This window comes from Manis javanica, chromosome 4, assembly GCF_040802235.1.
Source record: "Manis javanica isolate MJ-LG chromosome 4, MJ_LKY, whole genome shotgun sequence".
Taxonomy (NCBI): domain Eukaryota; kingdom Metazoa; phylum Chordata; class Mammalia; order Pholidota; family Manidae; genus Manis; species Manis javanica.
In genome coordinates, this window is record NC_133159.1 from 106,588,437 (window position 1) to 106,732,615 (window position 144,179).

A 144,179-nucleotide genomic window follows, 5' to 3' on the forward strand; every position below is an offset into this window, starting at 1 on the left:
TTACAGTAAGCTCTCATCAGATCTTTAACCATTGTCATTTGTAAGTCTTTTGTTATTTATAGTCACTATTTTATTACTCTTAAGCTAGTAAAGAACTATATTTCAGCAGAACAAGTATTAGTTACATAAGATTAAGTAAACTAAAGAAGGTGATTTTGTAGCTTTTTGTTTCAAATGTTGATGATAAAGTGCTTTTTCTCTTAAGCTGACAACAGTTTAGTAAATGACTGCCTTTATGAGCAGAATTGAAACTTTATCTTTCTCTCTACCTTATCCCTCCAGAATTTAAAAACTCTCAGTGACTATTTTTATATTTCATGGCAGTATGTTTATTTGCACAAGTTCAATAAGAATCTACTTTCCTTGTAAGAGGACCAATTAAAAACACTGGTTATATTACCAAGGCTTTGACTGGAACATCATACCTGAGAGACATGTGTGTACACTCAGATATGAACAGACAGCTTTAAGGAACTAAGATTGACTTTATAAAGCCAACAAAGCCCCTTAGAAGAACTGGCCTGGTACCTTGCTTACAGAGTTCCCAGCAGCCTTACCACTTTAAGTAGTAAGGAAAACATTTCTGCATGCTAAACAATATGTCTTTTGATAAAAGAAAGTTGTAAAAAGTTTGTAGAAGAATTTAATATGGTCATGCTATATAAAATTAAAGCAAATGAGTCTCAGTATCAAGTACACAGCAAAATTAGAATTTTGTTTTCAGTTAAAAAGACAGTTTTCTTAACTGTTGGTCTGCTCTTAATATTGAAAGATTGCAGAGAGTTCTTTTAATTGTTTTATCAAAGCAGTTTCTTATGTTTAAAGTCTCAGTGAGTTGTCGGAGTCTTTAAGAAAATGAGATCTTAATATTAAAAGGACTAAAAGCTAAACTTTGCTAACAACTCTGTAACCTTCTTTATTTGCCTTTGAAGTACTTTATTGTCATTCTAGTTAATTGGATAAGGATTACTTCATGGCAAACTATAATCCTATTTAAGCAAGTGCCAAAGAAACTTTCTTCTGACAACTTCCCAAAATCAAATTCAAAAAGGTACTTTTACCTCTAGTTAACTCTGATATTTTCCAGAGGGTCCCTGGAACATGTCAGAAGAACTTTTTCTTATTGGAGAAAATATTTGGCTAATTTAACTTATTTATCTGATATATAATTACCTGCTTAATTACCTAAAAAGCACTGTCAAAAAGAATAATGCTAAACTTTGTTACTGAATGTTTTGTGTTACAGAAATATCAGAATTTCCTTATGTCAACTGTCTTACAGTAAGCTCTCATCAGATCTTTAACCATTGTCATTTGTAAGTCTTTTATTATTTATAGTCACTGTTTTATTACTCTTAAGCTAGTAAAAAACTAGATTTCAACAGAACAGGTATTAGTTACATAGGATTAAGTAAACTAAGGAAGATAATTTTGTGGCTTTTTGTTTCAAATGTTGTTGATAAAGTGTTTTAAGCTTTTTCTCTTAAGCTGACAACAGTTTAGTAAATGACCATACCTTTATAAGCAGAATTGAAATATTTATCTTTATCTCTACCTGGTCGCTCCAGAATTTAAAAACTCTCAATGAGTATTTTTATATTTCATGGCAGTATTTGCATCAGTTCAATAAGAACCTGCTTTCCTTGTAAGAGGACCAATTAAAGACACAGATAATACTACCAAGGCTTTTACTGGAATGTCATACCTGAGAGACACATGCATAAAGCTCAGATATGAACAGTTTTAAGGAAGTAAGGTTGACTTTATATAGCCAACAAAGCCCCTTGGAAGAACTGGCCTGGTACCTTGCTTACAGGGTTCCCAGCAGCCTTACAGGTGAGTAAGGAAAGTCACTTTCTGGCAGGCGCAGGAACCTCAGGATGTCTTGGGGACCTCGAGAAGAAGGAATTCAACCAAATCTACAGGTACTGCAGGCACAACATGATGGCAAGTCTTACTTGGCTTTCTGGCCTTGAGAGGCCTTTAAAAGTTCAATCTGAAATTCCTTACAATGTTCCAGCAAAGCACATTTAAAAAAGCCTATGTAATCAATTACTCTTCTTGCTGCACTTAGGCAAATCAGAGCCAAGTAGTAATTATTTTCTTAATCTGGCTACTTCTTGTAAAAATAAAGGTGATTTTAGAGAAAAGTATTGTTTCAATAATGCATCTTATCTATACTATATCCTAATACTAATCATTGAGATATAAACTTAATCCAGAATTCCAGTTCCCCATAATGGCCTGGCTAATGCCCCTACTGGGCCCCTTAATAACAGTTTGTAGTTTACTCTTAGTTGTCCCTTGTGTCCCCAGGTTCCTCCAACAGCAGCTAACCCAGATGACCCGTGCTGCCACCAACAACATGTTACTTCACCGTTATGCACCTCTTCCCACTGAACCCCCTCCTTCAGCCTAATTCCAGCCTCAAACCACCACGACGCCCCTTGTCAGCCAGAAATAGCCAGATTGAGTCATCACCCATTATGACCAAAGGGCTGGAATGTTAGGCTGGAGGAAGGAAAAACAAGGACATGCAAACAGAACAGAGATGCCATAGGGAGAGAACAGACCAGACCCCAAAGTCCATGCCTTATATGGAAAGGGGACAGCTCTTCCTGAATTCCATCCTTCTGATGTGCCAACTAAGACCCGGATGTCAGTCTCCTCCCTCTTGGAAGGATAAAAGTTTCTAGTTGTCTATTATGTCACCTTTAGCCAATCATACCTCTCCACACCCTCTAGGATAGCTTGCCCACTCCTCCCCCTCCTAATCCCTTATAAGTCCCCACCTCCCTGACTGGGTATGACTTCCTTGGCCTGTGTTCCAGGCTGTGGAACATCACCTGGGAGTGGCATTCAAATAAACTACCTGGCCCTTTGTTGCCTCTCTTCACCTGCTTATTTTGGCTAAAATTTATCTTACGCTGGACACTCAACGGTCACTTCCCAGGTTCCAAAGGGACATTTAAGTTGACCATGAAGGGGAAACTCACCAAATCGAAGGCCGGTGTTGGGCGAGAAGACAAGCGACTGGGGAAGTGGACAGTGAGCCTATGGAGGAGGATCAGGCAGTGAGGGTTCCCAAAGCAGCTCAGGTTCCCGGAGGAAGAGCAAAGTCAATGGGAGAACCTCATCCAAAGTCACAGCATCAATGAAAGGGTATCTCGCCATGACCCTCCTTACCCAGAATGACTCAGGAGACATGGGCCCATGTAAGAGATTTTATTATCCGAAGGAGAAGGTGGCTGCCCCAGAGGGAGGGGGGAGAAAGAGAGAGAGAGAGAGAGCAGGGGGACAGAGAGAGAGAGAGACAAAGAGAGAGAGGGCAGCAGGACAGAGAGACAGAGAGCGACAGAGAGAGAGAGAGAGAGAGAGAGAGAGAGACAGAGACAGAGACAGAGACAGAGACAGAGACAGAGACAGAGACAGAGACAGAGAGCGAGCAGCAGCATGGTGCCTTTTATTGTGGTAGATCCCTGGCCTGTTGCCTTGGGGGAAGGTTGGGATGTTTAGAGATAAGGCAGGGTAAACCCAGTCAAGCCCCAGGCAAGCCCAGGCATAATTCTCACCTGCTCAGGTGCTTGGGACCATGGGGCAAATGGAGGATAAATTACTATATTCTTACACTAATAAAAACTGATTTAAAGACAAGCGCTTGTGAAAATCGGGCATACTAAAACTTCCAGAATATCTAATAAAAAATATTAAGCCTTAATGCTAATTTAAGTTAAAGTGAAACGGAAATGTCCTTATAGTTATCAGCTGCCAAAATTTACTTAGTCATTTAAATTGATGTTACCTGTTAAACACTTCAAGAAGATGCTTAAAGAAAAGCTTGACTTTGTCTAATGTTTAGTAAAAATTTTGTAAGTAATCTAGCATGGTTGCTAAAAACAAACAAGTATAGCAAATAAACATCTTAATTAAAAAAATAATAATACTATATTAATGTATAACAGTTATATATATGCAAACAGCCTGAGAATTTTTGTGGTAACCAAAATTCTTAAAGTTTGCCAAGTTGTATAGACGTATTTTGTGCCTAATGAGAAATTGTGCTGTAAAACACATTCCCAAAAAATGATAATATACTTTCATAGATGTATCAATCTGAAGAATGCTAGTGTAAGTTTACAGTGGCCTATTTTTCAGTGTTCACTGAAAGTTAAAGTATCAAATGGTTTTAAGTTCTAATGAAAACAACTTAATATAATAAGGAAAATATTTCTGTATGCTAAAGATGTGTGTTTTAATAAGGGAAAGTAGAAAGAATGGAAATTCGTTTTGTTGAGGGTCAAAGAAGGTAATTGTTCTAAAGTACAGCTATTTATTTAAAGGGGGAGAACACTGTAAAAGGAAAGTTGGAGAAAGCTTGTGGAAAAATTGATATAGTTATGCTATGTGAAATGAAAGCAAGTAAGTCTTGATATTAAGTACACAGCAAAATTAGAATTTTGTTTTCAGCTAAAAAGACAAAGTTTTCTTAAACTGTTAGTCTGCTCTTAATGTTGAAAGATTGCAAAAGGTTTTCTAATTGTTTTATCAAAATAGTTTCTCATGCTTTAAGTCTCAATGAATTGTCTGAGGATTTAAGAAAATGAGATTTTAATATCAAAAGTCTAAAAGTTATACTTTGCTAACAACCGTGTAAACTTCTGTATCTGCCTTTGAAGAATTTTGTTGTCTTTCTAGTTAGATACCTATAATCTTATTTAAGCAAATGCCAAAGAAACTTTCTTTTGACAACTTTCCAAAATCAAATTCAAAAAGGTGCTTTTACCTCTAGTTAACTCTGATATTTTCCAGAGGGCCCCTGGAATATGTCAGAAGAATTTTTTCTCCTCATCGGGAAAAATATTTGGCTAATTTGGCTTATTTATCTGATATATATTTACGTAGAAAGCACTGTCAAAAGGAATGATGCTAAACTTTGTTACTGAATGTTTTATGTTACAGAGATATCCAAATTTTCTTTTGTCAATTATCTTATGTAAGATCTCATCAAGTCTTTAACCATTGTCATTTGTAAGTTTTTTGTCATTTAAAGTCACTGTTTTATTACTCCTAAGCTAGTAAAGAACTAGATTTCAGCAGAACAAGTATTAGTTACATAGGATTCAGTAAACCAAAGATGATTTTGTAGCTTTTTGTTTCAAATGTTGCTGACAAAATGTTTTAAGCTTTTTCTCTTAAGCTGACTGACAGTGCTCCAGTTTAACTCTCCTGTATGCTAAAGAATTTTTTTCAGCTGTATAGTATCACTCATAAAGCAGGCTTTTCATATAATTCTACAGGCCGAGCTCTAATTGAACATCACCATCTTACTCTTAAGCATTATTTATTAAAACAAAAAGGGAGAGTACTGCCTGATATGATAAAATTAACTGTAAATCAATGATTAATACATGCTTTACATGTCCTTAATTTTGTTATTTTAAAGGGCCACAATCAGCTATGGAAGTGCATTTTTCTGACAATATTTCTTTTTCTAAAACAACAGCAATTCCTGTATGGTGGTCTCCAATAGGCTCTTCACAATGGTATAAAGGTCATATTAGGGTGTGGGACAAAGGGTTTGTTTGTGTCATTACAGAGGATCAATGCTTGATCTGGCTGCCTAGAAAGCAGATCAAGATATGCTATAAGGAGGAACTCCCAGCAACATCGCCATCTGAGACCGCTGTCCCAGGTGATGTCCCTCAGCCAGTCTGTCACTGGAGTGAGGATCCCTACATGATAATGAGGTTTTTTATTCTAATCTCTATGCACATATACATAACCCAGGCCTGTACTATTACTGCTAGTGTTGGATTCTCCCAGAGGAGGACGCCGCCCCAAATCACTCATGAAAGGCATCTCTTGATGCAATAAGCAAGAGGAATTTATTCAGGAACCAGCTAGCTGGGGTCCAAGTTAGCCCGATGCAGCGGGTCTCAACAAGGACCCTGAGCACACAAAGCCAGAAGGTTTTATAGCATTTTCAAAGGGGGCAACATTTTCCACAATCACAATACAGTGTTTTTTCATAGACACATAAATCTTTGCCTGGGGCCACATCATGGGGTCTGGTTAGATAAGATTACCTTCGGAATGTTTAGGGTGGTTCTAGCAAGATAAGCTTGGTGTGTATGATTAACTGATTTGAGGTCAGCTAATTAAAGGTCACTACATTTAACACTGGCTGACTAACTTGTTTTTCAAGATTCTAATAATTTTCCTCCTTCTAGGTTAGGGGGTGGTATTTAAGCCTTTAAGATGGCTGTACTTATGCTAACTTTTGATTCTTCAGATCCTACACTAGTATTAGCAATCCTCCGTACGTCAGCCGGGGAGTAGTACTTCATTGTATCTCCACTTGTTCAACTCCTGTAGGCCTGGTGATTTGGAAAAAGGATGGTAATGAAATATATAGACAGAAAGATAGAGGAAAACTTGGTTGGGATAATGCTACTGATCAGTCTAAAAGAGACAATGCCCGCTATGATATTTATAAAACAGTTTTAACCCAGAATGATATTGGCAATTATTCTTGTGAAAAATTCCAGAAGGGAAGCACTGATCAAATATATAAAAGTAGTTATGTTTATTTGGATATTTCACTAACCCCAGAGAATGAGTATTCTTCACCCAATATGTGGTTGCAATTGGCTAATCAAGGGCTTAACAAGACATCTTTTTGTATAGCAGGCGATTCCTCTATTAGTGGAATCTTAAAGAAGAATTTGATAGGTGTAGGACTCCCTTTTTCAGTGTTTACTAATATTTCTGGAATAAATATTACTTTAGCCCCCAAGATTCTTACTCAAAAAATTCAATTGAATTTAACAGTTAGCACCACTATAATTCCTAGTTGTATATGTATTAATTGTACTAATATACCTTCTTACTGAAATTCTACTATCCATGTAAAATGGCCATATGGATATAGACTCCAAAATGGCTGGGTGTTTTTGTGTGATAACAAAACCTACCAATCCTTTTCCTCACATTATCAAGGCATTTGTAGTATAGGACGTATTCTCCCATTCTTATAGATCATCCTAGATTTAAACACCGAAGAGTGACCCAAGCCCTGCCTCCAGATTGTAATGACAACTTGAAATTGTTGGACTCCATTGCCATTACAGTCACAGCTGCGTTTGTATTGCCTGTACCAGGACTCGTAAGAATGCAGAAGGAAATATCTAAGCTGGCTTGTGCCTACAGCAAAACTACAAATCTCATTGCTTCCATACTGTCAGAACTTAATCAGGAACTTGGAAAAGTTCAAGTGGCAATGCTCCAGAATCATGCTACCATAGACTATTTGTTGCTGAAAGAACATTTAGGCAGTGAACAATTTCCTGGAATGTGTTGTTTTAATATATCTGGTTTTTCACATACAATTCAAAACCAGTTGGATGATATTCACCATATTATTGGTAAGTTTTCACAAATGCCTGGATTATCACACTGGTTTTCTTGGTTTCATTGGATATGGCCAATACTTATAGGTTTACTTCTATTATGCATTTGTCTTCCAGTTCTTATAATGTGGGCATGTCATTTCATTACCAGTCTTTTGAAGCCTATTCACATTTATGCTATTTTTCAAGAAATAATGCCTAAACAATGATTGTTCATGAGAGTCCGTTCAATGAACTTTTGTACTTTATGATTTTTATGATTGTAGCTAGGTGCAGGAATATGAGAAGAGCATCAATCTACTTCAAACACCTCTTTTTCCCATATACTATCTCCCAGTATGGCCCCAGAGGATGGCTGGTTAGCCAGAGATGGGTAAGATTCCTCATGGGAGGAACAACCTAAGACAGGCACAGTCACAGGGGGCCAACAGGTGAAGGCAAGGAGGCCAACTGAGGCGAGGCTTGGAACCTCATCCCCCTATTTATCCTATTTATGTGAGGCATTCTCTACTGCTTTCGCCTAGTTAAGTTGATGCCAAGATCTAAAAACGGACTTCTCGCTTATATTGCACCTACTGTTTTGGTGTTCTTTAATTTAAAAATGAGGGGGAAATATGGGATTAATGGGCTTAATCAAGTAATATAGAAATCAAATGTATGAAGATATGTGACTTGATCGTCTCTCCTACAACTTCTGATGTTTGGTCAAGGACAGAGTGATTAAAGCCATAAGAAGCTCCTACAGCTAGTGACCACCCTCACATGGTTTTGGTGTCCTTAAGGAGTGTCCCGCCCTTGGGCTGGACTCAAGGATAGATAATGATCATGTGCTGAACTCCCTACTCAGATTTCTTCAAATGTTCATTTACTCAATAAATATGAGGAGTGCCTTCTTGGCATCACTCTTGAGCTATTAGGCCTTGAGTCCTCTGCCTGGTCCATTAGGTCTTTGATATCTCATTGCGTTGCCTTCTTAATCTGTGGGTCGGAGCCAGGGAGGAGGCCAACATGGGACCCTTAAGGATAAAACATGATGACTGTCAAACCACATGTGCAAGGAGATCTAGGAGCTTCAAGCCAGGTGAGGACAAGCTCAAAGCTGCCCAACACCAAAGGCAAGTGAAAAAACCCAGAGCAGCACCCAGGTGGGGAAAATTCCTATTAGGTCGTCCAAGGACTGGAGCTGAATTCTCAGCAAAAACAATGAAAAAGAGGACACTATTAGGGGCTAGAGCAATATAATTTCCCACCCACCACGCACCACTAATCTCTGATCCAATAACTTGCAAGGGAAAGTGAGTAAAGACCTTCGGAGAAAAGCAGCAGAGCCGAACTAAAGGAGACGCACCAGGTAACTTTTCAGACGGAGCTTAAACGATCCCAAAGGAATGCGGAAAATGACAGAAGTTATGAGGAGCTGTGGATAGATGAAATGTGTGGTTAAATCAAGTAAACGTTACTGTCCAAGCAATGATAATGCCTCTGATTTAAAATACAGGCTGAAATAAAATTAAGGCCAATAACTCAAAAATCAGGATGAGAGTGAATGGACTTAAGATGTTCCAAAGTTCTAGCATTGTCTAGGAAATATAAAAAGGTCTAATTTATCAGAATCTTTTGCACAGATTTTATAGAATACAGAATATTTTATTGGGGTATAGAGATGTGCATATACCCCCCACAATAAAATCAAGAGTTAAAACAATTTTTCTTTTTGAAGATTCTCTATTTTGAAAGAGAATTAACTTTATTTTTGTAGTTACAAATGTAAATGTAAACAGTAGACAGTGAAATGTGATAAATGTATAAGCCCTTGTAACTATCAGCCAGATGAATGTATAGAATATTTCCATCCATGTAGGAAGTTGCCCTTCTCTTCTGATACTTCGTGCAAATGGAACCACACTGAAGTATCAGATGAGTTCATTAACATAGATATGCTTTCAATGTTCAAAATTAGTTTTTGAAAGACGTCTTTGCAGAACATACTGTTTGGGGGGTTTATCCATGTGATTGCCTCATCCTTAGTTTAGTTGATTTTACTGCGGACTGTTGATATGCAAATACACAAAGATTTGCACATCACTTCTGTTGAGGGGCATTTGGATTTTATCCAGTTTTTGCCAAGTATACATGGTTTGCTATGAACGTTTTTGTAGAAGCCTCTTTGGATGTATGCATTCATTTTTCTTGGGAAGTAAGTAGAATATTACTAGGTAACAGTGTAGGTATATTTTAACTTTATATGGAACTGCCAAATATTAGGGAAGTGGGTGTGCTAAATTACATTCCAGTTCCTATCACACAGCAATGCCCTACACACTCTCACAGGGAAGGGTGAGAGAAAACGACTGAAAAAATCTATTTTTCTAGGTATTCCGTCCTCACTTCATTCCAAATACCTAATTGCATATATTAGGTATTGGAGGTGGCTGTGGTCATGATATGGAAAATACTGAAAAAAACCTGGGCTGGATCACTGATGGAAAAACCAAGCAGCACTCGGAGGTCTTGGAGTGTTGGGGTTTTATTTCATACCGGCTGGCTCAGAGCGGAGTAATCTCCCAAAAAGTCTGAGCTCTGAACAAAGGCAAAGGGAGTAATATGTATCTTTCTGCTTCCATATCTGTAACATTCCTACGTGCACAGCAAGCGAGCAAGCAATGGAGGAGGGAGTTAGGGAGTGAACCATGGGAACCAGTGCTTGGCAGAGCAGGAAACCGAGGGAGTGTTTTTTTATTTGTGTTGAGGAGGGGTCGAAACAGAGGGGAGCCACCTGCTAGCCCTGGTAAATTGCTGTTCTTGTAAATCTTTCCCTCTGATGCCCCGTTAAACACTTTGTTTTGGGGGCATCATCTCCGTGGTTTATGACAGGGTCACAGTGGTTCTGCATATACATGAGCTGTATGGAGGAAACATGTTCCCTGATAAAGTTAATGAGCCAGTTAAATATGCAGGGTCCCACTAATAGTCTACGGAACAGCAGAATTGCTGGCCCAGCAAGGCCAGTTAGAAGAGTTGTTATCCATGGATTCTATTCAAACCATGCCTGGAACTACGACTTTTTATTTTCTAACATGTTATTCCTACACTGAATGTTTTCTTTTACTTTGGCTAGAGAGCTCCGAACTATGCCAGACTTATTTGCACAAAAAACAACAATTTTCTCCAAGGGCTACACATAAGCCTCCCTGTGACATGAACAGGAGGTCCAGTCTTCTACGATTTTGTAACACTACTTCAGCCAGGAAATCAATTTGATTTTGCAGCTGAATCATGGTGGTTTCAAGCTGCTCTAATTGATTAAGTTCCTCTGTTTATTAGAGCCGCTGTGCCTACTGCAGCTGATCCAGCTACACTGAGCCCAACTAGAGCAGGGATCAGCAAAGGGGCAGCCTGTTCTGCCTAGGAAATCTCACAGGGGAAAGGAGTAAGCTCCTTTCAGGCCCACCATGCACTTTGTAACTTTTGTGCAATTAAACATTACAGAAAGGTACTTTGGAAATGCACGCTGAGACTTGAGTCCAGCTAGCAGAGAAGGGTAAGCACAGTAAAACAACTTAATGATTTCCCAATAGACAATAGAAAGGGCAACTTTTTGAGGAATAGTCCAGTCCAGGGGTGCAACAGCAGAGAGTCCAATGCCTAGAATAAAAGACACCACTCCGACGAGAGCCAGGATCCACGGCGCTCAGGTGTCCATTAGTCAGAGGGCAAACGTCGGAGACAGAGAGGATCTGGAGCTCTGGCTGGGCCTCTCACTGATATGCTCCCTCTTCTGGGCCCTTTTCACTCTGGAATGACAGACCCCCGGAGTGATGCCTGCAACCCTGAGGGCAGTAGAAGTAGTTAGAACAACTGTGGGCCAGTCCACTGAGGTTGAGGGGGTCCTTTTTCCAATCTTTAACCCATACTGAGTCTCCAGCCTGGAAGGAATGTACTGGGATTCCTAGAGTGATCAGAGCTCTACGGTGTATTGTTGTACTTTATTTAGGGTGGCTCCCAAGGCTTGGAGCTGTTCTCTTGCTCCCTTATCTCCTAGTTGATGTACGTTCCCTGGGATGCCTCCTAGACATGGGGGAGGGCGTCTATACACTAATTCAAAAGGGGAAAAAACCTTGAGTTCCAGGTGTGTGGTGAGCACGCAGGAGAGCCAGGGGCAGTAAATCTGGCCACAGGAAGCCAGTTTCTTGGCAAAATTTAGCTAGATTCCTTTGAGGGTGGGATTCATTCACTCTAATTTCCCTGAACTCTGTGGCCTGTACACAGTGTGAAGTTTCCAGGTAAGATTGAGGGATTTAGTTAACATTTGCACTACATCTGCTTCAAAGGCAGGCCCATTGTCACTGTGGATTGTGGACGGTAGGCCAAACCAGGGCACAATTTCTCTCAGGAGGACTTTGGCTACCTCCTGGCTCTGTTCTGTTCTGGTTGGGAAGGCTTTGACCCAGCCAGAGTTATGTACACACTATTACTAGGAGGTATCTGAGTCCCCTGCTTGGCTGGACATCCGTGAAGTCTATCTCAAGGTCTTCAAAGGGGGCAACTCCTACTCTTTGGACACCAGGTGGGAGTGGTGGTGCAGATCAAGCATTATTTCTGGCACAAGTCACACACTGTCTACTCACTGCTCAGCATAGTGCTGGCAACTGGCTGATGTAGTATTGCTTTTTGAGGGGGGCCTCTGGTGCAGTTTTTCCTATGTGGGTGAGCTGGTGGTATTTGCTGACTAGTTGCCTCCCAGTTGCAGTTGTGTGGCAAAGATACGTCTGTCTGGAAACATCCACCATCTGTTTTCAGTTAAAATGTGTCCTTCCATTGTGGCCTAATTCTTTCTCTTTCTCGTCTACCTGGGTGGAGGGGCCTCCACCAGGGGTGTCAGGGCCATAGTGAGGGAAGGAGCTCTCCTGCCTCCTTACTGGCTGCTGCTTTGGTAGCTTCATCTGCCATTCGATTCCCCTGTCCTATAGGGTTATTTTCCTTTTGATGTTCTTTGCAATGTAGAATTGCTACCTTTATTATGTAGGAAGAGATTGAAGGGCCTTTTTATATCTGGTAGGCCTAGGGCTGGTGCCTGTTCTGAAGCAGTTTTTATTTCCAGGAAGGTGGCTCTTGCCTCTTTTGTCCAGACAGGGGCTTTCAGTCTGGCCTCCACAGGAGGTTGCAGAGGGGCCTTGTTCTGGTTGGGAAGGCTTTGGGAAGGATTGCTGAGAATCTGGCAATCCAGATTTTTGCAGAACCCAGCAGCTCCTAGGAAGTCTCACATGCCCCCCTCGTCCTGGGCTGGGGCAAGGAGTTAATTACCTTTTCCTTCTCTGGCCTCAGTGCCCTTTCTCCTTGGTTGAGGAGGAAGCCTAAGTACTAGACTTGCTATTGGCAGATTTGTGCCTTTTTTTATGAGGCTTGGTATCCCGAGTCTGACAGGAGTTGCAGGAGGGCCTTTGTGCCTTTTGCACAATTTTCCTGGGTGTCACTGGCAAAGATGAGGTCCTCTATGTACCGCAGGAGGGCGCAGCATATGGCATCTCTCAAAAAGCTGGCAATGTCTGTAATCAATGCCTCTCCAAAGAGAGTGCGTGAGTTCTTGAACTCTTGTGGAAGCCACGTCCATGTTAACTGCATCTGCCGCCCCATATCCAGTTCAGTCCATTCAAAGGCAAATAAGAGCTGGCTTTGAGGGGCCAGCCAGAGGAGGAGAAAGGCATCTTTAAGTCTGGGCAAGTGAACTATTTGGCAGACTCGGGGATCTGACTGAGGAGGGTGTACGGGTTTGGAACCACTGGGTGTAAAGGAACAGTCACTCTATTAATGGCTCACAGGTCTTGAAACAGACAGGTACTCTCCTCCTGGCTTTTTGACTCGTAGAAGTGGGGTGTTCCAGGGTGACTGACACTCATTTAGATTGCCTGCCTCTCTGAGTCTGATTAGGTGTTCCTGGATGCCTGCCCTCGCCTCTTGTGAGAGGGGATACTGCCGCTGTCTTTGCGGCTCTGAGAATAGTTGTAGTCTTTTTCTCCAAAGGGGGCTACAGAGAAAGTGACCACAGAGTGTTCTGCCCTTGTGTCAACTATAAAAGTCATATTTTGGCCCCTCCCTTTCAATTTGAGTGTGGGCTCATTGGGGCTGAGTACAAGAGAGCCCAGTCCTTGTCAATCTGAGTCTGCTCCTGCCAGGCCAGTGAGCCTTTCCCTGTGGGGCTCCTCCCGGCAGTGACTGGGCCTCGGGGCTTTGCCTTATTTGGGGCATTCATTCTTCCAATGCTCCCTTTTTTTACAGTAAACACAGTGATCCCTGACTAGGGGGGTCCTGGACTTCCCCCCTCTAGGTGGCTGGCTTCTCTCTGCCTTCTGCCCATCTCTCTCTTTCAGAGCAGCTGCCAGGAGACTTGCCTTTTTCTTTATTTTTCTTTCAGCCTGTCTGTCGGCCTAACCTTCTCCATTTAGATATATTTTGTTGGCAATTTCAGTCATCACAGCGAAGCCCTCAAGCTTTTGGAGCTTTCATCTGATGTCTGGGGCAGCTTGGGCTACAAATGAGGTGTTTACCATCTGCTGCCTCCCTGGTGACTCAGGGTCGAAAGGCATGTAGATGTGATAAGTTTCACAGTCTTTCATAATAGTCCCCAGGAAACTCTCCTGGTTGTTGAGTGACTGAAGAAACTTTAGTCATGTTCATAGGCTTTTTGGACCCAGCTTTGATCCCCTGGAGGAGGGCTTCCTGATATTGGTGGATCTGGTGCTGTGCCTCAGGAGTGGTGAAGTCTCTCTTGGGGTGCTCCTCGGGGACAGCAATTTCAGCCTATGCACCCTGACCAAGGACCCCAGCTGCCTCTTCTCTTCCATTGTGAATAGGGTGTGGAGAAGCTGTTGACAGTTTTTTAGGTTGACTGATGGATTTGGAAGAGGGATTACATAAGATCAACCAGAGCTTCTGGCTTTTCTGATGGGGTGTCAGTTGTGGAGAAGGGTTGAATAGTAAAACATGGACTGGCTGGGCTGGATGGTCTCATACTTATTATATCTTTTAGGCCCTGCATGTCTTGCACTGGCATCTGAAGGACACCTGCTCCCGGCTGAGGGTGCAGTCTGGCTGTTGGTTTGGGGGATAGTGGCTTCACTGGTTCTGGAGTTGTCAGGGAGGCTGAGGGTGGCAGGGCACCAGGGACCGGGGCTGGGTGCTGATGGCCTTGGAGGCACATAAGGTGGGAGCAATATTAGCTCTTCCTCCAGGTCACCAGTAAAAATTTGCAGAGGCTCAGACTTCTGTTGATTCTTTGCAGGTTTCTTTGTTGAGGCAACTAAGACCCTACCCTGTCCTTGCCTGTTGCAAGTGAATTGCACCCAAGGGGGAAGAGTCTTTGCAATTTCTAACCAAGAATTAAAGTATGGGGACTGATTAGAATGTTCTGGATCTCTAGGGATGACCCACCAGGCTCAGTGGATTGTTGGGACATCTAGGGTTCCTTCTGGAGGCCACCCTACACTAAAGGTGGGCAATACAGATTCACACAGGGTTTTCAACCTGCCAGGAGTTAATTTTACTCTGTTTTCTGAAAATCCCTTTCTGAAATTCTTGATCACAGTGTCAAGGACAGTGGGTTTACTGTGCCCTGACCCCATGATGTATTCGTGGACGGTGCTGTGACAACAGACAAGGGAGGGGTGCCTCCTCCAGAGAGGAGACCAGTCAGATGTCCGTCTGTTCACACTACTTGCAGAGACTTTGGCCAGCTTGGACAAAGGTGCCCCCCGTATAAGTCCTGGCCAGGTCAGCTGAGGCTGAATCACCGATATACCATGCTGGCTGACTGCAAAAGCAGATGAGGGCCCACTCATATTCCGTAGTGCAGGCTGTGGAATCACAGATTCAGTGCAGATTGAATGACTTAAGCCGCCCTGCACAATCACTCACACACTCAGACCAGAGTTTAAACATTCCTCCTGCCAGGAAATGTGACCTGTGAGACTTCTAAGAAGTCTCCGAGAGGTGATCAGGCTCCCCTTCCACCCCAACGGGTGTGACTGACTGGGTCAGGTGCTCCAGGACCTTACCGGATTCAACGTGGGAACCAGGTCCTCATATGCCAAGCCTCCTTGAGTCCGGCGGGAACAGCGGAGCGGGGCTGGCCCAGGGCGACCGGGTGGGAGACTGTGGAAAGGTCAGGCAGGGCGCGCCTTCTCCGTTGTGATCTCCGGTTCCATCACCGCCATTGCCCCAAAACGGTGGCAACAAAGGGCCAGCACGGTTCGGTTTCCCAGTCAGGAAACCAAATGTTATGGAAAATACTAGAAAAACCCTGGACTGGATCACTGATGGAAAAACCAGGCAGCACTTGGAGGGCTTGGAGTGTTGAGGCTTTATTTCACACCAGAGGGCTCAGAGGGGATTAATCTCCCAAAAAGTCTGCGCTCCGAACAAAGGCAAAGGGAGTAATCGATATCTTTCTTCTTCTGTATCTGTAATATTCCTACATGCACAGAAAGCCAGCAGGCAAGGGGGAGGGATATTAGGGAGTGAACCATGGGAACCGGTGCTCAGCGGAGCAGAAAACCAAGGGAGTGTTTTTGTGTGTGTGTGTGTGTTGAGGAGGGGTCGAGACAGAGGGGAGCCACCCTCTAGCCCTCGTAAATTGCTGTCCTCATAAATCTTTCCCAATCAGTCACACCCAAGGCGTCACCACCATCCTGTTCAGATCTGGCAGCAAAGACCTAGACAGGTACTCCAAGGCAGCCCACCCAAGTCTCAGATTCATAAAGGCCGGTAGGAATAGATGCCCGTGAAATGAGGGTCAGGTGACCCGTTCCCACCCCAGTCATGGTTGTGCCACACTTCAACTCTGGGCCACTTAAAGTGGGTTTCTTGCGCTTGCTCTCCACCCCTCCGTTATATGGCCAGGATTTTAATGGACTCTCAGATGGTGCTGCGAGGGGAGAGGGCGCAGGGCAGGCTCATCGAAGCAGAGCGGAGGGAGGGTAGTGCGGGTTCGACTGCTCCTAGGTGGATTTCGTTTGCCGAGGGCGCAGCGCTCCGGCAGCCGCCGCCGCCGCCGGGAAAGGGGCCCTGGTGGCACCCCCAAAGGGGGTCACCGCGGCTCAGACGCACCCAACCCGTCGGCTCCTGCAGGCTCCGCGAGCGGGGACTTCTCGGGAGTTGCAGTCTCTTCTCCCGAGAGATCGCTGGTGCCTCCAGTGCCTATTAATATTATTATTATTATTATTGGTATCATTAACCTACAATTACATGAGGAACATTATGTTTACTAGACTCCCCCCTTCACCAAGTCCCCCCACAAACCCCATTACAGTCACTGTCCATCAGCGTAGTAAGATGCTGTAGAATCACTACTTGTCTTCTCTGTGTTGTACAGCCCTCCCCTTGCCTTCCCCCACCTTATACATGCTAATCTTAATGCCCCTTTCTTTCCCCCGGCCCCTTATCCCTCCCTTCCCACCCAACCTCCCCAGTCCCTTTCCCTTTGGTAACTGTTAGTCCATTCTTCGGTTCTGTTACTCTGCTGCTGTTTTGTTCCTTCAGTTTTTGCTTTGTTCTTACACTCCACAGATGAGTGAAATCATTTGATACTTGTCTTTCTCCACCTGGCTTATTTCACTGAGTGTAATATCCTCTAGCTCCAGCCATGTTGTTGCAAATAGTAGGATTTGTTTTCTTATGGCTGAATAATATTCCACTGTGTATATGTACCACATCTTCTTTATCCATTAATCTACTGATGGGCACTTAGGTTGCTTCCATTTCTTGGCTATTGTAAATAGCACTGTGATAAACATAGGGGTGCACCTGTCTTTTTCAAACTGGGCCGCTGTATTCTTAGCCTCCAGTGCCTTTTACAGTTAAACACGGAAGTAGCCAGAACCCCTGAGGTGTCACCTGAGACTTTCAGGATCGACAGTTAGAGAACAAACCCTCTTATGTTTCTGTAGTGTAGTGGTTATCACATTCGCCTCACACGCGACAGGTCCCCGGTTCAAAACCGGGCGGAAACAGTCTCCTTTTCCCGACGTTGACGTTCATCTTTAAAGCGACAAGAGCCCTACGGAGCGGAGCTGTGTTTTCTATCCACAAGGAGCAGCGGGTGGACTTCCATTGCTACCTGACAGCTCACTGAGCCCTCCAGGCCTGGCACCCTTTGTTCACTCTCGCTCACACTGCTGGCCGGGCCACCGCCACCGAGTCGGCTGCAGGTGCCCTTCAGATCCAGAAATCTCCCCGCCTTTCATGCAGCGCGCAAATCTCCACAGGCCCCAGGTATTATAGCGCTGAAAAACAACAGGTTCTTCCCTCTGAAGCACATTTGTCTTTCCTCCATCCCAGCGCCCTTGCTGAACAGCTGGGTTTGCGAGAACAGAACCAAAGAAGACAGACCCAATTCAGCACCTGGGGCTCCAGCCAAAGACACACGCAGGAAGACTTTTGTGCTCCACTCTGAGCTGGCGGGGCCCGTAAAGGCACCCAAACGCGTGCCCTTCTCTGGGGAGCCCCTTGAGCCAGCTCGGAGGTCAGGAAGGACACGAGCTCCGTCCTCACCTTCCTCCTGAGGAAACCCAGGTTCGGAGAGAGCGCGCGTCCGTGCCTCTGTGGCACACAGCGATAGAGCCCGACTAGAATGGCACACAGGCCAGTCACCTGGTGGTCTGGCCTCCAGCCCAGAGCCTCCCAAGGCTGGAAGAGGTGACAGGTGAAGTGCGGCTGGTGAAGCCACTGGTCTCTAAGCCTTCTCCGTTCTGCCAAGGAGCCTAACGTCTCCCTTTCAGAGTTTTCAACTACTAAGAATCAGGAACTTGAGTTCCAGCCACTCCTTACAAACAAACAAGCAAACTTTGAAACGCATGCAAAAGTTGGAAGATGACACACTACCCATTATTAACCGAAGCGCACCAGTTACTATGTTCCCATATTTGTTTCTCACTGTCTCTTCAAATATATGAATTGGTCGCCATTTGAAGGGAACATGAAGACATCACAAGATCATCGTTTAGGCCACTGTTGCTCCTTTGCTTTGGCAATGTCCCTCAAAACCAGCCTCCGAGGGGCCTTTCCTCGAAGGCCATGGGAGCGCCTCCTATTCTGTGGAGGAGGCCCTTCTTCAGCTCCTTCAGGAACCCACCTGTCCCCTCAGGCTGTAGAGAAGCTTGGGGGCAGTTTTTCTTGTCTCTGCCCCCTAGCGCAGTCCAGTCGCGTCCCGTGCTCGCAGGAGTGCGATCAGGCTGTCCTGCCCCAGCACCAGCTGCCCTCCCGACTCCTGGTTGTTTTTAGGGGCAGTTGTCATCTTGGGTCAAGTCAGCCTGAGCTCCGGAAACACCTACCTCGGGAGAGACCGTTTCGAGAAGTGCAGCCACCCCCTTGTCTCCTGACTGGCTCTCCGTGCCCTGCAGGGGTGGAAAGCGTCCTGACCCAACAAAAGTGTGAAGAATCCTTTCCTGTGGTGATAGGATGAGTTGAGCCGGTGGGAAATGCACTGAAGGGAAGGGAAGAGTTCTCAAGAGTTTTACAGGATTGTCCGCCTCAGCGCTGGCAGGTAGGTGGCTGACTCTTGTCTTGTCCTGACATTGACCTTGTCCCAGCTCCAGTCTGACTTCCAGCAGTCACAGGCATCCTGATGTGCGGTGTGCATTCGGTTGTGCCTCTCCCCAACGTCTGGATGTCACAGAGCTTCTATCTCCAGGATGCTACTGATGGGGGTTTTTCCTTGCACTTCCTTTCTTGCTGAATCTGTAACTCAAGGTTGGAGGGGAGGAGAAGTAAAGGTTTAGCGGTAGGCAAATTACTAGTCTCAGTGCTAGGTCCCAGAAATACAATTCAAGTTGGTAATAAGGGTGAATCTTGGATACTTTTAAACACTAAAAAATTTTAATCATCGACATACGGTGGCATGAAAAGTGTTTATGTCATATACTTCTAAAGATGACTCCTTGTATGCATCAGACCGGTTTAATAATTTTCATCTAAAAGCTACTTTATGTTGTCTTCCTAAGCACCTAATGAATGCTCAGTGATTGAAATGCATTCTCATTAGAGGTCCTGGACAGCTGAAGAAGAGAAGAAAGTGGGTAAGATTGGGAATGGCCTAGAGCATGAGGGTCAGAGACAGGCAGACAGACAGACACAGAGCCACACTTGGGGTGGAACATGAGAGGCAGAGAGAGAGAGAGAGAGAGAGAGAGAGAGAGAGAGAGAGAGAGAAAGCTTAAGGACCTTACTGAGTGTGTCAAAGCCACAGAGCTCATTTTTGCTCTTGAGATTAAACAGAAGGGAAGGTAAGCCAGTAGCTCTAAGATCCAGGACTTCACAAGATGCATTCTGTTGGATCCATTGGTTTGTCCCAAATGAGATAATGTTTGCAGAAATAGCCAAACACTGTCAAGGAGTCATTTAGAGATAGCTGTCAGCATGCTAATACAGCCTCGTATAGGAGGGAGACCTGTCATTATATTGTGTGTGTCCAATGAAGGCAAAAATGCAATTCATAAAGGAAAGGGAATGGGGCTACATCAAACTAAAAAGCTTCTGTACAACAAAGGACACCATCAGCAGGAAAAAAAGGCAAACTGCAGTATGGGAGAATATATTCATAAAAGATTCATAATAAGGGGTTAACATCCAAAGTATATAAAGAACTCATACACCTCAACACCAAAGAAACAAAATAACCTGATTTAAAATGGGTGGCAGAGCTGAACAGACATTTCTCCAAAGAAGAAATACAGATGGCCAACAGGCACATGAGAAGATACTCCACATCGCTAACCATCAGGGAAATACAAGTTGAAACTACAATGTGATGTCACCTCACATCAATTAGAATGGCCACTATCCAAAAGACAAGAAATAACAGGTGTTGGCGAGGATGTGGAGTGATAGGAACCCTCCTACACTGTTGATGGTGGGAGGGTAAATTGGTACAACCACTGTGAAAATCAGTATAGGGGTCCCTCAAAAAACTAAAAAGAGAACTACCACTGGACCCAGTAATTCCACTTATACAAATTTTCCCAAAGAAAACAAAATCTCTGATTCAAAAAGACATATGCACCTGTATGTTTATCACAGCATTATTTACAATAGCCAAGATATGGAAGCAATATGAGTGTCCATCAATAAATAGATGGATAAATAAAAGTGGTATGTGTACACAATGGAATACTATTCAGCCATAAAAAAGGAAATCCTGCTTTTGCAACAACATGGGTGGACCTAGAGGGTATTATGCTCAGTGAAATAAGCCAGGTGGAGAAAGACAAATACCATATGATTTCACTTATTTGTGGAATCTAAAACAAAACAAAATGAAATGAACAAAACAGCAGTAGACTCATAGACACAGAGAAGGGACTGGTGGTTACCATGTGGGAGGGGTTAGGGTGGGGGAGTAGGGAGCATGCAGTGGATAAAGGGGCACAAAAATTCTTAATCATAGTATAAGCTGGTCACAGGGATAGTCATACATCATGGAGAATATAGCCAATGATTCTGTAACACCTTCTCATGTTGACAGATAGTAACCATACTAGTGGGGGATCAGGATTTAATAATATAGGTAACTGCTGAACCATGGTACTGTCTATTTGAAATCAATATAAGATTGTAGGAGAGAAGATTAAAGATGGCAGTGTGAGAGGTGAGACAGAGGCCTCCTCCCAAAACCACATATTATACAAAAATATAATTAATACAACTGATCCTGAAAGAGCAACAGGAGAGAAGGCTGCACCAGATGGCATACACTTGAAGGAAAGAACAGACCTCATGGAACAGGGTAACATACCAAAGCTGTGATCTGCCAGGACCCAAGCCTTTCCCCCCCTCAGCTCAATGGTGGGAGGAAGAGAAACGAAGCGTGGAGGGAGTAGAGGCCTAGGGCTGCTGAACACCCAGCCCTGGAGATCTGCTCTGGGAAAACCAACCTACATTGCATGGTGCTCTGGAGATTAGTGGGGTTGGAAAACTAAAACAGGTGGAATACCTGGAGAGACTGAGATTCCAGCCACTTGTGGAAAACAGGGATCCACATCTGGCTGTTGGGGACCACCTTTGTCTTCTCACATGTTTGTAGGCAGAATGGGAAAGCACCTTCCCCCATGTCTGAATGCAGCATGGGAAAGCATCAGCTTGAGAACAACCGGTGCAGTCCTTGGAAGTTATCTGTCCACATAAACATATCTTGTCCTTGAAGACGAGCCAAGACTCCTCACTCTGAAAATAGGGAGACCTTGAAGATGTGTGGAAACACTGCTCCTGCTTCTGGCTATGCCCTTCCCCCACTTGCCGATGTGGCTGGAATGGAGAACAAATAACATTCTGTTTATGCATTCCATGAGCAACTGACAGGAACCCTGCTGTAGCTCAGTTGGTGGAGCATGGACTCAACCTCAGAGTCGTGAGTTCGAGCTGAACTGGAGCAGCTGAGGCAAGCAAGAGGGCTAGTGGCTGGTGACATGAAGGAGTGGCAGCCCTCCCCAGCTAGCTCAGTCGGTAGAGCATGAGACTCTTACTCTCAGAGTTGTGAGTTCAAGCCCAACTAGGAGCAGCAGAGAGCGTCAGCCCTCCCAATTCTTTCTGTCTTTCTTTATTTTCTTCGCCCCCCTTCCGCACTTCAGGACCTGCTCACTATGCGCGGCCGGACCGCGTCATCTGGCTGCTCTGGGACAAAAGAAAGGTGGGCAGCATCAGAGACTTCCTAACAGTGAGAGGGCTGCTAAAGGGAAAGGATTGCACAGAGCTTACTGCTCAGGGGAAAGGATAGGTGGACAAAATTGTCCAGGTGCACTCTGCCTAGCAGGTTGGGAACTTTCAGGAGCTTCATGCACTCCATACCACTGGCTGACTACACAGCTCCAAGGATCCCTACCATGATACACAGACTGCTGCACCTTCCTCCCTGCCAGGCCACCCCGGCTCACAAACTGGCAGCCTCTGCCCTGATATCAGGTCAGCCAGAGGGAGGTCCCTAATATGGCAGCTACGAATGCAAAGTATAGAGGCTTAAACCTGTGTGCTCGACCCACTGGTTCTGGCAGTGGAGAAAGGCACTGCAGCTGGGAAGCAGGAAACAGCTCTTTCCTCCACCCAGGCACCAGCACTGCTCCCTGTGACCCTGACATTGCTCTAGGGGCTGAGCAGCTCCAGAGAGAAGAGCTTCTGGGCACTAGAGGTCACCACATAAAAATATGAAACATCAAGTGAAACTGAACTCAGCAATCTTCCTGAAAGAGATTTCAAAATAAAAATCATAAACATCAAACTCTACTACAAAGCCACAGTAATCAAGACAATTTGGTACTGGCACAAGAACAGACCCATAGACTGGTGGAACAGAATAGAGAGCCTAGATATAAACCCAAGTACATATGGTCAATTAATACACAATAAAGGAGCCATGGATATACAATGGGGGAAATGACAGCCTTTTCAACAGCTGGTGTTGGCAAAACTGGACAGCTACATGTAAGAGAATGAAACTGGATTATTGTCTAACCCCATACATGAAAGTAAACTGAAAATGGATCAAAGACCTGAATGTAAGTCATGAAACCATAAAACTCTTAGAAAAAATCATAGGCAAAAATCTCTTGGACATAAACATGAGCAACTTCTTCATGAACATATCTCTCTGGGCAAGGAAAACAAAAGGAAAAATGAACAGGTAGGAGTATATCAAACTAAAAAGCTTCTGTACAGCAAAGGAACCATCAGTAAAACAAAAAGACATCCTACAGCATGGGAGTATATATTCATAAATGACACATCCAAAAATGGGTTGACATCCAAAATATATAAAGAGCTCATGCACCTCAACAAGCAAAAATCAAATAAGGCAATTAAAAAATGGGCTGAACAGATACTTCTCCAAAGAAGAAATTCAGATGACCAACAGGCACATTAAAATATGCTCTATATCGCTAATCATCAGAGAAATGCAAATTAAAACCAAAATGAGATATCACCTCACATGAGTTAGGATGGCCAACATCCAAAAGACAAACAACAACAAATGCTGGCGAGGATGTGGAGAAAGGGGAACCCTCCTACACTGCTGGTGGGAATGTAAATTAGTTCAACCATTGTGGAAAGCAGTGTGGAGTTCCTCTAAAAACTAAAAATAGAAATACCATTTGACCCAGTAATTCCACTCTAAGGAATTTACCCCAAGAATGCAGGATCCCAGTTTGAAAAGATATATGCACCCCTCTGTTTATTGCAGCACTCTTTAAAATAGCCAAGAAATGGAAGCAACCTAAGTGTCCATCAGTAGATGAATGGATAAAGAAGAAGTGGTACGTATACACAATGGAATATTATTCAGCCAAAGAAGAAAACAAATCTTACCACTTGCAACAACATGGATGGAGCTAGAGGGTGTTATGCTCAGTGAAATAAGCCAGGTGGAGAAAGACAAATATCACATGATTTCACTCATCTGTGGAGTATAAGAACAAAGCAAAAACTGAAGGAACAAAATAGCAGCAGAATCACAGAACCCATGAATGGACTAACAGTTACCAAAGGGAAAGGGACTGGGGAGGGTGGGTGGGAAGAGAGGGATAAGGAGGAAAAAGAGGCATTATGATTAGCACACATAATGTAGTGAGGTGACACAGGAAAGGCAGTATATACAGAGAAGACAAGTAATGATTCTATAGCATCTTACTACACTGATGGACAGTGACTGTAATGGGGCATGTGGGAGGGGATGTGATAATAGGGGGAGTCTAGCAACCATAATGTTGTTCAAGTAATTGTACATTAACGATACCAAAATAAAAAATAAAACAGGAAAAACCCTAAAGAATCCACCCAAAACTACTAGAATAACTGAATTCAGCAAAGTTGCAGGATACAAAAATCGATACAGAGATATCTGTTGCATTTCTATACAGTAATGATGAACTAGCTGGAAGAGAAATCAGGAAAACAATTCCATTCACAATTGCATCAAAAAGAATAAAATACCTAGGAATTAACCTAATGAAGTGAAAGACCTATATTCTGAAAACTACAAGACAGTCGAGAGAAATTAAAGAAGATACCTATAAATGGAAACACATCCCGTGCTCATGGATAGGAAGAATTAATATTATCAAAATGGCCATCCTGCCTGAAGCAATCTACAGATTCAATGCAATCCCTATCAAAGTACCAACAATATTACTCAACGAACTGGAACAAACAGTTCTAAAATTCATGGAGAACCACAAAAGACCCCAAATAGCCAAAGCAATCCTGAGAAGGAAGAATAAAGTGGGGGTGGGTGGGGGTGGTTATGCTTCCCAACTTCAAGCTCTACTTGAAGCAAAACTGAAGGAACAGAACAGCCACAGTAATCAAGACAATTTGGTACTGGCACAGGAACAGATCCATAGACCAATGCAGTAGACAGGAGAACCCACATATAAACCCAAGAACGTATGGTCTATTAATATATGATATACAATGGATATATGGATATACAATGGGGAAATGACAACCTCTTCAACAGCTGGTGTTGGCAAAACTGGACAGCTACATAAAAGAGATTGAAACTAGATTATTGTCTAACCCCATACACAACAGTAAACTTAAAATGGATCAAAGACCTGAATGTAATCCATGAAACCATGATACTCTTAGAAGAAAACATAGGCAAAAATCTCCTGAATATAAACATGAGCAACTTTTTCCTAAACACATCTCCTTAGGGAAGGGAAACAAAATTAAAAAATGAACAAATGGGAGTACATCAAACAAAAAAGGACAGCAAAGGACACTTCAGCAGAACCAAAAGGCATCCTACAGTATAGGAGAAAACATTTGTAAATGACATATCCAACGAGTTTAACATCCAAAATATATAAAGAAATCACACTCCACAACACCCAAAAAGTGAATAACTTGATTAAAAAATGGGCAGAGGATCTGAACAGACACTTCTCCTAAGAAGAAATTCAGATGGCTAACAGGCACATGAGAAGATGCTCCACAACGCTAATCATCAGAGAAATGTAAATTAAAACCACAATGAGATATCACCTCACACTAGTCAGGATGGCCAACATCCAAAAGACAAGGAACAGCAAACGTTGGTGAGGATGCAGAGGAAGGGGAACCCTCCTACACTGCTGGTGGGAATGTAAATTAGATCAACCATTGTGGAAAGCAGTGTGGAGGTTCCTCAAAAAACTAAAAATAGAAATACCATTTGACCCAGGAATGCCACTCCTAGGAATTTACCCAAAGAAAACAACTTCTCAGATTCAAAAAGACATGCACCCCTATGTTTATTGCAGCACTTACAATAGCCAAGATATGGAAGCAATCTCAGTGCCCATTAGTAGATGAATGGGTAAAGAAGAGGTGGTACATATACACAATGGAATACTATTCAGCCATAAGAAAGAAAGAAATCCTTCCATTTGCAACAACATGGATGGAGCTAGAGGGTATTATGCTCAGTGAAAAAGCTAGGCAGAGAAAAGACAAGTACCAAATGATTTCCCTCATTTGTGGAGTATAACAATGAAGTAAGACTGAAAGAAGAAAACAGCAGCAGTCACAAACTCCAAAAGGGACTAGCGGTTACCAAAGGGGGGGGAGGCTGGGGGAGGGTGGGTGGGGAGGGAGGGATAAGGGGATTGAGTGATATCATGATTAGTACACATGATGTGAGGAGGGTCATGGGGGAGACTATGTAGCACAGAGAAAGTAAGTAGTGACTCTGTGGCATCTTACTACACTGATGGACAGTGACTGCAATGGGGGTATGGAGGGGGACTCGATAATATGGGTGAATGTAGTAACCACAGTTTTTCATGTGAAATCTTCATAACAGTGTATATCAATAATACCTTAATAAATTAAAAAAATGTAAAAAAAGAAAAAAGAAAAAAGCAGTGAACCAAACAGGAAAATATGTACACACACACACACACACACACACACACACACACACACACACACACACAAAACCAAACCTCAGCAATAAAAAGAAATGAGAAGAGAAAAAAAAAAGAATTGTATATCAATGATATGTCAATAAAAAGTAATAAAAGAAAGAGAAGAGGAACCAATGTCTGGGAGCAGTGGTTGTTTTTCCCCTACAACCGTTTAACTGCTTGGCAGAAAGCAACCCAAGGTCACTCTGGCCAGTCTTGTCTGGATCCGATTACATGGGTCACCACTGAAAACAATCACAATTACTGGGAGACTTTCTAATTACTTGGAAGATTAGCTGCCAAACACATATTCAATAGGGAATCTCTGGGTAATGTCCATGTTGTCCTGTTGTCCCCCTTGATTATTTGAGTCCAAAGGCCACCATTCCCCTCCTTAGAGTATCAGTCAGATGTTTGAAATGTTTGTTGTGCTGGCAGGAGTATGAAGGAAAAGGCTCTTTCATTGAGCTGGAAAAATACATTGGAATATGAACTGGCACACCTCTTATTTAGTCAAACGGAGAACACGTAGAGATGCTTTCAGTTTTCAGCAGAAGTGGAGTGACAGAAATCAGGATTACCCTCCTGCCTGAAATCTCAGTGCCCCTCCTCTACCCCCAAAAAAAGAAAACGACAGAACACATGAAATGCCTGTTTTCAAGACACTGGAAATTAGGCAGCAAAGGACAGCAAACCGTGGGAGGTGAGAAACAAACAAGGCGAGCTCTGCCATTGGCCACTGATTTCAGAGTTTCCAGGCTGGGCACCAGGAGGGAGATCTGAGGCCAACTCCTTGGATTGTGGAGATGAAGCTGGATGCCTGTGGAGAGCAAGGCAGTCAGAGTTCCTAGGCCAGAGATCCAGTGATGAGAGAGATGGACAGAGAATCCAGGGATAAGGAAAGGGTCTCCCTCAAGTATTCAGCAGGCTACTGATCAGGGCATGCTTAGGGAGAAACTGCCTGAGGTCAAGGAAAGAAACTTCTGAAAAGGTCATAGAATGGTGCTTGGTGCCCACACTGGGCAGAAAATTGTACTGGCCACCACCAGCCAGGCTGGACTAGTCATAATACCTGGGGCCATTGGGAAGAACACTCAGGAAGGTCCGGTTCCAGAGGTGGAAATACTCTGCCCTAGGCAGACCTACCTGAAAAAACATAAAAGCAAGAATTGAAGGGATCAAAGTGTTTACAAGTCACTTAACTGTACCCCAAAACAAAACTCAAGAAGATTTATAGGAATACCAAAATAGCCAGTGCCCAAGAAGGTAAACTTTCAGTGACTGGCATTTGATGAAAGAATGGCAGACAGGCAAAGAGGCAGGGAAAACATGACCATAATGAGGAGAATAACCAATCTATCAAAACTCAACCAGAACTGGCAGGATGTTAAAATTAGTAGAGGCAACTTTAAAGCATTAATGATGGCTCTGTTACTTATGTCCAAGGAGTTAAGTGAAAATGTGGAGCATATGCAGGTGGCACCATCAATCTTGAGAGATGGAAACTAGAATCGGAAAATACTCTAGAGCTAATAAATTCGCCAGATAGAATTAATGTCAGATTAGACGTTGCAGGAAAAAAAGAGAAAACAAACACACATAAAACTGCAAATTGGAATTACCCATAATGAAACTCACACACACGGAAGTTTTTGAAGTGAGCATAGAGCATCAGTGAATGGTAAGACAACTTTAAAAGACCTACTATATGAGTAATTTGCAGTTCCTGAAAAGACTGGGGTAGAAGAAATAATTCTGAAGAAACAATGATGGAACACATCCCAATCATAATAAAAATTAGAAACACACTGATCTATGAGCAGAATGAACATGAAGAAAGTTACATCTGGTTACATCACTATTAAATCTCTCAAATACATTACAGAAAGAAAAACTCTCCCAAGTAGCTGGAGGAAAAAGACATGGTACTTATGGAAAACAAAAATAAAGACTGTCAGATTTCTCATCAGAAGCAGGGCGAGTGAGAAGACAGTGGGGTAACATCTTTAGAGGACTGAGGCGGGTGGGGGGAGCCAACACGGAATTGTGTCTTCGCACCCCCCCCTCACCTGCGCAAGTCTTTCAAAAATGAGGGTGAATAACCGACACCTACAGACATACAAATGCTGAAGGACTTCATCACCAGCAGACCCACCCTACAAGAAATGTTGAAGGACTCTTCCAGGAAGAAGGAAACTCATACCGGATGGAAATCTGTGTGTACAACAAAGGGATAAAGGACGGCAGAAATGGCATCTGCACGGGAAACTATATGAGAATTTTTCTTATTATTTAAATCTCGTTAGAAACTGGGACAGATTGAACAAAAGTGCTGACGATGGGTTCTGGGTTTTTAGCATAAGTAAGGTAAAACGTGGGTTTTTAGCATAAGTAAGGTAAAACGTGTGTCCTGGCAGACAGGACAGAATTGTGAAGAGGTGCAGTATGACTTGAAGGGAGACGGTGGTGAGATACAGAAGCATGCTATAAAGAAAGCCTCCAGCAGTCGCTGGAGTAACAAAAGAAAGAGTTATAGCTCATAAGCCAACGAAGGGGAGAAAATGGAATCTTATAGAAACCATGTAAACACATGACAGAGCACTTGCTCTTCCAGGACCCTACAGAAAGCCTTGCCCTAGCAGCCAATAAAGAGGTCTTAACAGCAGCATTTTTGTAACCATAAAATCGCAGACCCAAGTTAATTTAAGTGGATACGGAAAGGGTTGAATAAATACTAGGACAAACGATGGAGGAAACTCAGTCGTTACAAGGGATTCAGGGAGAGGGTAACGATAACGGTTCTACTGCACAGAAGACTTGTGAATTCCCAGCAACCTGCTGTCCTCCATAGTTCTTGCGCGAGAATCCGTAAGTGATCTTCTGACTGCGGCTTAGGTCCTGCAGTTGTGCACAAGACACAGAAGACAGGCGTGGCAGTGATGGTGTAGATCTCTCTTGCCCTTTCCATTGAGAGAAGGCGCAGAGTGGAAACTACCCCTGTGAGGGGATGAAGTAGTTTCAGACATAAAAATAGGACACAAAGCTCTCTGTAAAGTTAGCCCCAGACCCTAGTCACGTACCAACTTCTGAGAAACTAAAGAAAAAGATATAAATCCCATGAGAAACAGGATGTTCAACTAACTCCAGGCTATTTTTGCTTCTATACATTGCTTTGTCAGAGACCAGCAGTATCACACGTTTCCTGCAGCAGGTGGGCAAAACAGGATGCTTAAGCCCCCTGAACATTAAACAAGGAATATAGCTTGCTGAATTTAGGCAAAGGCAGAAAAGTTGCAAAAACTAAGCAGGATGTGGTAAAAATGCTTAAAAGGATGTTGTAACAGGGGCTCTGGCTGCACTTGGAGAGCTTGCTCCTTGGCAGGCACCGGCCGGCTAAAATAAAGGCTCCCTTTTTATAATCTACTTTTCTGTGAGGGCCTGTTTTCTTACTCCTGCTCTGGCATGCCCTATCTGAGACCCATAACATTTGGGGGCTCGTCCAGGATCGGGCATGATCGTTGAGCAGTTCTTTTGAGACCTTGAGATCATTGACCACCCGTGGGCCCACGGGTATCAGCAAGTCCTCAACTGTCAGAGTTTCTAAGGAGCCAATTGGAAATCCACCAGAACTGAGTTTGGTTCTGGTTTGAGAGCTCATTTGACTCAAAGGGGAGGCTGGACCCAGCATTACTCCCCAAGTCAGGGGCAGAGGAGAGATGTCACCCTCCCCGTCTGTCTGGTTCTCTGTGGTGGCCACCTGATGTGCGTAAGCTATATAGTGTGTCTTTTATATGTTATTTTATGAGTATTGCTATCTGTAGTCATTACATCTCAATCGGCATGTTTGTGTGTCTAAGTGTGTAAATGAAAAATATTTTTCTACTTCCGGATGGTATTAATAAAAATTGATTTAAAGAAAAGCGCTTGTGCAAATTGGACATTCTAAAACTTGCAGAAAATTCTAATAAAAGATATTAAGCATTAATGCTACATTTAAGTTAAACTGAAATGGACATGTCCTTATGGTTATCAGCTGCCTAAGTTTACCTAAAGTCATTTAAGTTGATGTTATCTGCTAAATCTTTCACAAATAAAATGTTTAAAGGCTTAACTTTGTCTAATATTCAGTAAAGGTTTTGTAAGTAATCTAGCATAGTTGTTAGGAATGAGTAAACTAAGTGTAGCATGTGAACATCTTAATAATAATTGTGTTATAGTGTGTTACACTGTGTATACTTACAAACAACCTGAGAATTTTTGTAGTAACCTAAACCCTTAAGGTTTTGCTAAATTTAGACATATTTTGTGCTTAGTGAGACTGTGCTGCAAAGCACGTGATTCCAGAAATTATAAAATGTGTTCATAAATTTATCAATCTAAAGAATGCTAGTGTAGCAGTTTACAATAGCCTACTTCTCAGTGTTCACTGAAAATTAAGGCTCCTATTGGTTTTAAGTTCTAATAAAACTACTTAAAGTAATAAGGAAAACATTTCTGCATGCTAAAGAATGTGTCTTTTGATAAAAGAATGTAACTTTGTTCTAAAGAACAGCTGTTTATTTAAATAGGAAGAACTCTAATGTAAAAAGGAAGTTGTAGAAAGTTTGTGGAAGAATTGATATGGTCATGCTATATAAAATTAAAGCAAATAAGTCTCGATATCAAGTATACAGCAAAATTAGAATTTTCTTTTCAGTTACAAGGACAAAGTTTTCTTAAACAGTCTGCTCTTAATGTTGAAAGATTGCAAAGGGTTCTCTATTTTATCAAAGCAGTTTCTCATGCTTAAAATCTCAATGAGTTGTCTGAGTATTTAAGAAAATGAGATCTTAATATTAAAAGGACTAAAAGCTAAACTTTGCTAACAACTGTAAACTCTGTATTTGCCTTTGAGGGATTTTGTTGTCATTCTGGTTAAATGGATAAGTATTGCTTCATGGAACCTGTAATCCTATTTAAGCAAGTGCCAAAGAAACTTTCTTCTGACAACTTCCCAAAATCAAATTCAAAATGGTGCTTTTACCTCTAGTTCACTCTGATATTTTCCAGAGGGCCCCTGAAACATGTCAGAGGAATTTTTTCTCATTAGGGCAAGTATTTGGCTAATTTGGCTTATCAGATATATAATTACCTTCTTAATTACCTGGAAAGCACTGTCAAAGGAAATGATGCTAAACTTTGTTACTGAATATTTTGTGTTACAGAAATATCCAAATTTCCTTATGTCAATTGTCTTACAGTAAGCTTTCATCGGGACTTTAACCATTGTCATTTTTAAGTCTTTTGTCATTTATAGTCAATGTTTTATTATTCCTAAATTAGTAAAGAACTATCAGAAGAGCAAGTATTAGTTACATAGGATTAAGTAAACTAAGGAAGATGATTTTGTGGCTTTTGGTTTCAAATGTTGCAGTTAAAGTGTTTTAAGCTTTTTCTCTTAAGCTGACAACAGTTTAGTAAATTACTATCTTTATAAGCAGAATTGAAACTTTATCTTTCTCTCTACCTGATCACTGCAGAATTTAAAAACTCTCAGTGACTATTTTTATATTTCATGGCAGTATGTTTATTTGCATAAGTTCAATAAGAATCTCCTTTCCTTGTAAGAGGACAAATTAAAAACACTGGTTATATTACCAAGGCTTTGACCGGAATGTTATACCTGAGAGACGCGTGTGTAAACTCAGATATGAACAGACAGCTTTAAGGAACAGGTTGACTTTATAAAGCCAACAAAGCCCCTTGGAAGAACTGGCCTGGTACCTTGCTTACAGGGTTCCCAGCAGCCTTGCCAGGTGAGTAAGGAAGGTCACTTCCTGGCAAGTGCAGGAACCTCAGGATGTCTTGAGAACCTCAAGAAGAGAAGAATCCACCCAAATGTACAGGAACTGCAGGCACAACCTGATGGCAAGTCTGGCTTGGCTTTCTGGCGTCAAGAGGCCTTTAAAAGTTCAATCTGAAATTCCTTATAAAAAGTTCCAGCAAAGCACATTTAAAAAAGCCTATGTAATCAATTGCTCTTCTTGATGCACTTATGCAAATTATCAAGCCAAGTGTTAACTATTTTCTTAAATCTGGTTACTTCTAATAAAAATGACGGTGATGTTAGAAAAAAGTGTTGTTTCAATAATGCAGCCTTTATCTATACTAAGTCCTAATACTAGTCATTGAGACATAAACTAGATCCAGAATTCTAGTTTCCCCAAAATATCTAGCTATGATTCTCCAAATGTGTTAGTTTTCTCCCAGGATTTCATTTAAAGTTTTACTATTTCTAGTTCCTGTATTCAGGCATGCATTCTTAATCTCATCAAGTTTGCCCTCCCAGAATGGAAAATTCAACTCCATATATTGCTATTTAGCCTAATAACATGATTTGTTCTATCTTGCCTAGAAGCCATAAAACTACAAATAGTAATAGAAATGGAACCTGGAATAGAAGTGCCTATCTTCTGAGGCCCTCTCAACTGACCATTGATGGAGACCTAACTGCACCCTTTACTGCACCCCTTGTCAGCATGAAGCAGCCAGAGCGGTCATCGCCCCCTTTCCCTAGCAGCAGCTAGGGTCTCTATCTGTAGAGGGGGAAGACAGGGACCATGGGCTTAGACAGAGTAGAATGAGGGCCTCCGGAAAAAGCATGGCAAGATATTTACAGTCAAAGCAATGTAACAATGTAAAGTCCCTATTGAAACTCTGTGTTCAGCATTAGGCAAAGTCAAGGTCACACAAATTCTCTAGGGTAAAGATACCAGACTAGGAATATAGACACCTTCAGTGAGATCAGTTAAAGGTCAAAAGGCCAGGAGCAACTTGGCCTGGAATGTTTGAGTGTTCTGCAAGGGTATCTCAGCATAACCCATGACTTCACTGTAAACAGCCCATCTACCACGTAGTTTGCTTGTACCAGCAGATTAACCCCTTGTTTGAGCAATTAATAACAGCTGGTATAGGGGAACCAAGGGTACCTGAGCTCTGTATTTTGATTCACATCCTCCCTCAAGTTTACCTCTATAATAGGGAAGCTAGTAGGGAACACATGGGCTTAGTATATTCCCTTAGAACAAAAAGAGCAGCCCCATCTTAGTGCCGCTTCTAGTTGGGCTGAGAATAGCAGGATCAGGAGCAGTAGGGACTGCTTCTTTTGTTGTAAATGATGCCAATTTCAAAGTGCTCAGTAAACAAGTAGATAGAGATCTAGGGATGTTAGAGAGCTTGGTCCATCAGTGAGAGTCATCTGTAGACTCCCTAGCAGAAGTAGTCTTGCAGAATAGGAGAGGGCTGGGCCTCCTCTTCATGAAACAAAGAGGACTTTGCACGGCATTAGGTGAAACCTGCTGCTTCTATGCAAACAAATCAGGCATTATTCGAGATACCCTAGGTATGATGAGACAGAACCTCAAAGAAAGAGAGGTTCAGAGGGAAGCAAGAGCAAACTGGTATCAAGGCCTGTTCTCATGGTCCCCTTGGCTAATGACCCTCCTGACAGCCCTTGCAGGTCCCCTCGCTCTCCTGCTTGTAGTTACTGTAGGGCCCTGTGTTATAAATTGCCTCATGAGTTATATTCAGAAGAGACTAGCGGCAGTAAAGCTACTTTTCATTAGAGAACGTTACCAAGCCTAAAAAAACAAAACAAAACTGAAGGGGCAATGGTTTGACTCTGTTACAAGGAGAGGGGGGAATGTGAGGGGCTGAAGCAGCTTCAGACACAATAGGACACAAAGCTCTCTGTAAAGTTAGCCCCAGACCCTAGTCACGTACCAACTTCTGAGAAACTAAAGAAAAAGATACAAATGCCATGAGAAGCAGGATGTTCAACTAACTTCAGGCTATTTTTGCTTCCATACATTGCTTTGTTAGAGACCAGCAGTATCACGTTTCCTGCAGCAGGTGGGCAAAACCGGATGCTTAAGCGCCCCAAGCATTAAACAAGGAATATAGCTTGCTGAATTTAGGTGAAGGCAGAAAAGTTGCAAAAACTAAGCAGGATGCGGTAAAAATGCTTAAAGGGATGTTGTAACAGGGGCTCTGGCTGCACTTGGGGAGCTTGCTCCTTGGCAGTCACCGGCTGGCTAAAATACAGTCTCCCTTTTTATAATCTACTTTTCTGTTAGGACCTGTTTCCCTACTCCTGCTCCGGTGTGCCCGATCTGAGACCCATAACACTGCCGACCTTCCGTGTTCTAAAAAGTGGGAGATTCGTCCCCCGGGGGGGTGGGGGTGGGGGTTAAAACACCAACTTTCCAGTTAACAGCCGAACGCGCTAGCCGATTGCGCCACAAAGACGTCCAATTACTGCTGCTCTCATCCTCATAGAGAACGGACCCTCATTCAGCCCTAGGCGGAGCCGCCCACCTTTGTCTCGACGGTCTTGCCGGCTCCAGAGCCTCGCAAAACCCAGGACAGCCGGTCTACACGGCGAGTTCTACGCGCTGCAACGCCGCGCGTCGGGCGATCCCGAAAAGCTTCTCCCCGACTCGCTTCACACCCACCTGGGATGTAGCGCCCTGGGACGCCAGCGCCCCGGTCCTAAGGCGAGGGGAGCCCGAGGAAAGCAGCCCGCTTGGAGGGCTCCTGTGAGGGCGCTCCCCTTGGCTCCTCCTTCCCTCGGCCGCTTGAGCCCCTGGCGCTCCCTTCGCTCCCCTCGGCCGCGGCCGCTGGGGCCGGAGCCGGAACGAGGGCAGGGGTGGGAGTGGAAGGGGGTCAAAAAGTGGCGTGGACGAGAACCATGAGACCTCCCCGCGGGCCTTCCTAGAGGCACGGGCTGGACCCTGAGGAGATGGCGATTTTTAATATTTTTAAGATGTGTATTAGAGTTGAGAGGAAGGCAGGAAAAAATGGAGAGCGAGCATGAAAGAGACAAGAATACGAATGCCTGTGGTTGTCCGAGAAGAAAGCAGCGCAGTCCGTTGCAATGACTTTCTTGGAACACGCAGTGCACAAGGGAGCACGCCGCCTCTCAGGTCGTGGTGCGCCGTGATCGTATAGTGGTTAATACTCTGCGTTGTGGCCGTAGCAACGTCGCTTCGAATCCGAAACACGGCACTCTTCTTTCCGATGCATAGCGTCTCCTTTTTCCTTTCTGTTTCAACCCTTACCTGAGGGCCAGGGAGCAGCGTTTTCCGAAATCGTTCATTAGACGCCCCCAGGAGGTCAGAATGGAAGGGAGCCCTACAGTGTGGTGTGGGTGCGCTCACCTGGGGGACGTTCTCTGATCTCTGAGGAAAAGGAATTCCCCCAAGGCGGGGAATTGTTAAAGTCAAACACAACTGGAAGTCAGACCTGAAAATTCCCTGAGCAAACAAACCAGTTAAGTCATGCAAACAGACATTAATTTAGCTTTGCAAAATAAGTGGAACTTGACTTGGGTCACTTCTTGTTAATCTGCCTGCAAAAATCATACGCGAGACTCAACCTCTTCTCCAAAATTGATATAAGGTAACCACTTTTAACCAAGTCCTGATCACTCTAAGGAATCTCTGTGAAGAACAAAACACCAACTGCCTCCTCACTGTATGAACTGCTTTATAACAATATACCTCCAAGCCTCATTCAATATTCCATTTGAGTGCTCTCTGTTCTCCCACTTTTTCCTCACAATTAGTCTTTGCTAATCACTGTGTCAGTGATCCAGTGGGTTTACTGCTGCTATTTCTGAACTTCCAACAGTGCCTCAACATCTTCATCTGCCAGCTGGAGACAACTAGAGAACTCCACTTCATTTTTCTGGTGTCATATGTGCCTGGATTCGGTGACTCCGCATTGGATAATATAGCGTCGTCAAAATCATCGGCATTGTCCTCTGATTTATTTGTTAACAACCACTGTCCAGACTCTTCACTTCACCGTTACCTCTTCTAGAACGTCATGCAAATGGAATCACAGTGCAAATACTCTTTTCTGCACCCTCTGTCTCTTTGCACAACGTCTCTGACTTTATCCATTGTTGAGGAAAGCCGAGGTCATTCCTCTTTTGTTGTTGAGTAGTATTCCATGTCAGGAATACAGCACAGTTTTGTCTGCCATTCACCTGATAAGGTGCATTTGGGCTGTTTCCAGGACTGGCTATTGTGCATAAAGCTGCTTGGAACATTCTTTCCACAAGGGATCTTGCAGATGTGTGTTTGCACTGCTCTTGGGGTGCGGGGGTGGGGGGCAAGATAGCTGAAGAATTGCTGGTATCAAAGAGTGGCAGATGCTCTGCTTCATAAAAACTGCCAAAGCTTTTCCCCAAGTGGTTGTACTGTCTATGTTCCCACAAACAATGTGGGAGAGTTGTAGTTGTTCCATATCTACACCAAGATTGGTGTGTCCTCTCATATAATATTAGGTGGGCAACTGGGAGTAGTGGCATCTCAGTGTGGTCTCAATTTCCATTGCTTGGACAGCTAAAAGTATTACAACACATTTTCATGTGCCTTCTTGGTCATGCGTATGTTGTCTTTTCTGAAGTATCTTTTCATGTCATGGGAGGCAGAGTTCCATGGAGGGCCCCCAATTTACTAAACTGATCGTGGGGTGTGATATTTTAAATTGGAGGCTGAGGGACAGCTGACTTTTTCTGCATGTGAAAGAACATGAGGAAGAGGCAGAGATACAAGGGAGAGGGGAAGAACAGGCTGGAAGCAGAAAACTGATTTTAGGGTCTGGCACTGGATGTCTGATTTTGGAGACAGAGTAGACACAAATGAGCATATCCAGGGAAGAAGAACTTCAGTGGAAACAACAGACACTCAAGGCCATTTTATGACATTTTCTATTTGTCTATACGTAATTCTTCTTCCCCACCTTTGTAGAAAAGGTCCATGTGAGCTAGAAGCGTTTTTTTGTGTTTGAATGCACACTTACGAAAGTAACCACCACATGAGAAGGATTAAAAATGGCGGCATGAGAGGTGAGACAGAGGCTTCCTCCTAAAACTGCATATAATATGAAAATATAATTAATACACCTAACCCTGAGAGAGCAACAGGAAAGAGGACTGCACCAGACTGCATACACCTGGAGAAAAGAGCAGACCTCACAGAACAGAGTAACATACCAAAGCTGTGGTTTGGTGAGACCCAAGCCCTTATCCCATACCAGTTCACTGGCAGGAGGAAGAGAAACTGAGTGGGGAGGGAGTGGGAGCCTGGAACTGCTGAATACCTAGCTCCGGAGATCTGCTCTAAAAGCACAAACCTACATTTCATGGTGCTTTCAGCATACTCTTGTGATTACAGGGTTGGAAAGCTGGGACAGGTAGACTTCCTGGGGAGACTGGGATTCCAGCCCCTTGTGAAGAGCAGGGATCCATATCCAGCTGCTCTGGGACAAAAGCTTATACCTGTGTGCTTGGACCACTGGTTCAGGCAGTGGAGGCAGGCATAGCAGCCAGGAAGCAGGAAATAGCTCTTTCCTCCCCACAAGCACCAATACCACTCCCCTGTGACACCTGACATTGCCTCAGGGGCTGAGCAGCTCCAGAGAGTAGAGCTTCTGGACACTAGAGGGTGCCATATACAAATATGAAATGCCAAAGGAACCTGGTCCAGAATAAAATTATTAATACAACTCCGAAGAAAGATTTAAATGACATGGACCTTGTGACTCTTCCTGAAATGGAGTTCAAAATAAAAATTATTAACTTGCTAATGGAGGTATGGAAAGATATTCAATAACTCAGGAATGAATTCCGGTCAGAGATCCAACTGTTGAAGAGCACTATGGAGGGTATTAAAAGCAAATTGGATATGGTGGAGGAGACGATAAGTGAAATAGAAACCAGACAAGAGGAATACAAAGAAGCTGAGGCACAGAGAGAAAAAAGGATCTCTAAGAATGAAAGAATATTGAGAGAACTGTGTGACCAATCCAAATGGAACAACATTCACATTATAGGGATACCAGAAGAAGAAGAGAGAGAGAAAGGGATAGAAAGTGTCTTTGAGGAGGTAATTGCTGAAAACTTCCCCAATCTGGGGAAGGAGATAGTCCCTTAGGCCATGGAGATCCACAGATCTCCCAACACAAGGGACCCAGGAAGACAACACCAAGACATATAGTAATTAAAATGGCAAAGATCAAGGATAAGGACAGACTACTAAAAGCAGTCAGAGAGAAATAGATCACATACAAAGGAAAGCCCATCAGGCTAACATCAGACTTCTCAGCAGAAACCTTACAAGCCAGAAGGGAGTGGCATGATGTATTTAATGCAATGAAGCAGAAGGGCCTGGAACTAAGATTACTTTATCCGGCAAGATTATCATTTCAATTTGAAGAAGGGATTAAACAATATCCAGATAAGCAAAAGCTGAGAGAATTTACCTTCCACAAACCGTCTCTACAGTGTATTTTGGAGGGACTGCTATAGATGGAAATGTTTCTAAGGTTTAATAGCTGTCACCAGAGGAAATAAAACCACACTAAAAAAGTAGAACAGCTAATTACTAAGCAAATAAAAATGAAATTAACTATCCCCAAAGTCAATCAAGGGATAGGCAAAGAGTATAAAATACGATACCTCAAAGAATGGAGGAGGAAGAAAAAGGAGGAGAAAAAGAAAAGAACCTTTAGATTGTGTTTGTAATAGCATATTAAATGAATTAAGTTAGACTATTAGACAGTAAGGAAATTAACCCTGAACCTTTGGTAACCATGAATCTAAAGTCTGTGATAACAGTAAGTACATACCTATCGAAAATCACCCTAAATGTAAATGGACTGAATGCACCAATCAAAAGTCATAGAGTCACTGAATGGATAAAAAAAAGACCCGTCTATATGCTGCTTACAAGATACTCACTTTAAATGCAAAGACATACACAGACTAAAAGTGAAGGGATGGAAAAAGATATTTCATGCAACTAATAGGGAGAAAAAAACAGGTGTTGCAGTACTTGTATCAGACAAAATAGACTTCAAAACAAAGAAAGTAACAAGAGACAAAGAAGGACATTACATAATGATAAAGGGGTCACTCCAACAAGAAGATATAACCATTATAAATACCTAAGCTTCCAACACAGGAGCACCTACATATGTGAAACAAATACTAAATGAATTAAAAGGGGAAATAGAAGGCAACGAATTCATTCTAGGAGACTTCAACACTCCACTCATTCTGAAGGACAGATCAACCAGACAGAAAATAAGTAAAGACACAGAGGCACTGAACAACACATTAGAACAGATAGACCTAACAGATATTTACAGAAGTCGACACCCAAATGTAACAGAATACACATTCTTCTCAAGTGCATATGGAACATTTTCAAGAATAGATCATATATTAGGTCACAAAAAGAGCCTCAGTAAATTTAAAAAGATTGAAATTGTACCAACCACGTACTCACACCACAAAGGTATGAAAATAGAAATAAATTACCCAAAGAAAATGAAAAAATCTCACAAACACATGGAGGTTTCACAACATGCTCCTAAATAAGCAATGGATCAATGACCAAATAAAAACAAAGATCAAGCAATATATGGAGGCAAATGACAACAATAATTCAACACCACAAAAATCTGTGGGACGCAGCCAAGGCCGTGCTAAGAGGAAAGTATATTGCAATACAGGCCTGCCTCAGGAAAGAAGAACAATCCCATATAAGCAGTCTAAACTCACAATTAATGAAACTAGAAAAAGAAGAACAAATGAGGCCCAAAGTCAGTAGAAGGAGGGACATAATAAAGATTAGAGCAGAAATAAATAAATTGAGAAGAATAGAACAATAGAAAGAATCAATGAAAGCAAGAACTGGTTCTTCAAGAAAATAAACAGAATAGATAAACCCCTAGTGAGACATCAAGAAAAAAAGAGAGTCTATACACATAAACAGAATCAGAAATGAGAAAGGAAAAGTAACTATAGATACCACAGAAATACAAAGAATTATTAGAAAATACTAAGAAAAATTATATGCTAATGAACTGGATAGCCTAGAAGAAACAGACAACTTTCTAGAAAAATATAACCTCCCAAGGCTGACCAAGGAAGAAACAGAATATGTGAACAGACCAATTACCAGCAACGAAATTGAACTGGTAATCTAAAACTACCTAAGAACAAAACAACTGGACCAGATGGGTTCACCACTGAATTTAGTCAAACATTTAGTGAAGACCTAATACCCATCCTCCTTAAAGTTTTCCAAAAAGTAGAAGAAGAGGGAATACTTCCAAACTTATTCTATGAGGCCAGCATCTCTCTAATAACCAAACCAGGCAAAGACACCACAAAAAAAGAAAATTACAGAGAAATATCCCTGATGAACATAGATGCAAAAATACTCAACAAAATATTAGCAAACTGAATTCAAAAATACATCAAAAAGATCATCCATCATGGTCAAGTAGGGTTTATTCCTGGGATGCAAGGATGGTACAACATTCGAAAATACAACAACATTATCCACATCCACAGAAAGAAGGACAAAAACCATATGATCACCTCCATAGATGCTGAAAAAGCATTTGACAACATTCAACATTCATTCATGATAAAAACTCGCCACAAAATGGCTATAGAGGGCAAGTACTAGAGGGTAAGTACCTCAACATAATAAAGAAATATATAAGAAACCCACAGCCAATATCATACTTAACAGTGAGAAGCTGAAAGCTTTACCTTTAAGATAGGAAACAAGACAAGGATGCCCACTTTCCTCTCTTGTATTCAACATTGTACTGTAGGTCCTAGCCATGGCAATCAGACAACACAAATAAATAAAAGGCATCCAGATTGGCAAGGAAGAAGCCAAACTGTCACTGTTTGCAGATGACATGATATGGTACATAAAAAAATCCTAAAGAATCCACTCCAAAACTACTAGATCTAATATCTGAATTCAGCAAAGTTGTAGGATACAAATTAACACACAGAAATTTGTGGCATTCCTATACACAAATGATGAACTAGTGGAAAGATAAATCAGGAAAACAATTCCATTCACAATTGCATCAAAAAGAATAAAATACCTAGGAATAAACCTAACCAAGGAAGTGAAAGATCTATATCCTGAAAACTACAAGACACACTTATGAGAAATTAAAGAAGATACCAATAAATGGAAACACATCCCATGCTAATGGATAGGAAGAATTAACATTGTCAAATGGCCATCCCGCCTAAAGCAATCTATAGATACAATTCCTATCAAAATACCAACAGTATTCTTCAATGAACTAGAGAAAATCGTTCTAAAATTCATATGGAACCACAAAAGACCTCGAATAGCCAAGGTGATTCTGATAAAGAAGAATAAAGCTGGGGGCATTACACTCCCCAACTTCAAGCTCTACTACAATGCCACAGTAATCAAGACAATTTGGTAAAGGCACAAGAACAGACCCATAGACCAATGGAACAGACTAGAGAGCCCTGATATAAACCCAACCATATATGGTCAATTAATATATGATATAGGAGCCATGGATATACAATGGGGAAATGACAGCCTCTTCAACAGCTGGTGTAGGCAAAACTGGACAGTTGCATGCAAGGGACTGAAACTGAATTACTGTTTAACCCTATATACAAAAATAAACTTGAAATGGATTAAAGACTTGAATGTAAGTCATGAAACCATAAAACTCTTACAAGACAACATAGGCAAACATCTCCTGAATATAAGCATGAGCAACTTCTTCCTGAAAGCATCTCCTCGAGCAAGGGAAACAAAAGCAAAAATGAGCTCATGGGACTACATCAAATTAAAAAGTTTCTGTAAAGCAAAGGACACCATCAACAGAACAAAAAGACATCCTACAGAATAGGAGAATATATTTGTAAATGACATATGTGACAAGGGGTTAACATCCAAAATATATAACACCCAAAAAGCAAATAACCTCAACACCCAAAAAGCAAATAACCCGATGAAAAAATGGGCAGAGGATATGAAGAGACAGTTCTCCGAAGAAGAAATTCAGATGGCCAACAGACACATGTAAAGATGCTCATCATCACTAATCATCAGGGAAATGCAAATTAAAACCACAATGAGATACCACCTCACACCAGTAAGGATGGCCAGCATGGAAAAGACTACGAACAACAAATGCTGGCGCGGATGCGGAGAAAGGGGAACCCTCCTACACTGCTGGTGGGAATGTAACCTAGTTCAACCACTGTGGAAAGCAATATGGAGGTTCCTCATAAACTAAAAATAGAAATACCATTTGACCCGGGAATCCCACTCCTTGGAATTTACCCAAAGAATACAACTTCTCAGATTTAAAAAGACATATGCACCCCTATGTTTATTGCAGCACTTTTTACAATAGCCAAGATATGGAAGCAATCTAAGTGTCTGGCAGGAGATGAATGGATAAAGAAGAGGTGGTACATATACAGAACAGAATACTATTCGGCCATAAGAAAGAAACAATTTCTACCATTTGCAACAATATCGATGGAGCTGGAGGACATTATGCTCAGTGAAATAAGCAAGGCGGAGAAAGACAAATGCCAAATGATTTCCCTCATTTGTGGAGTATAACAATGAAGCAAAAATGAAGGAACAAAATGGCAGCAGACTCAGAGACTCCAAGAATGAACTAGTGGTTATTAAAGGCGAGGGGTGTGTGTGGGGGTGGATGGGGAGGGAGGGAGAAGGGAACTTAGGGGTATTATGGGTGGTACACATGGTGTGGGGGATCAAGGGGAGAACAGTGTAGCACAGTGAAGGCACATAGTGAATCTGTGGCATCTTGCTGCACTGATGGACAATGACTGCATTGGCCTATGGGTGGGGACTTGATAATATGGGTAAATGTAGTAACCACATTGTTTTTTCCTGTGAAACCTTCATAAGAGTGTATATCAATCATACATTATAACAAATAGATAAATAAATAAACACCATACTTCAACATCCTAGACCCCTTAGGTTCCACCACCACCTGTGCACCTGGGAAAGTGCAATTAATTGTTAAGGGGATGGGCGAGGAATGTGACCATCTCAACAAGAGTTGCTTTCCTTACTGTAGTGTCTTTCCTACGTGCTTCCCATCAGATCGATCCTTCCCTCAAAAAAGAGCAGTTGTGAAAATAAAAAGTATTCAGTTGCCTCCTTGGGATCCAAGGAAATCTGGTACAGGGAAGCTCAAGTACTACCGGCTGGGAAGGCTGGGGATTGCCCATTCACCGGCGTCCGGGCCGGGCCGTCGCTGTCCGCTGTGTCTGTTTGGCAGACTGGAGACAAGGGACCCCACTCACCTTCACCAGCCGCGGAAGGACGCGGTTCTCGAAGAGGTCGACTTCACGGGTAAGTCTAGATCCTGAACCCTCATCGGCTTTTTCTTCTCTTCCGCCTACCCGGTAAGAGAGGATTCGCCGCCTTTCATTCCCCTCAGGACCCTCTCGGGGTCCCTCGTGGGAAGGACTGCAGGAACTTTCAGCTGGTTTCCCCCAGGTATCCCTCCCGGTCTGGGCGTCTCGGCGGAGCTCAGGCCGGCCCAGGACGGGACTTGCCGCTGCTGGGACCAGGGGGAGCCCGGGAGGCTGCGCGTGCGGGGGTGGAGGTCGGGCACCACAATCAAGCGGCGTTCTTCCCCGTGCTGGGGACACCCGCTCCTCGGGGATGCCCGCGGAAGCCGAATAGAGAGGCCCGTGAAGCTTCTCTGCAGGTTGAATCCAAGGTGGTGGGGAGTTCCACAAAGGGCGAGGGGGACCTCAACGCAGCGGACCCAGCCCTCCTCCTGGCTGGCCCGCGTGGGTGGGGGCCCAGGGTTGAATCCACCCCTGTGCCCTGATCCGGGGAGTGGTCTGCACAGGTTCAGAGACCAGGAACAGCAGGGACTGTGCACATCGCTGGTTCTCAGTCGGGGGAGATTTGGGCCCCCACCCCCCGCCCCCGCGCTGTGACACTAGGCCTCGCCTGGAGGCGTTTTTGGTTGTCACGACTGGGGGAAGTGGGAGGGGAGGGAGAGTTTCCCCCCTGGCGTCTAGTCAGCAGAGGCCAGGGATGTCACTGGACATCCTGTCCTGCAAGCCGCGGGCGCAGCCCTCCCCCACCGAGAAAGATCCCATCCAGAATAGCAGCACTGCGGAAGTTGAAAACGCCTGCTGTGGGTCAACGTCCACACACTTGACAGCGGAGAAAACACGAGTTCCTGACCGACTGGTTGTGGCGTCTGAGGAAAACGCCGGCATCCGAGAGAACTCGTAAGATTCTGTCTGGCCTGAGCTTGAAGAAGGATGGAGTTGCCGGGAACCGCCGGCGCGGCAGGGTGTACGGGGAACCTCCGCAATTCCGTCCAGGCCCGCCGAGCCTTGCTGGAAAGCGTTTTCCACCCACGCCGACTGCGTTCCCGCATCCCTCAGAGCCCTTTATGGTGTTGGGCATTGGGGTCTCTCCCCGACGGCTCTCCTTCCGCCTCCTCCCTGCAACCTCGTCCGCTCCCCGGTCACGCGCGGCTGCCTCGCCTCGCAAAGTCGCATCTCCAGGGCAGTTAGGTCCGCGGCGCGGCGCGGCGGCGGGTACGAGGCAACGCGCGCCGGGGGCTTGTGCGTCTGGCGGGTGTGGCGGGCGCTCAGTGCGTAGCCTGCGGGCTCGCTTTTGGAGAAAGCAGGGAAGGACCGGTCTTAAGGGATTCCTGGGACGAAGGGCAGCCTCTACCGGCACCCACAAACGCCGGCGGACGCCCAGACCTCCCGCGGTGGGGACGTGGGAAGACATGGCAGTGTGATTTTAGGGAAACAGGGGAAGCCCCTGGCCGCCATCTCCCTGGTGGTCTAGTGGTTAGGATTCGGCGCTTTCACCGCCGCGGCCCGGGTTCGATTCCCGGTCAGGGAACTGTCTTTTGCGTGGCCGACCCGCACCCGGAGAATCTTCCTTTCCACCCCTGCGTGTTGCTCCACGTGGCTGTGGTCCCCTCGCCGAGTCTTCAACTCCAGTGGGCGAGGGCGAACGTCCGCCGGCCGCTTCTTCGGGCACGAGGCTCTTGCGTAGCTCCGTAACGGCCTCCCGCAAAAGAGGCTTTAGGGGGCTGTCAAGCATCTTGCTCAGGTTTACGCAGAGGTGCTCAGGTTCCCATCCCTGTGGGGCTGCCCCCAAGCCCACGCTCCTTGCCGCCCCAGGGGCGCAGGGCGTGCTGAGAGCTCCGAATAACTGAGAGCCGCCACGCCCGGGCGTGCGGTTCGTGCCTACCCTGCAAACGCGCCGCTCGGCCCAGCCTCCCCAGCCTCCTCAGCTCCGTGCGCAGATGAAATGCTTCTGCGGCCTTCACAAAGGCCGCCTGGAGGCGAAACCCGCGAGGGCTGAAAGCAAGGTGAGCGGGGAGCGGTAGGTCTGGTCCCCGAGGGCCCGAGGGCTGCCCCGCGTGTGTAGAGAGGTGATGGTAGCGGACCCAACAAAGGCAGCGTGTGCCGTATGCACAAAATGGAAACTGTTAGCGCTGCCAGAAGCAGAGGGTAGGGGTAAAAATCAGCACACGAATGTCAAAGCAGTGGTACCACAGTCAAATGGTACCGTAGTCGAATTCTACGACGGCTGTTGCGTTTAAACCCTGTAGACTCCACCAAGCACTGGGCACGTTTTCCCTTTTCCCTTCGACACTCGCTCCGCAGACCTATCGGGATGCACGCTGTGCCCCCCGTGAGGCAAGAGGAGAGCGGGCGAGACCCGGGGAGGGGACGTGGACCGAGCCCCCAGCGGCAGCCGGTGGCGTCAGCGGGCCGGGGGCCGCGCGGCGGAACGGCGGTCAGTCTGATGCGCCGTGCGCGCGGGGACGTCGCTCGAGTCCCTGTTGGGAGAGCGGCTCGGAAGGACGGCCAGGGCCAGGTGGAGCGCTGGGCGGTGACTCTGAGTGAACGGTGGAGGATGGGAGGCCGCACTGCGCTTGCAGGGAATGCGCTCATGCCTACCTGGCAGGGGGAGATGCCATGATCACGAAGGTGGCTTCCCCAGGGCCGGGCTCGTCCACTGCACCGGACGTGCTGACGCCTGCGATTTCCGCACAAGTGGGACACCCGACTGCGCAGTGTTTGTTAGCTGGGGACCGCGTTCGCGCTCTCCCCGGGTGTCCCTGGGCTCAAGAGAGACGACCTGTTTTCCGTGGTGCCCTACTGGCTCTGCCGGCCACGCCTCCAGTCTGTCCGAGAGGTGCCATCTCCTCCCGCCCGGCGGCTGGCCGTGTGTCTGCGGGAGAGTGCGGGAGACGTGGCGCCGAGGCCTCTGGCTCCACAGTCGCTTTGGGGCCAGGTCGGAAGAACACAGCCCTCCCGGGAACAAGGGGGGCCCCGAGGCCCGCTGTCGCAGCGAGGCTCGCGACTCCGGCGCGCCCTTTCCCGGCCGGGGCTAGCCAGCTGCTGCGCGCCTCTCCCTCCTCTTCCGCCGCAGCTGTGTCCTTGGGGACAGTAAGCCGCCGCCGCCCTCACCCCCACCCCCACCCCCACCCCCACCCACGGAAATGACCCAGCCGCCTCCCCAGTGTTTGCAGACGAAGTCGGGTCAACGTTTTCGCAGCACGGCAGGACAGGGACGCAACCCGTTGCCTTGCTGCTTTGTTCTCTCAGCCCGGCCCTTCGAGGGGCCCGGCTCAGGCGCCTGGATTCCGAGCTCCTCGTCGAGAGGCCTGCACGGTCGCCACCGCCCACGGAGCTGGCCAAGTTGGCGTCCCTCCCAACTGCTTATCAGGGAACAGCAGGCATAGACTCCCGTATAGACTCCGCTCTTCCGCAGAAGAGACACCCGGGTAACGATCCAGCAGAAACCGGGGCTCTGCGCGCTGGACCACTTCCCAGCGACGCTTCCGTCAGCCCATCCTTCCCTCTGAGCGCCTTGGAGAGACGAGAAATGGTCTACGGTGATGCGCCCTGCAGCGTCTCACCTGAGACAAGAGCGAAGGAGGCATTCCGGACGTCTGTGGTCGCTGAGAGGCTTGTGGAGTAAGGGTGCCCTTTCTCCACCCGGGTTATCCAGATGCTTGCGACGTCTCACCTGCGGCCCTGCCCCCGCTCCCCCTCCACCCCGCCCCCCACCTGCTCCGCCTCCTCGCGTTCTGTCCTGGCCTTCCTCCGGAGCCTACCTTCCTTTTGAGCGGCGGAACCTCTCAGCCTCCGCGACGGGAGTACACATTTCCTTGGCTTGCTCTGAGCGTCAAATAAGGAAATGCCTGTACGAGTGCCACAAATGCTCAGTAATTGTGATCTCTTATTATTTTCCATCAGTAACATCGTCCGAATCGTCAGGATTGCCTAACTTTGAACAACGCCGTTTTCGTTGTCGGAATAATACGAATATACATTTATACGTTACCTGATTGTTGAGTAACAAATTGGTTCTGCTGTTTTATTATCAAAACGAGCGCCGCAGAGAATATTCTCACACACATATCCTTGGCGATTCTGTAGGATAGGAACTGTTCTTTCATCCACTCACCTTGCAGCCAACCTACCAATGTTAAATACCTTTAACAAAATCTTCCCAGCGATCAAACCCTCGAAGGCAAAGTTTCCTGGCTTGCTACCATCTCAGTTTAAGGGCTCTGAACAATTGGCACAATACCCTGGATGACTGACTGAAACTGAGATGTAGTTTCCACTCTCTTCTGTTTTCTTCATCCATTTTCTTCTGTTCTGAGGTCACACCTTCCTAATAAAATGGTTGGCAACAACAATATAAGTACATCACTGTTGCTTGGGAAAATGTTGGCGCTTGCATCCTTCACATGCCGGTCTACCCAATACTGTGCTTGGAGCCAGGGAAGAAGAGACCTGCCACAGTGGGAGATGTGCCCCACTCTGGCCCTCTTTCGACCCCTGCCTCGTTACATTAGGTAAAGATTATGTGGAGCCAAGAGGACATTTCCACATGGAGCCCATGTCCCACCTCCCCCATAGGCCTACCCAGTGTGCAAAGAACCCCAGAACCCCTTGCCCAAGTATCTCTCAGCCTACCTGTGGGGTTTGTGTCTCTTTCTTCCTTGCCTGGCCAAACAGAGGGCAAAAGTTACGTTTTAAAAACATTTTGTGCTCAGACCTAGGGCCTGTGGGCAGTGTGGCACCAGGAGGCTGCTTTTTAAGGGAGAGCTGGTAGATGAAGCATGGGAGTGCTGGAGGTGCGGGACACTGATTCCAGGAGGCCAGTGGGCAAGTGGCAACAGAGGTTCTCACCATGCTTCCTTTCTCTGGTGTGTCCAGGAATTCTAAATTAATGTTTGCAATCCCGGTGATTATAAAGGTACAGTTTTCAAAGTGCGAGAATACAATCTATTTCCATTTCGATTAAGAGGTGTTTTTTGTTGTTTGAAAACTTGTTGGTACCTTTAAAAAATACAAACTAAAGGTAGATGGCAAACTTGTCATTAACATTTGCATGTGCCAGTGCAAAAAATAAAGGTAGTTCCAAGCTAACCTGAGAAGTCATATAGGAGGTCCTCACTACATTAAGGTGTGGGCCCCCCACCCCACCATCCCTGCCGAAAGCCCTAAGATCACAGGGGTAATGATGAACTGGTCTAGTCCTGCCCCTTCAAATCCCAGGGCTCTTTGGACAAGGCAGCCTTGGCACTACAAACAGTAGTAAGGAAAAGGAAAGCTGAAGAATCCCATGATAAATTACGGCCACAGACTTAACGTCTAGTGGATTTAGCCTTGAGTACACATAGCCTGGGTAGGCTGGAAAACTTAAGACAACGACCTGGTGTGGTGTTCTGTGATCCACCCCAAGGGCCTGTCAGAGGAGACTATATTCAGAGGAGAATACATTCATCCTAGGGCTGTATCCAATGTAGCCACACGTAACATTTCAAGAGAATCAACTAGCATCTGGAATTCAGTTATAAAACTTAAGAACCAAATCCGTGTATCTGGAGTTTTAGAGACACTTCCATCATTCCTTGCATCAAAGCAGACATGAAAATGGAAATTAGAACATATGCTGTAAATCCGGGGAGAGGAAATCCCGGGGCAATATACCTCTAAAAACCAAAATCAGTCAAACGGAGAAATAAAGTTTAAAACCCATTTATTGCTCACAAACAGCAGTCCCGGGCCATCTTTCTCCTCTGCTCTGGAAGAAGCCAGCCAGGAAGCAAGCCAGCATCCTCCCCTTAACCTCTCAGGTTCAGGCACTCCCTCACTCCCTCGGTTGCCCAGGCAGTTGCCAGTTGACATGGAGATGAACTTCTCTCCACGCCTGAGGACATGCAAATGTACTAAAGCCAGGTGAGATATTCTGGAAATGTTACAATTTTATCCACATATGCTGAGTCAATCAAAACTGAAAATACCACATATACTACACAAGGTGCAGCTAAACCAGTCTTTATAGAGGACAATGCACAGCTTTCAATGTAAATTATGAAAATTAGGGCCGATCGCTAAGGAGCTAAACCTTCACCTCAAAAAGCTACAAAAAGAATAGGAACCACCACAAAGGCCGATAGGAACAGAAATTATATATGAAAGCAGAAATTCAAAAATTAGAAATAAAGATACAAAAGAGAGAAAGTAAATGGTTGGATCTTTGAAAAGTCTACTTAAATTGATAAAACTGGCAGGAGGGAAGAAAAGGGAGTCGTAGACATGATGAAACAACAAATGAATATCATAAAGACACATATGCCAACCCATGCAGATAATTCTCAAGCCAGAGGATTCAGTCCATGGGACTTTGAACGTAGCTGAATCCTCTGGCTTGAGAATTATCATGATTGTGTTGCTGTGGTTAAGAAAAAAATGCTTAAAGAAAGGCTTGACTTTGTCTAATGTTCTGTAAAAGTTTTGTGAATAATATAGCATGGTTGTTAGGAATGAATAAACAAGTGTGGAAACATATTTTTTGCTCAGCTAGAGATTGCGCTGTAAAGTACATTTAATTTATCTGCATAGGCTGAGTCCTCTGACTTGGGGATTATCAAGATTTTATTGCTGTTGCTATTGTATGTTATTAGATTGGTTGGAAGAGGGGGAACAAGTAAATTGTAAGGTGAGATTTCTGGAGGGGTGGCCTGTGGGTAAAATTGTAGTATTTCCAGAATATCTCCCCTGGCTTTAGTACATCTGCATATTAATAGGCATTCCAAGTTGGAAAGAAGTATGGCTTTAGTGCATTTCCATTATTCCTAAAGTGGGGAGAAAAGTTAATCTTCATAGCAATGGGTAAATACCTGGCAAGGGGGGCTTATCTGTACCCAAGAAGTGAGGGGAAGGCCAGTTGTTGCCATGTGCTGGAGCAGGAAAGAGAAAAACGGCCCCAGATTGCAGTTTGTGAGAATAAATGGATTTTAAATTTTATTTCTCCCTTTGGCTTATTTTGGTTTTTAGAGGTATTTTGCACTGGATTTCCTCTCCCTGGACTTACACTACCTTCTGTACTAGAGGTAGGCAAGGGAGAAAGGCTTGGGTAAGCCATATATCTCCCCTACTTAAAATCTTTCACTGGTTTCCCACACCCCTCAACGTAATGAAGTTCAACCTTCTTAACATAACATCAAAGGGATCCCTGTCCTGATGTCCCTGTGATAGTTCTAGTCTAACCGTTTGTCCACATTTCCTGTGATTCTCCAAATGGACCATGACCTTTTAGGATTATTGTTTTTGACCATGTTGTTTCCATTTGAGAAAGCTTCTCTTTTTCTTCCTTTCCTATTATTGACCATCCACCCTCAACAAAAACAAAAATACTCAGACACAAAGGTCTAACTCCTGCTTTTCCTTCGAAACCCAGCTCAAAGGACATCTCCTCCAGGAACCTTGATTAGTTCTCTCCTCATAATATTTGAGTTTTTGTTTGTCTCTCCTTCAAGACTGTGATGCTCTTGAAGGTCGTCTAAGTCCCCACTTCTTAGCTCAGTGTCTGCCCCCCCCAGCTTTATGTTTTAAAGATAAGCTTGACTTACTCAATTTTGAGAGTTTCTTTATTCTGAGACCCTCTTTCTATATGTTGAGTATAAGACCATAGCGATACTATGTTGAAACAATCAAAATTTTCCTTCCTTCCCTCCTTCCTCCCTCCCTCCTCCCTTCCCTTCTCTCTCTCTCTCTCTCTCTCTCTCTCTCTCTCTCTCTCTCTCTCATTCTTTCTTTCTCCTTCCTTCTTTCCTTCCTCTTTTAAACTCTCCTGGAAATCTGATGTTTTAATGAATAAATCCTGAAGTGTGATACAAAATTTATTGTTTCTGAACATTTCTCTGTAAACAGGAAGCAGGGTGTAGATGGTGGGGGTGGGTAGGAGTTCTGGTCTGTGTAAAGGAAAATGGTGATTAATGATGCAATAACGTTTTTAAACACTGTAAGATCCCCAAATTCCCCTTTTACCATTTGCTGAAAAAAGAGTTCTGTCTTTGGCCCCCTTCCTCCCTTCCTCCTTTCCCGGCGGGCTTGCGGGGACTTCCCCCGCCCTCAGTGGTCATGATCCTCCCGCTCCTCCCGCCCCTCCTCCCTCTTCTCCTTCCTCAGGGACAAAGCCGGAGGGAAGGGAGGTGGGCGGAGAAGACCCGCAAGGCCAGGGCAGAGGAGGACTTTGTTGGAGAGCTCGGAGGAGGAAGGAAAAAAGCAAGCTGTGGGCTGTGAGATAAGTGGTGAGATAAGCAGATTTCAATAGTTATGGCGTGGACTACAGCCTTCCAGAGTACCCAAATAATACAAACAAAGGAATTTAGCTTTCACTTTCAATTACAGGTTGGTTCCTGGAGAGTGTTCTCTGAGCTCACATCATCGTAAAGCTCAGCGTCATGGGTCATGTCTCCACAGGGTTGTCCTTGGCCGTAGTAAAGGGTACTGTCCACACCTTTCTCTCAAAACAAAATCTTGGAATCTCAATAACATACACTCTGCCACAACATTCATGGAGGTGGGGGCGGGGCGTGGGGTGCAAATGTGTCACATGCATAAAGTAAAATGCACAGAACCTATATGTAAAATATGACAAATGATTATATGCACACACCTGTGTAATCTCCACACAGATGAAGACGTTAAGGTAGTATTTGTCCTTTAGCCAATCGCTCCAAATCTTTACCAGGTCATAACCTTCTACTTCATCCCCCACTCCCACTTCATAATAATTCTGCTTCTGCTTCCCTCTCTTCCTCTCCTCTCCTTCTTGCCCTCCTCTTCCTGTTCCTTCTTCTTCTTTTTCAATCTGCAATGTTCCCTCAGGGGCCTTCACTTTTAAAATCCCTTATTGGTAATGAATTTGGGCACTGTTACAAGTTTGCCACTTGGATTTTTTTTTATGAAGTACACACCCCCACCCCAACTGCCACCCAATACCGTGGTGATTTTCCCATAGGTCTGTCTGTCTTTTTCTTCTTGTTTTGCAAGCATACGTTACATAACTTGGGTACCAGTTGGTTATGCTGATTGAAAATACATCGCCCAAACCATGACTTGTCTTTTTACTCTTTATTGTGTGTTTTGATGAACAAAGATTCTTGATGTCGTCAAATTGATCTGTCTCTTCATTTAGAATTTGTCTTTTTTGCCTTATTTTTTTAAATCATGGAAATACCCTGCTACATAATACCAACTAAAATAATTTTTTTTGTTTCACTTCACGTTTAGTTGTTTAATCCTCACTGAAATGATTTTGGTTATGGCAGAGGTGGAGGCCATATTACTTCCCCCTGCCTACCCTCTGAGTGCATGTGATGGAGTTATACGCTGTAGTAGTTGTACATTTATGTTTGTAATACTGTAAGTCCGGGGATTGGAAATCCCAGGGAAATATACCTTTAAAAACCAAAATCAGTCAAAGGGAGAAATAAAGTTTAAAACCCGTTTACTGCTTCAAACTGCAGTCCAGCGCCGGCTCTCTTTCCCCTGCTCCAGAAGAAGCAAGCAAGCAAGCCCCTCCTTTTGGCCTCTCAGGTTCAGACACACCCTCAGTTGACCAGGCAATTGCCAATTGAAGTGGAGATGAACTTATGTCTACCCCTGAGGATATGCAAATGCATCAAAGCCAGGCCAAGTATTCTGGAAATGTTACAATTTTATCCACAAATACCTTTGTGTTTTGAACCCTCAGTTTAGCCCACTTTCTCTGAAAAGCCCACTTTTTCATTTTTGTATATGCCAAATAAACTAAATTCTCCTGATAATTCTCGTGGTTTGTCTTTCATGTATGTAAATAATTATGGTTTTCATTTTCATCTTCACATCTCATACCTTTTCTTTCTCTTTCTTGCCTTTCCTCACTGGCTAAGATCTCCATCACAATAGTTGTGATGAGAAGTTGTCACAATAGGCCTATTTGTTTGCTTGCTGATTGTTCCTCGTTGGGAAGCGTGGGGGTGGGGCGTTAAGTCAGTATTTAATCATCAAATATAATGTTTGCTGAAGGTTTCTGTCTGTTTTTTGTTTTGGAAGCCACCCTTAGCAGATTTGGGTCCTTCTCTTTTATTCCTATTATGTGCAGAGGTTTTCAAGAATCATAAATTGATGCTGAAATTTTGTCCAATGTCTTTTCTGTGTTTTAGTGACTGTGACTTAAGCTGTTAAGACTATCCTTTAAGTTGTTAATGTGGTGAATTAGGTTAATTTATTTTCTAATGAAAATCAACCATTGTCCCCAGTTAAGACCAGTTTTGTCACGATATATTTTTAAACATATGGTTGGATTCCATATTTTAAGAAAATTTGCAGCTATGTTCAGCAATAAGACAAGCCTGTAGTTCCTGCTTTCCACATTGCCTTTTTTGTGTTTTTGACTTCAATACACAGTGTTGAACTCATAAAATAAGTTGGAGAAATGTACTGTCTTTTAGTTCTTTTAGAATTTACTTGGGTTAGAGTCATTTCCTCTAATGAACTTTTTTGGTCCTTGACCTTTCACTGTGAGGAGATTTTTGAATTCTGGTCTAAAAAATGTAAGGCTTGTAGGACTCAACCATCTGCCCCACCCGCCGCTCCTTCCCCCACCTCGCAAAAATCATTACTGGAACTCATCCATTTCCTCTAAATTTTTTCTTTGGTTGGCATATGTGTCTTTATGATATTCATTTGTTGTTTCATCATGTCTATGACATCCCTTTCGGCAGGGATGGTGGGGTGGGGGGCCCACACCTTAATGTAGTGAGGACCTCCTATATGACTTCTCAGGTTAGCTTGGAACTACCTTTATTTTTTGCACTGGCACATGCAAATGTTAATGACAAGTTTGCCATCTACCTTTAGTTTGTATTTTTTAAAGGTACCAACAAGTTTTCAAACAACAAAAAACACCTCTTAATCGAAATGGAAATAGATTGTATTCTCGCACTTTGAAAACTGTACCTTTATAATCACCGGGATTGCAAACATTAATTTAGAATTCCTGGACACACCAGAGAAAGGAAGCATGGTGAGAACCTCTGTTGCCACTTGCCCACTGGCCTCCTGGAATCAGTGTCCCGCACCTCCAGCACTCCCATGCTTCATCTACCAGCTCTCCCTTAAAAAGCAGCCTCCTGGTGCCACACTGCCCACAGGCCCTAGGTCTGAGCACAAAATGTTTTTAAAACGTAACTTTTGCCCTCTGTTTGGCCAGGCAAGGAAGAAAGAGACACAAACCCCACAGGTAGGCTGAGAGATACTTGGGCAAGGGGTTCTGGGGTTCTTTGCACACTGGGTAGGCCTATGGGGGAGGTGGGACATGGGCTCCATGTGGAAATGTCCTCTTGGCTCCACATAATCTTTACCTAATGTAACGAGGCAGGGGTCGAAAGAGGGCCAGAGTGGGGCACATCTCCCACTGTGGCAGGTCTCTTCTTCCCTGGCTCCAAGCACAGTATTGGGTAGACCGGCATGTGAAGGATGCAAGCGCCAACATTTTCCCAAGCAACAGTGATGTACTTATATTGTTGTTGCCAACCATTTTATTAGGAAGGTGTGACCTCAGAACAGAAGAAAATGGATGAAGAAAACAGAAGAGAGTGGAAACTACATCTCAGTTTCAGTCAGTCATCCAGGGTATTGTGCCAATTGTTCAGAGCCCTTAAACTGAGATGGTAGCAAGCCAGGAAACTTTGCCTTCGAGGGTTTGATCGCTGGGAAGATTTTGTTAAAGGTATTTAACATTGGTAGGTTGGCTGCAAGGTGAGTGGATGAAAGAACAGTTCCTATCCTACAGAATCGCCAAGGATATGTGTGTGAGAATATTCTCTGCGGCGCTCGTTTTGATAATAAAACAGCAGAACCAATTTGTTACTCAACAATCAGGTAACGTATAAATGTATATTCGTATTATTCCGACAACGAAAACGGCGTTGTTCAAAGTTAGGCAATCCTGACGATTCGGACGATGTTACTGATGGAAAATAATAAGAGATCACAATTACTGAGCATTTGTGGCACTCGTACAGGCATTTCCTTATTTGACGCTCAGAGCAAGCCAAGGAAATGTGTACTCCCGTCGCGGAGGCTGAGAGGTTCCGCCGCTCAAAAGGAAGGTAGGCTCCGGAGGAAGGCCAGGACAGAACGCGAGGAGGCGGAGCAGGTGGGGGGCGGGGTGGAGGGGGAGCGGGGGCAGGGCCGCAGGTGAGACGTCGCAAGCATCTGGATAACCCGGGTGGAGAAAGGGCACCCTTACTCCACAAGCCTCTCAGCGACCACAGACGTCCGGAATGCCTCCTTCGCTCTTGTCTCAGGTGAGACGCTGCAGGGCGCATCACCGTAGACCATTTCTCGTCTCTCCAAGGCGCTCAGAGGGAAGGATGGGCTGACGGAAGCGTCGCTGGGAAGTGGTCCAGCGCGCAGAGCCCCGGTTTCTGCTGGATCGTTACCCGGGTGTCTCTTCTGCGGAAGAGCGGAGTCTATACGGGAGTCTATGCCTGCTGTTCCCTGATAAGCAGTTGGGAGGGACGCCAACTTGGCCAGCTCCGTGGGCGGTGGCGACCGTGCAGGCCTCTCGACGAGGAGCTCGGAATCCAGGCGCCTGAGCCGGGCCCCTCGAAGGGCCGGGCTGAGAGAACAAAGCAGCAAGGCAACGGGTTGCGTCCCTGTCCTGCCGTGCTGCGAAAACGTTGACCCGACTTCGTCTGCAAACACTGGGGAGGCGGCTGGGTCATTTCCGTGGGTGGGGGTGGGGGTGGGGGTGGGGGTGAGGGCGGCGGCGGCTTACTGTCCCCAAGGACACAGCTGCGGCGGAAGAGGAGGGAGAGGCGCGCAGCAGCTGGCTAGCCCCGGCCGGGAAAGGGCGCGCCGGAGTCGCGAGCCTCGCTGCGACAGCGGGCCTCGGGGCCCCCCTTGTTCCCGGGAGGGCTGTGTTCTTCCGACCTGGCCCCAAAGCGACTGTGGAGCCAGAGGCCTCGGCGCCACGTCTCCCGCACTCTCCCGCAGACACACGGCCAGCCGCCGGGCGGGAGGAGATGGCACCTCTCGGACAGACTGGAGGCGTGGCCGGCAGAGCCAGTAGGGCACCACGGAAAACAGGTCGTCTCTCTTGAGCCCAGGGACACCCGGGGAGAGCGCGAACGCGGTCCCCAGCTAACAAACACTGCGCAGTCGGGTGTCCCACTTGTGCGGAAATCGCAGGCGTCAGCACGTCCGGTGCAGTGGACGAGCCCGGCCCTGGGGAAGCCACCTTCGTGATCATGGCATCTCCCCCTGCCAGGTAGGCATGAGCGCATTCCCTGCAAGCGCAGTGCGGCCTCCCATCCTCCACCGTTCACTCAGAGTCACCGCCCAGCGCTCCACCTGGCCCTGGCCGTCCTTCCGAGCCGCTCTCCCAACAGGGACTCGAGCGACGTCCCCGCGCGCACGGCGCATCAGACTGACCGCCGTTCCGCCGCGCGGCCCCCGGCCCGCTGACGCCACCGGCTGCCGCTGGGGGCTCGGTCCACGTCCCCTCCCCGGGTCTCGCCCGCTCTCCTCTTGCCTCACGGGGGGCACAGCGTGCATCCCGATAGGTCTGCGGAGCGAGTGTCGAAGGGAAAAGGGAAAACGTGCCCAGTGCTTGGTGGAGTCTACAGGGTTTAAACGCAACAGCCGTCGTAGAATTCGACTACGGTACCATTTGACTGTGGTACCACTGCTTTGACATTCGTGTGCTGATTTTTACCCCTACCCTCTGCTTCTGGCAGCGCTAACAGTTTCCATTTTGTGCATACGGCACACGCTGCCTTTGTTGGGTCCGCTACCATCACCTCTCTACACACGCGGGGCAGCCCTCGGGCCCTCGGGGACCAGACCTACCGCTCCCCGCTCACCTTGCTTTCAGCCCTCGCGGGTTTCGCCTCCAGGCGGCCTTTGTGAAGGCCGCAGAAGCATTTCATCTGCGCACGGAGCTGAGGAGGCTGGGGAGGCTGGGCCGAGCGGCGCGTTTGCAGGGTAGGCACGAACCGCACGCCCGGGCGTGGCGGCTCTCAGTTATTCGGAGCTCTCAGCACGCCCTGCGCCCCTGGGGCGGCAAGGAGCGTGGGCTTGGGGGCAGCCCCACAGGGATGGGAACCTGAGCACCTCTGCGTAAACCTGAGCAAGATGCTTGACAGCCCCCTAAAGCCTCTTTTGCGGGAGGCCGTTACGGAGCTACGCAAGAGCCTCGTGCCCGAAGAAGCGGCCGGCGGACGTTCGCCCTCGCCCACTGGAGTTGAAGACTCGGCGAGGGGACCACAGCCACGTGGAGCAACACGCAGGGGTGGAAAGGAAGATTCTCCGGGTGCGGGTCGGCCACGCAAAAGACAGTTCCCTGACCGGGAATCGAACCCGGGCCGCGGCGGTGAAAGCGCCGAATCCTAACCACTAGACCACCAGGGAGATGGCGGCCAGGGGCTTCCCCTGTTTCCCTAAAATCACACTGCCATGTCTTCCCACGTCCCCACCGCGGGAGGTCTGGGCGTCCGCCGGCGTTTGTGGGTGCCGGTAGAGGCTGCCCTTCGTCCCAGGAATCCCTTAAGACCGGTCCTTCCCTGCTTTCTCCAAAAGCGAGCCCGCAGGCTACGCACTGAGCGCCCGCCACACCCGCCAGACGCACAAGCCCCCGGCGCGCGTTGCCTCGTACCCGCCGCCGCGCCGCGCCGCGGACCTAACTGCCCTGGAGATGCGACTTTGCGAGGCGAGGCAGCCGCGCGTGACCGGGGAGCGGACGAGGTTGCAGGGAGGAGGCGGAAGGAGAGCCGTCGGGGAGAGACCCCAATGCCCAACACCATAAAGGGCTCTGAGGGATGCGGGAACGCAGTCGGCGTGGGTGGAAAACGCTTTCCAGCAAGGCTCGGCGGGCCTGGACGGAATTGCGGAGGTTCCCCGTACACCCTGCCGCGCCGGCGGTTCCCGGCAACTCCATCCTTCTTCAAGCTCAGGCCAGACAGAATCTTACGAGTTCTCTCGGATGCCGGCGTTTTCCTCAGACGCCACAACCAGTCGGTCAGGAACTCGTGTTTTCTCCGCTGTCAAGTGTGTGGACGTTGACCCACAGCAGGCGTTTTCAACTTCCGCAGTGCTGCTATTCTGGATGGGATCTTTCTCGGTGGGGGAGGGCTGCGCCCGCGGCTTGCAGGACAGGATGTCCAGTGACATCCCTGGCCTCTGCTGACTAGACGCCAGGGGGGAAACTCTCCCTCCCCTCCCACTTCCCCCAGTCGTGACAACCAAAAACGCCTCCAGGCGAGGCCTAGTGTCACAGCGCGGGGGCGGGGGGTGGGGGCCCAAATCTCCCCCGACTGAGAACCAGCGATGTGCACAGTCCCTGCTGTTCCTGGTCTCTGAACCTGTGCAGACCACTCCCCGGATCAGGGCACAGGGGTGGATTCAACCCTGGGCCCCCACCCACGCGGGCCAGCCAGGAGGAGGGCTGGGTCCGCTGCGTTGAGGTCCCCCTCGCCCTTTGTGGAACTCCCCACCACCTTGGATTCAACCTGCAGAGAAGCTTCACGGGCCTCTCTATTCGGCTTCCGCGGGCATCCCCGAGGAGCGGGTGTCCCCAGCACGGGGAAGAACGCCGCTTGATTGTGGTGCCCGACCTCCACCCCCGCACGCGCAGCCTCCCGGGCTCCCCCTGGTCCCAGCAGCGGCAAGTCCCGTCCTGGGCCGGCCTGAGCTCCGCCGAGACGCCCAGACCGGGAGGGATACCTGGGGGAAACCAGCTGAAAGTTCCTGCAGTCCTTCCCACGAGGGACCCCGAGAGGGTCCTGAGGGGAATGAAAGGCGGCGAATCCTCTCTTACCGGGTAGGCGGAAGAGAAGAAAAAGCCGATGAGGGTTCAGGATCTAGACTTACCCGTGAAGTCGACCTCTTCGAGAACCGCGTCCTTCCGCGGCTGGTGAAGGTGAGTGGGGTCCCTTGTCTCCAGTCTGCCAAACAGACACAGCGGACAGCGACGGCCCGGCCCGGACGCCGGTGAATGGGCAATCCCCAGCCTTCCCAGCCGGTAGTACTTGAGCTTCCCTGTACCAGATTTCCTTGGATCCCAAGGAGGCAACTGAATACTTTTTATTTTCACAACTGCTCTTTTTTGAGGGAAGGATCGATCTGATGGGAAGCACGTAGGAAAAACACTACAGTAAGGAAAGCAACTCTTGTTGAGATGGTCGCATTCCTCTCCCATCCCCTTAACAATTAATTGCACCAATTAGTAGGTGAATGGATAAAGAAGATGTTGTACATATACACAATGGAATATTATCCAGCCATGAAAAGAAAACACATCTTGCCATTTGCAACACCATTGATGGAGCTATAGAGGGTATTATGCTCAGTCAAATAAGGCAGGTGGAGAAAGACAAGTAACAAATAATTTCACTCATTTGTGGAGTACAACGAAGCAAAACGGAAGGAACAAAACAGCATCGGACTCACAGACTCCAAGAATGTCTAGTGGTTACCAAAGGGGTTGGAAAGGGTGTGTGGGGAGGAAGGAAGAAGGGGAGTAAGAGGCAATATAATTAGCACTCACAATAAAGGTTGGTCACGGGGAAGGCAGTATGGCATGGAAAAGACAAGTAATGGCTCTACAGCATCTTGCTACACTTATGGACAGTGATTGTAATGCGGTGTGTGGGGGGGACTGGATAATATGGGTGAATGGTAAGACCACAATGTTGCTCATGTAAAACCTTCAGAACATTGTATATCAATGATACTTTATTCTAAAAAAATTAATTGCACTTTCCCAGGTCACTTTTAATGCACATGTAGTGGAATCTGAGCGGAGTCTAGGAGGTTCATGGTCGAACCTGGGAGGTATAGGAACTTGAAGTATGTTGGTCATTTTTATGTAAGCATGCATTCTAAACACAAACAAACAAATGCTTCTAGCTCACCTGGACCTTTTCTACAAAGGTGGTAAATAATAACTTACAAACAGATGGAAAATGCCATAAAATGGCCTTAAGTGCTTGTCGTTTCCACTGAAGTTCTTCTCTCCCGGATATGCTCATCAGTGTGTTCACTGTCTCCAAAATCGGACATGACCTGAAAATCAGGTTTCTGGTTCCAGCCTATTCCCTTTTTCTTCTTTATCTCTGCCTCTTCCTCATTTTCTTCCATATGCAGAAAAAGTCATCTATCCCTCAGCCTCCAGTTTGCAACATCACACCCCATGATACGTTTAGCAATTTGGGGACCCTCCGTGGGACTCCACCTCTCTTAGAAAGAAGAGGAAATTGTAAATAGCACAAAGTTTGTACATTTCACGGTTAGAAATAACTACAGAAAACTTCTCCTAAGCTCAAAGGCCTGAAAAGTGAGCTAACTCCCTCCCTGTCACCACATATGGGTCCCCCAATGCCACTCAGTGGAAAACCCAGATTCCAGTGTTGAATTTTGTAGACTTTTTGCAAGTTCAGCCACCCTGCAGGCAACTGGAGATTGATTCTCCCCAGAGGGTACAATAGAGGTCTTCGGCCACAAGGGGGCAACCAGTGCGTGTGAGGGAGGGCCTGTGTCCCACGCTGAAATGAGAGGAATGAAGTGACTGCTTGTCTTGATCTGTGTGATGGTTACCAGAATTATTGCAGGTTTGTTCTACATGAAAAAGAACAGAACTGGGGGACTTGCACTACCCGACTTTAAGACTTAGTATGAGCCCCTATAGACCAGGCGATGTGTAAATGGCGTCAGGATACATAAATAGATAAGTTGACTGAGTTGAGGGACTTGAAACTGACCCGCGGCTCAGGTGGTAAATTAGATTTCAGTCAAAACAGTTCAGGGGGGAAAGAAATAGGTTCGCTATTGATGGGGGACAGAGGCAGACGACAGCTTTATTTCTATCTCACACTACCCACAAAAGTTAATTTGAGGAGTATCATAGACCACAACATAAAAGTTAAAGGTATAAAGCATTTTGAGCATACTTTGTGACTTGGTGGTAGGCAAAGCTTTACTAAACAAGACCCAGAAAAAGTACGTACAAAGAAAAGACGTGATAAATTGGACTTCACAAACATTAACCATATCTTCTCACCAAAAAAGAGGCCGCTAAGAAAGTGAAAAAGCAACCCACAAACAGGGACAAAATAGTCACAGAATATATCTGACTCAAAAACTTGTAATTATCATGGATGATGAGCTCCTCTTGATAACTTAAAAAGCAAACAACCCAAGTCTTTTAGGTGGGTAAAAGACATGAACAGATACTTCAGAAAAGAAGACATACACATGGCCAGCAAAGCACACGAAAAAGTGCTGTAATATTCTTAGCTGTTGGAGCAATGGAAATTGAGACCACGTTGAGATGCCACTACTCCCAGTCCCCGATCTTAAAATTATACGAGAGGTAACCCCCCATCTTGTTGTAGATACGGAACAACTACAACTATCCCACATTGCTTGTGGCAATATAGACGTATAACCATTTGGGGGAAAAGCTTTGGCAGTTTTTCTGAAGTGGAGCATCTGCCACTCTTTGATACCAGCAATTCTTCACCTAGGTTCCCTCCCACCACTCCAAGAGCAATGCAGACACACGTCCACAAGATCCCTTGTGGAAAGAATGTTCCAAGCAGCTTTATGCACACTAGCCAGTCCTGGCAACAGCCCAAATGTTCCTTATCAGGTGAATGGCAGACAAAACTGTGCTGTATTTCTGCCCAGGAATACTACTCAGCAACGAAAGAGGAATGACCTCTGCTTTTCTCAACAATAGATAAAGTCAGAGACGTTGTGCAAAGAGAAAGAAGGGTGCAGAAAAGAGTATTTGCACTGTGATTCCATTAGTATGAAGTCCTAGAAGAGGCAAAGGTTAAGTGAAAAGAGTATGGATAGTGGTTGTTAACAAATAAAGCAGAGGACAATGCCGATGATTTTGATGACGCTATTTTATCCACGGCGCAGTTACCGAATCCAGGCACATATGACACCAGCAGAATGAAGTGGAGTTCTCTAGTTGGCCCCAGCTGGCAGATGAAGATGTCGAGGCACTGTCAAAAGTCCAGAAATAGCGGAAGTAAAATCCACTGGATCACTGACATAGTGATAAACAAAGACTTACTGTACACAAAAAGACAGCTGGGGAACCGGGAGCGCTCACACGGAATATTGAATGAGGCTCGGGGGTATATTGTTTTATTCATACGGTGAGGAGGCAAAAATACAGTGGGTGTTTTATTCTTCACAGTGATTCCTATGCCCTTAGAGATTCCCTAGTGATCCGAAATTGGTTAAAAGTGGTTACCAATTTAGTTGATCCTTAGTTTCGCGCATGGATTTCGGAGGCACATTAACAAGAAGTGGCCTAAGTCAAGTTTCACTTGTTTTGCAAAATAAGCTAAGTTAACGTTTGCTTGCACGTCTAAACTGGTTTGTCCGCTCAGGGAATTTTCAAGTCTGACTTCCATTTGTGTTAGACTTTAACAAGTCCCCGCCTTAGGGAAGATTCTTTTGCTCAGAGAACAGTGGATGTCCCCAGGTGGGAGTACTGTAGGGCTCCCATCCCTTCCGACCTCTGGGCGGGGTCTAGTGACTGCTCCTTGGCCTCCAGGAGAGGAAAACGGAATTCTGCACTAAGAACTAGAGAAGACTGCCGTGACTCGGATTCGAACCGAGGTTACTGCGGTCACAACGCAGAATACTAACCACTATACAATCACGGCACGCCACAGCCCAAGCCGCAGCACACTGTCTTGCGTGATGCATACATCCAGAAAGTCATTGCAATGGACTGCGCTGCTTTCTTCTCAGACAGCGGCAGGCATTTGTATTCTTGTTTCGTTCATGCCCGCTCTCCGTTTTATCCTTCCTTCCTCTAAACTCTGATACACATCTTAAAATATAAGAAATAATCCCCATCTCCCCGGCGTCCAGCCCGTGCCTCTGGGCAGGCCCGCGGGGAGGTCTCGTGGTCCTCGTCCACGCCACCTTTTGGCCTCCCTCTCACTCCCACTCCTACCCCCACCCCCACCCCCACCCCTGCCCTCGTTCCGGCTCCAGCCCCACCGGCCGCGGCCGAGGGGAGCGCCGGGGGCGCAGGCGGCCGAGGGAAGGAGGAGCCAGGGGGAGCGCCCTCACGGGAGCCCTCCGCGCAGGCAGCTTTCCTCGGGCTCCCCTCGGCTCAGGCTCGGGGGCACTGGCGTCCCAGGCAGGTGCGGAGCGAAGCGGGGAAAGGCGTTTCGGCATCGCCCGACGTGCGTCTCTGCAGCGCGACGAACTCGCCGCGTCGACCGGCCTTCTCGTGTTTTGCGAAGCCCTGGCGCCTGCACGGCCGTCGGGACAAAGGCGGGCAGCTCCCTCTAGCGCTGAATGAGGGCCAGCTCTGTGTGGGGGCCCGGCGCAGCAATGGGCGCAGGTCTCTGTGGCGCAATCGGTGAGCGCGTTCGGCTGTTAACCGGAAGGTTGGTGGTTCGAGCCCACCCAGGGACGTGTGTTCAAACATTTTAGAGTGTAGAAGGTTGGCAGTTGATTCCCCTCCGCGCATCCTCTGGCGGGAAGGACAAGACAGACCTGCACCACCACCCAGTCCTTTGTGTCTTGTGCACACTTGGAGACCCAAGCCGCGGTCAGAAGATCGCTACCGATTCTCGCGCAAGAAATCTGGAGCTTCGGCAGTTCTCGACGCGGTAGAACCGTTATTCCTTGTAACGGTGGAGTTTCCATCGTTTGTCCTTGTATTTATTCAGTCCTTTCGGTATGCTTCTCAGATTAACTTGGGTCTACGATATTATGGTTACGAAAATGCTGCCGTAGTCATCTTTCTTGTGTACATATCTTTGACCACTTGGACAAGGCTTTCCGTAGGGCAGAGTCCTGGAAGAGCAAGTGCCTTATCCTAGCGTTTACATGCATGGTTTCTATAAGATTCCATTTTCTCCCCTTTGTTGGCTTATGAGCTACAGCTCTTTCTTTTGTTACTCCAGCGACTGCTGGAGGCTTTCTTTATAGCATGCATCTGTATCTCACCACCGTCTCCCTTCAAGTCATACCGCATCTCTTCACAATTCTGTCCTGCCTGCGTTTATGCTGCAGCGGTCACGCGTTTTACTTTACTTATGCTAAAAATCCAGAATCCATCGTCAATACTTTTGTTCAATCTGTCTCAGTTTCTAACGAAATTTAAATAATAAGAAAAATTCTCATATAGTTTCCCATGCAGATGCCATTTCTGCCGTCCTTTATCCCTTTGTTGTACACACAGATTTCCATCCGATATGAGTTTCCTTCTTCCTGGAAGACAACTTCAACATTTCTTGTAGGGTGGGTCTGCTGGTGATGAAGTCCTTCAGCATTTGTATGTCTATAGGTGTCGTTATTTGCCAACATTTGCCGAGGGGGGTGGCAGGGGGAGAGGTGGGGAGACAGAATTCCACGTTGGCTCCCCGCACCCGCCTCAGACCTCTAAAGATGTTACCCGACTGACTTCTCACTCACACTGCTTCTGATGAGAAACCTGACATACTCTTTATTTTTGTTTTCTGTATGAACCATGTCTTTTTCCTCCAGCTACTTTGGAGAGTTTTTCTTTTTGTAATGGATTTGAGCAATTTAATAATGATGTAACCAGATGTGGCTTTCTTCATGTTTATTCTGCTCATGGATTGGACATATTATGATTGGAAAATGTTCCATCATTGTTTCTTCAGAATTATTTCTTCTCATCCAGTCTTTTCAGGGACTGTAATTACTCTTACATTAGGCCTTTTAAAGTTGTGTTACCATTCACTGATGCTGTGTTCATTTAAAAATAATTTTTTGTGTGTGAGTTTCATTTTGGGTAATTGCAATTTTCAAGCTGTGTGTGTGTGTGTGTTTTCCTGTGCAACGTCTAATATTATATTAATTCCATCTGGCGAATATATTAGCTCTAGAGTCTTTTCTGATTATAGTTTCCATCTCTCAAGATTGACTGTGATCACTTGCACATGTTCCACGTTTTCACTTAACTCTGGACATAAGTAACACAACCATCATTACTGCTTTAAAGCTGCCTCTACTAATTTTAACGTCCTGCCAGTTCTGGTTGGGTTTTGATTAACTGATTATTATTCTCCTTACAGTCATGTTTTCCCTGTCTCTTTGCATGCCTGGCATTCTTTGACCAGGTGCCAGATGCTGTGAAAGTTTACCTTCTTGGGTACTGGCTATTTTGGTATTCCTATAGATCTTCTTAAGTTTTGTTCTGGGGTACAGTTAAGTGACTTGTAAAAACTTTTGATCCTTACGAATCTTGCTTGTATGTTTTTTTAGGTAGGTCTGTCTAGGGCAGAATATTCCCACCTCTGAAACTGGACCTTCCTGGGTGTTCTTCCCAATGGCCCCAGGTATAATAACTAGTCCAGCCTGGCTGGTGGTGGCCAGTACAATTTCCTGCCCCATGTGAGCACCAGGCACCATTCCATGACCTTTTCAGAAGTTTCTTTCCTTGGCCTCAGGCAGTTTCTCCCTAAGCATGCCCTGATCAGTAGTCTGCTGAATACTTGAGGGAGACCCTTTCCTTATCCCTGGATTCTGTCCAACTCTCTCATCACTGAATCTCTGGCCTAGGAACTCCGACTGCCTTGCTCTCCACAGGCTCTCAGCTTCATCTCCACAGTCCAAGGAGTTGGCCTCAGATCTCCCTCCTGGTGCCCAGCCTGCAAACTCTGAAATCAGTGGCCAATGGCAGGGCTCGCCTTGTTTGTTTCTCACCCCCTAGGGTTTGCTGTCCTTTGCTGCCTAATTTCCAGTGTCTTGAAAACAGGCATTTCATGTGTTCTGTCTTTTTCTTTTTCAGGGGTGGAGGAGGGGCCCTGAGATTTTAGGCAGGAGGATAATCCTGATTTCTGTCACTCCACCTTTGCTGGAAGCTGAAAGCATCTTTACGTGTTCTCCATTTGACTAAATTAAATGGTGTGCCAGTTCATATTCCAATGTATTTTTCCAGCTCAATGAAAGAGGCTTTTCCTTCATACTCCTGCCAGCACAACAAACATTTCATATATCTGTCTGATACTCTAACAATGGGAGTGGTGGACTCAAATAATCCAGGGGGACAACAGAAGGACAACGTGGACATTACCCAGATATAGCCTATTGCATATGTGTTTGGCAGCTAATCTTCCAAGTAATTAGAAAGTCTCGCAGTAATTGTGATTGTTTTCAGTGGTGACCCATGTAATCGGATCCAGACAAGACTGGCCAGAGTGACCCTCAGTTGCTTTCTGCCAAGCAGTATTGGTTGTACTGGAAAAACAGCCACTGCCCCCAGTGTGAGATGACAGCTCGTTCTAGTTTTTATTTGCATTTCCCTGATAATTAACAGTGTGAGCATCTTTTCTTCTGCCTGTTGGCCATCTGTATTTCTTCTTTGGAGAAATGTCCGTTCAGGTCCTCCCCGCATTTTTTAATCTGGTTATTTGTTTTTTGTTTTGGCGTTGAGGTGTATGAGTTATCTGTATATTTTGGATGTTAACCCCTTATCGGATGAATCATTATGAATATATTCTCCCAGCTGATGGTGTCCTTTGCTTTTTAGTTTGATGTAGCCCCATTCCCTTTCCTTTATAAATTCCATTTTTGCTTTCATTAGATGCACACAATCTAATGACTGGCCTCCTTCCTATACGAGGCTGCATTAGCATGCTGACAGCTGTCTCTAAATTACTCTTGGACAGTGTTTGGATATATCTGCAAATATCCCATTTAAGACGCACCATTGGAACCAACAGAATGCATCTTGTGCAGTCCTGGATCCTTATAGCTACTGGCTTACCTTCCCTTCTGTTTAATCTCAACAACAAAAATGAGCTCTGTGGCTTTGACACACTCATTAAGGTCCTTAGACATTCTCTCTCTCTCCTTCTCACTCTCTCTGCCTCCCAAGCTCCACCCCCAAGTGTGGGTCTGTGTCTGTCTGCCTGTCTCTGACCCTCATGCTCTAGGCCGTTCCCAATCTTACCTACTTTCTTCTCTTCAGCTGTCCAGGACCTCGAATGAGAATGCATTTCAATCACTGAGCATTTGTTAGGTGCTTAGTGGTGCCAGGCCTGCTCTGGGAGGGATGCTGCCTTGTGAACAAACCCAAGCTCCCCATCCCCTGGAGCCCACGTGTTTGAGCATCAAAAAGGAGCAGTGTGGCAGGAGCACAGTGAGTTGGTGTCCTTCCCAGGTGTGTCTACACACACACACACACAATCACATGCCCTAAGGTCATTAGTGGTGAGCATGACAAGAGAAGCAAAGCAGAGATTGGGGTAGTGGATGACTTCAGATCTAGAAGGCAGGTAAATAAGAACCAGGAATTAAATAATTCCCCTTCCTTCCCTCCCTTCCTTTCCCCTCCCCTCTCCTCCCTCCCCTTCCTTTCTCCCCCTCCCCTTCCCTTCCCCTCTTTCCCTTCTCTCTTTCCTCCCTCCCTCCCTCCCTCCCTCCCTCCCTCCCTTCCTTCCTTCCTTTTTTACTACCTGGAGCAGACACTGTATGTGTTCTATTCTTCTTAAAGCAACAATGATGACCACATGCTCACCAACATCCCCTAAGGTACTCACACCTGTTAACATATGGCCACTCTATAATCTATAAAAATATGAAGCAGCATTATATTAAAGGACATTATATCACTTCTCTCTCAATCAGAAAATCTCCCGGCAATATTTTACATTAATTAACTCAATTTGAGTATCATTCAAAGAACTTAATGATCTTAAAATCACAAACTAAGTTGACACATAATAAGAATGCATGTTGGTGTCATATATTAGACACCACCCAAAAACGTTCACTCCTGAATTGTAAGTGGACTAATTAAGTCACTATGATCTCTAGAATTATAAAATTTAATCTCTATTTAAATGGTAACATATGGTCTATTTAATTTACCAGAACACATAATTTTAAATTTTATAAACTTAAATAGTTATTGGAATTAAAATGTGCTTATTGGACCAGTAAAATCAGTATAGGAAATTTAAGCAGTTCAGTACCATTAGAATTTGAGGAGAAATTACTTGTGCAGAGATTTGTATAAATAAGAATATATAACAAGTATTTTCCATATTATTAAAAAACCTGAAAGACAACATAAAGCAGTTTTTAGATCAAAATTATTAAACCAGTGTGATGCATACCAGAAATGAGTCATCTTTAGAAGTATATGACATAAACATTTTCTTTGCCATCATATGTCAACTATTAAAACTCTTTAGAATGTTTAAAAGAACTCAAGATTCATCCTTATTATCAACTTGAATTGTTTTTCTTGTACCTAGCACTGAGACCACTAATTTACCTACAGTTAAACCCTTTTTCTCCTGCACTGCCCCCCACGACCCTTGAGTTAGATCTAGCAAGGAAGGAAATGCAAGAAAAAAACAAAAAGAAAAACAAAACAAAAAAAACATCAATAGCATCTGGGATCCTGGAAATAGAAACTCTGTGACATCCCGGCTCTGGGGATAGGCACAAAAATGCATGTGTCTGCTGCAACTCAGACTGAAGCTGGAATCAGGTCAAGGTCAGAAGAAGACAAGAGGAAGGACCATTAGCACAGGGCAGCTATCTACCTGCCAGCACGGAGACAGACAGCTCTGCAAAGCTCCTGAAAACTCTTCCCTTCTCTTTGGTGCATGTCCCACCGGCTCCACTCATCCTACCACCACAGGAAAGGATTCTTCAACCTTCTGTTGGGTCAGGACCCCTTCCAACCCTGCAGGGCAGAGTGAGCCAGTCAGGAGACAAGGGGGTGGCTGCACTTCCCGAAAGGGTCTCCCAAGGTAGGTGTTTCCGGAGCTTAGGCTGGCCCAAGATGACATTGCCCCTCAAAGCAACCAGGAGGAGTGGGGAGGGCAGCTGGTGCTGGGGCAGGACAGCCTGATGGCGCTCCTGCAAGCACAGGGCATGACTGGCCTGCGCTTTGGGGCAGAGCCAAGGAAAACTGCCCCCAAGCTTCCCTACAGCCTGAGGGGACAGGTGTCTGGTTCCTGAAGGGGCAAGAAAAGCCCCCTCCATGGGACAGGAGGCGCTCCCATGGTCTTCGAGGAAAGGCCCCTCGGAGGCTGGTTTTGAGGGACATTGCCAAAGCAAAGGAGCAACAGTGGCCTAAACGACGATCTTGCAATGTCTGCACGTTCCCCTCAAATGGCGACCAATTCATATATTTGAAGAGACAGTGAGAAACAAATGTGGGAACATGGTAACTGGTGCGCTTCGGTTAATAATGGGTGGCGTGCCATCTTCCAACTTTTGCCTACGTTTCAAAGTTTGTTTGTTTGTAAGGAGTGGCTGGAACTCAAGTTCCAGGTTCTTAGTAGATGAAAACTCTGAAAGGGAGACGTTAGGTTCCTGGGCAGAACGGAGAAGGCTTAGAGACCAGTAGCTTCACCAGCTGCACTTCACCTGTCACCTCTCCCAGCCTTGGGAGGCTCTGGGCTGGAGGCCAGACCACCAGGTGACTGGCCTGTGTGCCATTCTAGTCCGGCTCTATCGCTGTGTGACACAGAGGCAAGGACACGCGCTCTCTCCGAACCTGGGTTTTCTCAGGAGGAAGGTGCGATCTGGGCCCTCAGCAGGCCCCGTCTCCTTCCTGACCTCCGAGCTGGCTCAAGCGGCTCCCAGCAGAAGGGCACGCGTATGGGAGCCTCTATGGGCACCCGCCGGCTCAGAGTGGAGCACAAAAGTCTTCCTGCGCATGTCTTTGGCTGGAGCCCCAGGTGCTGCCTTGGGTCCATTTTCTTTGGTTCTGTTCTCGCAAACTCAGTTGTTCAGCAAGTGCGCTGGGGTGGGGGAAAGCCAAGTGTGCTTCAGAGGGAAGAACCTGTTGTTTTTCAGAGCCATAATACCCGGGGACCTGTGGAGAAGATTTGCGCGCTGCATGAAACGATTTCTGGACCTGAAGGGCACCCGCAGCCGACTCGTCGGTGGCTGTAGCCTGCTCCACAGTGTGAGCGAGAGCGAACAAAGGGGGCCTGGCCGGAGGGCTCAGTAAGCTGTCAGGTAGCAATGGAAGTTCACCCGCTGCTCCTTATGGATAGAAAAAACAGCTCTGCTCCTCAGGGCTCTTGTCGTTGACCCGATTTCTGTGCTTTAAAGATGAACGTCAGCGTCGAGAAAAGTAGACTGTTTGCGCTCGGTTTTGAACCGCGGGAGTTTCACATGTGAAGCGAACGTAATAACCGCTACGCTATGGAAGCGAGAAAGACCTCGTCTCTAATCGTCGGTCCTGGAAGTCTTAGGTGGCGCCGTAAGGGTTTTGGCCACCCCCGTGTTTAAGTGTAAAAGGCACTGGAGGCACCAGAGATCTCGCGGGCTAGAAGACTGCAGTTCCCGAGAAGTCCCTGCTCTCGGAGGCTTCAGGCGCTGGAGGGTTGGGTACGTTTGAGCCCCGGCGACCCCCTCTGGGGGCGCCGCGTGGGCCCCTTTCCCGGCCACGACGTTCGGAGCGCTGCGTACTCGGCAAAGGAAAGTCACCCAGGAGCAGTCGAACCCGCGCTCCCAACCCTCCGCTCTGCTTCGATGCTCCTGTCCTGCGGGCTCTCCCCTCGCAGCACCATCTGAGGGTCCATTAATCCAGGCCGTATAACGGAGGGGTGGAGAGCAAGCGCAAGAAACCCACTTTAGTGGCCCAGAGCTGAAGTGTGGCACAGCCATGACTGGGTCACCAGACCCTCCTTATTTCACGGGCATCTATTCGAATCTACCTGGCCTTTATGAAACTGAGACCTGGGTGGGCTGTCTTGAGTACCTGTCTAGGAGCTCTGGTGCCAGATGTGAGCAAGATGGTAGTGACGACTTGGGTGTGACTGCAGCCACCGCCAACCCCTAATATATGCAGTTAGGTATTTGGAACGAGGTGAGGATGGAATACCTAGAAAAATAGATTTTTTAAGTCGTTTTCACTCATCCTCCCCAGTGAGAGTGTGTAGGGCATTGTTGTGTGATAGGAACTGGAATGTAATTTAGCACACCCACTTCCCTAATATTTGGCAGTTCCACATAAAGTTAAAATATACCTACACTGTTACCTAGTAATATTCTACTTACTTCCCAAGAAAAACGAATGCATACATCCAAAGAGGCTTCTACAAAACTGTTCATAGCAAACCATGTATACTTGGCAAAAACTGGATAAAACGCAAATGCCCCTCAACAGAAGTGATGTGCAAATCTTTGTGTATTTGCATATCAACAGTCCGCAGTAAAATCAGCCAAACTAAGGATGAGGCAATCACATGGATAATCCCCCCAAACAGTATGTTCTACAAAGACGTCTTTCAAAAACTAATTTTGAACATTGAAAGTATATCTATGTTAATGAACCTGTCTGATACTTCAGTGTGGCTCCATTTGCACGAAGTATCAGAAGAGAAGAGTAACTTCCTACATGGGTGGAAATATTCTATACATTCGTCTGGCTGATAGTTACAAGGGCTTTTATCACATGCCACTGTCTACTGTTTACATTTACATTTTTAACTACAAAAATAAAGTTAATTCTCCTTCAAAATAGAGAACCTTCAAAAAGAAAAATTGTTTTAGCTCTTGGTTTTACTGTGGGGGATATATGCACATCTCTATGCCCCAGTAAAATATTCTGTATTCTATAAAATCTGTGCAAAAGATTCTGATAAATTAGACCTTTTCATATTTCCTAGACAATGCTGGAACTTTGGAACACCTTAAGTCCATTCACTCTCATCCCGATTTTTGAGTTATTGGCCTTAATTTTATTTCAGCCTGTATTTTAAATCAGAGGCATTATCATTGCTCAGACAATAATGGTTACTTGATTTAACCACACATTTCATCTATCCACTGCTCCTCGTTCCATCTGTCATTTTCCGCATTCCTTTGGAATCGTTTAAGCTCCGCCTGAAGAGTTACCTGATGGGTCTCCTTTAGTTTGGCTCTGCTGCTTTTCTCTGAAGGTCTTTACTCACTTTCCCTTGCAAGATATTGGATCAGAGATTAGTGGTGGGTGGTGGGTGGGAAATTATATTGCTCTAGCCCGTAATAGTGTCCTCTTTTTCATTGTTTTTGCTGAGAATTCAGCTCCTAGTCCTTGGACGACTGGAAATTTTCCCCACCTGGGTGCTGCTCTGGGTTTTTTCACTTGCCTTTGGTGTTGGGCAACTTTGAGCTTGTCTTCACCTGGCTTGAAGCTCCCAGATCTCTTTGCACATGTGGTTTGACAGATCATCATGTTTTTTCTTAATGGTCCCTCCTGTAAGACCGGAGGGAGTGGAGGAAGGGATGGGTCTCACTGGAGGAACCCGACTCCTGCCAAATAAGGAAGAGAACGGCAAACGTCACTCAAATGATTCAACGGGAAGTCCCTAGCCATAGGTCCCGCCTAGAACATGCATCACAGTACTTTCTCCCCAGCAACCCAGCATGGCCAGGCATTGGTGATAATGCCCTCCGATCTCTCCCAGCACCCTTGATAAGCCTGTCGTCCCTCTTCTGGGTGCAACTTCCCTGGCCCATGCACGGACCAGTGAACCTTGCCTGGGATTGCGCTAATAAATTTTTTTTTGGCTCTTTTGTTGCAGCTTGCCTGGTCTGGTTTCATTTACCTTACACTTGGTGCTGAAACCCCTCCTCTCCCAACCCGGGACCTCTCTTCGGAACAAGACCTTATCCCAGGAACTCAGACAACTTGATGGGTCCCTCATTTTCCCTGCTCCCTCCTCCTACCCTCCACAGGGTGCCTGGTCCAAAATCGCGGCAGCATCCGGATGCCCCTCCAGCCTGTGCCTATTTGCCTCCAGTATAGTGGAGACGTCCCTATCTCCAGATCACCAAACCTGTTTTTCCCTCCCTAACCGGAGTAGATCCGGGATGCTAGACCTACTCGTTTAGGAACCCAGGGATGGAGGAGATAGTCATGGGAAGTCAGCACTCAAAACCTGAGGCACAGACCCCACTGAGGTGTCTTACTTTCTATCTCACTACTCTGGGCTTCTCCCAGGATATCCATGAACAGAAGCTGATCTTCCTTTGTTCTTGGGCCTGGCCCCAATATCCTATGGATAACCAGTCTCCCTGGCCCCCCGAGGGAACTTTTGATTATGGCCTCCTCACCAATCTCAGCAGCTATTGTCACTGGACTGGAAAATGGTCTGAGGTTCCCTATGTCCAGGCCTTTTGGGCATTGCGCTCCCACCGAGACCTCTGTGTTGGGTATTCTTCAGCCCAAGTCCACCTGGCCAGCTCCCCCGGTAGGGGCAACCAACCTCTCACTGTGCCAGAATCTTCCTTTACAGATCCCCCAGAGGACCTCGGCCACCCCACTCCAGCCCCTTCCCCTCCTTCTACTTCTCGCCCGTCTCCTTCTCCTTAACCATCTGCCCCTTCCCAACCCCCTCCTTATTCGCCCTCTGGTGCCCAGGCCTCTTCCATTCAGGCCTCTTCTGCCCCTGCCCCTGTGTTATCTCCCATCTCACCCCTCCCCTATCCACTCCTCCCTCAAACCACCATCTTTAAGTCCTCCTTTGTCTTCCATTTCAGTCCCGCCAAGTTGAGTCAATTCCCTTCCCCCATCTGCTTCTGTTCCTGCTACAGGGACACAACCACCTGCATCCAGTCCTACTGACGTCACATCTAACTCCTCTATTTCCGGCCTTACTCCTGCCACCCACCCCTCTTCCGTCATTGCCACCATCTTGTCCTTCTCCTACATCACTTCCTACCCCCCACCCCACCGCCATCTTATATCCCCATGCTGCCTCTTAACTGGGCCAGCCCTCTGGTCATTAGATCCCAGGCCCAATTATTGGCCCCCCTTCAGGAAGTGGCTGGAGCTGAGGGATTGGTTCAAGTACATGTTCTCTTCTCCCTGGGAGAACTGTCTCAGATAGAAAAACACCTAGGCTCATACTCTGCCAATCCAACTGCCTGTACCAAGGAGTTTCGGTACCTCACTCAAGCATATGAACTCAGATAGCATGACGTCCATGTAATTCTATTCTCCACTCTCACCCCTGAGGAGCGCGATTGTGTCACCTCAGCAGCTTGAGACTACGCTGACCAGGTACATAACTCCAACCAATCTCTACCAGTTGGGACCACGGCAGTGCCTGCCAAAGTCCCACAATGGAACTATCAAGATAATGCCACAGGTAGGACTAGGAGGGATCAGATGGTCTCCTGTCTTATTGCAGGTATGGATAAGGCAGCTCAAAAAATTGTTAACTATGACAAACTGAGGGAGGTCACTTAACAGCCTAATGAAAACCTAGCCTCTTTCCTTAATCACTTAACAGAGACTCTACCTTCCACACTCGTTTGGATCTTTCCTCACCACCAGGGTCCATGGTCCTAGCTACCCACTTTATCACCCAGTCTGCCCCAGACATCTGGCATAAACTACAAAAGGTGGAAGAAAGCCCCCACACTCCACTCTGAGACCTGGTAAATATTGCCTTTAAGGTTTATAATGCCCAAGAGGAGGAAGCCAAGGTCGTTCAGGCTCAGAGGTTAAAACAGAAGGTGGCCCTTCAAACCCAAGCCCTAGTTGCTGCCCTGCGGCTGGCACAACAGGGGCCTCAGGGCCCCTGCCTCAGGAAACAATCCGAGACCCATATGCCTCCGGAAGCCTGCTTCAAGTGTGGCCATGATGGCTACTGTGCAAAACATTGCCCCAATCCCAGACCACCGACTCTGCCCTGCCCTGTCTGCAGACAGAGGAGTCACTGGAAGTTGAAGTGCCCCCTTGTGATGAGCCATCCTCTGGCGACAGTTTCACGGGGGGTTGGCTCCCCCGATGGGCCCCTCTTCAGAACTTCAGGGTCTCCTGGAAGACTGAAGCCATGTGGACTCAAGGACCGTGACTAACCTTGCCAAGCCCAGGGCTACACTACGAGTAGCGGGTAAGTCCATCTCCCTTTTGGTGGACACAGAGCCTACTTATTCTGTTTTACCCTCCTTCCATGGGCCTTTACATCCTTCCCAGGTCTCAGTTGTGGGAGTCTCTGGGAACCCCTCTAAACCTCTAGAAACAGGCCTGGTGTTCTGCCTCTTTGAAGGCCACCCCTTCACTCATTCATTTTCAGTCATTCCATCATATCCAGTCCCCTTGCTAGGAAGGGACCTCCTATATAAGCTTGGGGCATCTATCGGCCTCTCCTTACACTGAGCCCCTCCAACTCTGGTCCTCACCCTCACCCAGGCTGCCTCCTCCCCTGAGCCCTCATGTGACTTCCCTGTTTTCCCCTGATAAGGTAGACCCAGTGGTCTGGGACACTTCCACTCCAGTAGTGGCCAGACACACACCCCAGTCCTCATTCATCTCAAGGACCCCTCCTGCTTCCCTTCTCAGCCTCAGTTTCCTATTTCACACACCCACTACAAGGGTCTTCAGCCCACTGTCAATTGGCTCCTCGCCCAGGGTCTCCTGGTTCCCACCAATTCCCCTTGCAACACTCCTATACTCCCAGTCAGAAAACCATCTGGTGCTTATCGACTGGTACAAGATCTATGGTTAATCAACTCCACCATAGTGCCACTACATCCAGGGGTCCCTAACCCAAATACTCTTTTATCTCAGATACCCCCCACTGCCACTCATTTCACAGTCCTAGACCTTAAAGATGCTTCTTCACCATCCCCCTACATCCCAATTCCCAGCTGCTTTTTGCCTTTACTTGGGAGGATCCAGACACCCACTGAACCCAACAGTTAATCTGGATGGTTCTGCTCCAGGGATTCTGCGATGGCCCCACCTTTTTGGCCAAGCGTTGGCCAGAGACATATCCCTCTATGACTGTGGATGCAGCACCCTCCTCCAGTATGTAGATGACCTCCTCCTGTGCAGCCCCTCAAAAAATATCTCCCTCTAGGACACGGCCTCCCTCCTTAACTTCCTGGCACAACAGGGATTTAGGGTCTCCACCTCCAAAGCTCAACTCTCCACCTACCTAGGGGTGGCCCTAACCCCCACCTCCAAGGCCCTCACAGTGGACTGCACCACCTCCATCAGGGAACTCCAGGCCCCCACCTCAGGTGCTGAGACCTTGTCATTCCTTGGACTGGTGGGCTTCTTCAGACATTGGGTCACCAACTTTGCTATACTTGCTAAACCACTATATGCTGCAACCAAAGAGACCCCCACCAAGTCCCTCACTTCCTCCTCAATGGTAGCTCATGCTTTTGAAGATTTGCAGAGATCCCTCCTCGCCTCCCCACCCCATGCTTCCCAATCCTCACAAGCCTTTCATCCTGTTCACTAAAGAAAAAGCTGGAGTGGCAACTGCAGTTCTAGTCCAACTAGTGGGCCTTCATACCGACCAGTTGCCTTTATATCCAAACAGACTCCACTGCCCAGGGATTGCAACCTTGCCTCCGAGCACTGGCAGCAGCAGCATGCCTATCCAAGGAGGCCTTAAAACTCTCCCCTTGTGTCCTCAGACTTCCTTCAACAGTGACTGGCGGAAATCCCCCGAGTTACAGTTAACCAGATGCTGTTACACCAGTACTGCCCCTTCCCTCCGAATCACCCCCGGCCACATACCAGCTGTAACTTCCCCATTCAGCCCCTTTTCAGCAGGAAGTAGCTAGAACGAGGTGGCTCCCCCTTTGACAAAAAGGCTGGAACATAAGACCAGAGGGAGCGGAGGAAGGGATGGGTCTCACTGGAGGAACCCCACTCCAGCCAAATAAGGAGGAGAACAGCGAAAATGTCACTCAAGTGATTCAGCAGGAGGTCCCTGGCTACAGGTCCTGCCTAAAACATGCTTCACAGTACTCTCTCCCTAGCAACCCAGCATGACCAATCATTGGTGATCATGCCCTCAGAGCTCTCCCAGTGCCCTTGATAAGCCTGTTGCCCCTCCTAGTGGGTGCGACTTCCTGGGCCTGTGTGCATACCAGTGAACCTCGCCCAGGATTGTGTTAATAAATTTGATTTTGGCTCCTTTTGCTGCCCCTTGCCTGGTCTGGTTTCATTTACTTTACACCACCTACCTTTCAATATTGTTTCTGCCCCATTTTCCAGCTCTTCCAACCTCTGAGACTTCAATTACATGCATGTCAGGCCTCTGTGACATGACCCATATCTTCCTTACTGAAAGGAAAGGAGCGACACATAGCAGCAATTCACCGGAGAGTTCCACTTTATTAGGGAAAGGTGCTGGGTTATATAGGAAGGGGCATGAATTGATTGAGGTGTCACTACTACGGGGCTGGTGGCTGTTGGCTAGGTGCTGGGATTGGGAGAGGGGCGAGAGGTGATTGGGCTTCAGGTGGTGCCGGCGGGAACTGAGGACCCCAAGAGAAGCCGAAAGTTTGCCATCTTACTGGTGGGGACCCTTCATTCCCCCCTTTCTCCTATATGGGTTTGTGGACATTGCTTTCTCTGTGGCTGCTTCCTGCTGAACAGGGGCGGAGAAGGGAGTGAGGGCTTGAGGATTGGGAGGAAAGGGTTGATAGGACTCCCCGCAGTAAGGACGAGTAGATGTGGACTTCTTCACGTTTGGAAATAAATGAAGGTTCCCTGTAACCATAGGTTGAGGACCTGTTGATTCCAATGGTGCCAAGAGGATATGGGTGTCAGGAGCCAGGCGTCTGCGGCCATTGTTTCCAGGAACAGTTTCCACTGGAGAGAGGGGTCCATCTCAGCGTGTGGTGAGGAGGTCACGTGAGGGTGAGGGATCTTCTGCGGCCAGAAGCTGGTAGTTCCTGAGTAAAAGCTGGTTGAAAGCTTGATTAGAGATTTTTCCGACTTCGGATTTGATGAACTTTATTATACAGGGTAAGAAGAGACAGGCGAGAAGAATGATTATTATGGGGCCTGCAATGGGCCAGAGCTAGGTGAGGAGGGGGTTTGTTAGTATTGAAGAGAATGGGTTGGAATTGGAAGCAGAGTGGAGGCTGGAGGCAAGGTCGGTGAGTTTGGTAATGTTAGTTTCTACAATGCCGGAATAGCAGCACTCTTCCCAGAGGAAGACGCAGGTGCCACCCTTCTCGGCTTTAAGCAGATCTAGGGCCCGCCAGTTTTGAAGGGTGACTTTAGCTAGCAAAGTGACCTGTTTTTGGAGAGAGGCTAGAGAATCGGCAGTGGATGTCAGGGTTCCCTCAAGTTTGGCGTTGAGATCTCTAACTGCCTATAGAGAGTGACCCAAGGCTTCTCCCGAAAACCCTGCCCCAATGGTTGAGGTGATCAAAGAGCTACTGACCATGATGGGAAGGAAAGCAGCTCTTTTTGTGCGCGAGGGCAAGGGAGGTTGGAGCTCAAGGAATTCTGCCATGCTGTAAAGTGTTAACTGTGGGATTAGGGTGACGAGAATGCAGGGTGTATCGGAGTTGAGAGGCAGTGAGTTGAAAAGACTGCCATTACACTAAAAGAAGTGTCCCGGTTGCGTAAAAGACTTAGAGCCGGAGGTAGGGGTGTAGATAGAGAGGCAGTGAAGTGCACTGGAGGGGGGTGGAGTTGGGCCTACACAGTGGTGGATGGTGAGACTACCTGCGTATTCTGGTTCCCATAGGGGTATGTCTGCCAGGGGGCAGAGGGGTTGTCTTTCTGCATGGAAGGAGTAGTTGGAAATATTAAGGGGCACGGCGGCCAGCAGTGGGCGCTGTAGTGATGCACACAAAAAACAATTGGATGTGTTAAGGGTGTGGTTGAGAAAGATGGTGGTGTCCTGAATGAGCTGTAATGAAGAGTAGGAGAAATGGGAAGAGGGGTGGGGATAAGAAGATGAAGAGGCGCCGTCAAGAGTTTGGATAATAACTTTTTCGGAATGTCTGCTATCTGATGCAATTTGAGAGATCTGGGAATGAGAGGGAACATACTTTTGAGAGATATGAAGGGTACTGTGGGGGGTCAAGGACCCCCCCCCACAGTAAACTGAGGCTGTGACTCTGGCAGCTCATCAAGAGTCCCACGGATCTGGGATTGATAAGGAGAATGAGCTGTTGGGATATTTCATGAAACGGAGGAGTAGTACTGTGGGTACTGGAAGTTACTCATGTAGTGAATTGCACAAGACCACTAGGGACATCCCCTGTAGGTGTCTGGCTATCGCCTGCAATAGGCTTGTTTTTGGTCATAGAGGAAGCAGAGGTAGGGAGAATAAGGGTAGCTGCTAGTGAACACTTCGGTGGAGGGAGGAAAGTGGAGGTATAAAGGCTCAGAGCAGCTTTTCAGAGGGCAGTCTGGTGTGGCAATGAGGGCAGTAACTTTTGTTTGATGCTGTGTGTAAGTCTCTCTGACTTTGAATCGCCATACAAAGGAGGCTGGGGTGGTGGGGAAGACAATAAGAATGAGGAAAAAACCAAGAGAGCAGTAAAGGAGGAAAAAGTCATGATTCGGGTATGGATGGCAAAGGGGGTGAACGGGATTTTTGAGGAAAGAGGACAGTAAGGTGAGGAGTCTGGAGGGAGGGAGAGTCTGTAAACTTTTGTAGGTTAAGAGATCTTTTAGGTGATGTGGGGACAGAATGGTAAGGGGCACCCTGAATGTCAGTTTATGAGCTTCTTTCTGCAAGAGCTGTCTAGCAGCTAATGCTCGTAGGCAGGGGGCCTATCCCTGAACTGTGGGGTCTAATTGCTTGGAGAGATAAGCTACTGGGGCAAAGAATGGGCCATAATATTGGCCTAGGACTCCTAGAGCTTGACTGGACCTCTCATGAATGTATAATGAGAGGGCTTCGGCAAATCAGGAAGATGGAGAGCTGGGGCTTCTACAAGGGCTTGACGGAGCTTAATGAAGGAGTGTCGGGGTGAGGAGGATAATGGTTTTTTAGGGGGGGCTCTTGCTGAGGTCGTATAGGGGACTTGCCAACTGGGAGCAGGGAGAAGTTAGAGTTCTACGCTCTAAAATATCTAGCCAGGCTTAGAAAGGAAAGGATTTCTCTCTTGGTTTTGGGAATGGGCAGGTCAGAGAGGAGCCATTTTCTGTCTAAGGTAATGGACTTTCTTTGTTGAGATAGAAGGAATCTGAGGTAAGTGACAGGAGGGGAAGAGATTTGAGCTTTGACGGGGGATACTCGGTAACTTCTGGAAGCTAGAAGGTTAAGTAGGGAGGCAGTGTCAAGTTGAGACTGTTCCCACGAGGGTCTGCAGAGTAGAAGATCGTCCATGTATTGTAATAACGTGGACTCTGAGTGATCATGATGAAACTGTTTGAGGTCCTGACCTAGGACCTGTCTAAAAATATGGGGACTATCTCGGAAGCTTTGTGGCAAAACTGTCCAAGTGAGTTGTTCAGAATGCCTTGTGTATGGGACCGTCCAGGTGAAGATAAAATATCTTGGGAGCAGGGGTCTAGAGGGAGAGAAAAATGGGTCTTTGAGATCTAGGACTGAGAAGTGGGATGCTAAGGCAGGGATCTGAGATAAAAGGCTGTATGGATTTGGAACTAAGGGTTGGATAGGGACAACGGCTATGTTGATGAGGCGAAGGTCTTGGACAAGGTGGAAAGATCCATTGGTTTTTTTAACAGTTAATACGGGGGTATTAAATGGGGAGTGAGTGGGTCTGAGGTAATTTTTGTTTAAGAGATCTTGAATGATGGGTTGGAGGCCTACAAGGGCTGAAGTGGTTAGGGGGTATTGGGCCTGACAGATATACTGAGAGGGGTCACGTAATTTGATAGAGGCAGGGGGACATAGGGCCACGGAGGGGCTTGTAATGTCCCAAACTTTGGGATTTACAGGGTGTATGAGGGCGGAACCGGAGCTTTCATTGGGTAGAGGGGGGTTGTCGGCTATGAGGGCCATCAGAAAGGGAGTACTGGGGGCTGCGGGAGTGGATATAGTTATGGAAACACGTAGGAGGGAAAGGTTGTCTCATCCTAGTAAAGGGATGGGACACTGGGGCATAACAAGGAAGGAGTGGGAGAAAGGTATGGGACTGTCTAGGATTGTGCATAAAAGGGGGGAGGGTTTTTAATGGGAAAGTCTGTTTACCTCCTACCCCGACTACAGGAGTAATGGCTGGCGTTGTAGGGCCCCGGTATTCTCACAAGACTGAGAAGGTGGCTCCTGTATCTAGGAGGAAGGACATGGGGCGACTGTCTACTGTTAAAGTAACCCTGGGCTCCTGTTTGGTGATGGAAATGGTCGGGCGAGAAGCCCCCGGGCCCCGTCAATCTTCTTCCGCCAGCCCCACTACGGCGGGCTTAGGATGGGGGTTGTTCGTCCAGCCTCCCCTTTGGGTGGTTGGGCAATCAGACCCGCAGTGGCCCTTTTTGTGGCATCTGGTGCATGGGGTGGTAGGAGATCTGGGGGAGGGGCACGCCCTTGACCAATGTCCCTCTTTTCCGCACTTGAAACAAGCTCCTGGTGGGGGGGGGGCTTGTCTGTAGAGGGGCGCCCAGGTTGTGGTTTTATCAGCTGGGCCAACATCTGGAAATTGGCCTGATCAGCCTTTTGTTTACCGCGTTCTTTCTCCTCCTTCCGATTATGGAAGACTTTAAAGGCTACTGTTAGGATCTCAGTCTGTGGGGTAGCGGGGCCCTGTTCTAACTTTTTGAGTTTAGCTTTAATGTCGGGGTAGCTTTGAGCTAGGAAGTATGTCATAAGGACATGTCTTCCTTTAGGTGTTTCTGGGTCTAGGCTGGTATACTGTAATAGGGCTTGAGTGAGTCTGTCTAAGAACTTGGAGGGGGTTTCATCTCTCTTTTGAATTATGTCTTGGAGCTTTTGAAAACTGACTACTTTACAAGCTGCCTTTTTCAGACATGCTATTAAGCAGGAGGCAAAAATATTTCGAGAGCAGAGACTCATGGCGGTGTTATAATCTCAGTGTGGGTCTTGTTCAGGGACAGCAGTGGGGCCAGAGGGATAGGTGGGGTCAGTCTTGTGGGTTTCGGTAGCGTGCGTTTGGGCGAAGTCCCAAACTCGTCTACGCTCTTCAGGGAGGAGAGTATTGGCCAGGAGCATGAAAATGTCATGATGTGTGAGGCTGTAAGACTAGAGGGTCTAATGAAACTCCCTGATGTATGTCGTGGGATCAGTGGAAAAGGAACTTAGACGTTTCTCTAGTTGGACTAAATCTCCTAAGGAGAAAGGGATGTGAACGTGCACGATGCCTTCGGATCTTGCTACTTCCCAGAGGGGGGCTATAATTTTGGGAGGCCCTCGGGACTGAGTCTGAGGGGGACTGAAGGGTTCTGGCTCAGTCTGTTGGGGAGTGACGTGGTCTAGCCATGCCTAGTCGAGCAGGTCCTGAAGTTAAGAAGCGGGGGGCAAAGAAAATAAAGAAAGTTAGAATCGGACCCACGTGTCACCAGCTAGCAGCCCAGCTGCTTGCCTCTGCTGGTTTAGTTGGGTTTGAACTCATGACTCTGAAGTTAAGAGTCCCATGCTCTACTAATTGAGCTACAGCAGGGCTCCAGTTAATTGCTTATGGAATGTGTTGTTTTCTATTCCTGCCACATCGGCAAGTGGGGGAAGGGTATAGCTAGAAACAGGGGTGGTGTTTCTACACATCTTTAAGGTCTCCCTATTTTAAGAGTGAGGAGTCTTCACAAGATATGTCTTTGTGGACAGATAACTTCTAAGGACTGCACATGTTTTTGTGGACAGATAACTTCTAAGACTGCACCAGTTTTTGTTTAGCTTGTGCATTCCCATGCTGCATTCAGACATGGGGGGAGGTGCTTTCCCATTCTCCCTACAAACATGTGAGAAGACAAAGGTGGTCCCTAACAGGGGAGAAACAGGTGATGAGAGCAAAGACGGAGGAGGCCCCTGGGACCTAGTTAAAGGGGGGCTGAAAGGCTCAGGCTTAATCTGCAGGGAATGAAGGTGGAGGAGGTGAGATGGGGGAGGAGATGGTTGGGGAGGAAGGGAGAAGGGCTGTTGTAGGAGAAGAAGGGGAAGGGAGTGAACGGGAGGCTTCTGCGGGGGCAGCGGCTTGCAGGCTAGGAGAACTTGGGAGTGGGCTGGGGGAGGAGGAGGCGGAAAGCTTCGATATAGGGAATCTCCTTCCATTTTTTCAGGCACTGGCAGTAGTTAAAAAGATCGCGAGTTATGTTAGGATCAAGAGTTCCCCCTGCGGGCCATTGGTTGTTATTGTCTAGGGGTATGTCGGCCAATCTTGGGAGCAATATTTATGGAGAAGTTTTGGTTTTATATCAGGCATCAGGGAGAGGGTAGCCAGATGCTTAAGCAGGCATTCAAGAGGTGAACCTTCAGGGAGGGATGAGGAGGCTCCCATGGCTAAAGGACAGAGAAGGAGACAAACGGGGGAAGACGAACAGAGATCCTCGGACTGGAAGCAGACCACAAGGAGACAAAGGGCGTCCCCGATGATCCTTGGTGGTCTGCGGAAACTCGTATACGAGTCGGAATTTCTTGGGAAGTGTGGGTCGTCACCCAGACTTCCTTAAGAAGGCAGAGTGCCGGAGTCACGAGGTACCTAGCGCTAGGCGTTTTCGGCGGACTGAGCAGAAGGAGGAGGGGGGGAAAAGGGAGCGTTCTCATCCACAAAGGAGTCACCTCGTTTATGGCTGTTGGAGGGGGGTGCCTGAGAGTCGGCTGCAGCCGTGAAGGCCTGAGGCAGGGATTTATGGCTGTTGGAGGAGGGGCCTGAGGGTCTGCCGCAGCCGTGAAGGCCTGAGGCGGGGAGAGTTCCCTCCTCATCCCCGAGCGTCAGGGCCTTGCCAGATGATCACGGTCAATGGCACTGCGATAGCTCGGGGAAGAGTGGCCCACCCCGGGGAAATTTTGCTTAAAAACTTTCAGCACTGATGGAAGGGGCGGTGAATGCGTTTATGACTGTCGGAGGAGGGGCCTGAGCATCTGCCGCAGCCGTAAAGGCTTGAGGCAGGGATTTATGGCTGTTGGAGGCGGGGCCTGAGGGTCCGCCGCAGCCGTGAAGGCCTGAGGCGGGGAGCGTTCCCTCCTCTTCCCCGAGCGTCAGGGCCTTGCCGGACGATCACTGTCAATGGCACTGCGATAGCTCGGAGAAGAGTGGCCCACCCCGGGGGGAAAACTTACCTAAAGGCCAGAGAGGAGTGGTGAGTGTGATGAGCCAGCGCCGGAAAAAGAGGACTAGGGCAAGCTGCTGCTGGTGTCGGGGGGAAGACGGGGCCCAGTTGGGGTGTCCCATCTCCCGGGTTTTGGCACCAATGAAAGGAAAGGAGCAACACAGCAGCAATTCACCGGAGAGTTCCACTTTATTAGGGAAAGGTGCTGGGTTATATAGGAAGGGGCATGAATTGATTGAGGTGTCACTTCTACGGGGCTGTTGGCTGTTGGCTAGGTGCTGGGATTGGGAGGGGGGCGAGAGGTGATTGGGCTTCAGGTGGCGCTGGTGGGAACTGAGGACCCCAAAGAGAAGCCGGAAGTTTGCCATCTTACTGGTGGGGACCCTTCACTTACAAAACTTTCTTGTTAATTCTTTATTCGTTTTAGCTTTCTGTGCTTCAGTCTGGAGAGTTGCTTTCTACCTACATATTGTCAAATTAATAGTTTCTTTTCAGGTAGGTCCAAACTTCTCTACTGACTTTTAAAATGCTATTATATATTTTATTTCAGGAATTTCCTCATGAATTTTTAAATAGATTCTCTTTCTCTGGTGAACATTTTATCTTGTCACCTATATTCTGAACAGCTGTAACATACTGCTGTAACTTCCTATCTGGGAACTTCAATATCTCACTCACCTGGAATCTGTTTCTATAGTTTGCTTTTATTTCTCTCACTTCTGGTGAATGCTTGAATGATGAACCAGGTGTGTGGAAAATGATGGCGAGTTGGACAATGTTCTCTTTCTCTGAAGAGTATTCACCCTGTCCTCCAGCAGGCAGCAGAGGTGCAGACCACCTCAGTGGCATCCTTGACTAAGCTGATATGCAGCTAGTTTGCACTCACTGGAAGTGGCAGTCTAGATCTAGGGATCTCACTGATGAGCTATCAACTGCCAGGGCTCCCAGTGGAGACCTTGGCATGTTTCCTTCGGCCCCTCCTCTTTGACGAATCCTCAACTTCAGTTTTTATCTCCTTAGTCCCATGATACTGCTGAAAATCCCACTGTCTCAGCAACCCTACTTGCCTTCATAGTCTCTTACCTGCACAGAGCTTGATTTGCAGATGTTAAGAGGAAATCCTGAACCAAGAATCCTGCTCCCACTTGTCAATCCACTCTAGGGTCTTGGTCCCTCAAGTCTGCATACTTGCACAGCCCCACGTGTCTTTCCTTCTTCTTTGTGCAGGACCATGAAATTACTTAAAGTGTTGCTGTTTCTCCGACTCCTAGTAGTTCCCCTTGCACTAGCTCCTCAGTCTCTGGTTCCTTGTTATGAACTGACAAATGCCCGAGGGGGCAACGTAGAGAATTGGCTTCATTCCAGGGAGTCTCTCTCCTATCCTCTCTCTCTCTCTGGAGCTGGCCCTGTGGATCTAGAAATATTGATAGTTCATGTAAGACTCCAAACAGACTTCCTCTAGGTCAGACTTCCTTTAGTTGTGTTAAGTCCGGGGAAAGGAAATCCCGGGGCAAAATACGTCTAAAAACTGGAATAAGTCACAGGGAGAAATAAAGTTTAAAACCTGTTTATTGCGTACAAACTGCAGAAGCCAAAAACCGGCCCTCCCCCTCACCTCTCAGGTACAGATAAGCCCTCCATTGCCCAGGTAATTACCCATTGATATGGAGATGAACTTGTCTGCACCTGAGGAAAGATGCAAATGCACTAAAGCTATACCTCTTCCCACGTGTGAACGCCTGTTGAGATGCAGATGTACCAAATCCAGGTGAGATATTCTGGAAATGTTACAATTTTACCCACAGTTGTTTTCCGGACAAATGTTGCTTTCCTACAAATGCTCCATCATCACTGAAAGAGGAAGTTGTCTATACCTTCCAGATAAATTATGTTTTCCTGAAACAAAACAAAAACAGAGAAAACAGCAAAAAGACAAAAATGAAAGGGTCACTGGTTGTAACACCTGGGGAGAGGAAATCCTGGGTCAAAATATCTCTAAAACCGATATCAGTCAAAGGGAGAAATAAAGTTTAAAACCTCTTTGTTGCGTACAAACAGCATTCCTGGGAAGTCTGTCTTTTCTGCTCAGGCAGAAGCAAAACAAACACCTCCCCACACCCCCACCTCTCAGATTCTTACCACGTCCCTTGCCCAGATAATTACCCATTGATATAGAGATAATAGTCAGGGTAGGTGAAGGGTCCCCACCAGTAAGATGGCAAACTTCCGGCTTCTCTTTGGGGTCCTCAGTTCCCACCGGCGCCACCTGAAGCCCAATCACCTCTCCCCACCCTCCCAATCCCAGCACCTAGCCAACAGCCAACAGCCCCGTAGAAGTGACACCTCAATCAATTCATGCCCCTTCCTATATAACCCAGCACCTTTCCCTAATAAAGTGGAACTCTCCGGTGAATTGCTGCTATGTGTCGCTCCTTTCCTTTCATTGGTGCCGAAACCTGGGAGACGGGACACCCCAACTGGGCCCCGTCTTCCCCCGACACCAGCAGCAGCTTGCCCTCATCCTCTTTTTCCGGTGCTGGCTCATCACACTCACCACTCCTCTCTGGCCTTTAGGTAAGTTTTCCCCCCGGAGTGGTCCACTCTTCCCCGAGCTATCGCAGTGCCATTGACCGTGATCTTCCGGCAAGGCCCTGACGCTCGGGGATGAGGAGGGAACGCTCCCTGCCTCAGGCCTTCACGGCTGCGGTGGACCCTCAGGCCCCTCCCCAAACAGCCATAAATCCCCGCCTCAAGCCTTTACGGGTGCGGCGGACGCTCAGGCCCCTCCTCCGACAGTCATAAATCCCCGCCTCAGGCCTTCACGGCTGCGGCCGACTCTCAGGCACCCCTCTCCAACAGCCATAAACGAGGTGACTCCTTTGTGGATGAGAACGCTCCCTTTCCCCCCCTCCTCGTTCTGCTCCGTCCGCCGAAAACGCCTAGCGCTAGGTACCTCGTGACTCCGGCACTCTGCCTTCTTAGGGAAGTCTGGGTGACGACCCACACTTCCCAAGAAATTCCGACTCGTATACGAGTTTCCGCAGACCACCAAGGATCATCGGGGACGCCCTTTGTCTCCTTGTGGTCTGCTTCCAGTCCGAGGATCTCCGTTCGTCTTCCCCCGTTTGTCTCCTTCTCTGTCCTTTAGCCATGGGAGCCTCCTCATCCCTCCCTGAAAGTTCACCTCTTGAATGCCTGCTTAAGCATCTGGCTACCCTCTCCCTGATGCCTGATATAAAACCAAAACTTCTCCGTAAATATTGCTCCCAAGATTGGCCGACATACCCCCTAGACAATAAAAACCAATGGCCCGCAGGGGGAACTCTTGATCCTAACATCACTCGCGATCTTTTTAACTACTGCCAGCGCCTGAAAAAATGGAAGGAGATTCCCTATATCGAAGCTTTCCGCCTCCTCCTCTCCCCGCCCCCTCCCAAGTTCTCCTAGCCTGCAAGCCGCCGCCCCCGCAGAAGCCTCCCGTTCACTCCCTTCCCCTTCTTCTCCTACAACAGCCCTTCTCCCTTCCTCCCCAACCATCTCCTCCCCCATCTCACCTCCTCCACCTTCATTCCCTGCAGATTAAGCCTGAGCCTTTCAGCCCCCCTTTAAGTAGGTCCCAAGAGCCTCCTCTGTCTTTGCCCTCATCACCTGTTTCTCCCCTGTTAGGGACCGCCTTTGTCTTCTCACATGTTTGTAGGGAGAATGGGAAAGCACCTTCCCCCATGTCTGAACGCAGCATGGGAAGGCACAAGCTAGAGAACAACCGGTGCAGTCCTTAGAAGTTATCTGTCCACAAAAACATATCGTGCCAAGACTCCTCACTCTGAAAATAGGGAGACCTTGAAGATGTGTAGAAACACCGCCCCTGCTTCTAAATATGCCCTTACCCCACTTGCAGATGTGGCAGGAATGGAGAACAAAGAACATTCTGTTTACGTATTCCATAAGCAATTAACTAGAGCCCTGCTGCAGCTCAGTTAGTAGAGCATGGAACTTTTAATTCAGAGTCATGAGTTCAAGCCCAACTAGAGCGGCAGAAGTAAGCAGCTGGGCTGCTAGCTGGCGACATGTGGGCCCGATTCAATCTTTCTTTATTTTCTTTGCCCCCCTTCTGCACTTCAGGACCTGCTCGACTAGGCACGGCTAGACCGCGTCACTCCCCCACAGACTGAGCCAGAACCCTTCAGTCCCCCTCAGACTCAGTCCCGAGAGCCTCCCAAAATTATCGCCCCCCCTGGGAGGTAGCAGGATCCAAAGGCAGCGTGCGCGTTCACATCCCTTTCTCCTTAAGAGATTTAGCCCAACTAGAGAAATGCCTAAGTTCCTTTTCCACTGATCCCATGACATACATCAGGGAGTATCAATAGACCCTCCAGTCTTACAGCCTCACACATCATGACATTTTCATGCTCCTGGCCAATACACTCCTCCCTGAAGAGCGTAGACGAGTTTAGGACTTCGCCCAAATGCAGGCTACTGAAACCCACAGGACTGACCCCACCTATTCCCCTGGCCCCACTGCTGTCCCCGAACAAGACACACACTGAAATTATAACACCACCATGAGTCTCCGCTCTCGAGATATTTTTGCCTCCTGCTTAATAGCAGGTCTGAAAAAGGGCAGCTTGTAAAGTAGTCAATTTTCAAAAGCTCCAAGACATAATTCAAAAGAGAGATGAAATCCCCTCCGAGTTCTTAGACAGACTCACTCAAGCCCTATTACAGTATACCAGCCTGGACCCAGAAACACCTGAAGGAAGACATGTCCTTATGACATACTTCCTAGCTCAAAGCTACCCCGACATTAAAGCTAAACTCAAAAAGTTAGAACAGGGCCCCGCTACCCCACAGACTGAGATCCTAACAGTGGCCTTTAAAGTCTTCCATAAGCGGGAGGAGGAGAAAGAACGCGGTAAACAAAAGGCTGTTCAGGCCAATTTCCAGATGTTGGCCCAGCTGATAAAACCACAACCTGGGCGCCCCTCTACAGACAAGCCCCCCCCCAGGACCTTGTTTCAAGTGCGGAAAAGAGGGACATTGGTCAAGGGCGTGCCCCTCCCCCAGATCTCCTACCACCCCATGCCCCAGATGCCACAAAAAGGGCCACTGCGGGTCTGATTGCCCAACTACCCGAAGGGGAGGCTGGACGAACAACCCCCATCCTAAGCCCGCCGTATTGGGGCTGGCAGAAGAAGATTGATGGGGACCGGGGGCTTCTCGCCCGACCATTTCCATCACCAAACAGGAGCCCAGGGTTACTCTAACAGTAGATGGTCACCCCATCTCCTTCCTCCTAGATACAGGAGCCACCTTCTCAGTCTTGTGAGAATACCGGGGCCCTACCACGCCAGCCATTACTCCTATAGTCGGGGAAAGAGGTAAATAGATTTTCCCATTAACCCCCCCCTTTTATGCACAATCCTAGACAATCCCATACCTTTCTCCCACTCCTTCCTGGTTATGCACCAGTGTCCCATCCCTTTACTAGGACAAGACATCCTTTCCCTCCTCCACGTTTCCATAACTATATCCACTCCCGCAGCCCCCAGTAATCCCTTTCTGATGGCCCTCATAGCCGACAACCCCCCTCTACCCAATGAAAGCTCCGGTTCCGCCCTCATACACCCTGTAAATCCCAAAGTTTGGGACATTACAAGCCCCTCCGTGGCCCTATGTCCCCCTGCCTCTATCAAATTACGTGACCCCTCTCAGTATATCTGTCAGGCCCAATACCCCCTAACCACTTCAGCCCTTGTAGGCCTCCAACCCATCATTCAAGATCTCTTAAACAAAAATTACCTCAGACCCACTCACTCCCCATTTAATACCCCCGTATTAACTGTTAAAAAAACCAATGGATCTTTCCACCTTGTCCAAGACCTTCGCCTCATCAACATAGCCGTTGTCCCTATCCAACCCTTAGTTCCAAATCCATACAGCCTTTTATCTCAGATCCCTGCCTTAGCATCCCACTTCTCAGTCCTAGATCTCAAAGACCCATTTTTCTCTCCCTCTAGACCCCTGCTCCCAAGATATTTTATCTTCACCTGGACGGTCCCATACACAAGGCATTCTGAACAACTCACTTGGACAGTTTTGCCACAAAGCTTCCGAGATAGTCCCCATATTTTTAGACAGGTCCTAGGTCAGGACCTCAAACAGTTTCATCATGATCACTCAGAGTCCACGTTATTACAATACATGGACGATCTTCTACTCTGCAGACCCTCGTGGGAACAGTCTCAACTTGACACTGCCTCCCTACTTAACCTTCTAGCTTCCAGAAGTTACCGAGTATCCCCCGTCAAAGCTCAAATCTCTTCCCCTCCTGTCACTTACCTCAGATTCCTTCTATCTCAACAAAGAAAGTCCATTACCTTAGACAGAAAATGGCTCCTCTCTGACCTGCCCATTCCCAAAACCAAGAGAGAAATCCTTTCCTTTCTAAGCCTGGCTAGATATTTTAGAGCGTAGAACTCTAACTTCTCCCTGCTCCCAGTTGGCAAGTCCCCTATACGACCTCAGCAAGAGCCCCCCCTAAAAAACCATTATCCTCCTCACCCCGACACTCCTTCATTAAGCTCCGTCAAGCCCTTGTAGAAGCCCCAGCTCTCCATCTTCCTGATTTGCCGAAGCCCTCTCATTATACATTCATGAGAGGTCCAGTCAAGCTCTAGGAGTCCTAGGCCAATATTATGGCCCATTCTTTGCCCCAGTAGCTTATCTCTCCAAGCAATTAGACCCCACAGTTCAGGGATAGGCCCCCTGCCTACGAGCATTAGCTGCTAGACAGCTCTTGCAGAAAGAAGCTCATAAACTGACATTCAGGGTGCCCCTTACCATTCTGTCCCCACATCACCTAAAAGATCTCTTAACCTACAAAAGTTTACAGACTCTCCCTCCCTCCAGACTCCTCACCTTACTGTCCTCTTTCCTCAAAAATCCCGTTCACCCCCTTTGCCATCCATACCCGAATCATGACTTTTTCCTCCTTTACTGCTCTCTTGGTTTTTTCCTCATTCTTATTGTCTTCCCCACCACCCCAGCCTCCTTTGTATGGCGATTCAAAGTCAGAGAGACTTACACACAGCATCAAACAAAAGTTACTGCCCTCATTGCCACACCAGACTGCCCTCTGAAAAGCTGCTCTGAGCCTTTATACCTCCACTTTCCTCCCTCCACCGAAGTGTTCACTAGCAGCTACCCTTATTCTCCCTACCTCTGCTTCCTCTATGACCAAAAACAAGCCTATTGAAGGTGATGGCCAGACACCTACAGAAGATGTCCCTACTAGTCTTGTGCCATTCACTACATGGGTAACTTCCAGTACTCACAGTATTACTCCTCCAACCATTTCATGAAATATCCCAACGGCTCATTCTCCTTATTAATCCCAGATCCCTGGGACTCTTGATGGGCTGCCAGAGTCACAGCCTCAGTTTACTATGGGGGGGACCTCAACCCCCCACGGTACCCTTCATATCTCTCGAAAGTATGTTCCCTCTCATTCCCGGATCTCTAAAGTTGCATCAGATATTGGACATTCCGAAAAAGTCATTATCCAAACTCTTGACGGCGCCTCTTCATCTTCTTATCCCCACCCCTCTTCCCATTTCTCCTACTCTTCATTACAGCTCATTCAGGACACCACCATCTTTCTCAACCACACCCTTAACACAGCCAATTGTTTCTTGTGTGCATCACTACAGCGCCCACTGTTGGCTGCCGTGCCCCTTAATATTTCCAATTACTCCTTCCATGCAGAAAGACAACCCCTCTGCCCCCTGGCAGACATACCCCTATGGGAACCAGAATACGCAGATAATCTCACCATCCACCACTGTGTAGGCCCAACTCCACCCCCCTCCAGTGCACTTCACTGCCTCTCTATCTACACCCCTACCTCCAGCTCTAAGACTTTTACGCAACCGAGACACTTCTTTTAGTGTAATGGCAGTCTTTTCAACTCACTGCCTCTCAACTCCGATACAGCCTGCATTCTCGTCACCCTAATCCCACAGTTTACACTTTACAGCATGGCAGAATTCCTTGAGCTCCAACCTCCCTTGCCCTCGCGCACAAAAAGAGCTGCTTTCCTTCCCATCATGGTCAGTAGCTCTTTGATCACCTCAACCATTGGGGCAGGGTTTTCGGGAGAAGCCTTGGGTCACTCTCTATAGGCAGTTAGAGATCTCAACGCCAAACTTGAGGGAACCCTGACATCCACTGCCGATTCTCTAGCCTCTCTCCAAATACAGGTCACTTCGCTAGCTAAAGTCACCCTTCAAAACCGGCGGGCCCTAGATCTGCTTAAAGCCGAGAAGGGCGGCACCTGCGTCTTCCTCTGGGAAGAGTGCTGCTATTACATCAACGAATACGGCATTGTAGAAACTGACATTACCAAACTCACTGACCTTGCCTCCAGCCTCCACTCTGCTTGTAGAAACTGACATTACCAAACTCACTGACCTTGCCTCCAGTCTCCACTCTGCTTCCAATTCCAACCCATTCTCGTCAATACTAACACACCCCCTCCTCACCTGGCTCTGGCCCATCGCAGGCCCCATAATAATCATTCTTCTCGCCTGTCTCTTCTTACCCTGTATAATAAAGTTCATCAAATCCCAATTCGGAAAAATCTCTAATCAAGCTTTCAACCAGTTTTTACTCAGGAACTACCAGCTTCTGGCCACAGAAGATCCCTCACCCTCACGTGACCTCCTCACCACATGCTGAGATGGACCTCTCTCTCCACTGGAAACTGTTCCTGAAACAATGGCCGCAGACGCCTGGCTCCTGACACCCATATCCTCTTAGCACCATTAGAATCAACATGTCCTTGACCTATAGTTACAAAGAACCTTCATTGATTTCCAACCTGAAGAAGTCCACACCTACTCATCCTTACTGTGGGGAATCCTATCAACCCTTTCCTCCCAATCCTCAAACCCTCACTCCCTTCTACGCCCCTGTTCAGCAAGAAGCAGTCAGAGAGAAAGCAACATCCACAAACCCATAGAGGAGAAAGTGGGGAATGAAGGGTCCCCACCAGTAAGATGGCAAACTTCTGGCTTCTCTTCGGGGTCCTCAGTTCCCGCCAGCGCCACCTGAAGCCCAATCACCTCTCGCCCCCCTCCCAATCCCAGCACCTAGCCAACAGCCACCAGCCCCATAGAAGTGACACCTCAATCAATTCATGCCCCTTCCTATATAACCCAGCACCTTTCCCTAATAAAGCGGAACTCTCCGGTGAATTGCTGCTGTGTGTCGCTCCTCTCCTTTCAGCCCTGCCCCCTCCTTCCCGGACCTGGGACCTCAGCCTGCTCTCCACTGCATGGACTATTCTCTGGTGGGTCCCTCAGTTTCCCCCGGGTCTGTTTCCCTTCCTAACTCCAGTTCACCTGGTCTGGTAGAAATCATAGCTACGTCCAGGGGGGTATCTGGCCCATGGGCATTCAGCCCACCCACTGCGAGGATCCAGCCCACCCTTGGCCCTACAGTACAGGAGACATACCTACCCCAGGCCCCAGGACATCTGCGGGCATCCGGCCCGGCCCTGGCCCTGCAGTGTGGGAGATGTCCCTCACCCAGGCTCCCAGGACGTCTCCCCTGACTTGGTGTGCTTGGAACGCTGGGCGCTCCTCTCAGAGGGATTAGTTGGGACGTGACACAGACATGGGGAACCAGCCCTAAAAAGCAGAGGCCCAGACCCTGTTGCGGTGTCTCATTTCTAATCTGGCTACTCTATATTTGTCCTGGGAAGTTTGCAAATGGAAGCTGGTCTTCCTTTGCTCTGAGGCCAGGCGTCAGTATCCCTTGGACAACCAATCTCACTGGCTCCCTGAGGGAACTTCCGATTTTGGCCTCCTCACCGACTTAACTAATTATTGCCATCAGAGTGGAAAGTGGAGTGAAATCTCATATGTGCAGGCTTTTTGGACTCTGAGCACCCGCCCAGATTTGTGTGTTAAGTGTACTCCTTCCCAAGTTTTGTTGGCCCAGGCCTCTGCCAAAGACTGCCGATCTCTACCCCTCCTATTACTTGGAGGCTCCTCTCTGATGGACTTGGCAGAGGATCTCGGCTACCCCCCTTCCCGCTCCTCCAGGCCCACTGCGAGGGCCAGCTCCCTTCCTCAATGTATCTCTCCTCCATCTTGTTCTCCTTCTCTTCCAGTTTCTCCACCACCTTGTTCCCCTTCTCTTCCAGTTTCTTCACTATCTCGTTCTCCTTCTCTTCCGGATTCTCCACCAACTTGTTCTCCTTCTCTTCTGGTTTCTCCACCACCTTGTTCTCCTTCTCTTCCAGTTTCTCCACCATCTTGTTCCCCTTCTCTTCCAGTTGTGCCACCATCTTGCTCCACAGGTGCAACTACACTTCAGATAAAGCAGACAAAACTCCCCAGTCCCCTGCCTTCAAGCTCCGCATCGATTCCCAGGTTGTATCCCCCCACTGCCAAGGTCACCCCCTCCATCCCCTCCTTCAAAGCCACCACTGTCTTACTCACCGCGGCTGGTGCCCAAATGGTCTAGCCCTCCTGTTACCCGCTCTAAGTCACAGCACTCTCAGGCCTACGTGATGGCTCCTCTGAGGGAGGTAGCGGGGGCTGAAGGTGTAGTTCAGGTTCATGTTCCTTTTTCCCTGGCAAACTTGTCCCAAGTAGAACAGCAATTGAAGTCCTTTTCCTCCCACCCCATAATGTTCACTAAGCAGTTTAAGTATCTCACTCCAGCTTACTAGTTCACCTGGCAGGTTGTACATGTAGTCCTCCACTCTAACCCTAGAAGAATATGACCATGTCACAGTGGTGGCACAGCACTGTGCCAATGAAACCCATGCCACAGATGAGCAGGAACCTATGGGCAGAGAAGCTATTCCTCTACAAGAACCCCTGTGAGATTATAATTCTCCAGAGGGTGAAGCATGCCAGGATCGCATGGTTCGGTACTTATTGGCAGGTATGAACTCAACCCCCCAAAAGGCTATCAATTATGATAAGCTTAGAGAAATTACCCAGAAACCTGATGAAAACCCATCAGAATTCCTCAAGTGCCTAAAAGAAACTCTAGGAGCATTTACTAAAATTGACCTAGCCTCAGCATTAGGTTCCTCTCTCCTGGCCATGCATTTTATAACTCAGTCAGCTCCTGACATCAAGAGCAAGTTTAAAAAAGCTGAAGATGGCCCCTAGACCCCTCTAGGAGACCTGGTAGATATGGCATTTAAAGTTTTTCATGCCCAAGAGGACATGAGCAAGAGGAGGTCAGCTGCCCAAATGGCAGAACAGACTCGCGCCATAACAGCTGCTCTGCAGCCGGCTCGTGGAGATTGTCAGGGTGTCCCTGAAGATTGACCCGAACCTTGGGGCCCTTCCTTTCAGTGTGGCAAAGAAGGGTACTAGGCACAGAAGTGCCCCAACTAACCACACAGACCGACCAGACTGTGCCCCAGCTGCAGTAAGCGAGGTCATTGGAAAGTAGACTGTCCACTCGAGGGTAGTCCTCCTCCGGCGGCAGAGCCCTGCGGGGGGTGGACACCCTCGAAAGACTACCCTTCAGGTCTGCTGGGCATCCATGTAAACTGAAGATGCCTAGACTCAGACACCCCAATCACCCTCGCCGAGCCCAGGGCCAAGCTGTGGGTAGCGGGTAAGCCCATCTCCTTCTTTGTGGATATGGGGCTACCTACCCTGTTCTCTCCTCCTTTAAAGGGCCTTTGAACCCTGCCAAGGTCTCTGTAGTTGAGGTCATGGGAACCCTCTCCAAGCATTTAGAGATGGGCCCAGTAGCCTGCACCTTTCAAGGCATCCCGTTTACCCATTCCTCTCTAGTCATGCCTTCCTGTCCTACACCTCTGTTAAGAAGGGATTTGCTCTATAAGTTAGGAACCTCTATTTCTCTCCCACCTTTTAAATGCGCACAAGATGCCAGAAACTCCCTCATTGCTTTGGTCGGCAAAAGAGTGTTAGATGATGGTAACCTGAGTCTCCCGACTTCCTGAACTGGTGTCAGTCCAGTCGTGTGGGACATCTCCACAACTGTGGTGGCAACCCACCACACCCCAGTTTTAATATGCCTTAAAGACCCATCCCGCTTCCCCTCTCAGCCTCAATTTCCTATTTTGCAGGCTCATTGAAGGGGACTACAGCCTATTGTTAATCATCTACACTCGCAGGAGCTTTTAGTACCAACTAACTCTCCATGCAATACTCCCATCTTGCCGGTAAAAAAGCCTTCTAGAGCATATCACCTCGTTCAAGACCTCTGAATAATTAATGAGGCTGTTATTCCCTTACACCCAGTAGTGCTTAACCCATATACTCTTCTGTCTCACGTCCTTTCCAGTACCTCTCATTTTACTGTACTAGACCTTAAGGATGCCTTTTTCACTATACCTCTCCACTCAGACTCACAGTCGCTATTTGCCTTTATGTAGGAAGACCCTGACACCTGTCGATCTAGACAGTTGATCTAGACAGTTCTACCTCAAGGTTTTAGAGATAGCCCCCATGTTTTTGGACAGGCCCTGGCAGAGGACCTCTTGCAACATTCAATGGGTGAGAGTACTCTCCTCCAATACGTAGATGATCTTTTACTTTGCAGCCCCTCAAAGGAGGCCTTGGTCCTGGACACGACATCCCTTCTTAATTTCCTGGCAGACATGGGATACAGGGTATCCCCTGCCAAAGCACAGCTGTCTCTACCTCAGGTTACATACCTCGGGCTAACTCTTAAGTCCCACCCCTAGAGCCCTGCCGGCAGACCAAGCGGCTGTGATTAAAGCTCTCCTGCCACCTACTTCAAGAGCCGAGATACGATCCTCTCTAGGATTAGTGGAGTTTTTCAGACTAGGTGCCTAACTTTGCCCTTCTGGCCAGACTGCTTTATGCAGCTGCCATGGAGACTCCTACTGGGCCACTGACTTCACCCACAAAGGTGGCTTCTGCTTTCAATCAGTTGTGGGATGCATTGCTTTCATCCCCCCCCCCCCCGTTGATGCTCCCCAACTTAACTAAGCCCTTTACCCTATATACAGCAGGGAGGGCAGGAGTGGCAACTGGAGTGCTGGTACAGCCAGTGGAGCCGGAGTACCATCCCATCGCCTTTCTCTCCAGACAGATACCACCACCAGGGGGTGGCAACCTTGCCACCGAGCCCTGGCAGCTGTGGAAAGTCTAGCCCGAGAAGCCCTGAAATTAACCCTCCAACAGCCCATTACTGTGTATTCCCCACACCAGTTACAAGATCTTATGAGTCATAAATCCCTGGCTTCCTCAAGTCCTTCAAGGGTACAAGAATTCCATCTTCTGTTCATTGAACATCCACAGTCTCTACAAGTCTCTCCACCCCTTAACCTACCCGCCTTGCTTCCTGTCGGTGATCAGGCAGATCAGCCCACTCATTCCTGTGTAGAAGTTGTAGAAGCTCTTAGGGAACCTAGAGAGGGCCTACAGGATGTGCCCCTTGAAGACCCTCACCTGACTTTTTTTGTGGATGGAAGCTAAGTGAAGGAGAGTGATGGAGTGTGAGGGGCAGACTATGCAGTGGTGACTCTGTCACACGTGATAGAAGCGAACCTACTCCCACCTGGGACCACCTCCCAGAAAGCCAAATTGGTAGCTCTTACCCGGGCGTTACCACTGGCAGCTGAGAAGAGGGCCACAATTTATACTGACTCTAAATATGCCTTGCTAATTACACACACTCATGCTGCAATTTGGAAAGTAAGGGGCTTCCTTACCACTAAGGGAACCCCTATCATCAATGGTAGGGCTATCAGCCACCTGCTACAGGCCCTACAAGACCCCAAAGAAGTGGCCATCGTGCATTGTAAGGGACATCAGACTAGAAATGATCCAGTAACCAGAGGTAATGTGTTGCAGACACCACGGACCGAAAATTAACATCTGGTTCAGGGCAACCCTCTGTGCTGTTTCTTTCCCCCTCTCTATTGCCCCAATACTCTGATGATGAATGGTGACTGCTTCTACATCAAAGGGGGACATTGGGAGATCAGGGATGGATATATCTCAAGGGACAAATTGCCCTCCCCCAAGCCCAAGGCAGAGATGTCATATCCAAAATTCATCAGTTTCTACACATTGGGCCGGAAGCCATGCACCAGTTTCTCTACCCCATATTTGCCCCTTATGGTCTCCGCAAGGCCATAGATCAAGTGCACCAAGCCTGCACTACTTGTCATCGCGTCTCATCTCAAGGTGCTCTGAAGATCCGGATGGCCCTCAACCAGATGAGAGGAACAATCCCCAGACAGGACTGGCAAGTCAATTTCACCCACATGCCTAAGCATAAAAAGCTCCAGTATTTACTAGTTCTGGTTGATACCTTTTCAGGGTAGATTGAAGCCTTCCCCACCAGTCAAGAGACAGCTTTGGTAGTGGCACAGACATTGGTGGTGCATATCATCTCCCGCTTTGGCCTGCCTGCCTCGCTACAGTCGGACAATGGGCCTGCTTTTGTCTCTTGGGTCACTCAGCTAACAGCCGAGGCTCTCAATATCACCTGGAACCTCCATATACCCTACCAACCCTAATTGTCGGGTAAGGTCAAAAGGGCTAACGGCCTCTTAAAAGACCAACTAACTAAGCTGTCTCTAGAGGTAAAGCTCTCGTGGCCCAATCTTCTCCCCATCACTCTCACTCAGCTGCATGCTGCCCCCCAGAAACCAGCTGGACTAAGTGCATTTGAGCTGATGTATGGCAGGCCCTTCTTACTAAACACAGGCCTGCCCGCTACCTCTCCTCCTTTGGCTTCCTACCTTCCTTACTTTACAGTGTTGAGACATCTTCTTAGGGAACATGCAGACCAGCTCCTACCCCAACCTACATCATCCAACAACCCAGGAGATGTAGTGATCCTTCAGCCAGGAGACGAGGTACTCCTAAGAGAACTCCAGCCAAAATCTCTCCAACCCTGCTGGACAGGGCCTTATGCAGTAATCCTCACTACGCCCTCAGCAGTCAAACCACATGGGCATTCCCCCTGGTATCACCTTTCTAAGCTCAAACGGGTACCCAGACATGATGAGTGGGTGTCTTGTGAGGTGGATTCTCTTAAGCTGTGGGTTAATCATGTCAAGTACAACCAGCCAGATGAATAGCCCGGTGGTCTCCAGGCAGAGTTATTCTGCATGGAAGTTTAAGTTCCAAGTAACTCTTTATGGAATCAACCAAGAAGTAGGCACCCAAAGTTGCCCACGTGTTGGTTGTCAGGCACCGATTCAAATACCAGCACACACAGACATCTTAAACACTTTCTCAAACCCTATGCTGTGCTTTCCGTATGACCAAATCTCCCATACATGCATTTCCCAGTCCGACATGTATGGGGGATGTCATCCTGAATTAGACATGTAGAGTTCATTCAGTAGAAAAAACAGCAAGAGGAGTCTCTGACAACATGTTCTTCAGAATACAAGATAAGCTATACATTACCATTAGTGACCCATGGGAGCCACGGTGGGAAAAAGGAGTACAAGGCAAGCTATACAACAGTTACTGATGGTCCCCACAGGGCACAGTATACATCAAGAGGGAATGGACCACTGTAAATCCCACTCTCACGGAAGTTCTAAACTCCCAGGCACAGGTATCAAGTAATATTCTAAAAACAGGACAGGCACTAAAACAGAAGATTCAGTCGGACCCCTACCCCCACTCTCTACGACCAGCAGGAGCACCACTTTCCTGAGCCGGTGTCATTAGAGAAACAGTGTGGTTTCTTAATGCTTCACATATCCTCAGCAATGCATCCTATCATTTCCTCTGTGCCTCCCTCCAATGCCCACTGGTGGCGGCAGTTTCCATTAGTTTTTTCCAGCCTCAACCAGTAAACTCTGAAAAAGACTGTGTCCCCACTTTATGCGAGGTACCATTGTGGAGAACGAGCCTTAAGCCCGAAGTTTGACGTAAGTCCAGGGCCACCATAAGATGGCCGGAAGAACCATTGTCCCCACTGACCTGCTACCTGACCCAGCATTCCACCATCTCGGAATTGTCAGTGAGAAGCCAATGCCGATGATGGGTAACTGTAGACACTCCAATCTCTCTTCAAGGGGGTGTGTTCTTCTGGTGCAATAATACGCTTACCCAATGCATCAACAGCACCATGGTAGAACCCTGCTTTTCGGTGATGCTAGTGCCCCAACTAACATTGTACAGCAAACCTGAGGTAAGACAGGCACTAGACGAATAGTCCATATATCAAAACACTAGACAGAAGAGGACGGTTTTTCTACCTGTGCTAGTGGGGGTGAGTCTAGTTACTGCAGTGGCCATGGCTGCCACAGGGGCAGGAGCATTAGGCCATAGCTTAGTCAGCTCTCAGGGTCCAGCAAGTTAATTGGTGGCATTAGACAATACAGTGAGCCTAACCTTGGGAGAAACCTCGACCTTCCTTATTTCCCTCCAGCAACAACTTACTTCCCTTGCCCAGGGCACCCTTCAAAATCAGCAGGCCTTAGATCTGCTTACCACAGAAAAGGGAGGAACCTGTATTTTCTTGCAGGAAGAATGCTGCTACTATATCAATGAGTCTGGGGTCATAGAACAAAGTGTAAAATAACTACAAGAACTACAAAAAGACCTCCAAAAAACACGAGTACCTGAAGGTGGCCCTTATGGGTGGCTTCAGTCTCCCATAATGGCCTGGCTAGTGCTTCTGCTAGGCCTCTTAATAACAGTTTGTGGTTTACTCTTTTTTGTTTTGTTTTGTTTTTTGAGAGGGCCTCTCATATTTATTGATCAAATGGTTGTTAAAAATAATAAAATTCTGTATAGGGGACTCAATGCACAATCATTAATCAACCCCAAGCCTAATTCTCAACAGTCTCCAATCTTCTGAAGCATAACGAACAAATTCTGACATGGTGAACAAGTTCTTGCATAGTGAATAAGTTCTTACATGGTGAACAGTGCAAGGGCAGTCATATCACAGAAACTTTCAGTTTTGATCACGCATCATGAACTGTAAACAATACAGTCAGATATGATTATTTGTTTGACTTTTATACTTGATTTATATGTGAATCCCACATTTCTCCCTTCGTATTATTATTATTATTATTATTATTATTATTATTATTATTAATAAAATGCTGAAGTGGTAGGTAGATGCAAGATAAAGGTAGAAAACATAATTTAGTGCTGTAAGAGGGCAAATGTAGATGATCAGGTCTGTGCATATAGACTAAGTATTAATCCAAGCTAGACAAGGGCAACAAGACATCCACGGGTGCAAAAGATTTCTCTCAAAACAGGGGGAGTGAGGTTCTAAGCCTCACCTCTGTTGATCCCCAATTTCTCACCTGATGGCCCCCCTGCAACTGTGCCTGTCTTAGGTTGTTCCTCCCTTGAGGAATCTTACCCGTCTCTGGCTAACCAGTCATCTTCCAGGGCCATACAGGGAAATGTAAAGTTGGTGAGAGAGAAGCAATATTTTTTGAAAAGGTTATCTTTTTACTTCTTTGCAGATTTATGCCCTGTGGCTTCTAGGCCCAGCATTTGTCTTGAGGTATCTTTACCACTTGGAAGAATTATGATACTCGGTAATTTTCGATATGAGGCACGAATTCTACTAAAGGGTTGTAATTAGGAAGAAAGAAGAAAAGCTATAGAAGTAGCAGATGGAAGAAAACATGGGAAGATTGATTATTTCTTTGACATATCTTCTTGTAGAGTAACATAAGCATATATAGGTTTTAACAAACTACTAATTAAATTGCATACACACATTAACATAACAGTAATACAGCTACATAACAAAAGCAGATCTACAATTACCAGCCATATCCAGTGAAACCAAGAAAACCAGTTAGGTACCCTAGGCATTTGCGAAAACTTATCAATGATATGATGAATATTGTCTAACTAAATTTGAATAGTTTGCAAAAAATCAGACAAATTAAAACAACCCATTCCTGGGAACTGTTCACATCCCATATGTTCTTTTAACAATAGATAGTCTATAGTCGCATGATTTTGGAGCACTGCAACTTGCACTTCTCATAATTCTTGATTGAGTTCCAACAGTACAGATCCAGTCAAATTTGTTGTTTTACTGTATGCACAGGCCAGCTTAGATATCTCCTTCTTCATTCCAATGGCAAGTCCAGGAACCAGTGGGATGAATGCAGCTACATCTGCAGCATCGCCTGGATCTTTGTTGAGGTTTTTTGATGATCATCTTCTGGTATGACTCTTCCAGAGAGTGAAGATTTTGGAAGTTCTTCTTCATATCGTATCTTAGTTCATTTACTGGGCAGCCAAATTAGGCTTTGATCCTCTGTATAAACACAAACAGACCCTTTGCCCACACTTTGATATGCCCTTTATACCATTGTGTAGAACTCATTTCATTGGAGGTCACCACACAGGAACTGCTTTTTTTTTTTTTAAGAGAAAGGAATATTATCAGAAAAGTGTACCTCCATAGCCGATCATCTGACACCCTTTAAGTGATCAAAATTAAGGATATTTAAAGCATGCATTAATTGTTGATTTACAGTTAGTTTTATCCTATCAGGGAGTAATCCCCCTTCTCTTTCTTTCTTTTTTTTTGTTATCTTTAATTACACTTACATGAAGAATATTATGTTTACTAGGCTCTCCCCTATACCAGGTCTCCCCTATAAACCCCTTTACAGTCACTGTCCGTCAGCATAGCAAAATGTTGTAGAATCACTATTTGTCTTCTCTGTGTTGTACAGCCCTCCCCTTTCTCCCTCCACCCCCATGCATGCTAATCTTAATACCTCTCCCCTTCTCCCCCCCTTCTCCCTCCCTACCCACCCATCCTCCCCAGTCCCTCTCCCTTTGGTACCTGTTAGTCCATTCTTGGGTTCTGTGATTCCGCTGCTGTTTTGTTCCTTCAGTTTTTCCTTTGTTCTTATTCTCCACAGATGAGTGAAATCATTTGGTATTTCTCTTTCTCCACTTGGCTTATTTCACTGAGCATAATATCCTCCAGGTCCATCCATGTTGCTGCAAATGGTAGAATTTGCCCTCTTCTTATGGCTGAGTAGTATTCCATTGTGTATATGTACCACATCTTCTTTATCCATTCATCTACCGATGGACATTTAGGTTGCTTCCAATTCTTGGCTATTGTAAATAGTGCTGCAATATACATAGGGGTGCACCTGTCTTTCTAAAACTTGATTGCTGTGTTCTTAGGGTAAATTCCTAGGAGTGGAATTCCTGGGTCAAATGGTAAGTCTATTTTGAGCATTTTGAGGAACCTCCATACTGCTTTCCACAACGGTTGAACTAATTTACATTCCCACCAGCAGTGCAGGAGGGTTCCCCTTTCTCCACCACCTCACCAACATTTGTTGTTGTTTGTCTTTTGGATGGCAGCCATCCTTACTGGTGTGAGGTGATACCTCATTGTAGTTTTAATTTGCATTTCTCTGATAATTAGTGATGTGGAGCATCTTTTCATGTGTCTGTTGGCCATCTGTATTTCTTTTTTGGAGAACTGTCTGTTCAGTTCCTCTGCCCATTTTTTTTTTAATATTCTAGTAATATATTTGGTTGCTACTTAAACTGTCAAGACATATTTTTAGCTTCCTCTATGGTTATCCAAAGACTGAAAGATTTGTACATTCATATAGAAATATTTCTTATTTTACAGTGTTAAAGGGTATTTCTGAGTCATTTTGAGAAGTACAGTCCATTCTGTAGAAAGCTGTGTGAGCTGGCTATGGTTCAGTTTTGAATTTGCTTCTTTTTTTTTTTTTTTTTTGAGAGGGCATCTCTCATATTTATTGATCAAATGGTTGTTAACAACAATAAAATTCAGTATAGGGGGGTCAACGCTCAATGTACAATCATTAATCCATCTCAAGCCTAATTCTCGTCAGTCTCCAATCTTCTGAAGCATAAGAAACAAGTTCTTACATGGTGAACGAATTCTTACATAGTGAATAAATTCTTACATAGTGAACAGTACAAGGGCATTCATCACAGAAACTTTCGGTTTTGATCATGCATTATGACCTATAAACAATCAGGTCAAATATGAATATTCGTTTGATTTTTGTACTTGATTTATATGTTGATCCCACATTTCTCCTATTATTATTATTATTTTTATTTTTAATAAAATGCTGAAGTGGTAGGTAGATGCAAGATAAAGGTAGAAAACATAGTTTAGTGCTGTAAGAGGGCAAATGTAGATGATCAGATGATCAGGTGTGTGCCTATGGACTAAGTATTAATCCAGGCTAGACAAGGGCAGCAAGACATCCACGGATGCAGAAGATTTCTCTCAAAGCAGGGGGGGTGAGGTTCTGAGCCTCACCTCTGTTGATCCCCAAATTCTCACCTGATGGCCCCCCTACGACTGTGCCTGTCTTAGGTTGTTCCTCCCTTGAGGAATCTTACCCGTCTCTGGCTAACCAGTCATCTTCTGGGGCCATACAGGGAAATGTAAAGTTGGTAAGTGAGAGAGAAGCCATACTGTTTGCAAAGGTTAGCTTTTTACTTCTTTGCAGATTTATGCCCTGTGGCTTCTATGCCCAGCACTTGTCTCGAGGTATCTTTACCACCTGGAGGAATTATGATACTCGGTAAATTCGATATGAGGCACGAATTCTATTTAAGGGTTGTAATTAGGAAGGAAGAAGAAAAGCTATAGATGTAGCATATGAAGGAAACATGGGAGGATTGATTATTTCTTTGACATATCTTCTTGTAGAGTACCTTAAGTATGTATAGGTTTTAAACTACTAACTAATTTGTACACACATATTAACATAATAGGAATATGGTGACATAAACAAAGCAAATCTATAATTACCATCCATCTCCAGTGAAGCCAAGAAAACCATTTAGGCACCCTAGGCATTTGTGAAAATTTATCTATGATATGATGGATATTGTCCAAATGTACTTGAACAGTCTGAGAGAAATCAGACAAATTAAAGCAGCCCATTTCTGGGATCTGTTCACATCCCATATGTTCTTTTAACCATAGATAGTCTATAGTCATGAGATTTTGGAGTGCTACAACTTGCACCCTTCCCAACACCTGGTTGAGTTCCAACAGTACAGATCCGGTCAAATTCATTGTCTCACTGTATGCACATGCCAGCCTAGACATCTCCCTCCTGATTCCTATGGCAAGTCCAGGAGACGGTGGGCTGGATGCAGCCACAACCGCAGCATCGTCCGGATCCCTGTGGAGGCTTTTTGATGATCATCCCCCGGCACAAGTCCTCCAGAGAGTGCTGATGCCGGAAGCTCCTCCTCATATCGTATCTTAGTTCATTTTCTGGGTATCCAAGCTAGGCCTTGATCTTCTGCATAGAAACAAACAGACCCTTTGCCCACACTTTGACATGCCCTCTATACCACTGTGCAGAACTCATTGGAGGTCAGCACACAGGAACTGCTTTTTTTTTTTTTAATTAAGAGAAAGGAATATTATCAGAAAAGAGTACCTCCATAGCTGATCATCTGACACCCTTTAAGTGATCAACATTAAGGATATTTAAAGCATGCGTTGATCTTTGATTTACCAATAGTTTTATCCTGTTAAGGAGTAATCCCCCTTTTCTTTCTTTCTTTCTTCTTTTTTTTTTTTAAATTTTTAATCTACACTTACCTGAAGAATACTATGTTTACTATGCTCTCCCCTATATCAGGTCCCCCCTAACAACCACATTACGGTTACTGTCCATCAGCTTAGCAAAATGTGGTAGAGTCACTACTTGTCCTCTCTGTGTTGTGCAGCCCACCCTCCCCTTTCTCCCTCCCCCCATGCATGCTAATCTTAATACCCCCCTTCTTCTTCCTCCCCCTTATCCCTCCCTGCCCACCCATCCTCCCCAGTTCCTTTCCCTTTGGTACCTGTTAGTCCATTTTTGGGTTCTGTAATTCTGCTGCTGTTTTGTTCCTTCAGTTTTTCCTTTGTTCCTATACTCCTCAGATGAGTGAAATCATTTGGTATTTCTCTTTCTCCGCTTGGCTTATTTCACTGAGCATAATACTCTCCAGCTCCATCCATGTTGCTGCAAATGGTTGGATTTTTCCACTTCTTATGGCTGAGTAGTATTCCATTGTGTATATGTACCACATCTTCTTTATCCATTCATCTACAGATGGACATTTAGGTTGCTTCCAATTCTTGGCTATTGTAAATAGTGCTGCGATAAACATAGGAGTGCATCTGTCTTTCTCAAACTTGATTGCTGCGTTCTTAGGGTAAATTCCTAGGAGTGGAATTCCTGGGTCAAATGGTAGGTCTGTTTTGAGCATTTTGATGCACCTCCATACTGCTTTCCACAATGGTTGAACTAATTTACATTCCCACCAGCAGTGTAGGAGGGTTCCCCTTTCTCCACAGCCTCGCCAACATTTGTTGTTGTTTGTCTTTTGGATGGCAGCTATCCTTACTGGTGTGAGGTGATACCTCATTGTAGTTTTAATTTGCATTTCTCTGATAATTAGCGATGTGGAGCATCTTTTCATGTGTCTGTTGGCCATCTGTATTTCTTTTTTGGAGAACTGTCTGTTCAGTTCCTCTGCCCATTTTTTAATTGGGTTATTTGTTTTTTGTTTGTTGAGGCGTGTGAGCTCTTTATATATTCTGGATGTCAAGCCTTTATCGGATCTGTCATTTTCAAATATATTCTCCCATACTGTAGGGTTCCTTTTTGTTCTATTGATGGTGTCTTTCACTGTACAGAAGCTTTTCAGCTTAATGTAGTCCCACTTGCTCATTTTTGCTGTTGTTTTCCTTGCCCGGGGAGATATGTTCAAGAAGAGATCACTCATGTTTATGTCTAAGAGGTTTTTGCCTATGTTTTTTTCCAAGAGTTTAATGGTTTCATGACTTACATTCAGGTCTTTGATCCATTTTGAGTTTACCTTTGTATATGGGGTTAGACAATGGTCAGTTTCATTCTCCTACATGTAGCTGTCCAGTTTTGCCAGCACCATCTGTTGAAGAGACTGTCATTTTGCCATTGTATGTCCATGGCTCCTTTATCAAATATTAATTGACCATATATGTTTGGGGTAATTTCTGGGGTCTCTAATCTGTTCCACTGGTCTGTGGGTCTGTTCTTGTGCCAGTACCAAATTGTCTTGATTACTATGGCTTTGTAGTAGAGCTTGAAGTTGGGGAGTGAGATCCCCCCTACTTTATTCTTCTTTTTCAGGATTGCTTTGGCTATTCGGGGTCTTTGGTGTTTCCATATGAATTTTTTAATTATTTGCTCCAATTCATTGAAGAATGTTGCTGGTAATTTGAGAGGGATTGCATCAAATCTGTATATTGCTTTGGGCAGGATGGCCATTTTGACGATATTAATTCCTCCTAGCCATGAGCATGGGATGAGTTTCCATTTATTAGTGTCCCCTTTAATTTCTCTTAAGAGTGACTTGTAGTTTTAAGAGTATAAGTCTTTCACTTCTTTGGTTAGGTTTATTCCTAGGTATTTTATTCTTTTTGATGTAATTGTGAATGGAATTGTTTTCCTGATTTCTCTTTCTATTGGCTCATTGTTAGTGTATAGGAAAGCCACAGATTTCTGTGTGTTAATTTTGTATCCTGCAACTTTGCTGTATTCCGATATCAGTTCTAGTAGTTTTGGAGTGGAGTCTTTAGGGTTTTTTATGTACAGTATCATATCATCTGCAAATAGTGACAGTTTAACTTCTTCTTTACCAATCTGGATTCCTTGTATTTCTTTGTTTGGTCTGATTGCCATGGCTAGGACCTCCAGTACTATGTTAAATAACAGTGGGGAGAGTGGGCATCCCTGTCTGGTTCCCGATCTCAGAGGAAATGCTTTCAGCTTCTCGCTGTTCAGTATAATGCTGGCTGTGGGTTTATCATATATGGCCTTTATTATGTTGAGGTACTTGCCCTCTATTCCCATTTTGCTGAGAGTTTTTATCATGAATGGATGTTGAATTTTGTCAAATGCTTTTTCAGCATCTATGGAGATGATCATGTGGTTTTTGTCCTTTTTGTTGATGTTGTGGATGATGTTGATGGATATTCAAATGTTGTACCATCCTTGCATCCCTGGGATGAATTGCACTTTGTCATGCTATATGATCCTTTTGATGTATTTTTGAATAAGGTTTGCTACTATTTTATTGAGTATTTTTGCATCTACGTTCATCAGGGATATTGGTCTGTAGTTTTCTTTTTTGGTGGGGTCTTTGCCTGGTTTTGGTATTAGGGTGATGTTGGCTTCATAGAATGAGTTTGGGAGTGTTCCCTCTTCCTCTATATTTTTGAAAACTTTAAGGAGAATGGGTATTATGTGTTCTCTGTATATCTGATAAAATTCCGAGATAAATCCATCTCACCCAGGGGTTTTGTTCTTGGGCAGTTTTTTGATTACCAGTTCAATTTCGTTGCTGGTAATTGGTCTGTTTAGATTTTCTGTGTCTTCCTGTGTCAGTCTTGGTAGGTTGTATTTTTCTAGGAAGTTGTCCATTTCTCCTAGGTTTTCCAGCTTGTTAGCATATAGGTTTTCATAGTATTCTCTAATAATTTTTTGTATTTCTGTCAGGTCCATCATGATTTTTTGTTTCTCATTTCTGATTCTGTTGATGTGTGTTGACTCTCTTTTTCTCTTAATAAGTCTGGCTAGAGGCTTATCTATTTTGTTTATTTTCTCAAACATCCAGCTTTTGGTTTCATTGATTTTTTCTATTGTTTTATTCTTCTCAATTTTATTTATTTCTTCTCTGATCTTCTCTGATCTTCTCAGAGAAGAACCTTATTTGTTGTTCTTTTTCCAATTTCGATAATTGTGACATTAGACTATTCTTTTGGGATTGTTCTTCCTTCTTTAAGTGTGCCTGGATTACTGTATACTTTCCTCTTAAGACTGTTTTTGCTGCGTCCCGCAGATGTTGGGGCTTTGTGTTGTTGCTGTCATTTGTTTACATAAATTGCTGGATCTCCATTTTAATTTGGTTATTGATCTATTGATTATTTTAGGAGCATCTTGTTAAGCCTCCATGTGTTTGTGATCCTTTTTGCTTTCGTTGTACAATTTCTTTCTAGTTTTATACCTTTGTGTTCTGAAAGCTGGTTGGTAGGATTTCAATCTTTTGGAATTTTCTGAGGCTCTTTTTGTGCCTAGTATGTGATCTATTCTGGAGAATGTTCTATGTGCACTTGGGAAGAATGTGTATCCTGTTGCTTTTGGATGTAGAGTTCTATAGATGTGTATTAGGTCCATCTGTTCTAGTGTGTTGTTCAGTGCCTCCGTGTCCTTACTTATTTTCTGTCTGGTGGATCTGTCCTTTGACGTAAGTGGTGTGTTTAAGTCTCCTAAAATGAATGCATGGCATTCTATTTCCTCCTTTAATTCTGTTAGTAATTTTTTCACATATGTTGGTGCTCCTGTATTGGGTGCATATATATTTATAATGGTTATATTCTCTTGTTGGACTGAGCACTTTATCATTGTGTAATGTCCTTCTTTATCTCTTGTTACTTTCTTTGTTTTAAAGTCTATTTTGTCTGATACTAGTATTGCAACACCTGCTTTTTTCTCCCTGTTGTTAGCATGAAATATCTTTTTCCATCCCTTGACTTTTAATCTGTGCATGTCTCTGGGTTTGAGGTGAGTCTCTTGTAAGCAGCATATAGATGGGTCTTGCTTTTTTATCCATTCTATTACTCTGTGTCTATTGATTGGTGCATTCAGTCCATTTACATTTAGGGTGATTATTGAAATATATGTACTTATTTCCATTGCAGGCTTTAGATTCATGGTTTCCAAAGGTTCAAGGTTAGGTTCTTTACTACCTTACTGTCTAACTTAACTCATCTATTGAGCTATTATAAACACAGTCTGATGGCTCTTTATTTCTCTCCCTTCTTATTCCTCCTCCTCCATTCTTATATGTTGTGTGTTTTGTTCTGTGCTCTTTTTAGGAGTGCTCCCATCTAGAGCAGTCCCTCTAAAATACCCTGTAAAGGTGGTTTGTGGGAGGCAAATTCCCTCAACTTTTGCTTGTCTGTGAATTGTTTAATCCCTCCTTCATGTTTAAATGATAATCGTGCTGGGTACAGTATCCTTGGTTCAAGGCCCTTCTGTTTCATTGCATTAAATATACATTGCCATTCTCTTCTGGACTGTAAAGTTTCTGTTGAGAGGTTTGATCATAGCCTGATGTATTTTCCTTTGTAGGTGACCTTTTTTCTCTCTCTGGTTGTCTTTAATACTCTGTCCTTGTCCTTGATCTTTGTCATTTAATTATTGTGTGTCTTGGTGTTGTCCTCTTTGGGTCCCTTCTCTCAGTAGTTCTGTGTGCTTTCATAGTCTGAGCAACTATTTCCTCTCCCAGTTTGGGGAAGTTCTCAGCAATTATTTCTTCAAAGACACTTTCTATCCCTTTTTCTCTCTCTTCTTCTTCTGGTACCCCTATAATGTGGATATTGTTCCTTTTGGATTGGTCACACAGTTCTCTTGATATTGTTTCATTCCCAGAGATCCTTTTATCTCTCTCTACATCAGCTTCTATGCATTCCTGTTCTCTGGTTTGTATTCCATCAATGGCCTCTTGCATCTTATCCATTCTGCTTATAAATACTTCCAGAGATTGTTTCATTTTTGTAATATCCCTCCAGATGTCATCCCTTAGCTCTTGTATATTTCTCTGCAGCTCCATCAGCATGTTTATGATTTTTATTTTGAATTCCTTTTCAGGGAGACTGGTTAGTTCTGTCTCTGACGATCCTCTCTCAGGGGTTGTCTGGACTATTTTGGACTGGACTAAATTTTTCTGCATTTTCATGGTGATAGCAGTGGCTGTAGGCAGGTTGTGGGTTTGTCAGCTGGGAGAAGAAGTCCTTTTCTGCTTGCTGGATGCCTTGCCCTTCTCTGCTGCCTGTGTTGATTACCCACACTCCTTTAGCAGCCACCAGGTTAATCCCCTAAGCTGCTGTGTGTGGGGTCTCAGTCAGAGCAGTGCAGAGCCCTGCAGGGAGTGGCAGGCACACTAGATGCACTCCTTCTCAATAGCGGTGCCCCTGCCAGGAAGCTGTGTACCAGCAGCAGCCTTTGGGTCTGGCCCGGGCAGCTGTGCATCAGACTGGGATTCTGGTCAGCTGTTGGGAGTGCAGCTGCTCCCTCTGGCAGTGCTGCAGGTGCCTACAGGCCTCTCCTGTGCCTCTCTGGCACCGCCACCGCTGGCATGCACAGGCTGCTCCTGGGCCTCTTGGTCTCTGCCACCATGGGCTCATGTGGACCTCTCCCAGGCCCTTCTGGTGCTGTGGCCTCTGGCACACATGGGCTGATCCTGGGCTGCTCAGTCTCCACCGCCACAGGCTCGCGTGGACCTCTCTCAATCCCCTCTGGCGCCATTGCTGCCGGTGCACGTGGGCCACTCCTGGCCTGCTCGGTTGCTGCTGTGGCAGGCTCACATGATCTGCTCCCAGTCTTCTCTGGTGCCGCTGGCACATGCGGGCCGCTCCTGGTCTCCTCTGGCGCTGCTGCCCCCAGCGCACGCTTCCTGTGTCCTACTACTGGGCCAGTATGTCGGGGTCCACGCCAGTTGGGGAAATGACTGGCAGGTTGCTTGGTGCCATGAGGAACTTCAGAACTTCACTCCTGCCCAGGGGTTTAGGGCGTCTAAAGTTCCCCGGGATTCCCAGATGGTGGCTAAGTGTGCTGGGATGACTTCATTCAGCTGTGGGTTCCCTCTCTCTTTAAGACTTGCAAAAAGCACTCACTTTTCTTTTGTCTCGGGGTGCTGGTTGTGGGGACCTGCCAGCAGGTTTTGCTTTTCCATTTCTCTAATATCCAGCACCCCATGAACCTTGTGTCTGCGCTCCGGTTCAGATTTCTAGAGCTGGTTGTTTAGCAGTCCTGGTCTTTCACTCCCTCCCCGTTCTGAGTCCTTTCTTCCTGCAGGGTTTTGGGGTTGGGGGTGGGGGCGTTAGGGTCCCACCGGGCCATGGCTTGTATCTTACCCCCTTTGTGTGATGTTGAGTTCTCACAGATGTAGATGTATCCTGGCTGTTGTACTGTATCCACTGGTGTCATTTTTAGGAATAGTTGTATTTATTGTATTTTCAAAAATATATATGCTTTTGGGAGGAGATTTCCAGTGAACTACTCACGCCGCCATCTTGGCTCCGCCCCTCTCAACGTAGAACATTATATTAGTTTCAGGTGTACAACATAATGATCCAATATTTGTATATATTGCACAATGTTCTCCACAATCTCACTAGTTAACATCCATCACCATGCATAGTTACAGAATTTTTTCTTGTGATGAGAACTTTCAAAAGCTACCCTTTTAGCAACTTTCAAATATGCAACACAGTAATAAATAGCTATGATCGTCATGCTGTACATTACATCCCCATGCCTTTTAAAAAATAACTGGAAGTTTATACCTTTTGACTCCTTGTACCCATTCACCCATCCTCTACCCTTCCTGCACCTCTGACAACCTTTCTCTTGTCTGCATCTATGGTTTTGTTTTAGGTGCACAAATGTGTGAGATCATGCAGTATTGTCTTTCTCTGTCTGACTTGTTTCACTTAGCATAATGCCCTCAAGGTCCATCCATCTTGTCGTAAATGGCAAGATCCCATTATATTTTTAAAGATTGAATGATATTCCATAATGTGTGTGTGTGTAGTCATGCCACATTTTCTTCATCCATCATCTGTCAGTGACATTTAGGTTGTTTCCATATCATGGCTATTATAAATAATGCTGCAACAAACATGGGGGTGCATATATCTTTTCCATACAGTAAGTTGTTTTCATTTTCTTTGGAGAAGTACAGAGAAGTGGAATTGCTGAATCACATGGTAGCTCTAATTTTACTTTTTGAGGAAACTTCATATTGTTTTCCACAGTGGCCCCATCAATGTACATTCTCATGACCAGTGCACGTTGGTTCCCCTTACCGGTATACCATAAAAGATGTATAAAAAGATTGCTGTACTGCCAAGTAAGTGAAGAAAGGCTCATTGATAGAATTGGAAAATAAATTGGAATATTATTTGGTACTGCCTCTGTGGAAGGCAGGCTTGCAGGATTTTCTAAAATCAGAGGCATAAATACACTATAATATAGCAGTTACACCTCCAGTTCTCCACACTATAGACATGCTTTTGTAAGCAGCACGAGATACGTGCACAGGAATGATGGTTGCACATATTCATAATCATAGAAACATGAAACTGACTTAACTTCAAAAGCAATATGAAAAGATTAAATAAATAATATACAAACTATGGAAGAAATGTCTTTGTCATAAATAATGCACAGGATTATGATGATGATGATGATGATGATGATCCCACCAATCAAAGGTTATTGGCAGCTCAATTACCAAATCCAGGCACTTCCTGAGGATAGGATGCTATTGTTGGCCTTATGCTACAGATGAAAGAAATGGAGGCAAGGATGTGGAGGAACAGGAACTCACATCCATTGCTGGTGGGAATGCAAAATGGTACAGTGACTTTGGAAGACAGTTTGAGAATTTCTTGGAAAACGAAAAATATTCTTCACGTACAAACCAGCTCCTCAGTCAAAGGAACTGAAGAGGTATGCCCACAGAAAAACCTACACAGAGACATTTACAGCAGCTTTGTTCAAAATTGCCTGAACTTAGAAGCAGCCAAGACGTCCTGCAGTAGGTGGATGGATAGTGCCCTGGGGTACACACAATTAAATATTATTCAGCACTAAAAAGAAATGAGTTATCAGCCATGAAAAGACAAGGAGGAATCTTAAATGCATATGATTAAGTCAAAGAAGCCAGTCTGAAGAGGCGATGTACTGTATGATTTCAACTCTATGACTATTGCCTTTGTGGAAAAAGCAAAACTATGGAGTCAGTAAAAAAAATATCACTGGTTGCTAGAAAGGGGAGGAAGGGCACGAACAGGCAGAGCACAGAAGACTTTCAGGACAGTGAAAATGCTCTGTATGAAACCAAAATGGCCAGTGCATGCCATTATACATTTGTCTAAACTACAGAATGTACAACACCAAGAGTGAACTGTAATGTAATCTGTGGACTTTGGGTGATTATGATGTGTCAGTGCAGGTTCATCAGTTGTAAGGAATGTACCACTGGTGGGGGATGTTGCTAATGAGGGAGGCTATGCCTGTGGAGATAGGTGACAAGGAGCATATGGGATTTCTGCCTACCTTCCTCTCACTTTTGCTGAGTACCTAAAAATGCTCTAAAAAAATGAGGCCTTACTGTGCAACAAAGAGAAGACAAGTAGTGATTCTACAACATCTTACTACGCTGATGGACAGTGACTGTAATGGGGTTTGTGGGGGGGACTTGGTGAAGGGGAAAGCCTAGTAAACATAATGTTCTTCATGTAATTGTAGATTAATGATAACAAAATAAAAAAAATGAGGCCTTAGTTTTTTTAAAAAGTAATTACCCTTGAGAACAATCTTCGTAAAGTAAGCATTTTGAAAAATGGATGCAAGTATGCCTAGCAAATTTAAACACATACATACAGAGAGAGCGAGCAAGCTTAAGTTACTCATCCAATCTTATAAGGAAGGGGCAGACTAAAGATTTTTACCTCACCATAACCTGGGTCCTGGGGTCTGTGTTTCAGGAGTTGCTGTTAGAGGTATAAAGCTGATATTCTTGAGGCTATTTCGTGAGGTTGAGGTTAGGGAAAGATGCGGTGGCTCTTTGACAGGTATAAGACGTGAAGTGGGTAGGAGCGGAATCGAGGGGGCAAACATCAAGGGATAAACAGCAGAGAGCACGTGGCATTGAACTAAAATGCCGCTCCTCCGCCCCCGGTGGGCTGGAACTAACAACTTTTCGGTTAACAGTCAAACCTGCTCACCGATTGCACCGCTGTTCACTCAGAACAATTTAAAGCACAGAGCTGCCAGCAGTCCGCTGACTCTGGGTGACCGCGGAGTCCAGGGCTCTCGTGGTGCCTGCAGCAACCTGCCATTCAATCCGAGTCCCGGTGGTGCCCTGGCAGGTTATGCCCAGGGTTAGAAGTTTGCGTCAGCTGCGCAGTTTACCTGCGGCTAGAGAGCGCGGTTACCTGTGACCCAGAGCTCTCTGCCCTCAGAACGGAAAAAAAACCCGACAGAGTATGCCTGAGACAGAGTCCTCGTGGGAGGCTGGACTCGTCCCATGTCTGGACATAAGGAAGAGCTAGCTATCCATCCCAAACGGTGAGGGAACTGCGACCTTGTGTTGCTTTCTTGCCACTAGAGAAATAGTGTGACCACACTCGTGTTTCTGGTTGAGATATTTCAAATATCAGGTGAGGCCTTCTAGATCACATGAGAAACGAGATGAAGTGAGAGTTCGCCCTCCAACGTTATGGTTTAAATAAAGTCTTAAATAAAATAAAATCCAACTTGAAGACACCTCCAGCCGCCCCCAATTTTTCTGGTAACAGTAAATGTTCGAAGTGCACAGAGTGCACAAATCTCAAGAGTACAGCCTAGTGAAGTTTGGTAAAAGTAACCAGCATCTGAATCAAATTAACAGAAAATTTCCATCCGTCCAAAAGTTTAGAGGTCTTTTCCAGTCAATCCTCACCTCACTGCCCACTAGGCAATCACCATTCTGATTTCTATCACCATAGATTAATTTTGCCTGTTCTTGAAATCCCCATAAATGAATATACCTTTTTGTGCCTGGCTTTCTTTTTTCCCCATGCAGTATAATGTTTTTGAGGTGTATCCATTTTATTGTGGGTAGGTCATTTCAGCTTTGTGGATGAGTGTTATTCCATAGTGTGTATGAATCCACTACAGCTGATGGGCCCACTGGGCTATTTCCAGTTTGGGAGACTGGGAATAAGGCTGTTATTAATATTCTTGTATGAGTCTTTTTGTAGACTTGTGCATCTTCTTTTGAGTGTAAGTTCTAGTAGTGGAATTGCTGGGTGATGGGTAGTCCTATTTTTGACATTATTAGAAGCCATCTGTTTCCCAGAAAGGTTGCACTGCACTATTTACCCGCAGCAAGAAAAGATACAGTTGCTGCACATTCTTGTCAGAGGCTGTGTTCTCTGTCTCTTATATGTTACCCATTCTGATAGGTGTGTAATGGTATAGCATAGCATTTAAAATTTTTGTTTCCCTAAAGAATGATGATGTTGAAACTCCTTTCTTAAGCCTTTTGGTCATAATGAAATCTTCTGTGAAGAGACCCTGTTCATGTGCCTGTCCACTTTTAATTGACTTGACTTTTTTCTTTCCTTCCTTTCTTCCTTCCTTCCTTCCTTCCTTCCTTCCTTCCTTCCTTCCTTCCTTCCTTCCTTTCCTTCCTTCCTCCCTCCCTGCCTTCTTCCCTCCCTCCCTTCCTTCCACCTTTCTTCTCTTTCTATTAGAACAGTTTAGATTTACAGAAAACTTGAGGCGATCAGAGAATTTGCACACACCCCATATCCACTTTCCTGTTCAATTAACATCACACATTAGAATGCTACATTTCTCATAAATAATGAAGAATACATGAATACAGTATTATTAACCATATTTTACTCAAATTTCCTTAATTTTTACATAACATCTTTTATGTTCCAGGTTTCCTCCCAGGACATCCCATTAACTTTTGGTTATCATGTCCCCTTACACTCCTCTTGACAGTCACAGTTTCTCAGGAATTTCCTTGCTATTCGTGACCTTGAATATTCTCAGGAATAGTGGCCAGATGTTTCTAGAATGTCCCTCAACTGGGATTCCTGTGATGTTTTCTCATGATTAGACTGGGGTTGTGGATTTGGGGAAGTAAAGCACACCCTCATCACTTTGTATCCTGGGTGAGTACTGTCCCAGTGCCTTACCACAGTGGATTGTTCATCTAGATCATCTGGTTGGGGTAGGTTTCTCCCCATAAAATCACTCTTCTTAGCCTATTTCCGTGCTGTCTCTTTGGAAGGAAGTCACTGTGAATAGCCCACACATAAAGAGATTAGAGTACATAAAGTGTTTGGAAGACTTCTGAATAAAACATTTGTCTATTTCCCCTATATATTGATTTATATAGGTACAGATTCATGGATATTTATTTTATACCTTGGGGCTATAATCCAATACTATTTGATTTATATCGTTGCCCAAATGTTTGGCATTGTGAGCTTTTTCCATTTGTTTTGTGTCCCTTTGACTTACCCCATCGCTGTGGAGTTTTGTTTGTGTTTCTTTTGTTGTATCTGTCTCTACAAGATGCTCGAGGCTCATCTTGTATATTAACTGACCCAGTATTAGAATCAGCCATTGGTCCAAAGACCCCTGATTCCGTTTCTTTCTATTATTAGTGTCTAAAAGGCTTTTATATTCAGGATTTGAGTCCCTTGTTAGATAAATGTTTTGCAAACAACTTCTCTCAGTCTGGCTTGCCTTTTCACTTTCTTATGGTGATTTGTTACCATCATCATGTTTTATTATTTATATGAATTCAATTTATCTTTTGATGTTTTCTTTAATTGTTAAGGCCTTTTTGTTCTGTGAGAAATATCTCTCCTACCCCAGGATTGTGGATGTATTACCCTATATTTTATTCTAGGAGCTTTAGATATTGAGTTTAAATTTATGACTCATCTCAAATGAATCTTCTGGACACAGCAGGCTTGAAAATCCCAAACATTAGAGAATCATGGTGTGCCCACCAGCAATATGTCCTAACAGAAACCTGGTTTATATTTTTCACATGAAAAACGTTCCCGATATTGTCCTGCCCTGTCTGGTGCTTCCCTCCCTTCTCCTTATGTCCTCTCCCCATCCCCTGGGCTACAGAGGTAGATGAGGTGCTGGTATATGCAGTCCATGGGCTTTCCTTCCTAACTGGTACCCAGGACTCAGGAAGCTTCACATTGCCCACACCACCACCTCACACATGCTAAGCTGGTGACTAGAGACCAGAATGTGCCTACCAACCATCAGTGCCTCGAAACACTCGTGGTTCCACAACCTCATTTGCCACCAGCCACAGCAATGGCAACGTGGCTTCTCCTCGCTTTTGCCAACTCTCCTGAGGGCATCTAATTTCTACTCAGAACCCAACCTGCAAGGGGATCTGAGAACTACAAGTGTCAGTTATTCTACCTCTTCAGCTAGAACGAGGATGGAATGGATTTCGGGTGAACCAATCCACAATTAAAGTTATTTTAAATCCCCTCATGAGAGCAATGTATGCTTTTCTAAAGATGCAAAGTGAGGATGGGTTAGAAGAATATATGCTTAATTCTTTCACTGGTCAGTGATGTGGAATTCCAAACACACTATAGGAAATAGGGCAGTTTATTCAAGCAGACCAGTCTAATTAACCAAGGAAAGGGGTGAGGAAAGGAGGGAAGGAAGGAGGGAGAGAAGGAAGGAGGGAAGGAAGGGAAAAAATAAAGAATGAAAGAAAGAGAAAAATAAAGAAAGAAGGTGGCAGGGAAGCAAACAGAAGGGAAGCAAAGGATAGAAGGAAGAAAAAGAGAGATAAAGAGAAAAATAACACAGTGAGGTGGTAGAAAGGAATACAATTATGACAAGAATCCTCAACACAACTCCAGCAACTGCTAATTATACTGGATACAGTCTTCTCAGATTGGATAAAGTGGTAAATTCCAGATAGAGCAGTTTATTAGACAGAAAAGGGTAAGAGCAGTACATATCTGCATCATACTATTTGTAAACAAAAGAATAAAAAAGTGAAAACATGACTATCAGACAAAGGTGAAAAGCAAAAGAAAGCTTTAAATTTGAAAAAGGAGTAATATTCTAGCATCTACTTGAAAGCTACTCTAAGTTACCCCAGCCAGAACTGCAAGAAGGTGTGATGAGGGGATGAAATCGTGGAGTGAAAATTTCATTCACTGGGTCCTGTATAGGTCTCTCTCAGGCATAAGAATTTAAAATTAAGATTTGATCCCGGGTCTTCTCCAAGGACTCAAGGATGGAGGAAGAGAGAAACTCATTTATCACCCAGATCTTCTGGAGGAACTCAGACACATCCCCTCTAGTCCAGCTTCCTGAACTTTTACTGGTCCTGAAAGACTGCTTGGGAAGAAGAACTGGTGTGCTGAGGAAAGGGCTTGGAAGGCACCAAGCACTGGGAGGGCAAAGAGAACGTCTCAGCAAGTGAGTAAATGAGCTTTCCATGGAGCCATGCCAGATATGGACCACAGACAAGAAACTGAGTGAATTTCTGATGTTTCTGTACAGAGACATGTTATCCACATGTAAAGAGAGAATACCTCAGAAATAGGCATTTTCAAATCGGATATTTGGATTCATATGCCAAAACTTTATAGCTTTGCCCGACCTAAATCTCCTATGCAAGCATTTGCTCTGGGTGTTTTTTGTTTTTTGACTGTGTCTTCCCAAGAGAACACTGTGAAAATCTATTTTAGAGTTCATTTTTCCACATCCTTTTAGTGACTCTTTCTGATTTGATCAGTGAAGTCATACTGGCAGGAAGTATTGTTGCCATCAAGCTCGGTGGTACACCACTTACCTCCCATGGTCCTAGCCTCACATAGACTCCATGCCTCCACATGGGAGACCCAGGTTCAATTCCCAGCCAATGTGTTGTTGTGCTTGGTGATTTTACCTTCAGATGAGTACTGCGCAGGCAAGTTAGAACATTTGGCTTTCTTGACTTCCAGAAACAACCCACCACAACAAAACTAAACTAAAACCCTGTGATTATTTCCATGGCAGAAGACATTAAGGAATATGTATGATCAGGGACTCTGAACAGAGGCTATGTCTTTGAAGCAGCACGCACAGGAATGTGTGTCTGAAAGGTCTCAGAGATTTTGTGCATTTGAATATAATGCCAGTGTTACTTTTATTCTTTCTCCATGGTGGACCTCAGGAATCCAAAGAGTTATCTGGTCACTGATTGGCGTGCTGGATCTTGGACAGGCCACTGGGCCACCTCTCACCATAACATGGTGATCAAAAAATGAAATTCCCTGAAGGAGAGAATCCTCAGTGCTGGGTGGACACACCAGTGGAGGGGAAAGAGTTAGGGACCCCGGGAAGGGGGAGAATTGTGGGGAGGTCCATAGGGAGTTGAGTGGCGCTCTGTACAGATAAGCCTCAGTCTTTGGGGATCCTGATGAACTTAAGGATGAGCCCCCAAGTAGAGAGAAGCATGTACAAGAAATGACTATTACCTCCTCTCCCTGCATGTTTTACACCCCACCTGTGGTTGTGGGGAAGCAGCATTGCGGGGAGGCCAGGACAGTCATTAGCTGTGGAGGCTTGAAAGAGGAGGCTCTGGGAAACGGAAGAGCCCAGGGTTCATCTGGTTTGTCCACCCCTTTTCCATCAACCCCTTTACTCAGCAAAGCTGAAGTGGGTCCCAGATAAATTTCTCTGCCACGTTGGTGGATTGGGTACTTGCTACTGATCATTTCTTTCTTGAAGGGATAGGACACGACTGGCCCAGTGCCACAGAAGTGAGATACAAGAGCAGAATTGAGAATGCTTTGTCCACCTTCTCTTCCCTCTTTCACTGCCTCTGAACATCAACCGTCCACACGCAGCAGTTCCAAATAGCCTTTGTTCTCTGTGGAGGTTTATACTTTTTCATCATTCCTGTCAGACATGTTTCCTTCTTGCTTCTGTACTTCTTTTCACGATTGATTTTGTGGAGCTGGTCAGCAGCCCACGCTAGCTCAACATCCTGGAGCATTTGTCTGGTTTTCTTATTAGAGTAAAGCCTGACTCATAGAACGAGTTAAGAGGTTTTCCATTGGCTTCTATTTTCTGGAAGATATTGTACAGAATTGGCATCATTTATTCTTTAAATGTTTGGTGGAATTCACCAGTGAAACTCTCCACGTCTCGTACTTTGCCTCACAAGGTCGTTAATTGTTTTTCAACTTCTTTCATAGATACAGCTGTATCTACATGATAAATTTCTCCTTGTGTGAGTTTTGGTAAATAGCATCTTTCCAGAATTTCACCCGTTTTATCTAAGTTATCCAATTTGTGAGTAGTTGGTCATAATATTCCTTTATTATCATTTAATGTCCACGGGATCAGTGCTAAGGGTCCTTCTTTTGTTTTTGCTCTTAGTAATCTGTATCTTTTCTCTTTATTTTGGATTAGCATGGCCAGAGGTTCATCATTTACAGTAAATACATCCAAAGAACTAGCTCCATTTTCTGGCTCCTCTAACCTCTGAGACTATAATATTATGTGTATATTAGGCCTTTATGTCATGATCCATATCTTACATTCTCTTCTTTATTTCTCTCCCTTTTAGCTCTCCATGTCCCAGTCTGGAGAGTTTCTTTCTACCTATATATTTTCAGGCTAATAATTTCTTTTGAAGTGGAGTCCAAACTGTTACTCAACTCATCTACTGAGTTTTCAAAATGCTGACTATTATATAATTTGTTTCTGTGATTTCCATGTGAGTTTCAAAATAGAGTCTCTTTTTCTGGTGAACATTTTTATCTTGTCATTTATATTCTGAACACCTAAAATGTATTACTGCAGGTACCTACTGATAACTTCAATATCTCAATCATCGGGGAGTGAATTTCTACGGCTTGCATTTTTTTCTCTTTCTTCTGTTCCTTTGCAGTCCTAGAATGTCATACTGGAATGATGAACCTGGTGTGTGAAAATGATGGCGATTTGGGATAATGTTATCATTCTCTGGAGTCTGTTCACCCTGTCCCACAGCAGGCAGCAGATGGGAAGACCACCTCATTGGCATCCTTGGATTTGTAGTTTGTTTGCACTCACAGCAAGTGTCAGTCTATAGCTAGTGTGCTCTCACTGCTCTTCTGTCGACAGCTACGCCTCCCATCCAAGACCTTGGCATGTTTCCTTGGGAGAAAGAGCATCCTGGAGCAAAGCAAAAGCTCTACAGCTCTCGCAGATCCACCAGAAGCAGAGGGCCGGATACAAGAAATAGAGTGGAGTAGCAAAGAGGTATAGACACAGAGGGAATTACAATGGGTTTGTTTCACTAACTGGGAAATGGCTTTAGTTAAAGGCTAAGGACTTGCCTTCCAATGGTCCAAGGGCTAAATTTTCCACGGAAGTGTCTATACCCCAGAGTTTTTCCCAAAGCTAGCCATGATGTGCATACAGATGTTAATATGAAAATTACATTTTATTATCAGTAATAAAGAGATTTTGAATGAGTTATCTCATACATTTACTTATAAAAATGGAAAACAATGATTAGAACATTGTCATTAAACAAAGGCAAAAACAGGATTCATGAAAGCGGCAGAAAGGAGAGGAGAAAGGAGCAGCTGCAGAAAGCTTGGGAATGGGGAGTTTTGTCTTTCTTTTCCTTAATAAATGGGTGCACTGAAAACCATCAAACAGACGGTGGGCCGTTTGCTCTGGTGAAGCTGACTAACTCACCAGGTAAGTACCTTTGACTACTTGGGGTCACATCAAACATTCTCAGTTTAGTTGTGGAATGAATGTGGCAACTTGCTGTGTGTGATACCTGCCAGTGCCCTTCCTTTGGCACCTCTGAGTTAGTTTAGCCCAGTTGGACTACTTTCCTCATTAGGATTTCTCAATTTCATCTCCATGCTCACCCCTCCTTGTGGTCATAATTATTCCTAAAAGAATGGATGTGATCGTGAACTCTCCAGCCCCTCTCACATAGTATCAACAGCTGGATGTCAGCTTAGGTAATGGTTGTGAGCAACATACTGGTAATCAGAAAGCAGATAGCAGAGGAAAGCCAAAAATCTGAGGATGGGAAAAGTACCAAAATAACTATTTTGAACTCTGCATCTTAGCCTATGCCAACCCAGAAGAATAAGTATCACCATTCACTTTAGCAATAACCAAGTGGCTTTAAGCTTTTTGCTGCTGTTGTTGAGGCATAATAAATATGAAGGATAAAAAGTGTATAGTTCCAAAACCTTGACCAAGGTAAACCAACTTGAAGGTACCAGACTAAGGTGCAGAGCATTGCCAGGCCAAAGAAAGCTTCCTCATGCCTTCTCCCATGCAAGAGCCCACAGAGTAATCCCTGCACTCCCACCACCATTGCACACCCTAACTTCTATCAATATATGTTAGTTATTCCTGCCATTTACTTTATTTCTTTATTTTATTTTTACTGGCATCTGTTTTTTTTAATTGAAGTATAGTTCATATTCAATCTTATACTGGTTTCAAGTATACAACATAGTGATTCGATAGTTATCTACATTATTAAATCCTCACCCCCACTAGTGTAGTTACTGTCAACATAGAAGGATGTTGCAAAACTATTGACTATATTCTCTATGCTGCACTTTCATCCCCATGATTGATTTATATTATGATTGAGATTTTGTGCCTTTTTACCCACTTCACCTATTTCACCCACCTACCCCAGACCTCCCCATCCCACTATGGTAATCAGCAGTCTATGTGATTCTCGGTGTCTATGAGTCTACTGCTATTTAGTTCATTTTGCTTTGCTTTCTTTTTAAATCTGACACATTAGTGAAATAATATGGTATTTGTCTTTATCCACCAGGCTTATTTCACATAGCGTAATACCCTCTAGGTGCATCCATGTTGTTGCAAATGGCAGGATTTATTTCTTTTTTATGGCTCAATAATGTTCCATTGTCTTTATGTACCACTTTCTCTTTATCCATTCTTCTATTGATGGAAGCTTTCATTGTTTCCATATCTTGGCTTTTGTAAATAATGTGGCAATAAACATAGGGGTGCATATGTCTTCTTGAATCTGAAATTTTGTTTACTTCAGGTAAATCCCTAGAAGTGGAGTTACTGAGTCTTACGGTATTTCTACTTTTAGTTTTTTGAAGAACCTCCATTCTGCTTTCCACAGCAATTGTACCAATTTACATTCCCACCAACAGGGTAGGAGGGTTCCCTTTTCTCCATGTCCTCACCAGCACTTGCTATTTCTTCTTTTGGATGGGGACCATTCTGACCGGTGTGAGGTGATATGTCATTGTGGTTCTGATTTGCATTTCCCTGATGATTAGAGATGTGGGGCATTGTTTCATATGCCTGTTGGTCATCTGTATTTCTTCTTTGGGAAAATGTCTATTTAGGTCCCTTGCCCATTTTTTAATTTGGCTATTTGTTTTTTCAGTGTTGATTCAAATGAGTTCTTTATGTATTTTGGATGCTAAGCCCTCATCAGATTCATCATTTACAAATATACCCTCCCATGCTTTACACTGTCTTTTTGTTTTGTTGGTGGTGTCCTTTGTTGTACAGAAGCTGTTTGGTTTGATGTAGTCTCACTTGTTTATTTTTTATTTTGTTTCCCTTGCCTATGGAGACATGTCCAGAAACAGATTGCTCATGCTGTTCAAGAGAGTTTTGCCTATGTTTTCTTCTAAGAGTTTTATGGTTTCATGTCTTACATTCAGGTCTTTGATCCTTACCAAGCTTACTTTTGTGTATGGAGTCAGACAGTAACCCAGTTTCATTCTCTTCCATGTAGCTGTCCAGTTTTCCCAACACCAGTTATTAAAGAGTCTTTGCTTTTTCTGCATTTATATTCATGACAACTTTATCATATGTTAATTGGGCTCATATTTCTGGGCTCTCTGTTGTGTTCCATTAATCTATGGGTCTGTTGTGTGCCAGTACCATAGTATTGTTTTGATTACTGTAGCTTTGTAGTATAGCTTGAAGTCAGAGAACATAATACCCCCAGCTTTGTTCTTCTTTCTCAGCATTGCTTTAGCTATTTAGGGACTTTTGTTGTTCCATGTAAATTTCAGGAGTATTGGCTCTAGTTCATTGATATAATGCCATTGGTATTTTGACAGGGATTGCATTGAACATGTATATTGCTTTAGGCAGGATGGCCATTTTGACAATATTAATTCTTCTTATCCATGAGCATGGGGTAGATTTCCATTTATTTGTGTCTTCTTCAATTTCTTTCAAGGTTTTCAGAGTACAGGTCTTTTGCGTCCTTGATTAGGTTTATTCCTAGGTATTATATTCCTTTTGATGCCATTATAAATGGAATTGTTTTCCTGATTCCCCTTTCTGCCAGTTTGTTGTTACTATATGGGAATGTAACAGATTTCTGCATATTGATTTTGTATCCTTCAACTTTACTGAAACCATTTATTAGTTCTAATAGTTTTTTAGTGGAGATTTTAGGGTTTTCTATATATAGTATCATGTCATCTGCAAATAGTGACAGTTTTACTTCTTCTTTGTCAATTTGGATGGCTTTTATATTTTTTTCTTTGCTGACTGCCATGGTTAGGGTTTCCAGTTCTTGTTGAAAAAATGTGGTGCAAGTGGGCACCTTCATCTTGTTCCTGATCTCAGAAGAAACCCCTTCACCTTTTCACTATTGAATATGATGCTGGCTGTGGGTTTGTCATATGTGGCCTTTGTTATGTTGAAGTATGCTCCCTCTATACCCATTTTGTTGACAGTTTTTATCATGAATGAATGTTGAATTTTGTCAAATGATTTTTCAGCATTTATTGATATAATCACATGGCTTTTATCCTTCCTTTTGTTAGTGTGGTCTATCACACTGATTGATTTATGAATATTGCACTATCCCTGCATCCCTGGAATTAATCCCACTTGAATGTGATGGATGATCCTTTTGATGTATTTTTGAATTCAGTTTGCTAATGTTTTGTTGAGGATTTTTGAATCAATGTTCATCAAGGATACACTTTTTTTGTAGTGACTTTCCCTGGTTTTGCTAATAGAATGGTGCTGGCCTCATAAAGTGAGTTTGGAAATATTCTTTCAATTTTATGGACTACTTTAAGAAGGATGGGTATTAGCTCTTCCTTTAGTGTTTGTTAGAATTCACCTGTGAAGCTATCTGGTCATGGCATGTTGTTTGTTGGGAGCTTTTTGATTACCAATTCAATTTCTTTACTGGTCTGTTAATTGGTCTATTCAGATTTTCTGTTTCTTCCTGGGTCAGTCTTGGAAGGTTGTACTTTTCTAAGAATTTGTCCATTTCATCTAGGTTGTCCAATTCACTGCCATATAATTTTTCTTAGGATTCTCTAACAATTATTTGTATTTCTGTGGTGCCAGTTGTCACTTCTCCTTTTTCATTTCTGATTTTTGTGTTTGTGTCCTCTCCCTTTTTTTCATAAGTTTGGCCAGGGGTTTGTCTATTTGTTCATTTTCTTAAAGAGCAGCTGTTAGTTTCATTGATATTTTCTATTGTTTCATTCTTCTCTATTTTATTTATTCCTTTTCTGATCGATTTAATGTCTCTCCTTTTACTAACTTTGTATTTCACATGTTCTTCTTTTGCTAGTTTCTTTAGTTGTCAGTTTAGACTGTTTATTTGTAATTGTTCTTGCTTCTTGAGGTAGGCCTGCATTGCTCTGTACTTCCCTCTTAGAACTGCTTTCGTGGCATCCTACATATTTCAAACTGTTGTATTTTCCTTTTCAGTTGTGTCTATGTATTGTGATCTGAATAGATGGTTGGTACAATATTCATCTTTTTAAATTTATTGAGGCTCTTTTTTGTGTCCTAGTATGTGATCTATTCTGGAGAATGTTCTGTGTGCACTTGAGAAAACAATGCACCCTGCTGCTTTTAGGTAGAATGTTCTGTGTATATCTGTTAAGTCCATCTGGTGTAATGTGTTGCTCAATGCCTGTTTATTTATTTTCTGTCCTTGTGTTGTTAAAATTTCACAAAGGATTGTTTTGCTGTCTGTTTCCCTCTTTAGATCTGCCAGTATTTGTTTTATACATTTAGGTGCTCCTGTGTTGGGTGCTTAGACATTTACATTGCTATATCCTTTTTTGGGACTGATTCCTTTATCATCTTGTAATGTCCTCTGTCTCGCTACTTTCTTTGTTTTGATGTCTACTTTGATATAAGTAACTACTGATTCTGATATATTCTGATATAAGTACTACTACTCCTGCTTTTCTCTCCCTCTTATTTGCATGAACTATCTATCCATCCCTTCACTTTCAATCAGTGTCTTCAGTTTCTCATAGGCAGCATGTAGATGGTTCTTGTTTATCTATTTTTTCTGCCACCCTAAATTTTTTGATTTAGCCCATTTACATTTAAGGTATTCATTGATAGGTATGTACTTACTGCCATTTTATTAATTGTTTTCTGGTTATTTTTGTAGTTCCTCTCTGTTCCTTTCTTTCTCTCTTATACTCTTCTTGTTATTTGAATGTTTTCTTTAGTGTTATGCTCAGATTTCCTTTTAAAATATTTTGTATATCTATTCTAGGTTTTAGGTTTGTGGTTACCATAAGGCTCATAGTTTCCTAAATATACAACAGTCTATATTAAGTTGACAGTCGGTCCTTTCCTTTACTTCAATATAAATTGAATCATAAAGCATGTACTGGTGTTCCTGGGAAGAGGAGTATGGGTCTGACTTCTTTCAGTCAACATTATGCCTATGGTATTTATTATGTTTTACAGGTAGCTCATTGTTTCTGTGTGTATTCCTTTGTATTCCTTGTATGAATAGATTTGAACATATTTATTTATTCTATTGTTGCTGGACGTTGAGTTGTTTCTAGTTTAGGATATTTTGAGTTGGTATAAGCATTCTCTTCTATGTCTTTTGGTGGCTATACCCAATTTGCCAGGGAAGCCCATTCCAATGTATATATAATGCCATTCACATGAATTTTAAATTTTCTAGTAGATATATTTTAAAAGGCAGAATGAAAGAGGTGAAATCTAATATTTTATTGTACCCACTGTATCAAAAATATTATCATTACAGCATGTCACATTAGCAACATTGCACATATTCATTAGCTACACGTGGCTTGTATGTGTTACACTGTATAACAGATGTCTAAGATACATGCCTAAGAGTAGAATTTCTGGGCCACAGCACGTACCTGTTACCCTTTGTGGATACTGCCAGACTTTCCCCCAACATCATGGAAATGATCATCTTTCAAGAAAATGAATGAGTTTCCAGTGCTCCTCATCCCGTCAACATTTCAGATTGTTGGTCTCTGCTTTCTTTTTTTGAAAGTCAGGTTTATTGAAGTGTAACTTACCTGTAGTAACGTTTACCAACATTACATTATGCTACATCCTTTTCAATAATATAATTTCTTTGTGAAGCTGGATTTTGGTGGTTGCTATGATAAAAAAAAAAATACCAAGCAAAAAAATCAATGTGAAAGAAGAAATGAAGGTGGTAGCTTGAGAAGGCCTGAGAAGCTGTGCAGTGCACAACATTAAGGTGTAGGATTTTAAAGTGTCCAAACACTGAAAACAGCAAACGAGTCTACTGAACTTTCACAGAGAGTCAAGAGAACACTTAAGAATATCCACAGCACCATCTACACACCCACAAAATATAGAAATATATGTGAACCGAGCACAGAATAGCATTCCCCAAGTAAATGATACTCCTGGTATCAACTAATATGTTAGGAGATTAGTGCAAAAGCAGGAATGAGAAAGAGAAAGAGAGAAAGAATGTGCAGGTAACCAAAGATTATTCATTATCTAAAGTAACAGTAGTCAAAACTTTAAAGTTAGCTATAGATTTTGAAATTGAAAATTAAGCTGGGAAGTGTTGGATTGTGAGAATGTTGGAATCATATATTATTACATATGGAATCATCTGTAGATAACACCTAAAAATATTTACCAAAAATTGTAAGTGGGATAATTGAGTCCTCTGGTTTCTGGAATTATAAGAATTAATTCCTCCTTTAAATATATTTTTTATTTTATTTTGGTATAATTAATATACGATTACATAAGCAACACTGTGGTTATTAGATTCCCCCCATTATCAAGTCCCCACCCATACTCCATTATAGTCACTGTCCATCAGCATAGTAAGGTGCTTCAGAGTCACTACTTGCCCTCTCTGTGCTATACTGCCTTCCCTGTGTCCGCCCCCGTACATTATGTGTGCTAATCATAATGCCCTTTATTCCCCTTATCCCTCCCTTCCCACTCTTCCTCCCCAGTCTCTTTCTCTTTGGTAACTGTTAGTCCATTCTTGGGATCTGTGAGTCTCCTGCTGTTTTGTTCCTTCTGTGTTTGCTTTGCTCTTATACTCCACAGATGAGTGAAATTGTTTGGTACTTGTCCCCCCACCGTAGATACCTCTCTTGCCTCCCTCTCCTTCGGGCTCTTCCCATCCCTACCGTTGAGGAATCCTGATACACAGAAAGCTGGGAAGACTTAACTAATCTGTGCTCAACAGCATAAGCTCTGCCTTGTAAAAACGGTTCTACCCTTGTGCGGCCTTGGGCAAAGAAAGTAAACTTTATGTTTCCCACTTTTTCTGTAAAATGGGATTAATAAGAGCATTCTACTTTATTGTTGTCAGATGTGCAGGGATTTAGTAATCACTGGACCAATAATTAAAGAATCATGAATATTATTGTAGTTATCGTCTGACTATCTAACAATCACTGCCCTTATTTATTTCACTTTAAATTAGTTTTGCTTCTTCTGGACATCCCTGTAGATGTAATCACAGAGTATATGTGCTTTTATGTCGACTGGTTTCTCTCTGCATAATATCTTTGAATTTTATCCATGTTATTGAATATATCATATTTTGAGAGATTTACTTAGTAACATTTCCATTGGATAGATGTTTCACAATTTCTTTACTATTCTTCTGGTAATGAGGAGTTGGATTCTTTCCAGTTTGGGTTGCTGTGAATAAAGCTTCTATGAACATTCTTCCTACAAGTTTCCATTTCTCTTGATAAGGATTTGATGGAACCAAAGGGGGGAAAGTGTATGTAATTTTATGAGAAACTGGTACAATGCTTCCCAAAATGGTTGTATCATTTTACAGCCACACCAACAATATATGAAAGTTCTAGTGGTTGACAAAAAGTCTCTCCAGGACCAAATACTAGTCAAGCCATGCTGAACTCTCGTCTCAACTAGATCCTGATTTTCAGACTTCTGAGTGTGTCTCTGAATTGTCCAATTTTAACAAGAATCCTGCTAAGTCATTTTAACCAGAATCCTCCCACTCCCCCATGATATCTGATCAGGCTCCTTGTCTCCCACCGCCCTGCAGGATGTCTGATCACTTGGGCCTGCCTTCAGCAAGAATCCCTTAGGTTGGGTGAGTCACAATCTCCCCTTACTCCTGATGTTTCCTGTTAGCAATTTTCCAATCACTAACCTTACCTGCTCCTAGTTTTTTAAATTGCCACTTTTCCTTGCTGAATTCTGAGCTGAGTCTAATCTCTCTCTTCCAGTGCAAGACCCCATTGCAGTGGACCCTGTATTAGCCATGGCCCGCCTAAACAAAGCCTTCCTTACAATGCCTCAAAACAAAGGTCATTGAGTAATTTTTTCCTAACCAACACTCCTGAGCAAACTGTGGGTGAGCCTGCTTTTATTTAGTTGTGATAAAAAACACATAACATAAAATTGACCATGTCTTCCATTTTAAAGTACACAATGGGTGAGAATTATTAATCAAAATACTTACTATATAAAAGTGAAAAATGAATATGTAAATATCTATAAAAAGCTGGGAGCCCAGTTGTAAGGAAAGTAAAAAAATTAAAGTACTTGTAGCTTCTATGAGAAAATCTATTATACATAGAATATCCAGGATAAGGTTAAAATCACAGATATACAGATAAGGTTTTAATTAATTTAAAAAATTCTAGGACAAGTTTTCCAACTCCACCCACTACCCACAATCAAGAAGACTCAGAGGATTACATCCAACCAAGCTGACTTTTAAGAGTCAGAGGTGCTGAGTGACTCAATTTGACATTTTGTCTCCTGACAATCCTATTAATATGTAGAGGTTTCAGAGTCAGAATAATCACACTATGCTCATCTACTGGTGTCAGTCCTTAAAGGCAACATTTAGGGTCATTTTCACTGCCAAGGAAGGCAATGACAACTGATTCTATAAGCATAATTTGCACTGAAAGATGACACCTGCAAATGACATAGATTTCTTCAACTACTCTTGAAAAGTAGGAATGCACTCCAATGCCTGCACAAGTACTAATTGTGGAAAATCCCAAAGACTCAAGAGTGTGAGAAAAATAACCTCCAATTTTTTCTGTGTGAAAATTTTCTCCAAAATATAATATTATGCTTTCTTTTAGCAGGCTTTTGGGATTAGCCAACATTCCTATATTTACCCATTGGAAAATCATAGACTTGGGGTGGATATAAATGAACTTCTCTATCGGGTTCTCTCTTTTGGTATCCTATCAGAGCACGAGTATAACCCTGTGTGTATATATTTTATAATTTGATATCTGGTCATACTTCCCATAAAATAAAACATCTGTTTTGAAAAAACTTGGTTTCCTGTGAAGAGGGCATAATATGCCACTGGTCAATAGAAGCCATTTTCTTATTGTTGTTACAGATTTATTTGAGGGAGTGACATTCTTTATTTATTATTAAAGTATCATTGATATACAATCTTATGCTCATTTCAAATATACAACAGAGTGGTTCAACAGTTACCCATATTATTAAATGTTCATCCCCTCTAGTGCGGTCACTATCCATCAACTTAGTAAAGATGTTACAGAATCATTAAGTGTATTCTCTGTGCTGTACTACTGTCCCTGTGACCAACTTATATTGTGAATATAAGCATGAGCAACTTTTTCCTGGACACATCTCCTCGGGCAAGGGAAGCAAACAAACAAAAAAAGTGGGACTACAACAAACTAAAAAGCTTCTGAACAGCAAAGGACACCATCAACAGAACTAAAAGGCACCCTACAGTATGGGAGAACATATTCATAAATGAGTCATCTGATAAGGGGTTAACATCCAAAAATAAATAACATCCAAAATATCCAAAGTATAACAAATCATTTCTTATACTTCCTGAGAAAATAAAGGAGAGGAAATTATCCAATTATCATTGTTAGAAAATATGCTGTATTCTAAGGACAGACATTGCCTTACTCAAAGGATGGGTTGATTGCCTAGCCCAAAGAAGGAGTGAAGAGCCGCAGGAAGGCACACCATCCTGGAATGTCAGAATGCCAGACAACAGACATGAAGAAAAGATACTCTAAGGATTTCTAGAGAAAAAAAGATGACTCCATACACTAGATTAAATCTCAGAATGTCACTGAAGCTCTTAAAGCAAAATTAAAGCAAGAAAAAAGTCAAGGAAAACTACTTTTCAGATAGACTTTTATACACAAACAAACTGTCAAGCACATGTTAAGATGTATTAGGGACTTTAGTTTCCAGTAAAAGGACAGTGAAAATCAAGGAAGAGAAAGACATAAAATCTGAAAAACAGAATATCCAACACAATAGACAAGGGAAAAGAAGCTGACAGGTGTGAAGTCAGTCTAGAGAGCAATCAGAAGAAATGTGAGCAGAAGGGTGGAGAACTCACTGTGGGAAGTATTCAGGAAACAAACAAACAGACCCTGAGCATTAAGCGATATTTACTGACAGCTAGAAAACTTGACATAACCCAAGATGTTGAACAAGTCTGGGCTGCTGACTGGCTTCCCCAAAAGCCTGCTTCCTCTGGAAGAATCACAGAAGCCAGAGGAAAGCATGGCTTTCAGGTCATGTGGTGACATTACCAACCTCCATAGAGACTGATGGCTCTTTTGAACTGGTGGGTGTGAAAGGTTGATATTCAGAAACAGAACAAGATGGAGAAAGCATATTAAGTTCTGCTCTTGCATCTCACTCTCATGACCCTGGATTAGCCATTTCTTGCCCCTTCCAGAGAGGAATATGAGCAGCACTCATTCAATCCACCAGTGTGGTAGCTGCGATGTGATACCTGGGACCCACACAAGCTTTACAGAGAACAAGAGCTAATGAAAACAGGCATGGGCAAATGAGGGACTCCAAGGGCTCCCCTTTTCCAAAGTCTCCTCTTTCAACTTTCAGAGCCAATGATTGTTATGGACACCTCCTAATGCTGCTTACCCACAGGCATTAAAAATGGGCCCTCAACCAAAACTCTTACCTAGGCAGAGCAAAATGAACAGGGGCAAGAATAATTTTCCTGTATGTGCTGCCCTCCACTTGTCCTTAGTTTTCCCAAGATCAGTGAAGTCTAGGGCCTATGTCCACAGTAAGTTCTGAAGCCCTCTCTCTGCAGCTTCCTTCATTTCCGCTGATGCCTCCTCAACCACCATGGTGTCTGCTGGCCCCACGGCTTCTCTCCTTCCTGGACTTGCGTTTCTTGATCCTCACTGCATAGTGAGACGCTACTCAGTGATCAGCCCACGGTCCAGCATGTGAATCAGTGACCTGGTGACTCTTTAAATTCCAGATATCTGCCAGGAGGAAGGATAGAAATAGCAATGGTTTTGGTTTTAATTATTCAAAACAACCCGCCATACCCACAGCATGGCATTTTAAAGACAGAATTCTGAAAAAAAAATCTCTTTAGGCCTCAGTAATCTTCTGCTCCGGAATTAACCCAATCCCTTTTTTTCTTTTTACTCCTTGCCTCCAGAGGCCTAAACCCTGCAATAAACCATCCTGTTGGGTCACTATAATAGATAATCCAGCAGAGAGTGAGCACTGGACACATAAATGAGCAAGGAAAACCCTCCATTGACCGGGATTGGAACCCAGACCCTGGGGGGTGATGGGAGAAGATTTACAGGGCCCAGCACCCCAGGGCAGGGTTCAACTGAGGCTGTGGGAACTGTACTTGTGTTAGTTTTGAAACACAGATTCAGATTAGAACCAAGAGCCTCTGCCAGTGCTCAGAAATTAGGAAGCAGATACCACAGCAAGTGACCACACAGTGTGCTTGATGTTCAGGCTTCTGAATTTATTCAGATCAGTTCTCTGTCCCCAATGGATGCCAGCCTCTAAAGAGTCCTCTAAGAAAGCTCCCTGGAGGAAATGTCATGGAACTTGGTCTTAGGGGAATTCTTACTAGTCAAGTCTCAAAGTTGGCATGGAACCCGGGGATTATTGTACAGGGACAGTTTTGGGTCCCAGACTTCAGCGGGGAATCTGTAGCCTTGAGGAGGAATTGGATCTCAGCTGCAGTTCTCTTGCAGTTGTCACTTTCCAGACCAAGCTCCAAAAGCAGAAGGGCTCTCCATGTAGGTGAGAGCTGTGGTGCCAGAGTCCAGGTATGGTGGTTGCAGAACCAGGGCTATCAGGGGCATTATGAGCTGTGCAAGCAACCTTGAATTCAGAACACTGGTGCTTCAACATCAGTATCTGTGGTTTCACATGGAGTACCCAGTTTTGATTCCTGGTCAGTGTGTGTGTTTACCATTCACCCTACCACAGTTCATTTACTTCCTCTGTAGAGCATCTGTGGGAATCTTTATTGTGCATGCAAGATTAGAACAGTAATCCTTTTTACTACCTCTGCTGGACTGTTTGATACATAGCTGTCAACTGAGGAAATTGTGGGGAACCTGGCAGTGATTTTAGAATAGAACATATTCATGAGTTAGTCTAAACAGTAGCTTGGCAGCTTTGGGGGCCAGCTTGTGATGCTGGATGGATTAGCACTTGGCCTCAGGTGTGACAACCACTCCTCCAGGTTGTATCTCCCAAGGCCGGAGGTAAGTTCTGGTGTATTGCTGTAGTGTGGAACATTGAGAAATATCCTTGGCACATTCACCTAACCCTCTGGCTGGGCTAAACAAAGTATCATCAAGTCACAGTTTAACCCTGAGTGGCATGCTGGGCCTTGAGCTGGTCACCTGGTAGGTTTTTACTACGTAGCAGGGACAAAGTAACTGAAACTCCAGGAAGGACAGTAACTCTGGGGTGGGCCAATACCCAAAAAGTGGTAGAGATGCTAGAGGCCATAGCCTTTAGGGGTCCGAAGAAAGGCAAGGCTTGTTTGCAATAATCCATATGGTGCTGACAAGAAACTGTGAGGCATCCCTTCCAGGTGGGTGAAGGTCACAGTCTACATAAACCAGGAGCCTGTGGTTCCCAATGACACCAGCTGCCTGTGATCCAGCAGCCATAGCCCACACAAGGGAGTGGAGAAGGCCGCATGAATCACTAGCCGTTGTCTCCCCCAATCTAGACAGAATAGTAACGTGCAAAGACCAATCAGAAGAAAAGGAGCTTTTAGAGGCAGTGAGAATCTGTCTGAATCCATACAGCACATATTATAAATCATTTTTTAAAATGTCCAGTTTATGTTTGTAAGATAAATTGTCAGTTTATGTTTGTAGAGAGCAGTAATTATGAAGCTGTAGGACTGCTGACTCTGCTCCTTTGCCCGTGGCTCCTTCTATCTTGAAAATCAGCAATGAAGAGTTTCTTCTTCATTGAATCTCTCTGTCTTTGGATCTCTCCGAGTTCCTCGTTCTCTGACCTCTAGACCCAGTTTTAAGGGGTTCATGTGATTAGGTCAGTCCACCTCCGTAATCTCTAAAAACCTTAAGGTCAACTTAATTACTTCTGCAAAATCCCTTTTGCCATATAATGTAATGTAATCATGCCAACAGCGACCATAAGAAAGCTACTGGAGTGACTGTACTAATACCAGACAAAATAGGCAGGCAAACATGTTACCAGTGATAAAGAGGGATATTTTATAATGATAAAAGGATTAATCCATCAGGAAGGCATAATAGACACATTTGCATCTAACAGAGTCCCAGAACACAGGAAGCAAAACCTGACAGATTTGAAGGGAGAAATAGACAATTTGATAATAACAGTTAGAGACTTCAATACCATACTTTCAACAATGGATGGACCATCCAGGCAGAAGATCAGCAAGGAAACAGAAACCTTAACCAACATGCACTAACAGACATCTATAAAACACTCCATGCAACAAGAGCAGCACACAGTTTCTGTCAAGTACACATAGAACGTCTTTGGTTAGACCACACACTGAACCATAAAATAAGCCTCAATACACTTGAAACGATAGAACTCATACAAAATTTTGAGACATCTCACATGCCAGTACTATCACACAGTCTCGTTGCAGGTTGGCAGGTGGGGTGGGTAGTTTGGGCCTCTTTCTTTCACTTTGTCATGAATGTTCAGTGGCACATGTGGAGGTGGCTGTGGTCACACACATATAGGCCACTAGCCTGGAAAAGTGAGGCAGCTGAAGGGAAGAGATAGATATTCCAGGGAAGTTTCCCTAGCCCCAGGTTCACATAACCAGGAGGAATTGGTTCATAGGAAGTAAGGAGATGTCAGGGGATCACTTTCTCTCCTGCCTGACTTTATATTACTAAATCCCATAGCACAGAAATGCTGTGAATCCCCACCAACCACCATAGCCCCAGGACCCTGATTTTTTTACCATTCTCTGAGACTACAACTACAGGTCCGCAGCTCTGGGTCAGTACAAGCTATCAATCACTGCTCTGAACATAAAGAATAGTGTAGGGTAAATTGAAGAATTTCCAGACTCTCTTGCCTGGCCTTACATTTACATATCAATAGGTATTACCTCTGTAGCCTCCCACAGCCTCAGGGACAAGGGGTGGAGAGATAACAGCCATTCTCTCCTCCCTTCTGTTCCTGGTATGTAAGTGGTCTGGCTTCTGCCAGCCACTAAGGACCCACCAATGGAGCTCCTTCTGGAAGTGGCGGGTGGGAAGGAGAGAGCAGAGGGCAGCTGCAGGGCATGAGTGGCCCCCTGAGGTGATGGTCTGGGCCGGCCTAGCTAGCGAATTCCAGCAAGTTGTGAGCAATAAAAAATGGTTTCTCCCAATCCACCCTTTCCCTTGATTTATTCTAGTTTCATCTGTTTATGAGGGAATTGCCCTGGGCCAGGAGCACCTTTCCCCTATTAAGCAAATAGCATTAATTCAAAAGTCATCCCAAATCAGGTGTTCACTACAGATATTCAAAGATGCATACAAAAGTTTTCCAATAACTTACAAATTGTGAAATTCATAAGTGACGAGCAAGAATATGTACATAGAGATTAAAACACAAACCAACCCACGCAGAGAGGAGGGGGTGACTTGGAGGTGGGGATTTCAACCTCGACTACAGGTTTAATGAAAAGCCAACATGTTTCCCCAGTGACGGAAAAGCAGCCAGCGTAACACTGGGCTGCAGCAAGAAGAAAATTAAGACCCTTTCTGTTAAAACAGAAATACTTATAAAAATTTAATCACTCAGACATTTTGTTGCTATTGTATTCAGGATTCTTCTCTTACAATATTAAGATGCTTTGGAAAAAACTAGAGAACCAAAGAACAACCAATACCATCTAAAAGTTTAAAAATTTTCATGAAGGAAAGGTGACTTTGTGACAGTGCTTAAGACAATGAAAGGATTTGGGAAAATATTGATTCCTTGATGTTTTCTATGCAGTTGCAAGAATAAGCAAGGAAAAATGTGCTTAATGTTTAAAAAGAGATAGGTCTGTGGTATCAGTGCATGGGTACCTAAATACTGAGAGTCGCTGCTGAGGGGTGGTCCCCATCGGTGGTGGCCTTCAGAACAGACTAGGTGGCCTTCTGTATCAGCATGGCCTAGGCAACTGGAAGGCAGTGGCTTTGAAGATTCCATGCACCATCCTGCCCCCCACCTTAACCTTCCAAATCTGCTGTTGTGACTCCAGCCTGTTACCTAGTGTGCTGGGTCCTCCCTCTGGTGTTCTCACCAGAGCCTGAGCTCCAGGTAGTGACTTTGGCTCTGAGCGTTGGCATCTTGTGTCTTATTTTTGTATTTAATGGTCTAAGAGTTGTGGAATGCTGACAATGTTTAGACCAAAAGGAAGTTATGAGTTACAACTGCATTCTTTAGACCTATTTAAATCCATCTTTTTTTTTCACTTAAAGAAACACACACTATAAAACTCACCTATTATAATTGTATATATTTCGATGATTTTCAGTAATTTACCAGGCAGTGCAACCACTACCATGATCCACTCCCTTGTTTGTAATATATTGTTTGTTTGGGTTTCCTCTACCCAGATCCTGGCTCTACTTCTTCCACCGCAAGGCTCAGCATGGTACTACCTCTCACCACTTTCTCTGGTCCTTGGACAGAAATGAGCATCCAGGAAACCAACCGGTACTCGCGCTCTCAGCTGGAAAAAGGCAAACAGGACCTCCGAGATCTCACAGAGAATTCCTCACATCCAAAGCTACAGCTGACTCCCTGGCCAACCAGCTGCTGAAATACAGTAAGTCCTCTGGGTCACTGTCACCAAAGTGATAAACGATGGTCCATCTTCCCTTCGAGAGACTAAACACTCTCCAGACTTTCTTATTGTCTCTCCTCCATCAAAATAAATCTCATCCTGACTATAGTCCTGGAAAGGTAGGAGTGAGTACTTTACCCTCAATTTGCAGAGGATGGAAATTCTGAGGCATGAAGGGGTAAAGTTTGCAGTGAGATTGTAGGGAGGAATAGAGGTTGAAATCCCGGTTTGGGTATTAAACTGTCTTATCTCTCTCAGGAACATGTCAGATTCTACAAACATATAATATCGTTGCTTTAAGTATCTGAAACTGTTACTGAGCACCCAGTTGCAAAGCACTGTGTCAGCTGCACTCGGGTAGAAAGAAGCAATAGCATACCTTGCCTACCTCAGAGGGGCTTGCAACTGTCTATTCCCAAGTCCAGCACAGATATCTGGAGATAAGAACATCAATAGCAGACATATAGGGAAGTCCTGATGTCCAGAGCAACATTCTTCACCCACATAAATTCAAAGAAGCCACACTCACGCTCTAGTGAGAGTAAGAGTATTGCCAGAAAAGAGGAGAGTCTGCAGCACCTTTTCTATCTCTCCCCAAGTATGAACCTTGCAGACAGCAGGCAGATCTGGGCTTTGAGACTTAGCCAAAATGAGAATGAGGCCAAGTGAAGGAGACCTCCAGCGGCATGTAGTAGAGCAAGTCAGTGTAGGTAGGGGCTGGCCCTTTGCTCTCCACAGTCAGCTATCCCACTTGGAAGTACACGAAACAATCCTGAACCTGTTCATAACGGAGGGGAGGGGTGGAGCTGTAGTGACTGAAGGGAACATGGGAGTTAGGGCATGAGAGAAGCAGGCATGTTTGAGGAGGATTCTTGCTGACAGTGAGCTTGAGTTTGCTTCAAATTTCTACATTTATTTTTCAATAAATCAATGGGGGATAAAACTGGTTGTCAAACTCAAGACATGGAGAAAATAGTAAAAATGAAAGCCTATCTGTTAAAGAAGTCAAAAGATAAGGTTTGCGGTGTGGGAATATCTTTTCTACATCATTTATTATGTCACAATACAATTGCAGGACAAATTTGTTGAAGCCAGAGAAGAAAGGTATCACCCAAGGTCTTAGGGCAAAGGTAATACGGTGCAGTGATTAAGAGCATGCAACTTTAGGGAAGACTTCTGGGGCGCAAATTCAAGTTGTTTATATCCTCTGGGCCTGAGTTTCCTCATCTATAATGGTATTTAGAATAGTATCTACCTCTTCAGGTAATAGTGATGATAACATGATGGAGTTACTGAAAATCTACTATAACAAGGCCATGCCAAACACTGTATATATATTTCTTTTCACTCTCTTCTTGCTTGTGTGGTTTCTGAAGAGAACTTTGTTGTAATATTGCTTCTTGTTCTTCAATCGAGAAGGTGGTTTTTCACCAAGCTTCTTTCAAAATGTTCTTTATCTTTGATTTTGTGCAGTTTGAATATTATATGCTGTTAATTGATGGTTATATGATGGTTAATTTTGTATTTCAATTTGGCTGGGCCATGGTGCCCAGATATGTGGTCAAACATTATTCTGGATATTTCTGTTAAGGTGTTTTTAGATAAGATTGACATTTGAATCAGTGGACTTTGAATAAGGCAGATTATTCTCTGTAGTATGGGTGGGCATCATCCAATCGTTTGGAGGCTTTAATAGAACAAAGATTGAACATCCTTCAAGCAAGGAGTTCCCAGCAAACAGCCTTTGGATTTGAACTGCAACTCTTCCCTGATTCTCCGGACTGCCATGCTACCCCATCAGACTTTGGACTCATTAAGCCTCCATAATTGCATAAGTCATGTCCTTACTGTATTACAAACACAAACACAAACACAGATGCACACACACAGACAAGTACACATGTCCTGCTGGTTTAATTTTCTGGGGAGAACCCTAATGAATACAGAGTTGGACACTGGGAGTTGTTCTAGAAGTACAGAATCTTAATAATATCTTTTAATTGGTTCTGGGATTTCTAGAACTGGCTCTCTAATCTGATTAGACTAAAGGCATTAATTACTTTATTTCCAGTAGCAAAGAAAATACTGATAGTCCATGGCATGATGTGGAAATAGAGACATGCAAAATATCACTACTGGATTCTCCTCCTCAGGCACTTAAGAAGCAAGTCTGGTGACCTTCAAACATTTTTGTCAGACTAACAGGTATAATGAGATTTACTCACTGCATCACAAAATAGAAATGACATATACGAGACTGGGCCCATGTAAACCCTGAAGATGCAAGTTACATGAAGAAGAGACGTATCCCCACTCCCACTACTCCACCTTGTCTTTCACAGCCTGCACATGTGGCATCATGGAGAGTTCCCTACAAGTGACAGAAAGGAAAGACTGGGGCCTGGTTCACAGGTGGTTCTGCATGATATGCCCCAAAAGGGGACAGCTGCAGCACCACAGCGTTTTCTGGGACATTCCTGAAGGAAAGTGGTGAAGGGAAGTCCTCCAGAGGGCACAAGTTTGAGTAACGGACCTGGTTGTTCATTTTACTGGGAAAGAACATGACTGGAGAACTGGTGACAAGGAAATCTGGGGAAGGGGTATGTGGGTAGATCTCTCAGAATGAGTTATAATATGGAGATGTCTGTGCCCCATATGAATACTCACTAAAAAGTGACCTCGGAGAGGAGGATCATGTGGGTAGGGTGAGCCATTCTATGGCTACCAGGGAGGGTTGGAAGTTATTTATATGCTTAGCAACATGCACATCCACTCACCAAGGCTGATGGGAAGCTAGCAGCTGGTTGCAGCTGACTTCCCAATCTGCCGGCAGCCAACAGTGAGTCCCCACCCAGTATGGCACCATTCCCCAGAGTCTTTGGCCTGGTGGCAGGGTGATTACATCAGACCCCTTCCATGCCGGAAGGGGCAGTGCTTTGTTCTTACTGGAATACACACTTACTCTGAATACAGATTTCCCTTTCTTACACACAATGCTTCTGCCAAAAATACCTTTCATGGATTTACAGAATGCCTAACCCACCTTTATGGTATTCCACACAGCGTTGCTTCTGGTTATGAACTGAATTGTGTATCCCCCACTCCCACTGCCAAAATTCATATGATGACTATATTTGGAGATAAAGCCTTTAAGGAGTAACACAGTTGTATGAGGTCATGTAGGGCTCGAATGCAGTCGGACTGGTGTCCTTATAAGAGACAACAGAGCTCTCTCTGCACAAAGAGGAAAGGCCGTGTGTGAACACAAAGAAAGATATCCTTTAGTAGATCATGAAGAGAGGCTTAAGAACCCTGTGCCACATGTTGATCTGGGCTTCTAGCCTCCACACTGTGAGAAAATAAATTTTTGTTGTTTAAGCCCCCCAGTCTATGGTATTTTGTTATTGCAGCACAAGCAGACTAATACCCTTCTGATCAAGGAACTCACTTCACAGAATATCAAATAGAGCAATGAGCCCATGCTCATGGAATTCACTAGTCTTACCATGTTCCCTGCCATCCTGAAGCAGCTGGCTTGAGATACCAGCAGAAGGGCCTTTTGAAGACTCAGTTACAGTGCCACCTGGGCTGTGATATGTCAGAGCTGGGCAAGATTCTCCAGGAGGCTGCACATACTCTGAATCAGCATCCAGTATGTGGTGCTGTTTCTCCCATAGCCAGGATTCACGGGCTCAGGAATCAAAGGGTGGAAGTAGGAGTGACAACACTCACTATTACCTTTACTGACCCACTAGCAAAACGTTTGCTTCTTGTCCCTGCAACCTTATGTTTTAATGGCCTAGAGGTCTTAGTTCCAAAAGGAGGAAAGTGTCTACCAGGAGATACAATGATACCACTGAACCGGAAATTAAGACTGCCACCTGGCCCCTTTGAGTCCTTCATGCATCTAAATCAAAGTTACTGTGCTGGTGTGGGTGACTGATCCTGACTACAAGGAGAAATTGGACTGCTCCTCCACAAGGGAAGTAAGGAGGAGTATGTCTGGAACACAGGCCATCCCTTAGGGTGTCTTTTAGTATTATCATGCCCTATGATCAAAGCCAATGAAAAACTACAACCCAATCCAATACCAAGGGCCCAGAAGCATCAGGAATGAAGGTTTGGGTCATCTGGATAGGTAAAGAACCAAAATCAGCTGACGTGCTTGCTGAAGGCAAAGGAAATATAGAATGCGTAGATGGAAGAAAATAGTTATAAGTACCCAGTACAACTGTGTAACCAGTTACAGAAGCAAAGACTGTAATAGTCATGAAAATATCCTCCACATTTTATAAAGTATACATGTGTGTGTGTCTAAAATATTTTTGTTTTCTATCCTCTCTTATCCCCTCATCATATCACATAAGATGTATTGACTTCCTATGATAGTATTTCAGTATTAACAATACTTTACAGCATAGTATTTTTTTAATTCCATTAGCTTTGTTAATTTTTTTTTACTTTACTGTGAAATTCCAGATTCTTAAATACAATTTAAGGTGAATTAATATTTTTTGTTATCACTAATATACAATTACATGAGCAACATTGTGATTACTAGATTCCCCCCATTCTCAAGTCCCCACCATATACCCCATTAGTCACTGTTCATCAGCATAGTAAGATGCTGTAGAATCACTACTCGTCTTCTCTGTGCTATACTGCCTTCCTTCCGCATGTCCCCCGCTACATTATGTGGGCTAATCGTAATGCCCTTTATTCCTCTTCTCCCTCCCTTCCCACCAATCCCTGCTCCCCCACAGTCCCTTTTCCTTTGGCAATTGTTAGTCCATTCTTGGGTTCTGTGAGTCTGCTGCTGTTTTGTTCCTTCAGTTTTTGCTTTGTTCTTATGCTCCACAGATGAGTGAAATCATTTGGTATTTATCTTTCTCTGCCTGGCTTATTTCACTGAGCATAATACCCTCTAGCTCCATCCATGTTTTTGCAAATGGTAGGATTTGTTTTCTTCTTATGGCTAAATAATACTCCACTGTGTATCTGTACCACATCTTCTTTATCCATTCATCTACTGATAGACACTTAGGTTGCTTCCATTTCTTGGCTATTGTAATTAGTGCTGCAATAAACATAGGGATGCATATGTCTTTTTCAAACTGGGATCCTGCATTCTTAGGGTAAATTCCTAGGAGTGGAATTCCTGGGTCAAGTGGTATTTCTATTTTTATACAGCATAATATTAAGTTACGTGACATTATGGAGAAGCATAAACATCACTCGCAAACTACACATCCTCTTCTGAGGAAAGAGTTGGTGCTTTTTGGTTGTGTGCAGGATACTTGTACCATGTTAGGCAGAAGTATGAACTTGTTATCATCTTTGTGTGGAAATTAAGTATGATTAAAGGAGATGCATATAGTTGTCAAGGTGACAAGGGGTGGACTTGCGACAGTCAATTTTATGTGTCAAGTTGGCTAGGCCATGGTGCCCAGATATTTTAACAAACATTTTTCTGGATGTTTCTGCGAAGTTGTTTTTGGATGAGATTAACATTAAAATCAGTGAACTTTGAGCAAAGCAGGCTGCCCTTCATAGTGTGAGTAGGCGTGATCCAATCTCTTGAAGCTCTGAATA

General features: G+C 45.1%; 1 long non-coding RNA gene and 7 other non-coding genes across 8 annotated transcripts; 4 read left to right on the forward strand and 4 right to left on the reverse strand.

Moving 5' to 3' along the window:
* Positions 1-16,847: 16,847 nt before the first annotated feature.
* Positions 16,848-46,506, reverse strand: LOC118972967 (uncharacterized). Its single transcript, XR_012130329.1, has 3 exons — positions 34,828-46,506; positions 21,391-21,701; positions 16,848-19,139 (listed from the first exon to the last, which is right to left on the reverse strand). It is a non-coding gene; the product is annotated as an uncharacterized lncRNA (long non-coding RNA).
* Positions 17,341-17,413, forward strand: TRNAV-CAC (transfer RNA valine (anticodon CAC)). The gene has a single exon. It is a non-coding gene; the product is annotated as a tRNA-Val (tRNA).
* On the forward strand, positions 45,049-45,120 carry TRNAE-UUC (transfer RNA glutamic acid (anticodon UUC)). Its single transcript has one exon. It is a non-coding gene; the product is annotated as a tRNA-Glu (tRNA).
* LOC118972968 (U1 spliceosomal RNA) lies at positions 46,183-46,345 on the forward strand. The gene has a single exon (XR_005062145.1). It is a non-coding gene; the product is annotated as a U1 spliceosomal RNA (small nuclear RNA).
* Positions 46,507-56,707: 10,201 nt separating the features above from the next.
* Positions 56,708-56,870, reverse strand: LOC140849348 (U1 spliceosomal RNA). The gene has a single exon (XR_012131089.1). It is a non-coding gene; the product is annotated as a U1 spliceosomal RNA (small nuclear RNA).
* Positions 56,871-57,932: 1,062 nt separating this feature from the next.
* Positions 57,933-58,004, reverse strand: TRNAE-UUC (transfer RNA glutamic acid (anticodon UUC)). The gene has a single exon. It is a non-coding gene; the product is annotated as a tRNA-Glu (tRNA).
* A 5,201-nt stretch (positions 58,005-63,205) lies between these two features.
* Positions 63,206-63,277, reverse strand: TRNAH-GUG (transfer RNA histidin (anticodon GUG)). The gene has a single exon. It is a non-coding gene; the product is annotated as a tRNA-His (tRNA).
* Positions 63,278-63,969: 692 nt separating this feature from the next.
* On the forward strand, positions 63,970-64,043 carry TRNAN-GUU (transfer RNA asparagine (anticodon GUU)). Its single transcript has one exon. It is a non-coding gene; the product is annotated as a tRNA-Asn (tRNA).
* Positions 64,044-144,179: the final 80,136 nt, after the last annotated feature.